Below are 109,018 nucleotides of genomic sequence, written 5' to 3' on the forward strand. Positions count from 1 at the left end.
CTTGAGAGCTTCATTGCCCTTCCCTGGACATGTTCCAGGGCCTCAATATCTTTCTTGTAGTGAGGGGCACAAAACTGAGCATAGTCTGAAAGTGAGGCCTCACCAGCGCTGAGTACAAGGCATGATCACCTCCCTGCTCCTGCTGGCAACACTATTTCTGATACAAGCCACGATGCCATTGGCCTTCTTGGCCACCTGGGCACACTGCTGGCTCGTGTTCAGCTGATCATTGATCAAGACCCCCAGCTCCTTCTCCTCTGCACAGTCTTCCAGCCGCTCTGCCGCTCAGTGAGCTGCACCACTGCACTGACTTCTTGGCAAAATGGCTCAAAGCCAGGAGGGATGTTCTTAAAAACTGTTCTTTTCAGCTATGAGATGAAGTGTGTTGTGTGTTTTCTGAGAGAATACACTGCTGACCTACCACAGGTGAAACAAAGCTGTAGACACAGCCACGTGTGAGAACAGCACACACAGAGCAGGAAGCCATGATGACTCATGCAGGGTGCACAGGCTGTTGGACACAACTCACACAAGTCACAAGTCAGGCAGTGCAGCTCCACCAATGGTACAGGAGTTACTGGTGGCAGATCCCTCTTGCCACATGAAGTCCTCTTCTTCCCAGTTTTCTACTCCCTGTCTTATTCGACTCCGTCAACACCTTCACTGGAAAGTTCCTGAGTCACAAAACAACTCCATGTTCACTGCTATCCCCCATGCTGCACAGATACCGTGCACCCCCACCTGCTGCCACCTCAGGCTCTGGTGCTCCGTGCTCCTTCCTCCTCCTCCTCCTCCTCCTCCTACCCCCAGAGCAGCCACTCACCATTCCTTACTGCACCACGTGCTCCTCCCTCTCACCTCCTCCTCTCCTTCCCCCCTCCTCCAGGTGTTCTCACCCCTTTTCTTCAGTCTTGGAAATTCCTGCTGTACCCTTCGCCTGTACCCTTCTAATCTGTCTTCTCCTAGCTTATATAGAGTTCAGCAGCGTGGCTTTTTTGTTTTCTTCTTTAAACTTGGCATGGATATCCTCACCCTGGCAGAGGCATGATGTGCTCAAGCTGTTTTCCCATCCTGCCTTAAAACAATCCTATCAGCAAAAACTTTTTATGCATGGAGACAGAGATCCCATTCAACTCACATTTGCTTATGCTGACCTTACAGAGCTTTCTCTGAGGACAAATGGAGTGGTAGCGGAACCTCAGCCATCCTACATTTAACTACAATAAATTCTAAAACTCACATATCCTTTGCCTGCAGGTAGATAAGAATAGCTTAGGAGAACTGAGGACCAACCAACATTTGCTGTATAAGCTTTCAGGAAAAATGCAGGGGGAGCGCAGAGGTTTTTACCACTTCAAATTGTAAATAGCAAAATATACTTCATAATTAATACCATGTTCTGCAACCTCATGGAAACCGAACACATAAATGCCACGGGCAGAAGCAGCCCATCTGACCATTGCTCCAAAAGCAGGGCTAAAGGGATTTTAGCAGGGAAACAAGCTTGAATGTGATCCGTTATTGCCAAAAAATACACAGCCATTGGCAGACAATTATAAATGTTACTCAAAACTATCATCGGAATGAGAAATACTGAGTTCTCCCTACAGGAGGTCCTGTTAGGGAGAGGCTGAAGGGAATACAGAAGCTTGTAAAAATGTTATTTCCAGCAGGGAAACATTCTCGGATAAGAACTTCAGCATCTGAACATCCCTTTGCTCATCATGCCTGGCTCTGTAATACATGACATGTGGTGGGGTTTGGAGCCCTGTCTTCATTTAAAAAAGCAGATGGAAGATCTTTAAGCCTTTGGAGCATCTTTCTCAAGATAGAAGGGGCACGTTAAAGCCTTGCAGTGGAGGAAAAAAGTTGTGGTCGTCGGTTCAACTGAAGTAAAAATAATAGAACAGAATAAAAAAAAAGGGCAGAGAATCAACATTCTACGTGAGCTTAAATTAAAAAAGGAAGCCGTATGCTGCAGTGATTACGTCTGTTTACCTTTCGTGCTGTTGCAAACACAGCTGGAGGTGCAATCTGCGAGATGTTATTTAGGGCAGCATCCGCACTTGGATGTTCTGATGTTCGTATTTGTCCGATGGAACTCATGCACAACTGAGAGCCGCAGTACAAACAGAAGGAGGATGCGCCTAGGAACTGACGTCTGACGGGCGTACACCAACCGGCCCACAATAAAACCGTCTCTGAGAGCACGATGGCCGGCTCCACCACCAGGTGTCGATGTGGAAGCGCCAGAAAAGCAGAGCCTGTGCTGGAGGGCTGACTGCCATCAGCTCGCCCCATCCATGCACCCAAGTCCCACTGACAGACCCGTTCCTTATCGTCAGCCTGCAACAGGCACGGCTGAGGCCAGCGACCCATACTTGCTGCCTTTAGCTCCGGGAGAGCACTAGAAATCGCAGAAGGCTTGCTGTGCAAACGTGGAGAGCCAAACTCGGGGTCATCCCAGGGACGGGGCGCAGGAATGGGGCACGGCACTCCATCCCCCCTCTGCTTTGCTCTGGCCCTGCTGGCTGTCCCGCTGACATCCACCGCGTGGGTTGGGTTTGTCTTGGCGGGCGCCCAGGTGCCGCTGCCAGGCTTCCCTCTTAGGGCAGCGCTGGGAGAGTCACGCCGGGTTAAGTTTAGAGTTCCAGGTTGGCACATTCTTAACGCAAGCCAAAAATAAGTGTGAATGGGGATCAATTTTACGAATTTGCTGAGCTGCCAATTATATTTTAAAGCTGAAATCTGAGACTAGGTCTGCCAATTGGGAAAGTATCATGGCCAACCCCTAGAAATTAATTAGGAAAACACTTTCTATTCGAGTCCAGAGGGCATTACCTTACAAACAGTACCTCCAAATTCTTTCCAGGTGGACATGGGACATTGCTGGTCAGGATGAGTACAGAGAATTTTAACTAATTAAGCTTATCATCTTACATATACGTGAATCAAGAGCTAAGAAGGACTTGACAAGCATTCCAGGTATGCAACTGTAAGGCAGAATTTGAGGGCACTGGGGAGGGGTGGGTAGCGGAGGGGTGGCCATGGGCACACAAAAAACCCTGCTTCTTCCAAAGCAGCTCAAAACATCACTATTTTCTATCGCATTCCTTCAATTTGTTCTTTCTGTGTACTCAGGAAGCAGGGTTACTCAGCTCCATGAGTGCACAAGGTAAGCTGGTTGTGCACCCCGGTCTCTGTAAAGCTGAGACGTCAGCCCTTGGGCAGCCAGGCAGGGGCTGGAGCACAGTGCAGGCAATATCACAGTTCTGCCTGAACCCTGCTGGCAGCATGGGCTTTCAGCTTCTCGCCTTGACCACAAGGACTACAGAGGTATTTATTTAATCCTAAACTTCAGATCCAGCAGGGAGCTTCTACAGCCTCCTGACTGCCCAGGGAGCAACAAGGGGAAGGAAGGGAAGGAAAAATCTATTTCCTTTAAACACGAGCGGTAGCTGATGGTTTAGAGGATCCCACAGAAGATGCTGACTGATGATGGGCAGAACAATCAGAACGAGCAATCAGATTAACACTACCTACCACTGATTTTTATCTTCAGCATCTGCCCTGGTATGTTTTACTCACTGGTTTGCTGTAAGTTTGCAGTTAAATGTCTGTTCCTTAAAAAAAGAAAATAAATAAAACAAGGAAGAAAAAGGATTAGGCTACAGTAGCAACAGCAAAATCCAACTGTGCTGTGAAGTGAACTACATTGCTGTTCTGAGATCTGGCTCAACGCATACAGTCAAAATGCAGAAAATAATATATACATATTTGTCTTGAATGAATAAAATAATCAGAAAAATAATTCACGTGATTTTTATGTATTTATGCAACATTTGGCAACAACTTCCTTCTGGTCTCAGTTAAAAGCGCTGTTAGAAAGTGGCAGCTGTGACCAAGCAATAGAGCAGCACTAACCTCAGCATTGCAGTCACCCCACATGAGGCTGTGCCATTCCAGTGCCAAAACATAGAATTAATAGCTACAAAGAGAGCAAAAGTATGGTGGAATACAGCTCTACGCTAGTAATAAGGATGCTTCCAGCTGCAGTGATCCAGTCCCTGCTTCAAAACATGAATGGGGCATTGAACCTCTAGGCAGGTACTGTGGGAGCAAAATCTCACTCACAGTATGAGCTGAGTAAATCCAAACCCACCTTACAAGACTGAATGCATACAAGTTTATGGGGTCAGACGAGATGCATACCAGCCTCCTGAAGGAAGTGGCTGACGTGGTTGCTGAGCCACTCTCAGTTATATATGAAAAATTGTGGCTGTTAAGTGAAGTCCCTCATGATTGGAGAAAGTGAAACGTCACTCCCATTTTTAAGACAGAGAGAAAGGATGACCCAAGGAACTAAGGCCGGTGAACCTCACCTCTGTGCTTGGAAAGATCATGGAGTAGATCCTTCTGGAAGAGATGTTATAGCATATGCAAGATGAAGAGGTGATCCGAGACAGCCAGCACAGCTTCACCAAGCACAGATTGTGCCTGAGCTATCTGATGGATTTCTATGATGGAGTGACAACATCAGCAAACAAGGAAAAGGCAGCTGATGCCACCTGCCCGTACTGCTGCAAGGCCTTTGATATGGTCCCAGCACCACATCTCACCTCTAAATTTGAGAGACGTGGATGTGAAGATTGGACAAAGAACTGTTCGGGCAGTTGCAGCCAAAGGCAATGGCTCCATATCCAGGTGGAGCCCAGTCATGAGTGGTGTCCTTCAGGGGTCCATCTTGGGACTGGTGCTCTTCAACATCTTTATCAGTGATGTAGACAGTGGGATTGAATAAACCCTCAGCAAGTCTGCAGATGACACCAAGCCGAGCAGTGCAGCTGATACAACAGAAGGAAGGGAAGCCATCCAGAGGGACCAGTACAGGTTTCAAAAGTGGGCCTATGTGAACATAATGAGGTTTAACAAGGCCAAGTGCAAGGTGCTGCACTTGAGTGGGAGCAATCTCAGGTATTTCTAAACCGGGAGAAGAAATCCTCAAGGACAGCCCTGTAGAGGAGTACTTGAGGTCCTTGTAGATTAAAAATATGAGCCAGCAGTGTGTGCCTGCAGCCTGGAATGCCAAGGGCAACCTGGGCTGCATCAACAGAGGGGTGGCAGCAGAGTGAGGGAAATGATTGCCCCCTTCTGCTCTGCCCTCGCAAAGCCCTGTATGAAGTAGTCCTATCCAAGCTTGGGACCCCCAGAACAAGAAAGCAGGTCTAGAGGAGGACCACAAAGATAAGCAGAGGGCTGGAGCACCTCTTCTACGAAGAAAGGTTGATGGAATTAGGCTTGCTTAGCCTGGAGTGGAGAAGCTCCATGGAGGCCTCAGCACAGCATTCCAGTACTTGAGAGAAGCTTACAAATAGGAGGACCAACCTTTTACAGGGGTAGATAGTGAAAGGACAAGGGGAAATGGCTTTAAACTCTTGGCCATGGGTAGCTTGCATCTCTGCTTTTTGTAGCTCAAACTCCCATGGCTGAAAGTGGACTTGAAGGGACAGAACTGGCCATGCCCTGCAGCACGTGGCTTCCTAGGTTCAAACAGCCTACAGAAATTTGATTTATAAATACTAAGCTCAGTAGAAAAAAAAAGTTGGTAATCATTATTAAAGAGGGAAAGCATTTGTCATGTCCTTCATCTCAAAAAAATGCTCAACATGACATCTGTGCCAAAGGATTAAGAAATGTTTCTGAAGCCAACTGCTAAGCTGTGGTTTTTATTTTCGTGTTATTAAGCACAGCAGCATCTTAGTTACACTGGCACAGTACAAACCTGGAACACACAGCCGTATTTCTCGCAAACCTTAAGATTCAGGCACAGGGACGACATCCTTAAAGATCTGATTAACATGAAGGACAGTGGAAGAGGTATGCATCTCCAAATGCTTCCCCAGTCACAGGGGAATGGGCTTTGGAAACTGCAAAAATGAAGAAGGTGATCCTACAGCTGCTGAATGGTCAGACTGGGAGCTGAGGTAGGCAGCTCGGGTAGCCTCCCCCAGGCACACTGCCGAGTTTGCAGCACAGCCCTGAATTGCATCCAAGCTTCAAGTTCCCACCCCACTCTGTGATAATGGTATCCAACAGCCTCTCTCTGTTATAAACTGTCAGTGTGCAGAGCCTGGCTACCAACAAAGGATTGTTGCAGACGAAGCACTTCACAGGACAGTCACTTGATAATTGTGTCAGGCATGTCAGAAGATAGCCTTTTCTATCCTCACGTCTTATTTACTGACTTCTGGCCACAGAGAAGGAAAACACACTGGGGAGAAAACAGAACATGTATGCCAGCTTTAGTTCCAGACTTCACTGGGTGCACTGGATAACTGCAACAAAACACAGCACACTTCCCGTGGGGTTGCTCGAATCTCTAATTAAAGAGCGAAAAAGGAGAGCTGAGAAGACAAGAGAGGCAAAGCTGGGGAACAGAGAAGAACAAAGCCATCCTGTCAGCAGAGGAGCATCTTCTGGGACCAGTGACTTAACAATATTGCTGAGATAAATGAGATAAGTGCCTGGCTGTGCATTGCTGTGGTGGCATTGCCACCTGAAGGATCCCCACAGTTTTTGTTAAGCATCATCTGTGATCGTTTCACTGCTTCTCCAAGTTTTCACTTTGTCTGGCACCAGGAAAAAGCCATTGTAACATGAAGACAAATAAGGAAAAAATGAGAAAGCACATTATTTTTAGGATGTCTTCACAGGTTACAGAGGAGGCAGAGACTCTACAGTGGTATCATAAATCTTCCAGCATGAAGCTCCAGACCTGTTACTGCTTCAGCTGCTCCGAAAGAAGGTTCTTCTCACAGCACTGTTTGCTTCCCCCTCCTCTTCAAGTCTCTTTAGCCAAACTGCTTTGGCCAAATGCCTTGTACACAGGTAACAGTGACATCTGCACATCTGTTAGGTAAGAGGAAAGGAGCTCTGTGTTAAAAAGGTTTTGGGTGCTTCCCAACCAGACCAGGCTTCCCATTGCTTCTCAAGTAAAAATCACAAAAACGCACAGTATTCTGATGCTACTTTTCCTAACCCTACCACTATTCTGCTTATCTTATTTAATACTGCATTGTATGAGTCTGCAAAGAAACAGAAATATTTTATGTTTCTATCAGAAACATATCTGGTCATGCTGCTGAAGACTGTAACACACTGATCAATTCAATGAACCACACGGAAACAACGAATTCCCTCTCATGACTGGCTCCAATATGTGATAAAACCACTTACTAATACCAATGGATTTCTAAGGACAGCACTTTGGACCAAGAACACAGAAAGTCTTCACAGTCACACATATTAAGGTCCTGTTATTTACCTCCTTTCCAACTCCGAGTTTGTGGATTTATGCTCACCATATCTAAATGTGTGAATTAGTGGGGTGCAACCACCACTTGTTTTTGCATATTAAGAACAAAAGCATTCATTACTACAACTCTTCCACACTGCCACATCTTTTCTCAACCCTGGATCTGAACAATAAAAGGAACCTGAAATAAGGCAAAGCGTATCAGGCACAAGCTGGATGTGCTTACTGAATACTCAATAAGAAAAAAACCCAACACATTAAAATGCTTCAATTTGTTACCAAGTTAACTACATCGAAACTGCATTGGCACTGCGTTCCTGTAAACTGTGTGGAAAAACAGCACGACAATTTAAAACCATAACAGTGCACATCCATTAAACAAATGTAGAATGAGGTTTATACAATCACCCCAAATGGCTCATTTGCGTACAATAAGCAAACACAAAGTGATACGCTATTTTTCTCCTAAAATTGCACTCGCATTCAATATGACAGTGATTTATTATTCCAAATAAGCTTGCACATGACATGCACTATGAACAGAACTACAGATTGGCTGAGGTGGGGAAGGACCTCAGGATCCATCTGGGCCAACCCCTGCTCAAGCAGGGACACCCAGAGCAGGGTGCCCAGGGCCGTGTCCAGGCAGGGTTTGGAGATCACCAAGGAGGAGACCCCACAGCCTCTGTGGGCAGCATGTCCAGTGCTCCGTCACCTGCATGGTGCAGAAATGCTGCCTGGTGTTTGGCTGGAACTTCCTGTATTCCAGTTTGTGCCCACTGTCTCTTGCATTAGCACTGTGCACTGCTGAAAAGAGCCTGCCATGTCTATTACAACATACACTGCAAGAAAATAAAGCTTTAAACTACGTTTACATTGATGTTTACATACACAGAAGTATTTCTTAGCGCCCTTCCTTCCTTCAAGATGGTAGTATCTGAGTAACTGCTACTGGAGAAAGCACACCACTGGTGCAGAATTGCTTGTCACAGAAAGCCAAATAAAAAACACTGAGAATTACATCAAAAATAAAAAATAAAAAAATAATCACATCATTCTCCATGTTCAGCATCAAGGGTTTCTGTACCACCTAAGCTCATCATGGAGTCTGCAGTCCTCAAGTATTTCATACTAACAACTCCAGTTCTCTCATTCTTTGTAGCCTGTACAAACATGGACCTCAAGAGATATACTGGACTACATAAGAATCAAAAAGACTGTTCTTCAAAACTAGCACTTAAAGATACTCAAGTATAGTCAGGGTTGGAAAAAGGACTGCAACAATTATATTCTAAAAATGAATCAGAACTTTAACACTTGTGCTTTCCATTCAAGTTACAAGGAAAAGAATTTCAAACAAAAACCAAACAAAAGATAAAATAAGTCAAACAATTTCCTTGCTATCTGAAGCTAGAACCAAATATTAGTAAGAGTTGCCATGACTCCACAAAAATTACTAAGAATCCAGTTCATTACAGCAAGATTTCTTCTATAATTTTAGCAATACTCTGGTTTTGGAATACCGAATTATTTGTATTGAAAAGCATAGACACACAGACACACAGACACACAGACACACACACACACACACACACACACACACACACACACACACACACACACCCTCCTTCAGTATCTACAATCAACTCTTCCTTTAATTTGTGTCTGGGCTCCAACATACAACCAAGGTAGAGGAATACGATTCAAGAAATGCAACACTTAAAAGGATGCTTTCCTTAACATGGAAATGAGTTCTCTCTGGGCACCTACAATTTACAGTGAACATGTACAATTCAAGGTCACAGAACTGGTTTCTAAACTCATACAGATAAAACAGACCGGTGGCAATACTGATCACAGTTTTATAATCTCTAGGTGGGACAGAAATTACCAAATATTAATCCGAAACAGAACCATACTCCTAAGCAACAGGACTCACTGGTGACTGCGGAATCTTCTGACTTACCTAGAAAGCTGTAACAGCACGAACTGAAATCCCTTCTACAGAACAGACACGAGAGCAGCCCAGCTCATCTTAGTTTCACTGCCAGCATTACTGAAGTTATTCCAACATTGAAGTTTGTCCCCAACGATGAGCATTTCAGTCATGAAAAATAAATACGAGTATCTCTGAAAGTCAAGAAGCATATTTCTCCCTTTCTGCTATGAAAGGGCATCCTCTATTTGTATTTAACAATTACACAGATCCCTGACAGAGAAATTACAGAAATGTAAAAGCACCAGTCAGTATCCAAGACAAACTACCGACACTCAGGAGATGAATTTAACCTTACTGCATTCAGTGTTTTATATTTATCTTCCAAGAAGAAAAGGAGAAAATTCAGCTGTGAAATCTAGTTCTGCTTCACCTTCAAAAAATTTAGTCTTAAAATCCCACCCTTTTATAACACAACAGTGCTATGTTGATATATTGACATCAATTTGAAGCAGGGTCCAATAGTATACGTGGCATGAAATACAGAAGGAACACAACAACCATGAGGTAAAATTCTGTGTCTCAGGAAAGGACAAGTACCATACAAAGTCTTCCTCTAAATGGAGCAAGTGAAAGAGACGTGTCCAGGAACATTCCATGTCTATTACAATGTACACTGCAACAAAATAAAGCTTAGACTTTAAACTATATTTACATTAATAGTGCACAGAAGTATTTCATACATTACCTTGGACAGTGCGGTTGCTCACTTTGAATTAGAAAACTATTTTTAGAAGTCATATACCCTTGAAGCATACTGAGTACATCTGCCATGTCCTCTCCTCCCATTGCAATGAATGGAGGCAAGGTACAAGCCAGAAGTTCACACGAAACCTGTGGTCGTAAGAAATCATCTGATTTTTAATACTGTTAATACTTACTGCTCTGCTGAGCATTCTCTTGTTCCACAGCATGGAATAAGTAAACACAAAAACAAACATTAGAATATAATTTTTTTTTTTTAATTTTTATAAATAACTTATCTGTTACAAAGACAGTTTACCCAGCTAAATCACAAAACCATCAACTCAAGATATCCAAATTAGGTTTTATTAATAAACAGGTAAAAACTGATTTGTCAATCTTCACATAGAACTGCAGATGAAGCTGAAAAACAAGGCCTCATTTTATAGACAAAATGCATTGAATGCAAGTGCTTTGGGTCTACTGCCTAATTACCTGGGATTGGCATTTTCTTCCCACATAAAAAAATGCAAAGCCTTCAAAACAAAGGCCTTTGTGTATTCACATAGATCACTTGTAAAATTCCTAATGAAAATGTCCACTGGCAAATGTTTACAGTGGGTGACAGTCTACTTTGTCTCTTGCTACATAGTTAGCACTCCCTCCAGCCTCACTTTAAGTGCTGCTACATAATCGTGTGCTGTCTTTCATACATACTGTAATTCCATTTTCTCCATCTGTTACGTACATTCCCGATCACGTGAATATTTTCCTTAAAAAAATAGATCATCAAAAAAAGAGATGCTTGAGGTTGCTTCAGTGTTCAAGTCTGTTTGATTTCTTTTTTCCAGCCTTTATTTCAGTTGTCCTAAATATTGCTATCCTTGTTTTCTATAAATATGAGACTTCACCACAAGTCATGTTTAGAAACTGGCTGCCAAAACAGGAAAGCATTTAAAGTTCTTGAACAAAGCTGTATGATGCTGCTGCTGTTGATTTGGCACTGTGTGTACTTCCCCAATGAATCTCTCTTCAGGAGTCTGCAAGATACCCAGCAGATGAAGCAAGCTTAAATCGGAAGCTGATCTGTTGGTGGGTTGAAAGTTTCTTAGTTTATTTCCTCACGCCAGACAAAATGCTACCTTGTGTCACCCACCGTAAAACTCAGTGTACAGAGTGAACTATATGCATAACTCTTCCAACTTTTCCTGCACTTTTACCACGCTGCATCTGCAGGTCTTCACAGATCATCAGCATTTACAAGAGCAATGTACAGAATGAGCAGAGGAAAGCTATTTTGTGCATAGTTTCTTATTAATGCTCTTATTTTAAGGCATTGTTTCTCTCAGATAAAAGCTTAAAAAAAAGGGACATGATCGTGCTTAATCACTTAAAGGGAAAAAAAAAAGAAAGTTAACAAAAAGACTATTACACTATACATACAGAAGTACAAGAAAATAATAAAGGTGAAGAAAAGAAATCACTTAAAGCAGGCTCTAGAGCTATGTACAGTAGGAAAAGCTTTGGGGTATTTCACTGTGTGTATTGTACAGACAACGCATGCAGTTTTTCCTTTTCGTCTTTAGCTGTGATCGTACTGATTTCTGGCTTCACAGAGATGTTTTCAGGGAAGACAAGGCAAAGAGTACCACTGGTTTGTGAAGTTCCTCCCTTTATCAAAGGCACTATGTGGCAGCAAACAGTTTAAACAGTTAAACCTTGTTCCTTTTAAATTTCCTCTGTGCATGTAGTGTTTCACTGAAAGCTCTGAAAACAAAAATGCGAGCACTCTATTCCTTTCCCCTGTCAAAATTCAGTAGTGACTTCGGGGCAGAGAAGAGGATGGGCAACACCCAAGCACTGAACACGGTGCGTGCTACTGGGATATGGTAATACTGTACATGGTTTAGGCAGCTGGCAACTGAGTCTTTCAGCAGATTACCTTCCAGCCGATGAATTTCAACTGCCTGTGACACAACACTGAGGCATTACTAGCTCTGTGGGCTGACATTTAACATTACAAAACACCATCTCACCACGCCTTCAATTTTACAAAATCCTACACATAAATGCTTTTTCTGCCCCCAATGACTGGATAGTTCCTTGTACGTTTGCTGTGGTTTTACAGAAGATACGGGCCTGTTGGCTCAGAAATGCCTGGGCATTTCACACTGTTCACAGCGATTTAAGGCTGGATGATTTAAAAAAGTACAGGCAGTACAACTCCACTGAGCTCCCTCATCTTCATCTGCGTCTGGAACAGTCTTTGGTGTTTTCACAATGGACCTCTGATCTGTGATATGGGAGAGATAAGACAAACAGTTACTAAGAACAGCACGGAAAGAATTTTGAGACGACGATTTCAATAACTGAGAACCATCTTGTTCCTCCAAAAGCTGCAGTTATTACTAGCAACAGAAATCGCTTTTAATCACCCTCTTGACTACATCTTGACTGTAAGTCAGTCAAATGGTACAAAGCAAGCTACACAAAACTTTGAGCAGCCCCCCTTGGGCTCAAAGCTACTGCATGAGATAAAATTTAGAATCATAGGGAACAAATATCAGCACAGTGAACCATGCAAAAGATGAAGTCTGAAGTCTATGAACAATGATGTGAACTAAGAACTCTGTAGCCTTTCCATGTATTTAATATTTTGTCTCCAGAATGAATATCAGCAACTCTCCCCAAACCAGAAAGGCAGTCAGATACACAAAAGAAAAATCAAAGCCCAGCTTTGATTGTATTTTTGAATTCCAATACAAATGTTAACAACTACTAATGGAAAACTAATTTTCATTTCCGTCTACAGTAGGTTGGTGGGTGGGAAAAAAGCAACAGCTTTTAGATTTATTCACTGTAGAGGGAACTACACAAAACAGTTGACAAAACTGATACTTTCTGTACTTTCTGACATTCTTCATGCTCCAACTATAAAAACAGCACATCTTAAAGGACCGTGCGTGGATTTATTTTTGCTCCAGTTTTCATCAGCAGCCTAGATAATGGAGCACTAAAAACAAACGTATAAAACATGAAGAGCAGTAGCAGTCTGGAAGAGCTGCACAGAATTTAAAGGATAAAAGAAAAATGAACTTAAGTAGGACATTCTGAAAGAGAATTCTCTTCAGAAGAGATTCTGTGGTGAAAGTTACTGCACGCTATGACCATTCAGACACACACAATATACAGAAAACTTCACCTGCACAGAGCAACTGCACAGAAACAGTAATGGATTAATTATTCCATCTGGTGGTCTTTTTAGGTCACACTATGATGCTGTTACAAATTTCATTCTTTGCTTTATGTAACACACGAGAGCTAATTCTGTTTTATGTGATGTCCCACTAGGGCAAAAAAAAAATCACATGCAAAAATTCAAGGGGAAGCAAAATGTCCAAGATGAATAAGTTCCAGAACATTGACTGCACTATTAGTAACATCCCTCTTTTCTTCAGCTACTTGAGACCATTACGTAAATTGTGCAAGCGCAAGGAAATCCTCCAGTCTAAGTAACTGAGTTACTGTAATAAGTAACTTCACCAAGGACAGTGACCAAAACCATTCCTCACCAAGGACAATGACAAAGAAATCTGAGTTTCACTCCTGTATCTTACGTTCATTTCTAAAAAGATGGATGTTTCCATTCAACTATCTTGCAACTATTAGCCATCTTTAAGCACATCTCATTTAATACACTTCTTTTTCCTGAATACGAATAGCAAAAACTGCATACTTTTGAAGAAATCATCTGTTTTACAGTCAATATTTCATCTACAATCATGGGAAAGACCTTAGTACTAGATGCAAACCAGACATTAGCAGAAAAAAACAAATTTTAGTAATACAATACCTTTGGGTTTTGGTGGCACCGGACCAAGAAATCCAATATTATCATAAAAATTATGAATAGCACTGGGATTAAAATGTGGTCCTAAAAATAATAAAAAAGAAGAAGAAAATAATGTGCAACTATTTTTAAAACACACTTGGGTACAAAAGCAAATTTTTTGGTTTTTTTTCCAGTAGTTATGATTGAGCTTATCTTTCATATCCAGGTGTCAGTGTGGACCTGCATGAGATATCTGTAGCATCAAGAATACACAAACTTAATAAAATAAGCAATATAAGAATGTCAGAAACAAAATTCAGGAGTCCACACTTGCACAGCCTGGTTTTTAGCTAACTGCCCAATCTCTTTAAACTATCACTTTCCCCCATTCTTATAAGATTTTATAACTATTAACTTATAATTATTTAACTGCATTTTATTTGTAAATTTTACCTAATTTTCATAAATTCTAACTGCACTGAAGATATGTATGACCTACGCATTATGTCCTGGACAGCTTTTTACTTTCTCCTTATGTGCAGGTACTCTGTCTAAAGGAGAACTCGCACGGCTCACGACTGAGCTGATCCAACAGCCTGCCAGTGCTGAAAGCAGAAAGCACCAGTCCCTTCTCTCTCACTGCCTCATTCCTCCTTTCCCGTCTCTCCCTCGCACCAGCTGCAGATGTTTCCAGTAATCCCAATTTCTTTCCTTTCCCCCCCTGGGTTAGAGTGCAGTATTAGCTCTGTGAAGGGTCTACAGGTAAAGCACAGTAGTGCTCTACACACTGACAAGAACGGGGAGCAAGGAGAGACGGAGACATTGTGCTGGCAGCAATTAACTGTCTCAGTTGTCTCAGTTTCTCCTTCACGACCAAAGGCTGTGTCTCTGTAGACAGAAAGTTGAAGGAGGAGAGCACAGTGTTACAAAGGTATTTTGTTTGTTAATGCTGAATACAAGACAGAAATGCAAGACAAGAAAGGACATGTAGGTATGACTACACCATTTAGAAAACTTTTCCCCTCGTCTTTGATATTCAAGTGATCAAAGAGCTTTTTTTCCCCAGTATTTTTTAAACAAATGGCATCACAATTCTCTCTTTGGAGAGAATTAAGAGATAGGAACAACCACAGGATTAGGAAAATCGTATAGCTGACAGAACAAAAGGCTTAGAACACAGTTACTTTCATAGTTCCACTTAAATTAAAATGATTTTGCAAACAGCGCATACACTGATGACACAGTGCATGTATTTTTAACACAGCCACTTCTGATACATGCAGACAGCGAAAGGAGAAAGTAAAATTAACAATGACACTTGTTGACGTACTAAGAACATACTGTACCTCTTGCTTGAAAAAGATCAATCTCTTTGGTTAGGCAATCTATGTCTATCTGCAGCTGTCTGTTACAACTTCTTAACTGTTGCATTTCTTCCAGCTGAAAAAATAAATCTGCTTGTTAGACTAAGTGCCCCCATTTTATTATCAGTTATCATTCACACATAGGTAGTCATTTCAGAAGTGAAGATAAAAGAATTTTCCCTTATTGTTTCATTTGTCCAAGCATAAGCTTTGACAAAGCTTTCAGACCCACTGAACTCTCCTCTCATCAGACTTCAGAGCTGACTGAACAAACTCCAGATTGTGGTTAGAACACAGCCAATGGTCCACCAGATCAATGGCCATCTTCTGGACTGAAAACCGGTGCTTTATCAGTTTTCTTTTGAGATTAGTATATGCACGAAAACAATACTCTGTGGACAGCCATATGAGCATTAAGTAATCTAAGCCTTTAGGTGACCATTCCTTTAAAAACATCAGGAAGGACCACCAGGTGCAAATCTTTTGTGACTCTGAAAGCAGCAGCAACTGGTGAACTGAAAGGTTGATGGCTAAATAATACATTTAGACTCTGCACTACACTGTTCACCTGTTTAATTCTAGGTATGCTACCTACTGCTAATATATTGTCAACATACGAGCAGCTATTCCTTTAATTTGCTGCAACAGCCCATGCTTGTGGTTTAGGCTCATAGCCTACAGCCGTTTCAACTTACTGATGGAATTTGGGAAACAGAATTCGATCTTTTCAGCCGCCTTCGTGTCAGATTATTCTCCATTTCATTGACCTCTGATTTTAGTTTATCCAACTTTTTCTTTTGAATCTCAAGTTCTCGTTGAAGTCGCTCCATCCTGGCCTTCTGATGTATCAGTAAAGCTGCAATACATAAAGTCCCATTTTATCTACTTTATTATCCCTTCTTGTGACAACATCAGATAAAGATGAAAGCTAGTATTCCTTTGGGAAAATATAGACAAACTTTCTACAGATTCTTTTTCCATTCTCCTCACAAGAAAGCCTCTGCCAGAAGAAAAAACACATTGCATTTTGCAAAACAGCATAAATCAATCACAGACAACAAGTAAATACAGTGAGAAAGTCACATAACGTAACAGAAGATCATGCAAAATCTAGCTGTTATCTGCAAAAGTCTTTTTTTAATAATCCAGCAAAACTATGAGAAGAGCTTTCAGAAGTTAATAAACATTTCCTTGCATTGTGTTTTGCCTGCTCACGTGAAAGAGATGGCATGATGTAGACTTCAGAGATAGCTGCATGACAGAGCACTATGGTAGGTAAGAAATGAAATTTTTCATTTTGTTGCTATTTGGATTGGAACACAATCCAGTATTCTTTTCATAGCAGGAGACATCAAGTGAAACCAAAACAGAAAGTACTACAAGCGATACTGCTGGTAAACATCAGCTATATTTATCACGGAGGCTGGACTGTGAGTTATTTCATCTCCCAACCATTAGCTCAGCTTCTAATTTCTCTTACTGCTTACTATTCATAAATTAAATGGCATACGAAGACTTGATTTAGAGACAATCAAGTTAGCGTTTAAACCAGATCTTTTTAAACGCAAAGAACATAAGTAGAACAAGCAATTGAATACATACAATTTAAAGAGTTTATTTCATTAAAGATAGATATACTGCAAAGTATCACCACATGAGCAGACAACGCTGCTCAAAGGAACAGTGCACTTTCAGCACAGGTGAAAGAAGGATTTTATTAAATAAACCCAATCATTTCAACTGCTGCATAGTCATTCATCAATTAAATTATTAAATATAGGTATCTTCTATAGCACTTTAGAAATGAATGAGAAACAGCAATAACAAAGTACTAAAAAAGACAGAAATCTTCCTCAGAAACAACCTGTTTAAACAAGACTGGCTGAAATGCAAAATTTAATGAATCTGCACTCCTAATTTGGTTGGCTACGTTTCCTGCACAGTAGCATCACTGGGGAAAAAAAGAAAAAAAAAAAAAAAAAAAAAGCATATAAAAAAGATGAAACTTTTCTCATTTTCAGCAGGTAGAACTGTCCTTCACTGCAACTCCTGTCATTTCATTCACACATCATGCTTGGCCTTTCCTCAGAAGGAGGAACTGTGCCAAACTATTTTTGTACAGTTAAAGAACCACAAGGCTGCACCCAGACTCAGTCCAGGTTTTTGAGTTACATGTTTAAAAGATAATGAAATGACAGAACTGTAAAGGTTTCTACCTTTTGATTTTGTTCAATTTAGAATTGTTTATATAAAGACATCCATTTATTTGTGGTAGCCACTATCCACGCTACAACAGAAGGTGCAGCTATGCTCTTCTGGAGCATAAAAGTGCAGAAACCAAAACTCCAAGACGTAGATTTTTGTTGAATCGTCAGGGAATCATCAGTTAAGTAGTCTCAAAGGACAGCCTCCCCAGTTGAACAGCATTTTATGAATAACTGAAGAACTTTTTTTCTATTTATGATCTCCAGGAGCTAGAAAAACAGCTGCAGTGATAAAGAAAGGGAATCGAAGACTACTTTGCCCCTATTCTTGCAAGGAAATCACAAAGCCTTCTTCCTTCCAGGCTTATTTTTCCACTTTTAGACAAGACTCTTCTAATTTCACTGCCTTGGTATTACTGTTGAATCAACTCCTTGAAGGCCAAGTTACTGGTATGTGACCTACAGTAACACAGCTGCGAGCTACCAAGCAGATGTGGAACTCCTCAGATGTGTCCAACTACAGATGCAGGCCGTCAGTTAGCAGCAATAATGCTGGATGTGGAAGGTGAGAAAGAGCATTATCAGAGTGCCTCCAGGACACAGACACACTCATGAGTATGACCACGAATAAGAGCAACTCTTTGAAGGGCTTTTTTCCCTCTTGTAGAGGGAAAGCAAACAACTCATTTCAATATTCTCCAACATCTTTGGTTTAGAAATTCAGCTGTCATTATGGAATGGCAAGGGGCAGAAAGGACTGATGGATGCCCCACAGCATTTTCATTTGCTCTCCTAGCATCTTTGCCACTATTTTACTATTTTAAGTCCCAAAAGATTTTAAACACACTCGTTATAAAATTTATATTACTATTAAAGAAAAATAATTATTTGACACTGCAGTGCTAAACATTTTCTATTAAAAATAACTTGGATAAGGAACTGACAAGACATTGGTTCAAGTGGTGGATTTTATATAGAATGTAGCAATTTTGAATAAATATTAACTTGGCAGCTGTAGAAAAATAATGAGGTGACAAAATCCACCCACCTCCTCAGTACTTACTAATAAAGAGCAGCAGGTAAGTAATCAGCCCCCCCTAGTGTTGATCAGAGCAACTGAAAATGTTAAGAGAAAACTATAAAGTGCACCTCCGACAAAACTATGTAGGGTCTTTCCAGCCTAAAGCTTCCTATCAGTAACACTGTTTAATAGAGCAAGTTCTCAGCCACAGAACACTCTCTTTCAACACAGTCACCCCCATTAGCTATGCATTTTCACCAGCCATGAGCAAGAGCCTGCATGCCACGCTTGTAACAATATGCACACCAGTGGAGGTGACCCACTGCCACTGTCACCAGTGTTGAAACCTCACTGTGCTCACATTCAGTTTGGTCTCCAGAAATGCTGAGCAAGCATGATGAATGTCAATGGGTGCCATTTTTCCTGTTTGGAGGGATTCAATGAGACATCCTTCATTTATACATACTTCTATGTCAGATGCCAACTTGTCAGACTGCCCCTCTGATGCCATCTGTCACACGGCAACAAAATGCAATGGAATATTGGTGGGAAGGTTCAATCTCTACTGCCATACCACCAACATCCACCTCCGGTGTTATGGGCCAACATAATAAAATAGGAGCCATTACTTTTAGAGCAGCCCTCACACAATTCAGGTAATAGCTCTAGTGGAGACGTTTAATGGCCTACACTTGATAATCTTGTGTTACTGGCAGGAACAAAATTCTACCTGTGTGGGCAGCACTGGCACATCACAGTTTACTCTCTAAAGGCTAATTGCAATACAAGCCAGAAAGGCTCAGGCTTGCACTTTATATTCAGACATCCTTAAAACTAAGCTACTTATTGTAACCACCCTATTATGAGAAATATAAAAACTTCCTCCTTGTCTCACTGTTAGCGTACCACAATTTGAACAGTTCTGATGACCAGTTTTTTCATCGGGTGGAAACAGGATACTGTGCACCTTCAGCTTTTTTCAGTTTCTGCATTCTATGCTCAGCTGACTGGAAAGAGCAGCTCACTTCAGTTCTCTGGCAGATGTGCACTTCAATGTCAAAGGAAACAGTGGCACTTAACCACGAAACAGCTGCAAACCACTGTAATTACAGGAAGCAAGAAACTGTGCAGGACAGAAGGTCACTGCCGCTATACCAGAGACCCATTCTAACAGGTACCGAATGCAACTTGTGAATGTGAATTTTAAACAAACACCGTTTATGTGTTTCTAACATAAAAGCTAATCCAGGAACGCAGTGATTTCACCCTACACTACAGATCTATGAATTTTCAGACTCAGGATTTCTTGGTCAAATTTGGAGGAAAGTGGAGTTCTGGTAATGCAGTTACTCTGCATCAATAGAACAGTGACATTTTTAAGAATGCTGTTTGTGCATATTTTCAAAATCCACATTTTAAACTCTAGGAAATTCCATCATTTACTATGCAAAGTCAACAGTTCTGATTTGTTTGTTTCCCCCTTCCAACACTCTTTTCACTTTTTGTTTGTGCTCCACTTTGTGTATATGCCTGATACACAGAACCAAATATAAGGCTATTTTCCTATCTCACATCATGCAACTAACTGGAGGCCTCTTGGAGCTGGGGCATAGATGTATCACTCAAATCTTTTATTTCTGAACATCTGTGAGGCCTGGTTAAGACTTTAAGTTTCTTTCCTGCAGCTTCTCTTTCTTTTGAAACCTTTAAAAACTTTGAGAAACAAAAAAGGAGAACTGTGCAAAACGTCAAGTTACTAACTAGTTTTGCAATCAGTATATTTACATTAAATCACGGTGTCAAATAAATGATAATTAAATGTACATCCACATAATGATCTATACCTGCTACAGGTAAGTCTGTTCACTATGCAGCATACCAGCCCCTCTCAAAGTTGGAAGATAAAAATTACAGAAATGTCAGTCAAAAGCCAAGCAGTAGTGAACTAAGGGACTTAGTTAAAATGGACTTAAAGCAAACTCACTAGCAGGAAAACACTAAACTGAAAATTTTATTCCAAGATTAATGTATTTTCTTCATAGCACAGCTGCCTGCCCATTATACAGGCTGGATGCTCTGCAGAGAATAAGGAATTACTAATAAATGTTTAGCCTCATTATTCAACATAAGACTATGTGCACAGTGACTGCACGTAATACAAAAATACTTCTAAGTAGCAAATTTTTAGCGTCTAACCAAATTTCACCTTTTCATCCATAGGGCACTTTACATAATATACTGAAACCTCAGTTAAGTATATTAGTAAAATTATACTGTGCATTGGAATATCTTCATTAATGGGAATTGATACTCCCGTATAGAGAACAGTAAGTGATGAGCATAAAAATTTATCTTTGCTTGGCTTTTCAGCATGCTCCTAGTAAGATTTTTTCTAGCATTATTAATATTATTGACTTCACTTGTGGATGGATGCCGTCAGCATTTCCATGAGTAAGTCCACAGGATTTCAAACTGGAATTCCAAAAAACAAGGAACATACAATTAGCAACTGCTTCTGAAATGCCTGCCGACTGTGACTTTCTTGACATCACCAAGCCAGCTGCAGAGATATATAACTTAGTATTCCAGGCTAACAGTGAATGTCTTTACTACATCAGTTTGATCTAACTACTACCCTACTCCTTTTCGCATTGCACAACCTTTAGTTCTGGCAGCAAGCTAAACAAAAATCTGCAGTAAACTTCTACTACCCACAGAGACTTACTGGAGAGAACAGCAGAGAAACCACAGCAAAAAAACAGAAATGGAATCAAGAAGACTGGAATGCCTACACACACTGTAATTGAATGAAAGCTCTGCAGATAACCTTTGCTCTGAAATGTTTTCATTTCTGGATGTTTGGATTCATGACTTTGTAACTCTGTATGAACACATAATGATACTTCTCTTGTATGCATTTTTAAAGTCCTCCCTCAACAAAAACCTGGAAAGAAACTTAATCATGGAAAATCGACCTTCCTGTGGGTCATCAACGGGGTTTAGATTTTTCAGATTTACAGAATGTGAACCCGACACTTTATTCCAAGGAATTAACTGCTGCTTACAGATGAACTACCAGGCAGACAAGCTCTGTGCTTTATCAGAGAGCTGCACGGCCAACTGCTGCCACAACAGTACTCTGGACTCCCAATATCTGCCCTCGGTTCTCAATGAGCAGAGAATTCTCTCACAGCCAGAGGTCATTCTGCTCTATACTGGTTAGACTTGAGCTCTTTATGTCCTATGCTACTACTGCCCACCTGAAATCCTTGTCCCAGACTGTGCTTCCCTTCTTGAGGATAACAGTTTCATCCTCCCTGAAATTCATCCTCAACCTGAAATTCTGATATTTTACCATCCTAGTCAAGGACTTATTTCCGTCTAAGAGGAAATAAAAACGATGAATAATCCTGTCATCATCAAATCCCTCTGCTTTTTATCAAAGAAAGTACAGTGGCAGGCATTACTTGCAGACAGGTCCAACATCTTATGTTCTCCTGTGCTTATGAATCCATTTCACTGGAACAAAGTGAAAGAGCTCTCCTTTGACACCAAACCAGCTCTACTTTCCACATTCCTCCTATCCTTAGCCAGGTTTAGTTTTCCCTGCCAAGATATGGAGCATTCTGGGCAGAAATGGAAAAGCTGATGAAAATGCATTTTTTCTCTAATCATAGCCAGAGAAACGACTCATCTGTTTTGGCTAAAATTAAAGTGAGACAAGCACCTAGGTGTCTGCACACTTGCTAAACTAGATGCAGCTTAGAACATGCCTCTCACAATGGAAAGCATGAAGTAATTCAGATCACATTTAGAATGCTTAAAAAACAAAACAAAACCGCAATACCACCACACCATTACAATAAGAAAAAAAACACCTGAGCACCTCTGAGTAACCGATCTAGGTCTAGCAGTACTAAGCAGGTCTTCTGGAAATCAAGGTCATAGCAATAAGTCAAGTCACACACTTCTCAACTTTCAAAAGATTAAATCGTTAACAGAAAAAAAAAAAATACTGCAGGAGAAATAGAGCAAGATAATGCCAGAAATCCCAAACATTCCTGAATGCAGAGAATTTGGGAAACAGGAGTGCACTTTATATGAACTACTGAATGAACTACACAAAATGAAGGTATTTCTCCAAATCCAGCACGGAGACAAAAGCTAAACCAGCCCACATCATGCATCTGATCTAAAAACTGTATCTGTCTTGGCCTCAAGAACAGCTGGGCCCCACAAAAGCTATGTGCCATTCAAAACTTCTGAATTCTGGGCTTTGCAAGTCTGCTTCAACTTGATAAATTGGATATTGATATCTACTAGCCTATAGAGACTGTGCAGAAGTCAGGCTCTTACCAACAATACAACTGCATCCAGAAGACGTGCATAAGCTATAATCACTTTCAAATTAAAATTATTACTAGTGTACCCCAGATGTGCACCACCCTTCCAGTGTCCTAATCAACGTACTTACACAAGAAGTATACTCTGAAGAATATTTAGAGTGCTCAAAGAACAAACCAGCTTTTCAACGCTGAGTTGTTGCTAACTCTGAAATGTACCAATAAACTGAAAAGAGAAATTATTTTGACCATCTACCCTGAACACTGCATAAAGATCCTAACATCTATTCAACAACTTCATAGAAAAGCCCACAACAGGGTTAATAAACCATCAGGATGGTAATAAAAGTGTGAAAAAATATGAAAATGGAAAAAAAAAAAAAAAAAAGTTTTAAACTGGCTTACTGTATCACATTTAAGTTTTATCCTTCTATTACACTATCGATCCTTTAAAATAACAATCTTTGGGTATGGTACTCTTTTTCACATTTTAACAACATAAGAGAAGTATAAAGACTTTCAGCATTTTATTGCCAAGCACCCATTAGGAAACAGAGGCAAACACTTTGTCCCGCTAACTGCTTTAGAAGACTGCTTTTCTTGCTTCTTAAATAACATTGACAAAAAGAAAAAAATGAAAATTGTATCAAATGGAAACGGTATCTCAACTGATCCAAATGTCTGCCAGTAGACTTTTAACTTTAAATCATTAGGATAAATAAAACGAGCTTAGATGTTTCCTTCGGAACAACATAGAAGTGAAGACACTGCAACTCCACTTCATTAAACAGATAACATATCTTCTTAAGACAAATGAAAATTATCTTCAAATATTCAGTGACATGTCTCTGCCATAAAAAGAAATCTATGACTTGCTTATAAACCTTTTTTGTTTATTTAGGAAATACTCAAGAATGCTAGAGTTGAAGATAACATTAATATCACAAAGTTTATCAACTGTTTCACGCTCTGTAGATTACATACTGAATTGACAATCTGGTTGAAATCTTTACTACTTATATTAAGAATATTACCTTGCGTGTAGGCAGCATCATCAGATCCCATACTCAATTTTCGTGCATCACTGATCCTATCCACATGTGCTAAAACAGGGTCAGTAAGATGCTGGATACCCTCTGGTTCAACATAGTGATCAGGAAGGTTTAGAAGGTTTGTAGGTTCAAAGGTTGGGGAGACTACCCCTGGGGAAACTGCAGGGGGCTTATTTGGAGAAACCGTAATTTTAAAAGTATATTTTGTGTTAGGCTGCGTAACAACCACTCGAGGAGAGGTTGCAGTGGTGCTGTTGCCCACTGCTCGACTCTTGGGTGGATGGTGATGAATAAATGCAGGACCCATGCTTACTTGACCAGACATATTCCTAGAAGTGGCAGATACTCCAGGATTTGTCGATATGAAAAGCGTGGGCTGGTTCCGCACAAGTTGATCATCTCCTGTGGTGGCATTTGCTGAAATGTAGACCTTAGGCTGACCACGTGTGATCACTTCATCAGTATTTGGAGGACTGGCCGATATGTAAACAGTGGGCTGACTTCTACTTAATGTCTGGCTGTTGAGGGAAGAGGGAGTAGTGGAGGTGCGAGGGCCAGTTGAACGCAACTTAGAAGAACTATTTCTCTGTGGTGGTTCAAGTTTGATTTCAATTTGGTTTTTGCGAGGTCCTGTGGATATATTCTGAATGTTGTATTGGCTATGAGCAGAGGATTGTGAGCTACCAGATGAATGAATCATAGGTGCTTGTGGAGTAGTAGGAGAACTGATAGGCATATAGACATGAGAAGTCTGGTGGCCTTGCTGATTTGGCTGCGTTGAGTGTTGCGATGAGGTATGTGGCGTGGTATTGGATGTAGGAAGAGTAGTCCAAGGACTTGGCTGCGAAGGCTGGTAGACTTGCTGAGGATGCATAGGATTAAACTGAGATGCCCAACCTGCCTGCTGCTGTGTCTGTCGAGCTGTACCACTAGGAGCTGTGATATAAGGCCTAATATAGATAGAATTTCCCTGTGGACTGTTAAGTACAGGAGGAGGTACACCATGTATGTGCAAAGACGTAGGGGTATTGCGGCCAGGCTGAATATTTGGGGCTAAGGTTACCATGATTGGGTTGAATCTGGGTGTTTGTTGAGACAAGTTAGATACTCCTTTGCTGCCTAGGTGAAATCCAAGATGTTGCCCCGGATTAGAAGCACTAACTGTATTACCCATTCCAAAGACATTAAATCCTTGTGGAACCTGCGCAGGTGCAGTCTGTGGTTCCTGCTGAAATAGTTCATTGTTGGGCTGCTTGGTTTGAAGGTGTCCATCGCTAACGCTGTGAGCTAGAGTCCTACTTCCATTCATTCTTCCATCTCTTCCATGGTGATACACGTTCTGTGACTGCAAATCCAAATTAAGAGATGTCATGTGATTTCGTAGTCCAGGAATCGCAGAATCATCCGAGAAACTTAGGTCTCCTTCACCATAGAGATATTTTGTGCTCTCCTGAGACAGAACTGCACAACAGGCATCCAAATTATTGTTATTCTATAAAAGACAGATGAAAGTTTGACGTTACTGATAAAATACTGTTATGGTTAGATAAATATAGGCACAAAACCATCAGTGAAAAGTTAACAATGTAGCATCAAATGGAAAGCTTTAGGTGGTTGGCCAGCATAGCAACTACAAACATACACACAAAGGGCTTGCATGTGAAGCTTACTATTTTGAGAACTGCAACTCAGTCACTGGAATCAAGAACAGAGGTCTGCACTGCTGCTGAAGCAATGACAGTGACATCTTGAATCTTGATAAGCTAACTTGGTACAGTATGATACACTGTGATTGCATACTTTTGCTACTCCCTCTGAATTTCAGAACAATCTTCACCAATGACCACATCTCTGGCTTGAGAAGAAAATGACAGAAAGAACAGACTCACAGTACCTACATGTGTACAGTACTGGCAAACAACTTAAAATCAAATTACATGTTTACTTAAAAAAAAAACAACAACCTTTTGCAAACACTTCAATACCAGTTACGCAGTAACTCCTGCTGAAAATGAAAGCTGAATCGTATGCAGAGAAGAAACATGCAGACCAAAGAAGTTGCACAGGAGCATATGACTTCAGAAGCAACGTAAAAATTCAGTTTATGCACATACAGCATATGATCACTTTCTTGCAAGTCGAAAATATTAATGAAAACCCAGGGGCCATTTAAACCACTGTTTGAAAAGCTCTTAAATACTTACATTTGTATAAGATTACTTTATAAAACCTGTAATAAAGAAACTTAAAAACCACCACCTAGCTAATTTGCTTTTTTAAGAACGTATCAGAAGGAAACTAACTGCTAATCCTAGTTCTGTATTTCCACACATTTAATAATACTGTATCAGATCTCCATAACTGTTTCCCTACATAAGGGCCTTGCTAAAAGAACCTACGTGTGCTGGTGGCATAATTTCAGAACGCTGTGCTCTGTCCGTACAATTTCCTGTACACTCCTCCCTCCAGTCCTCACCTCAATAATAAGTTAATGCTTTCAGCCAGAAAAACTCTTGTTAAGGCACAGATGTTGTAAAAACAAAGTAGGTGTCAAATTCATCCAAACACACTGAACACCAGTTACCAAAAGGAAGAAAAATGATCAAGGAAAATATTGTACATGCCAAGTAGTAACATTATCATATAGTTAAAGAACACACAAGCAAGAGAAAGTGTTCCATGCCACAAGCTTTGCAGCAAGTTATTTTTGTTAAACTAGTAGATAGGTGAGGGCTTGGACAGAGTTGTGCAGTCAAAGCAAGCCTGTCTCTATCTGAAAAAAATTACTGAAGGAAAAAACAAAATAAGAGAAGTGGGAGAGGGAGGACAAGCTAAACTCCACCCACAAAACCAAAACTATGTGTTGATACAGGCCAGATGAAGTTCTGAACTCTTAATTAATACTTAAAAAACAAAACAAACAAACAAAAAAACTGAGAATCAATCCAAACAACAAAAAAGCTTTAAAAAAAAATCACAAAAAATACGGGGTTTCCTAACGGCCATCTAACTAGCCAGTCACATAACAGAAATGTTGCAGAAATGTCTTGAGATGAAAGTGGGTCAAATGACTGTACACATAATGGGTCTAGATTGGAATAAGCACAAGAGGACAAAGTAATCAAATAACGTTAGTAGTGAAGAAAGGAATCAAACTAAGAAAGAACAGTGGGTAAGAAAATACAGTAACAGTAGCCTTGTATTCATTGCAAAGAAGAAAAGGGAGCCAGAAACGGGACAGGATGCCATAGAAAAACAAGCTAAGAAATCTTAAAGATTTTGCATGAACTTCAGTGAACGAAAATTATTAACAGAAAGGTAAAAAAATTAAAAAAAATATTAAAAAATCAAACCAAAAAGGAACAGGCCAGGCTTGCAACGCCCTTACATTCAACTTGAATGCATTTGCTTTGGACATTTTTTTTTTTTTTTAAAGACTGCATCCAATCAGTTCCAAAATTACAGTGATGGCAACGAGCAAATTGGAGAATTCAAGGGGGAAACAGGGGCACATGGAACCCCTGGCATCTTCTGGCTGGCAGAGGCAGAGTTTCAACCGCTTCTAGTTCTTTATAGACCAGAGAACCGGTTGATGGCAGAATTGAGCATATTCCAGCAAAACAATGCCCCTCATCTTAGCTCTGCCCATGTCCCAATTGAGTTTAAAATGTTGGCACCCTGAAAGAGAAAGAAAAAAAAAGAAAGAATAAGAATGCTGGAGGGAAATGAGGAAGCAAGGAGAGGACGTAGACTTGAGGTGCAGGTGGTTATAAAATGCCCCAGACACACAAAAAAAAGAACCAAAAGGGACAATGTCCACACAGAGGGGAAGCTGTGGCAATCCTTTTGAGCGAGAAGGGGAGGCTTGAATGCAGAAAGCTTGCTTTCCAGGCAGAATGGAGGGATGCAAAACTCTTCTGGAACACTCGATGCAGTCAGCCCAAGAAAGCAGTAAGATCGCCAGTTCCCTAGATGATACAGGTTTCCATTTCATGTTAGTTTTTGGTGGTCCTCTGGTTTCAAGATTCTAGGTATCATTGGATATTTTAACATTGGGCAAAAGAACAGCATTGAGAAATCTGTATAGTTTTTCTGCATAATTCATAGTGATCTTAAGAAGCCTTGGTTGTGATAAAAATCTTTTGTCACAATCACTATGAAATGCATAAGTGTTTGAACTCTTGCAGGTTCTCCCCTGTGATATTTTGTACTTCCTGTTGTAAAAATAGCTTCACTCTGACACATACTGTGGGGGCAAGGCAAATCACAGCACTTCTTATACAGTACAGTACATTACTAGTTGTATCTCAGAGCTAGGCTACAGTTATTACATTTACCAGAAATTAATTCCACCGTGCTCAGTTACTACAGGGCACAACTTGGTATGCAGATATTGTTCCAGAAGCACTACAAATACGTGTCCAAGTACTTTCAAATCCCACTGTCCAGTATTTACCACCAGCTCAAGTACACAGTTTCTCAGTTTGGAAAGGTTATATTATTATTTTTTAAAGCAGTCCAACTTAGAGTCGCGTAGTCAGAAGCTGATTCAGAGAATTTCAAACACCAAACTCAGGATTTTTTTTTAGAAACCTCAGCTTTGAATAACCTACTAACAACATCACCATAAGTAGCTTTAGGGTGTACTGAATTAGTGTAATAATATTGTACATATGGAACATATGCATATATAAACTTTTTTTCTCCTTTAAAAACACTTACAAAAGGTGACCTAAAAAAAATTCCCTCAAAATCTGAACTCTCATCCCCTATCTCTATCAAAGTACAGCATGCACAATATCTTCTCTTCACAGTTTTAAGACTTCTTTTTACGCAAAAAACCAAATCCATTGTATTCAGTAGTATTCAAAGACTGCTGAGTTTTGAAAAGCCATATGCTATCTTTTAAAGAACCAAGAACCAAACATCCAAAAGGTGACAGATCTTGCATTCACTCCTACTTCATTGACCTTACTCAATAAGCAACTCTCTCATTTTAAGAAAAAAACTGTATCTGTAGTATATAAGTTAGACTAGTTCTACAGAGAGCTAATATAAAAAATAGCAGTGAACTATCCTGAGAACAAATACAAGCAGTCTATTGTCTGGTTCAATTTTCCCTACAGCTAAATAATTAAAGATAAAGGGTTGGGAAAAGCCTGAAACCTCATAAGTCCACTTTCAAATCAAAAACAATTCTCTCAAGAACTGCTGTTTTCACAAATTCTCACTCTATTACAAATGTAGAATTATGATTGAGTCTTGAAAATTCAAACATTTAACTGGCACAATCACACTTCCAACAGCACAACAGGCACAGCACTACTTGGATGCATGTATGCTGACTATATATATCCCATACGTAAGTATGGACACATGTATTTTACATATTAAAATACATATAAAAATAAAACAATGAGCATTCTTTACAGCATAATTCTATCATCAAAGACATGTCATAGCCATAGCCCAGAGACAACCAGCTTCTGGGAACATACTGACTATCTTTTTCCCAATCAAATTTTGTGTGTTGTTGATCAATGCGAGTATTCACACAATCCTCCATTATCCAACATACTCAAAGGCTGAATACTATAGATAATGATGAAATCCAAACAGCACAGATATTTTGGGATCACAAGAAAATGCAAAGCAAACACACTTAAGCAACACAGTTAAGTAAGCATAACAGAATTTGATGCCATTCAGAGGGAACTCAACAGACTTGAAAGGTGGGCCCATGTGAACCTGATGAGGTTCAACACAGCAAAGTGCAACGTTTTGCACCTGGGCCGGAGGAATCCCAGGCATCCATACAGACTGGAAGGAGAGATCCTTGAGAGCAGCCCTGCAGAGAATGACCTGGGGGTCTTGATGGATGAAAAACTTAACATGAACCAGCAGTGTGCTCTTGCAGCTCAGAAGGCAAATGGTGTCCTGGGCTCCATCAGGAGAGGGGTGGCCAGCAAGGACAGGGAGGTGATTGTCCACCCTCCACTCTGCTCTTGTGAGGCCCCATCTGGAGAATGTGTCCAGGTCTGGAGCCCCCAGTACAAGAAAGACAGAGAGCTGTTGGAGAGGGTCCAGAGGAGAGCCACAAAGATGATCAGGGGACTGGAGCACCTCCCCTACGAAGACAGGCTGAGGGATTGGGCTTGTTCAGTCTGAGAAAAGAAGGCTGCGGGGTGACCTCATTGCAGCCTTTCAATACCTAAAGGGAGCCTACAGACAGGAGGGGAGTCAACTCTTTGAAAGAGTTGATAACAGCAGGACAAGGGGAAATGGTTTTAAGTTGAGGGAGGGGAGATTTAGGTTGGATTCAGGGGGAAGTTCTTTACAGAGAGTGGTGAGGTGCCAGAACAGGCTGCCCAGAGAGGTTGTGGATGCCCCATCTCTGGAGGTGTTTAATGCCAGACTGGATGGGGTCCTGGGCAGCCTGGTCTAGTATTAAATGGGGAGGTTGGTGGCCCTGCATGTGGCAGGGGGATTGGAGATTCATGATCCTTGTGGTCCCCTCCAACCCAGACCATTCTGTGATTCTGTGAAACTACAGATATAGCATCAACAATAGCATCAGAAAAATTCTTTATTATTTCTGAGACCAAAAGGAATCCACAAATCAGCAGCATGGATTCCAAGGCTACAGTAAAACAAACTAAGGCCACCAGGCAGCCCAAGAAGAACTGGGTAGAAACACATGAGCACATCACATCTGTCCAGGTGTCACACAGCCAAGACCAGGCTGATTGCCTACCTGACTCGGGCTAATATCAAGAAGACAAAGGACTCAGGTGTGTGGGGATTACTACATTCTAAGGCTCCCTGTTGTAGAACATATGTAAGGCCACCAGCACCAGCTCTGCAGGCCAGGTGAGCTGCGGCAGAAAAACAGTGGAGCAGGCAAATGCCAAGTAATGAGATCAAAGTCTGATGGAGATCAAGGTGGCAAAACTGCTTCTGTACCTGTGATGCTCGAAGCATACAAAAAAAAAAAAAAAAAAAAAAAGTGGAGCACTGTCTTAAAAAAGTGCTTGCTGGACTTTGTATCTATCTTTTGGCCACAATTCAACTTTGGCTCATTAGACGGCCAAAAGGCAATGAATATACTCATTATCAAGACTACAACCTCCATGCACACTGCTTCACAGGATGGTTTGCTTAGGAGGGGCCAATCCAGCACAGCTTCCAATCCGGAATAAATAAATTGGCTGCATATATTTGTCTCATTCAAAGAAGAAGACAGAAAGAAAACCAACCTGCTTTCAGTACAGACACTTACACATGGTTAGTTAACACTTAAAATAAGCATAATCAATTACTCATACAGTTACTAACAGAACACTGACCTGTAACATGCATCTGGATACAACACCTTCAGGTACCTCAGGAAACTTCTGTCGCAGGTCATGTAAAACCTGAATATCAATTTGCTGGCTTCCTTGGGCCATTCGTATATTGCCTGGTCAGGATTGTTTTTCAACAGGCAGTTTTAGGCCTTAGTAAAGGGAGCACTCATCTCTTCTGACCCAGCATTTTCTGAAAGAAGGAAAAATTTAAGACACTGAATGCAGGCACTATTGATGTTAAAACGTCAAACAGAACAAAACCTGAAAAAAAAAAAAACTCCTCAAAAATCCTCTTCAGTTATTAAATCTAAATCTGCATTTTATGTCAGTGTTTTTCCACATCACGTCTGGCTAACAAACGTCTATTCAGTCTCTTACAACCTTGAAAATTGCTCGTGTAAAGGCATATCTGATCAATTTCCTTTTTTTTTTTTTTTAAAGAAGAATATAAATTTATCAAAATATTAAAATTAATTGTTTAGGACCAGCATTTTTATTTCTTTAAAACATAAATTCATGCAAAAAAGTTTACATCAAAAAAGTGAGAAAGCATTAGTTTAGCTTTTGCATGTAATTAGTTACATTTTCCCAGTTACCGTTTATTACAGAAAATTGGGGCTAGAAGTTCAGTGTTTCATAAGTTTCAGGATTTATTAGCAACAGCCTATTAGTTTTCACCTGATGCATTTCAGAGATTATGACTGGAAGGAAACAACTTACAACTTATTTCCTCAATTAATTTTGTGTCTTTTTTAAAAAAGGAAATTATGAAGAATATACCGTAACCAGCCAGTCACACTTGTACAAGATATCTGTCCTGAGCTTACAGCATTCCTGCATGCTTTTACCAAGAACAGTTTCCAGCAATTAAGTTTGGAAGAATGTAGAGTTAAGCAAGAGAATGGTATCTCCTTCGTTTTCTTATAGTCATATCCATTTGTAATATTAGTTTACCCATAGCAGTCAACTCCAACATTCATTTACTTCACAAGTTAACAAGCCACCGAAGATGTACATCAATATATTCACTTTTTCCTTCCCTTCTCTGCCTGCTTTTCTTTTTTCCCCCATCATGCCTCCCATTCAACATGCACCATTACCCTACTGCTGCCTTAGTCTTCAGGTGAGCACTACTGCAGTTATTTCCCTACACAATGCATACACTGCTACAGGCAACACCTTTTTATGCCTCCATGGGAAATACTCTGAAAAATTAAACTGGCTTGGAAATATTTGAATTGTTGCTTCTTCCTTCTTCCTTTTGTTAAAAGCTACTTTGTGCTTCTATGATGCTTTTTGCTCACTAAACACTGCCCAGAGGTATGTCTATGAAGAGTAGTAACTTAAGAAAAATTAAAACATAATATTGTATCCTTAAACATAGCAAACACTCCTCTCTCACTCACATCAGCATTTCCTGCAGAGCTCCCCTTCCTTTTCCCCCTTCATCTGAGCACAGGACTTTCCTCCCTGCCCACAAGAAACACAAACCCCTGTTTAAGCACTCAGAGCACAGCCCTGCCAGGCACCTCTAAAGGCTCCCTGGATTTTGGCAACACAAACTCCTGCCAGCGACCCACCAGCCCACTCTCTCTGCAAATGAGTCTACATGCTTGTTTTTCCTGTACCCTTATTCCCTAAAAGGATACTACTGGGGAGTTAGTTAGGAAGTATTATTGCCAGTTCCCTAGTCATTTTCTAGAGCATTAATGCTGCTTGTGATTCAAGTGTAATCACTGCAATGCCACAGCTTTTCTTGAGACTGAAAAGATGGAGAAACGTGCAAAGAACTGATGACAAAGCATGAAGCACATGATTTCCAGCATGAATCACAAGACAGGCATAATGCCTTCCACGACATAAGGCCTGAATCACTCCATTATAAGATTTCTTCAACTCCTGTGTTTTTGGTGGTCTGAACTGGTAAAATTATCAGTCAACCTATAATTAGCTCAAACACTTCCTATTGTATCAACATAATCTAAAATAGCAATGCTTTTCAACAGTCTGCCAGCAATTCAAGATGCTTCTCTGACAAAGTAAAAGAATAAAAATCAAAATACATGTTACTTTGATGACTCTGCCCATACATATTACATATGTATGTGGAATAAAAGTTTGTTAGCTAATGAAATAGAGAAGACTAAAGGTCCTAAGAATATTCCATTTAACATCTGCTCATAATTTCAGTCTCATAAATCCCATTCTCTATGATGGAATTGTAATGCATATTTAATTAAAAGTATGGGAAAAAACAGGAATTTTTATTAGAATACTCAGAGATACTTTGATAAAACAAAGACCACAGATGTACCCACAATTTTTAGTGCACATAACAATGTAATATTCTACTATTGAAAATGAAATCACAACTTCTAACAGCTTTAGCATACAAGTATCAGCCAGGACTGCTAGAGTTAGAAATTCAGATTATGCAATTCCTCCCCAGAGCACACATTCTGCTTATCTGACTATTCAAGTTCAGTTTCCCTTCTCTTCATGCACTTTAATAATGGACACAGAGCAGCCCAGCTCTTTAGGAGCTGGATTTGGTTTCATTCAGATCCATCCAACTCCAAACCTCATGTGGACAGAGGTGATCAATACAAAGATCTGGCACAAAGTCCCACACACATAAACCAGAAGCACCACACTTCCAAAGGCGACAGGCACAGTATGACAAGAGCTCAGCTAAAACAGACATATCTGCACTGATCCTGAAGAAATGTACTCTCTGTACCCCAGGAGTACCATCTCAAAGGAACAGAAATACCGAAGCACACTGGTACACAAGGTACCCTGTGGCAGCTGCTCTAAGTACCCAGGATCCATAACTTAAAGGTAGCACGGATACACCTAAATAAGCTGCGGCCATACCTTAGACTGTAAGACACATCAAAGGAACCTCAGAAACTAACAACGGGCAATGGAAGATAAAATATTTTGTTTTGAACAAGTCACTCTACACATTTGAAAAGTAACGGTTAAAAAGCAAACTGGGGCAGCAAATTTTGCTTTATGCAACTGAAGGCAATCATCTTGGGCAGAGAGAGAAACACGGATATCTAACCTAAAAAAAAAAAAAAAAAAAAAAAAAAGTTGTTCTTTTTTTTTTAAACCAGAAGAAGTGCCAGGCTTTTACTGTGTACTACCACGGAGACAAGCTATAATAAGGGGACATTACAGTCAGCATGGTTAATAAATAAGTAAAGAAAGAAAGAAAGAAAGACAATCAATGAAGTCAGAAAGCAGTCTTGCTACACTGGTCCAAGTACTGGAGAGTTCCTTTTCCTTTTCCCTCCCCCTGCTATGTGCAATGCAGGAAAAGGCACACACGGTGCTCAGTTGTACACGTGCTGCTAAAATGACACTAAAGCCCATTTGTATTTTGGTATGTTTTTCTGCAGCTTTCATCTTATCACATGTGATTTGCACTGAATATGAATTGCTCTAAATCATGTTGTGCTGTTTAGCTAACAATGCTAGAAACATATTTCATCTAACAGTTTATTTTAGGAACCTGTTTGTAAATATTTATAGAGAATGCTACGAATGCAAGAACAAGAGCACACTTTCTTGAACAAGGGCTGCTCTGCAAGTAATGCCTCCTATTCTATTACAATGCCCATAACATCACATAACATCAGAGGCAGATGGTGGTGGTATGACAGTAGAGGCTGAACCTTCCCGTTAGTATCTTGCTGCATTTTGTTGCCACGCAACAGATGGCAGCAGAGGGGCAGTCTGACAATACAATGCCTGACATAGAAGTGTGTATGAAGCAAAGGTGTGCTGTTGAATGTAGAAGAAGTGGCACCCAATGTCATTCATTGACACTTGCTGAACATTTCTGGAGACCAAACAGTGGATGTGACCTCAGTGAGGTGAAGAGTGGTGTCAGCATCAATAACAGCGGTGGGTCACCTCTACGTGGCATGCAGGCTCTTGTTCACAGCTGGTGAAAGTGCACAGCTAATGGTGGTGACTGTGTCGAAAGACTGTGTTTCGTGACTGAGAATTTTCTCTATCAAATAGTGTTATTGTGCTCTTTGTATTTGATGCAGTTTCTGTGAAAATAAATAGGAAGCACTACTTTCAGAGCAACCAAGAATGCAGATTATAGATGTTGCATATAAAATACTGCTCTCCTGACAGCAAATGAGATGCAACAAGTCGCAGTTTGAGGCCAGTAGAGGTTGCTAAAGTGCCTATGGAGACAGCAGCAAAGGGACTCCTGGCATTTCTTTTCATGGATCCAAGAGGTACAGAAAGATTGTAGAAACAAAAGCAATTACAAAACTGATAGTAAAGGAAGAGCCCTCTATACTTCAGTTCCTTCACCAATACCAAATAGCCCCCCTGAATCCTCCAAACTGGGTAGGCAAACAATGAATATCTCAAAAAAGGAAAACTTTTTTTCCTCCGCACCCCACCATCACGCTTTCTTGAGCTGTACCTACCCCACATGTTTAGCTACTTTTTATCTGAGTACCAAGTCAAAAACAAATATAAAAAGAAAAACACCTCTCCCATCTTTTCAGCCAGATCCCAATTCTGACACAATACGCCAAGTCGACAGTTTAACTGCAGACTAACCAAAGATCATCTTCCAGCAAGGACTCCCTTACACCAAACAGCTTCAATTATCAGAGAACGGTTTGGGTTGGAAAGGACCTTTAAGATCACCTGGTTTCAAATCCCCTGCTATAGGAAGGGATATCTCCCTCTAGACCAGGTTGCTCAAAGCCCCATCCAGTAGAGCACATAGAGATATCAGTATTATTTCTTTCAGCTTTCTTTCAAGAAAGCAGAGATGTCTCTGGTCTACACTTAGAACCAGTAATCACAACAGAAGCTTATCAATTTCTATTCACAAAATATCCCTCAATGGATTCTCCAGCAGTAATAACCATCACAAGTTAATCACCAGTTTATACTTGCTATGTGTCAGTACCTCCCTCTAGAATTAAGCTAGAGGTGTATTTTTGTATTTTCACTGCCTAAACCCCTCCCCCCCCCAAAAAAAAAACCTCAAAACCCCCAAAAAACAAAAAAACCAATTCACAGATTAAGTGCCACATTTGCCTCTTGCAACTTGTCCCTTCAATCTCCTCCATAACAATTCCCACACCTATTTCTACTTTCTTATTTTTGCTCATCTGTACCTGAAAGTCCTTGACAAATACTAGACTAGAAATTCCTGCTACATGTGTTTAGCAAATAGGGGGAAAATAATAATAAAAAAGAATGGAAATCACCGCATGTAAGGCCATATCATATTAAAGGAACAGATTCTTCGCTGTAGCAAAGGCTACACAGTTTTAATTACAAAACTGACAACTTGCATTGGGATTGATGAGCAAGCAGAATCCAAATAGAGAAGCACCAAAACTGTGTGAATCTTTGAGAAGCTAGAGTACAAAAAAGGTTTAGAAATCTAACTGTATGAAACAGTGAAGTAATGGCTTCCCCCGACGTAACCACAATACACTTTTTCTGAATGCAACACACAGTCCGAAAGTGCAGATATTTTTTTTCTTAAACCTAAGAAAAAGTGAGCAGGGAGAAAATTTTGAAACAAAACCACTCCTCCAAAGACTCCCATATTCACTCTGCAAAAGGGATTAAGTGAAACAACAGAAAACAACAGGAAAACAACAGAACTTACAATAATATCATTCATACTTTTAAATGTGTATTTTTAAAGAAAGAGTAGAAACCAACTGGTAGAAAACTAGTTTATTCAATTAAATTTAATTTTAAAAATTACAAATTCAATTTTTACAACACATTGCTCAGCCTTCCTATGGCTATTGTAAAGCCATCTAACAGTGCTTGCAGTATCTCTACTAAAAATAAATAGATAAGTAAATCTTCCTATAAAAAAAATACAGGTTATCTTCCACTTGCTACCATCCACTTCCTACATAAAGAACAAAAATATCAGCTTATCTAAAGTACTGTTTATGGCCCTATCCTGAATCTATGAAACAGTGATACTTGTTACTCAATTTTTAAAAATCAATCTCTTCAGACAAAAAGGAGTTAAGAGAAAGGATATAAAAGTGATCTGGGCACATGATCACAAAAAGAAAAAAATGAGAATTATAAATACAACATGATGAAGAGCAAGAGATTCCCCAAATACAGCATGTGATTATATTAGACAAAAAACTTGTACCAAATAATGACAAGCATGGGGAAGATGGAAAAACCTACAACATCTCAACAAAATGATCTGTTCCTTTGAAAGATCTATTCTCAATGACCAAACTTGGGAGGGTTCCACATTAGAGCATTATTTCTAGTGCAACCGCTCTGAGATTTCAGAGACGGAAGCAGAAAACACACTTCTGTGACCAATCTTTACTTTAAAAAATAGTTCAAGAAGAGTGAAAGTCTACATGCAAGCAATATTTGTTTAGCTAAGCCTGTTTTTCTCTCCAACTTGCTTGACTAGGTTGATTTGATTGATGGAGGAGAAAGAAAAAATTTAAAAGCTTCCTAAAATGAAGTGATATTTTTACAGGAGTTTAAAATGGAACTAGATGCTACAGTCTCCTACAGATTCTCTGACCAAAGCATGCACTAACACAGTTAGAAATATTCCCATGAGTCAGACAAACGGCCCTTTGAGCCCAGTGCTGTCTCCAACAGCAGCAACAAAAAACAGGAAGGGCACATGAGCCTGAGCCATTCTGTAGTACATTCCTCTCGCATTCTTTAAGTATATACAGATGTTTGGTCAAGGAGATTAGAACAGATCCCTGTCTACTGCCCTTACAGACCTGCTGACTTGTATTTATCCAATAGGCTTTTTAACTTGCTGAAATTTCTCTGCCTCCACAATATCTTCTGGCAAAAAAAATCCAGATTTTACTACTCAGTGCTTACAAACATTAAAAAACAAACAACAACCAAACAAAAGCAAACAAAAGTCTTCTGTCCCATAAGCTTTTAGTGCCAGACTTAGTTCTGCATGCAATGCCTTTGTAAATTTGCAAGTTTCATTCATAAATCCTTTTACGCTCCTTCCCTTCTCCAAACCAGTACACTGGACTTTTAAGTCTCCCTCTGCCTTCCCTTTTTTAAACCTTCTGCCCACCTTCTGCAACATCAGTATATCCTCCCTGAGATAGCCAGATCATAGAACCCAATACTTGAGAGTCTGCAGGCTTTTCTGGCTGCTGCTGAACACTGGGTTCTGAATGTAGTACCTGTGAGCATCACCCAACCTGCTGCGTAACACAAGACCACACAATGGAATTTGAGTCACTTACTGATAATCCTTATTCCCATCTATGCTTCTCCTTCATAACTCCAAGAATAAAAATTCTCAACTTTGTGATGGAAAGCCTGTTGTTACTGCCATCGTACCAGCATGTACATAGGGTAACAAGCACCTGAAAACGTTGGTTGGTTTACTTCTATATTCTAGCTTTCATAAATTTTAAATCACTGAGCAATACTGTAGCTGGGAGCTGGTTCCAGAAGAGTTCGTAAAATATTTTTAGTTTTTATGCCTGACTTCAGCCCAAACCAGACCTAAGTTTTCCTTGAATAACTTGTCCCCTAAAACACTGTAGATATTTGGGGAACTTGCCAGTAACCCACTGCTAACAGCTGCAATAAAATGGAAGTGAATGACAAGTTCATTCAATAGCTTCAGGAGCCTCTACAATAGTTGACTCTGGGCCAGAAGACATTAGCCTGCAGTCCAAGTACAAAGAAGCCCATCTTAAAATCTCACAACTCCAAACACTCTCAATATCACAAAACCACACTCTAGCTATACCTGGAGCAATACAGTTTACAAGTTTCTGGCTCCATCACCAAAAACTGTAGTCCAGCACGACTGGCTGCATCAAAGCTGTGAACCTCAATGCATCTCACTAGTCCCTAGTCCCATAGCAGCATCTTACCAGGTCAGATCCAGCTTGTACTCACTAAACTCACAATATTTCCTTTAAAATTATTTTGTTAAATGAAGCAGACATCTGATGAAACAAGACTTGTGCTCTCTAGGAGGCCACAAACCTGGATCTTTCCTAATACTCTTTTTTTCCCCCAGTTTAAAAATGAAGCAAGACCAAATGCAAACTTAGTTTTGAATCATTTCTGAAGAGGCAGAGGCACATAGATTACTATCAGGGGAGCCACCGAAGGACATCCCCACGTGGACAGAAGCACAGAAAACAAGCATAGCATTTGTAGCCTTCAATAGCTCTCACACCTGCAATATCTCAGACTTCCTCAAAGTAAAGCTCTCTTCAACAGTATACATAAACAGTTTATTTTTAGAAGACATATGATTTATCGGAGAAATAAATATAGATGGAAACAGTCTGAAATTGCTTTTTAAAAAAGCAAAACAAAGAGAATCAAATCCGCAGTGACATACTCAAATGAAGAATAATTACTGAATTTCAACTGAGGACCCAACAGCTTTTGCAAAACTACTTATCTACACCTCAATACACAACCCTTGTAGAGACAGCTCTTGACTACAGCACTGCCATAAAGTTTCCCACTAATGACTTACGTAGTTTGCTCTTAAGATACATCCATTCTCATTCTAAACAAGTACAGCAAGATCAATTATGATATACTGTTATTACAGCCTTCTCAGTAGAAACACTGTCAGACACACTTTAAACCTAACTGCTGTGTTCTTGAAATAACCATCAGATTTATCCATGAAAAAGATTAAATAAAAAAAAAAAAACAACAAACAAACATATTCGGTTTGCTGATTGAAAGTGTTTTTCCTTTATCCTAGAACTACAGAATCATAAAACGGGTTGGGTTGGAAAGGACTTCAACCTCTGCCAACCTCCAGATCTGATACTAGGCCAGTACCAGTGGTCTAGTTGCCCAGGGCCACATCCTACCTGGTCCTGAACACCTCCCAGGACAGAGCATCCAGTCTCTTTGGGCAGCCTGCTTCAGCATCTCACCACGCTCTCTGTGAAGAACTTCTCCCCAACATCCAATCTAAACCTTCCCTCCTTGAGCTTAAAACCATTCCCCCTTATCCTATCACTATCTGAGTGAAAAGTTGATTCCCTTCCTGTTTATAATCCCCTTTTCAAATAGTGGAAGGCTGCAATCAGGTCTCCTCATAGCCTTCTCTTCTCCAGACTGAACAAGCCCAGCTCTCTCAGTCTGTCTTTGCAGGGGAGGTGATCCAGCCCTCTCATCATCTTCATAGCCTTCCTCTGGACCCTCCCCAACAGCTCCACCACCTTTCCTGCACTGGGGGCTCCAGGCAATTAAAAAAACTAAAGAACTGTCAACTCTCCATTCAAAAAGCAAAAGAATTAAAAAGACTGAATGCTAACATACAAGCCTCATTTATAATGCTTTTGCTCTCGTTTGTAGATACCTAGAATTGTTGAATGCAAAATTATCCCACTGATATTTCTAAAATTCACTGGGAAGCCTTTGCAAATGAACTTCAATAAGACAAGCACAGTTGTCCCGTACTGTCACTGATTGTGAGGTAATTCAATCTTTTTCTATGTATTTTGGATCATTTGTTTCACAGCCAGAACCTCTGGAATGTCTCAGTACCCAGACAAATATCTAACTGATGCAATTCAAGACCAAAACCAGCAACACCATCACAGATTGGACAGGTAAGTTCTTGGCTGGATAAGGAACTGGCTGGAAGGCTGGGCCCAGAGTGGTAGTGAATGGAGCTAAATTCAGCTGGTGACCCAGCATGAGTGGTGTTCCCCGGGGTCAGTGCTGGGTCCTGTCCTCTTCAATATCTTTATTGATGACCTCGATGAGGGTATTGAGTGCACCCTCAGTAAGTTTGCAGATGACACCAAGTTGGCTGGAAGTGTCGATCTGCCTGGGGGTAGCGAAGCCCTACAGAGGGATCTGGACAGGCTGGAGAGCTGGGCTGAAGCCAATGGGATGAGTTTCAACAAGGACAAATGCCAGGTCCTGCACTTTGGCCACAACAACCCCAAGCAACACTACAGGCTTGGAGCAGGGTGGCTGGAAGACTGCATAGAGGAAATGGTCCTGGGAGTATTGATTGATGCTCAGCTGAACATGAGCCAGCAGTTTGCCCAGATGGCCAAGAAGGCCAATGGCATCCTGGCTTGCATCAGGAACAGTGTTGCCAGCAGGAACAGGGCAGTGATTGTCCCACTGTACTCAGCTCTGGTGAGGGCTCATCCCAAATACTGTGTCCAGCTTTGGGCCCCTCACTGTAAGAAAGAGATTGAGGACCTGGAGCGGGTTCAAAGAAGGGCAACAAAGCTGTTGAGGGGTCTGAAGCACAGGGCTTATGAGGAGCGGCTGAAGGAGCTGGGAACGTTCAGTCTGAGAAGAGGATGCTCAGGGGAGACCTCAATGCTCTCCATAACTACCTGAAGTAGTAGTGGGGGTTGGCCTCTTCTCTTGTGTAACAGTGATAGGACTAGAGGGAATGGCTTCAAGCTGCAAGGAGAGATTTAGGCTGAATGTTAGGAAATACTACTTTTCTGAAAGAAAAGTCAGGCACTGGAATGGGCTGCCCAGGGAAGTGGTGGAGTCACTGACCCTGGACCTGTTCAAGGAATGTTTGGATTTTGTATTGAGGGATATGGTTTAGTGAGAACTACTGGTGATAGGTGGATGGTTGGACTGGATATCCTGTAGATCTTTTCCAACCTTGGTGTTTTTGTGATTCTGTGATCTCAGATCTGAGTTTACATCTTACAGTGGTTTTGCTTACGACTCAGTTGCTATTTGCAAGATGTTTGCAAGTTTCACACTAATACTAAAGCAAGCATCCCCAGAAGTGAGGCAAATCAGATAATCAAGAGACACGACTGCATTTTAGATGGACCATTTCAGAACCGAAGCTGTCTCTCAGTATTTGCCCACACACACACATAAGAGACAAACAAGTCTTATGAATACAAACCGCCAAAACCTCAATGGCTATATCATGAGTTTGAAGGAGAGTTTATAGTGCCGTTTTTTTTGTTTTGTTTTTAAATCTCTTCCCAATGAGCAGGCCCAATAAATGTACTGGGTTCCATACTTCAGTGTGTATTTATTTTGAACGCTGCCCTTCTTGAAATTGAATGCATTTTTTGTTCTTTCAGTTCTACAGTGTATTAGGTCATTGAAGGTACAGAGATAGAAGGGGTAAAGGCAGGAGATCGAAAAAAAAAAAAAAAAGAAAAAAGTTTGTAAGAAATGTAACAGGTATGTTACATGTTTTATGCTTATATGTACAATTTTACTGAAGGTTTATATTTTGCTAAACATGTTGGCTCTATAAAAAGGTATCAAGCTATACCAGTAACAGTAGTATCAGTAGCAAAATAGTACAGTATGACGCTTTTAAGAACATTTTCACTCTTTTTACATTTTACTTACATGATGAATTAAATGATAACTGTAAAAGGGATAACTGGACTGTAAGACTTTTTAGGTGAGCTATTAATCAGCTCAATTAACAATGCAGCCTTTCCTCCAAGACTTAGAAACAAACACACAAAAAACCACTATGAAAAAACAGCAGCTGTACCACAGTACTTAAATATTCAATGGTCCAAGTTATTTCCCAATTGCACATTGGTAGCTTCCAAATCAATTATTTGCCAAACCCTTTTAAACTGCATCAAAATGCAATACATTGGGTAACAACTTCAGAATTTCTTTTTTCTTCCAACAGCTAGACAGACAATACTGCTGCTGAAGTCAGTCTGTATAGCTAGTCATTTGCCCACAGTTACATTAGAAAAACACTGACAAAGATTCTACTAGTAACAAGATAGGTCAGCTGTTCTTATTCACATTAAATGGTGCGTCCTTCCTCACAACATTTTTGGTGGTTTTTTTTTTTTTTTTTTTTTTTTTAATAATCTCTTAAGAAAGATATTTTTCTAAGGACAGAAATGACTTGCTTATACATTAATGCCTAAGATGTTGTCATAGAATACAGTACACTAGCAAGATCTTCTGAAACAAAGCTCATTCCAAACATATACATTTTAAATGAAGATGAAGGTTTATTACTGCCTCTTGGAAACCTGAACTCACAGAAAAAAAAAAATCATAAACCATTTGCCTCCCTTAGATACACATCACATACAGCCTATTTCCAGATTTTATGAGTTTTTCTGAGATTTTATTGTTTCTCTGATAAGCCTGGAGAAGATACAAAAAAGAAGTCATTAAGTCAGTTTCCCTTTTTCACTTTTTAACTCAAACTTCTTATTTCTACAGTGGTGCAGCTCCAGTCCAGACCGTGACTCACTGCAGCACACACTAGTTGCTACAACGTGGCCCAAGCAAGACAGTTGACAAGTACAAAAAACAAAGCCTCTAATCCAGAAAAACTTGTTATCTATTAATATGACTTAGTCTGCATGAGAAGAAGCTACAAAGTCAACACAATATATAAAATGTATTTTCATTGTCCTATAAAATACAGGCTGGGATTTAAACCCTAGTTCCGCATCTTATCGCAGCATGTAATTTTATTTTTTGAATCCAAATGTTTATATGACAATTAAAAAGGAATGAATATGAGAGTTTGTTGTCTAAAGAGAGAGGCTGAAGAATGCTGACAGTTCAATTCTCTTATTGAGGACAAATATAAGAGTAGTTTTAAAGGTAAAGGGGGACGTAAAGGACTTAAGGCTAATTCTTGCCCTAAGCAGAAGCTGTAGAAAGCAGAATATTAGCTCTGGAAAACTTATTTGGAGGGAACAACCACCTCTGCTCTATGACTTAGAGGAATCTTTTCTTTGCAACATTCCCAGGACACAGGAGCCAGATCTCTGCATCCTTCATTTATTTTATTGTTCTAACGGTTGTTCCTCCTGCAGCAAAGGTAACACCGACTGTTTTTTACATTCCAACAAAGGTCGGATTGATAAAATATCTAAATAAGAGGCTTCAAAAAAGCATTTATAAATCTAAGGGAAATGAGAAATTTAGCTGCAGGTTTTTTTTTTTGTTTTTTTGTTTTTTGTATTATTTATAAAAGAATAATAATAGAATATCTGAAATTAAAGTAAGATTTACTTAGAATAGATGTTACTTTTAGAGTTTGGCTGTTATAATATGACTGAACCATCCTTAAATGTGTATCTTAAATTGCCATGCCGTACTGAACAGCTGACACATCTACTGCAGAACTGTCCATATTCACTTAACTCAGTGCAACTCAACTCGGTAAAGACCTGAAACAGACACCTGCATAAAATACAAGAGATGCTCCAAAAGTAATGCTATGTATTTTGTTATGTTGGCCCATAATATCAGAAGGAATGTTGGTCTGACAGTAGAGGTTGAACCTTCCCACCAATATTGCATTACATATTGTTGCTGTGCGACAGATGGCAGCAGAGGGGCAGTCTGACAAAATGGTGTCTGACATGGAGGCACATATGAAACAAAGGGGTGTCACTGAGTTCCTCCATGTGGAAAAAAAAATGCACCCAGTCAGTCACATGTATCAATGCTTGCTGTATGTGTCTGGAGACCAAACGCTGGATGTGAGTAGTGAGGTGGTGGGCGGTGTGTGGCAGAAGCATCAACAGCAATGTGAAAGACAACAAATGTTTCAGACAGCCATGAGATTGTTATGAATGCAGCACGCAGACTTTTGCTCATTGCTCATGGAAGCATACAGCTCACAGCGGTGACCATCCTGAAAAACTGTGTTCTGTAGTTGACAATTTTCTCTACCAAGTAGTGTTATTGTGATCTTAGTAGCTGCTCTAGTTTCCGTGGAAATGAACAGGATGCATTACTTTTGAAGCCATCTACAGGTAGCACTATATTTGCAAAAAAAAAAAAAAGAAAGAAAAAAGAAATACATACATACATGCATATATGATAGAAAGGAAAAAAAGAGTAAAATTTCAATTAAGCTATATTACCTGTAGTAAGACACACACACTCAGACCACTAAATGCTAGTCATGGAGTAACTCCTCAGAGACAGCACGAATAGAAATACACTTGGATTCTAACACATTTGAATAAAATCAGAGAGATTTTCATTTTCAAAGATTACCATACTCCAGCACATTCATCAATTTATATCTGACCAGGCAAAACACTATACTTCACAACCATGATGCTTTGTGAACAGTCCTATCGACACTGCCTCTCTGCTGATCTCATCTGAAAGCATGGCAGCCAATCTAACTTGTGAAACAACTCTTCCAGGTCAGAGATGCATCTCCAGCTCCCCATGTCCTACATGGACAGAGAACAACACTGACATTCTGCAAAAATTACTAACAACAGCTCTCAAATCTGCTGTGGTCACATCAGTGATGGCACTTTCTAGTTGTGTACAATGTACATAAAAAGACATCCATTCAGCTGCCTCCAGTTTCACAGCAACCCACACCTACATGTTTGGGCTGCCAGTGTATTGCATTAGAAGAGCTAACAAATTAGCTGTTCTGATTCTTCACAACTGTCATCACTGTGTTCCTCCCCACTATATAAGTGCAGCTTATCCAGAACCTGAACATTCATAATCAAAAACCCAAATCCTGCCACTCACATTTCAATGCAGATGTAAACAAAGTTTGAACTGCTTGGCTTTTATTTGTAACTTAGTACCAGTAATGAACCAGTCAATTAAGAGCACTCTGTAATACTACCATTCCCCATATTTCAAGTTAGTTTCATTAACAGAAGCTAGTGAACTACATTAATATCATTCACGTGTTATTTAAGTACATTTATACCAGACACAGTTGTCATGGTTAGGACAAATGCAGTTTAGGACAGCTTAAGGTTCATTTTCTCTCAAGCATTAGATCTTTCCTTCCTATTCTAGACAAGGTAATTCCATTTTGTTCCTTGTGAAAGCACTTGCATGAAGATGTGAAATTGCTTATTCAAAATAATTTCAGGCCACTTAGTTGGTAACCTCATTTTATGGGGGCTAGGTTAATTTTAATGTGGATCAGTTTCCCAACCTTGTTCATCACTTCGCCGGTCAAATGCTTATGTCAACAAGAGTAATTGGGACTGGCAGAAGTGGTGCCAGACAAAACAGTCCTGAGAACCATGATGCAAAGATGAAAAAACTATTCCACAGGATACTAATGCTTGCTTTCTTCCCTGATGTTCCTTTCTACAGGGGAAAAAAAAAAAAAAAGTACTATTTGATGCCAACGAAAAAGCTTCTGGAAAAGTTTTTCAAATGTACATCTAGAAAGATAGGTACTTCATTCTCATTCACAGGTCCATAACTGCTTCCAAATGACAGAACACAGACATTTCTGTCTCATAGACACCAGATCAAGAGTATTCAAACAGTTACCAAGCAGCAGCAGCCTATCAATATCATATCAGATCTTAATGTTTCACTGATGACCACATGGTAGACAAAATTTGCAAAAATCAAAGTATTTTTTTCCAAAGGAACTATTTCACCAGATTTCAACACAAGAATAGTTTGATAACTTACTGGCCAAACAAACACTTCAGCAATTACAGCAAGCATGAATGCTGTCAGTGTCACAAGTAAGACATATTTCTGATTCAGTAGCCCACAGGAAAAGAGTATGTAACCTAATAGAAGAGAAAGCTTTTAGACTTTGGCAGCGTGCTTTTTCCCTATGGACAGAACAAGCTGTCCCCACAAAACTAGTATTTACCAATTGTGGCTCAGTGATCAAATTACACCTTCTCTGGCATTCACCAAGTAGCGAATGCATGTGTCGCAAAAAGCCACAAAGAATCCAAGAAGTTTATAGTAACCCCAAAGTATTTGCTTTACTTTCCACATACTCCTTTCAGACAGCACTCTGAAGTCCTACTGTGCATGCAAAAAGCATGTTGTTTATGCACTCGCATCAAATCTTTTCAATCAGACCACCTAAAATAATCTAAAAATAATCAATGCATATCATCATATAGTAATGTAAATCATCTGCCCAGTATAGTAACGATACTGATTATAACACGTCAAGGAAGGAGGACTGCTCTTTTTACTTGGACTGCCAAACAAAGACAATGATTTATGTTGAAAACTAAACGTGTGTAAGCAAAAAAAATTGTTGCTAGAATCAGAATTGTGCTTACTCAGTTTAAAGACTCCATAGATATCATTATTTTCTAAAGATTCATAGATTTCTTGTTCTTTGTTAACCAAGTAATGACATTTATCTCAAGGTACTAATGTAAATCAGTATCTCGTGTTTTACAAAAACAAACAGTTAGTAAGGCCTCCCTTCCCAAGAAAATATAAACACAAAATATTTTAGGTAAGATCTACTGGCACAAATGAAAGATAACTAGTCAAACTTTTCCAACTCTCAGCTCTTTTTTTAGAGCTGAGAATTTTAGAACGAACAAATCTAGCCTACTGTGTTTCACGGGAAGAAGCACAGAATATTCTCTGCAGAATTTTCTTCAGAATATGCCTCCAATAGTCACAAGCCTTTCTAAGCCAAGTACAAAGGCCACTCAGGATTGTAGACGCAAACAACAAAGCTCCAACACTGACATTACAAGGTTTGTCAGCCAACTCCTAAAGAACCACCATCTTGAGGTGATTCTGTTCCTTCCAGCTTCAGCTTGCAGATCACTTATGAGGAATATTCGAGTTCACTATCATAATTCACTGTGAAGATGCAATTGTAAATTGACTTCCCTCATGAGAAGACATGAGATCTCCTATGATACGCAATATCTGCATTTATTTATTTTTAGTTATTTAATTACCCAGCAGTAATACCCAGCTTTGCACACTCCATTACTAAAGAAGCACACAGAATCTTAGAGTGAAACCGCATAGAAAAACTGAGAAGACTGTAAGGTTCAGCAAAGAGACAATTATTTCTCTGTCCATTCTGCTCTGACAATTGTGGTTCCACCATCTCTCTTGTATTGGCCATGATACTTGCCGGCCTTTTCTCTGGACCAAACAATTCATCAATTTGAAACAATACACTTATTTTCCTGGATTATCCTTTATGCATCAGCAGCAATGAACTGTTGCATGAGCCTAACACATCTTGGGTACATTGCCTTCATTATATGTAGCAGATAGCTGGGCACAGTGGAAGATCTGAGCACACAAAATTATGGAAGTGCTATTTGGAAATCAAAAATGTCACTGCTAACCTGAGAGGAACAATGAAAAAGGCTGACATAAATCACACCAGTCATCCAAGACTCATTAAGAATTTAAGAGACCTTGTAAGTCTGAATAAACCAAAAGGTAATCTGAATAGTGAGTAACGAGCTGTATAATACAATAACATCGATCCAATTTTGGCTGCTATGACTGCATGATGTGAACATTAACTCCTTTGGAAATTGCATAATCAACCAATTCTGCAACTAGAACAGATGCATAAGAGTGAAAATTGACAAAACCAATATTCAACCCCCACATTTCTAAGCATCATATGAAAACACGCAGTAGGAAGCTCCTAACTTGCAGTCTCAAACAGATTACTTGAGACAAAGCAATCTTACATAGTTGCAATCTCCAACAGTATCCCTGATAATACAGTATTGATCTGGAATATTTTCTAAAAGAAAAAGTAGCACGGAAGGAATTTTTGTCAACTGATCTGAACACCCAGCCAAAGCAAGGTTAATCCAAAGTTTAAATTAGGTGCTCAGGACTGTGGCCAACCAAATTCTGAAAATTCCCAAAGATGGAGATTTCATTAGCTCTCTGCGAAACCTCCTCTTACTACCTAACCACTCTCACAGAGGAGTTTATTCCTTGCATGTAACTGGGATTTCCCTTGTTGCTCCTGTGCTTATGCTTCCCACCTCTGAGAAGGGTATTGCTTCCAATCTCGCCTGTGATTCCCATTAAGCTATCTTAAGACTCTACATAAATCCACCTTGAGCACTTTCTTCAGAAACTGCATTCCCTCAGCCTCTCCTTATATCTCACTAAACATCTTCACAGCCCTCAACAAAATTCGCTCTGATTTTTTGGCATCTCTGGCAACTACAGGCTCAAGAAAGTCTTTCAGATGCATCTCACAATGAATAGAGGAAATAACCACACCCGACAATATGCAGGCTCTTTTTGCGTACAATCTGCAAAGCACCTTTTGCCTACACTTGAGAAGACTGACATACTGGGAGGTTCTCTGAAGTCAGTTTAGAATCACAGCTGCTGTTTGAAATACGCCTTTTCATCAGGTTAACTTGAGGCTTTTTCGCATCAGGAACTGTATTCTACATAAAAGCAGTTACCTAAAAGAACAATAATGATTAGTAGAGAAATGTTGTTCTCTACTTTTACATGTGCAATACTTCAACATTTGATCACACTCTGATAATTCGGGAGAAAACCTGCAGAACCTGGAGAAAAGCTTTCAGTTTGACAGCTACCTACTTAAGAACTTGAAATAGAAAAAACATACAAAGAGAAAAACAAAAGCTGAGGAGCTGAATATGATATAAAAAAACAGGGAAGTTATGGGCCTGGATACATTCTGTAACACTGTACCTGTTTCCAATCCAAACCTTTATACCAATTATTTATCCACTTATTTATCCAATTATTTATACCAACCATTTATCCACTGCTGAATTAAATGTAGAAACTTAGTAAGTAACTTATGTGAACCCCAACTATTTTTTTTTTCTTACCAGAGACCTTTAGATGCCTCTCCATTGGTTAGATGGCTTGTTTCACCAGAATTTAGCTTCATTTGATTAGGACCTATTTCTTTCCCAAACAAATGTCCTCTGTAGACATTGGAGAACCCATTTAAGTATTTGAAATTCAAATTTAAAAATGCCAAACTTCTTAATGCCAAAAATCAAAGCCACTGCTAATGATGTTTTTCAGAGTAGGAAAGTCTCAGATGCCAGTGTAGACTGTAAGTTTAAACAAAATCAACACAACAACACAGCAACTACCAAGCCCTTTGGTGTGTGATCCACAACTACTCTGATCACAGCAGCTGACTGTTATGGCCCTGCCTTTGTGAATAGACACATAATAGCCATCTACTGGTTAAGAGAACAGAAAGCCTTGTACACAAAAAAGCATTTAGATACCAAAAGGACTACTGGACGTTGTTACTGGCACCAGTTGTTATAAAACTAAGGAAAGACAAAAACGTTTCACATAATTTTTAACCCCTCCTCAAACTGCCCAGAAATGCAGCTTGTTTCCAATAAGGAGTGGAAACTGCTACACTTTTTCCACTAAATAAAAGTTACTACCATGTTGCAAATGAATAGGTACTTATTTTAAATGAGGTGGCATATTAAATTCCTTATGTGGAAAAAAAACCCAACAATTAACCATTTTAAACTGCTGTGGCTCCTTTTATCCTACAAACCACCCAAAGCCTATCAGTTTGTCTTGAAAGAAGCAGATAAGCAATCATTTTTGGTCAGTACATGAGAAATCCTCACAGCAATAGCAAAGACAACAGCCAATGAAATCAGGTTGGAAGAGCAGATCTTCTCCGGGCTTCGATGGTTTGCAGCTGAACATAGCTGTAGGAGTAAGGTAGAAAGTCAGTGATCTATCTATCTGTACAAGGAATCAATGGAAATGTCACATCCTCCTGTGTGTGTAATATATCCTAACAGTAATGACTGGGTCCTAGAAGGAATCAAACGGCATCAAACTCCAGGCATCTCTGGAATCCTGCTCAGTTTGCTGATGATTAGAGTTCTCATTATTATGCAATAGCATTAATGACACTGGCCAAGACATCTTAACTATTTCATTGGAAGCCATGTGGGACAGATACAGCAGCACTGGGTTGTTTTTGTTTGTTTGTTTTTGTAAATCAGCTTGCAGTAAGATTCCATAAATAGCAGGAGGCAGAAACTCCTGCATATCAGCTGAGTTAACAGTAAGAAACAAAATCACATCTGCAGAAATTTCCAAGGCATTACAGCTGGAATTCTGACCACACTGCACCCATTTACATCGATGAGAGCTACATAGCTTTAAAACACAACTAATTCTATGCCCTAGAATAGACGTTTAGGCATTCAACTAAGAAAATAAAATGCAAAGTCAGTCTCACACAGAATCCACTGAATACATAATAATGCAACACATTATCATAAATAAAATTAACGAGCCTACAGACATGCCATTTCACAATATTAAAACGATGAGAAGTATTTTCACTTGCTTCACTTACTGAAACACTTCACTGTTTCAGCTAGAGCAGACTCAACCCTAATTTACCAGCAGAACAAAATCGATTGCTCCAGTCAAGTAAAGTAATAAATGCCAATAACATCAACCCGAGAGCCACATCCACAGACCCACATCTTTCAGAAACAAAACAAACCAGTGCAGCGAAGAACGAGAATCTGCCACATGAACAACAAGATCATTTCAATTACATAAATTTTGAATAAGAAATTCAGGATTAACACCAAAACTAATACACAAAACAGTCTGTTTAAGTGTGTTGCCTCCATAATGTAATGGTTCCTAGGGAAGACTGATTTAATCATCTATTAAATTAATAATTACTTGAGACCAACTCTGTAACAATAAATGAGACTTGCCTTTTGAGAAACATGCCTTGGTTCTTAATTTATACCAGAAAAGGAACAAAAGCAAGTTCTTCTTCCCATTAACTCTTAAAATTCTATCAAAGATGACTCTCTTACACTGGAAGCTAGAAGCATTCTTACAGATTCCGAGGGAAATTACTATTCCAGGGAAAGTAGCTGATCACCCATATGCCTTTTTCCATCTTTTGAAGAAATTACTGCTTGAATTTTCTTTATAGTTTCTGAAATATTGCATAACTTTCTCAAATATCAGTGATTTTAGCAAATTCACTCTTTGCAGATCAGTAATTTTACCCACATATTAAAATTTTGCTTCAGTGCTTAGGAAACCTACGAAGAATCAGCAAAAACACTGTCTACAAAGAATGGATTTATATTTCCTCTCCAAGCCACAAAATGTAGAAGGTTCAGAGCTGCTTTTTTCCCCCATTTTTTTTTTTCTTTTTTTAAACAAAACCTTAAACTTTGCAGAATTAGAAAAAGCTCCATCTAGTTGCTGCCAATAATAAATTCTTAAAGGAATACACACAGAGTTCTACTCTAATATCAGCCTTAAAAACTCAATTGATTTGTAATTGCTCAACTTCAACATTACACGATTATAATCAACATTTTATAGAACTACTTAAGAAAATATTTTGGTTTAAAACCAAAGATTTCTCATGGTCATTTAAGTAGTACAGTCTATACCAGGCTGACAGTAGGAATTTAAATTGGGCATAAGGCATTCGAAACACTGCCTACCTAGGATCAATAAAACTGTGTTTATATTACAAACATATGAGTTTCAATATTCAAGAGAATAAATTGTAAAATACTCTATTTACAGAACAAAAAATCAATTTCACATTACTAGTCAAACTAGTGGTTGGAAGAAGCCCAAAAATATGTAATCTCCTTTGCAAATGCACTGACAGAAATGTAATTCTTAAGAAAATCCATGTTATCTTCTGCAACCTTACAGGTCTTCAGAAGTTTTAGCTTCTCTTAGCATCTACTTAGGAAGTAACACTTGCACTTCTTGTAAGAATCTCATTTTGTCATCTCGAGGAGTAACACTGTAGTTAAAGATGGAAACCATGAACTCAACATTACACATACTCCAAGTAGGCAGCACAAGCAAGCACTGCCTTGGCTTGATACTTCTTTCATCTTTTGAAAATCTATAATGGTTCAAAACTGTTTATGTAACGCATGTTGTACAGAATTAACATACACTTTCTGAAGCGGTGTTGCACACATTTCGACAATACTGAAGAGTGAGAGCAATCAGAATACGCTGCACTGATGAAAGCTGCATCTGTATGAGGTGTGTTTTGACAATGCAGTCTAGTTGTACCAGCAAAACACCTACAATACACAGCCTGAGCCACAGGCTGTAGTTTCACAAGCGCTTTTGTTTCACTGCAGCACCAGCTTGCGCAGTCCTCACCTCTCAGCTGTGCTGGCACAACTGTTTGTGCAGCTGAGCAGTGAGACCGGTCAGGGAATCGATCCAGGTTAGAAATAATATTTTTCTGATGGTAAATTCCACAATCTGCTTTGCTGCACAGCCACCTGGAACAGTTACACTAGTGCAACCGAGGGGCAAGGCAGGAATAAGCAGTTAAGGTCAGCGTGGCTCATGCCAATGTTGACATGGAAAGAAATGCTCATGAAACTACACCCCTGGTCTTTAAATGTTTTGGTGTTCCCTGAGTAAGTACATTATCCAAACAGCGCAGAATAAAAGAGAAGAATACCATCTCACAAACATATTTAAAAATAAAAATAAAAATAATAATAAAAAAAAAGCAGAAGGCTTACACCTATATTTCATAGACTCATAGAATCACAGAACGGCCTGGGTTGAAAAAGGACTTCGAAGATCACCTAGTTTCAACCTCCCTGCTGTGGGCAGGGTTGCCAACCACTGGACCGGGCTGCCCAGGCAATATTTCAGGCAATACTGTAGAAGAGCTATAGGGAATTCTCACAGAAGGTACAGTTTTTAAAAACAGAAGGTCATAAAAATATATAACCAACAAATAATTGTTCTCTGTTACTGCTGAAGAACAAGTGTATTCTATCATTTACTGTTCACTAATTCACACACAGTAACCAGTACTTAATCTCTGCCCTTCACACAAGCTGGCAACATTCCACTGCATTTGTTCTCTTTAATAAATCTTGAACAGTGGAAAAAGAGTGGAAAATAAAGTGAAAGCTAAGATGATAACATCAATCTGTAGCACCTTTACATGTAAGAACACTTCTGTGTTATAATAAACTAGATAACCAAGAAAAAACAGCTTATCTAATACTAGGCACCCTGTTTATATAAGGGCTGCACATTATCTCCTTCCGCAACAGTAGGACAAGCCTTTCCTTCAGCAATCTTCCTTATTTCTCAGGTTTTACAGTCCAAAGGAGCTCCTGAATAAACAGATTTACAAGGCCACAAAAAGGTATGAATCCTGCATTCTACTGATGAAAGTGCTTTCTGCTCTGTGGGGCAAGAGCTATTGGCATACAACCTCCTAGAGCTCACAATTATATGAAGAAGGCTTCCAGTCAGAAGCAACTTCAGTTGTGACAACACCTGTGCAAACCACAGAGAGCCCAAATTAATGTCTATGCTTTGGCCATGATCAAAAGAAGCATCCCTGGCACATTATTTTCTTTCTTTTAAAAGGACTGAGGTTAATACTTGAACGTAAGTGCATGTTCTTACTTAGAACAAAAAAAGTAAAAAATGTTGGGAATTTTGCAAGTCACTCAGGTAAGTTCCTATCTTATTTGCACACACGTTTCATACTTGCCTGAGTTAAAAATTAATAACTCTAATAGACCTTTTCAACAACACTGATGCATTTTCAATTTAAGCATTTGAACGGCCAAGTCTGACTTTTATCGCTGCTTCTGATGAATAATTACTGTTATTAAAATTCTTCAGAATTAATGATTGCCAAAAATAGACTGCATTTTTTCTTGTCATTTTTGGGTAGAGGCACTTCCTAGAAATGGATCATGAGCAACAGATCTTGTTTGTAATAGATCAGGGAAGAGTCATGAACGTTGACTTCCCCACACAGCCAAAGTGAGTATTACCTGTTCATGCACAAAAAACCCAGAACATCATTTAAAATTGTATTTCCTCTTGTTTAAATCCTACCATGTCACTATGGTTACCTAGATGCACCTACATTTATCTGCCTTCTCAGAAGATCCTACAACAGGTAGTTCAGTAAATAACAGCTGACACCTGCAGAGATTTCTTTCTAAATTATTTTTACAGAGCTGTTTCAGTAAATATCCTCAAATTCAGTGTTGTGTATCTCACAAAAGCTTTGACAGACTGAGTTCTGAGAAAAATCCTTTAACAGGACACTGTTCATTAAAAGCCATTCTGAGTGAAATTTCTTTATCTGTTTATCACATACCTGTTCCTACTTTTCCATATCTGCCAATTCAACCCTGTACAACAAGTTGCTGCTGCCACCTATTGGAAGATGTCTTGAGGCCTTACTCTTCCTTTTCCTCTACGCTTAACTCTTTGGTTCTCCCGCTCATGGGATTTTCCAACCTTGGTGATTCTATGATTCAGAGGCCACTGATTTTACTAGCGCAGACACTGGCAGTACTGGGTTGAGAGGTAGTGAGGGAAGGTACGGATACTAATTGCCCTGGTGAAAGAGGCTGAATCACCGTACAGCAAATTTAACTGCCTACAGGAGGGACCTAAGAAGTGCCAATGTAAGCATACATGTAAGGGACGAGTACTGGCTGAAAATGCATCTCCTCTGTTAAAAGGAGAGAGTCAATAGATAGGCACTTATTTCCAATTATGTGAACAAGAAGAACGACTGAGCAGTAGCACTCACATAATGTGTTGATAGTTATAAGCGAGCAATCTTCAACCAGTATCTTGCTATACCAACACTGCGGTCCTACTTGAGTAGGGAGATTGAACCAGATGACCTCCAGAAGTCCCCTGCAGCCTAAACAATCTTGTGATTCATCATTCCATTAGTTCTCCTAAAACCTGAACTAAATCCCCTACAGTAGAATCTTAAGATAAGGAGACTAAGATCAAGTTGGCCCAAATGTCAGATATGTCATGAACATACCCACAGAACAGCCCTACATCAACACGGAAAAAAGTATTAGCCAAATAACAAAGCATGAACAAAGTGTATCAAGCAACCTGAATTGAAAAGCTTTACGGTACTTTATGCAAAGAAGAGCCTCAAGCATGGTAGCAAAATTCCAATGGTGACACTTTTGCTCAGGCCATTTTTTGCCATTCAGTCATGAAAGCCCTTCAGAATGCTACATTCTCAGCTGGTCTTACTTTACAAGTGTCATTTTACAAAACTTGCAGTTAATCCAATGTCATCGGCAGCAAGAAACTGACCTGAAGTGTTCACAGTTTCAGTTATGGTGAACTATGAAACTGTTACAAAAAAAAACCATCAAGAACAATTACTGTAAAAACCTAAAAATGAGCTCTGAAAAGCTTCAGTTAAGAAAGAGTGAAAAAATTCTTATCAGATTTATTCCTTTTTCTCCTCTGTTTCATTCAAAACAGGCAGCAATGCTCTTTAATGGAACAGATAAAGCACTAGAGTTTAGTTTGGGAAATTCTGAAGTATGAAGCAAGATGCAAGGCAAGGCTCCACACAGCCACTGTCTGACAACGTAGAAAGAAGACACTAAAACCACTCAAGAAACTTAGCACTCTGAGCAGCTGTAAACTCAGGAGACTTTCAGTTTCACATTCAAAAGTAACGCTATTCTACCTGACAATTTTATCAACAGAAAGGCTTGAAAGGGAATTAATCTCTTTAAGAAAGAAAAGCATTCAACATCTAACAGTTCATAGGTAAAATACTGATCTAGAAAACATCCTTTTCATAAATATAAACAAACCAACAAACAATAACCACTCTCCAAATGTGTAACTTTATTCTTTAGCCTTGAAGGACATAATCTTCTGCTTTAAGAACATTCCAATGCTGAGGTGATGATCTGACTTAAGTGCTGAGGCTTTAAGAATAGCAAAGATCATGGAAATGATTAAAAAAAACACTGGAGTTGGTACTGTGTTTTCTTTGCTACCGGTTCCTCTCACTTCTTCACACACATCCTACCAGTAACAAAACAAAACAAAAAAACCCGCAGAAATCACAGAATAAATGTATTCAGAAACCAACACTTCAATTACTCTACATTCCTTCTTCCTCTACTCAAAGTCACCTGCGAAACAGCAACCACAACCAGAAATTTCACTTTCAGAGCATAACAGAATTTCCACTTGCTGCAATCAGCAAAACACCAACAGCAAGACATGTTGTCTGAAACAAAGCTGTCACTATAGGCCAGATGGAAAAGGTCAAAGAACACATATAGAAAGATCAAAGTACATATTTTCTTGTAGGATACGCCAGAAAGATCAGAAGAAAGGTCCTCAAGCAAGCAACAGCAAGAGCAGAGTAACCTAGAAGTTTTCATAGTGTGTAAGGGGTACATTGTTGTCAGCCTGGGAAAGGTGAAAAATACTATTAACACACAAAAGGTCTCCCACGCCAACAGACCAACGTGCCTACAGGTCTCACTGATTCAGTTCTTGGAAACTCCTCCGCTTCTGAAAGATAATTTCACTGGCTCCTCTGCTAACCTTGCTATCTACACCAAAACATATGATACTGTATGGCTTTAAGACTCAAAGCTCACATTCTCCCCCTTTAACTCCAGCAGTCTGTGACATTTTAAATTTCGTTCTATCAGACCAGGGAAGTGGGCTGCAAGGAAGAAAAAAAAATAGCAAAAAAAAAAAGTAATTATAACTCAGAAGCCTCCAAGCCTGAGAACTGACTATCAGAGAAGACTTACCCTCAGTTATAAAACCTATACCTCTGCTCACCATGTGCTTAAATACTCATAAAAGCAAATGTCCATTCTACTTACACAATGTTAGAAGTACAAACATGTTTGGAACAAACAAACAATTTTAGTATGTTATCAACACATCTGTCTAATCATAAAGCAAATAACTGAAAATCGTAATCACAATCCCTTAGCATAGATACTTAGAGCATCACTGTCCCTAACAGCTGGAGGGAAAGTGAAGAAATGAAAAAGAAAAAAATTATTCCTTCCAACAATTCGGGCTTCTTTGAAAAATAAAATGAAATACTGATGGCAATTAAAGCGTTCCATTACAGACAATACCACTTCTTCACTCCAGAAGAAAAACACCGTCAGCATATTGAAGTTTCACGTATCTATTAAAGCATACCATGCAAAATAATTACATGTTACAGACAGAAGCTGTACCAAACAGAAGAGCGTAAGTCAGAGAAAATGATTTCTTTTTGAAAGGTAAAGGTGGGTTGTTTTTTGTCTCTTTTTCTTCCAGAGAGAAAATGCTTGTAAAACTTTAAGAATGACTAGCTAAAGCGATCAGTCACAGGTTTCTCTTGTTACAGTAGAATACAAGCAAAGTACTAATGAGAACAAACATTCTTGGTTATTTTAAGGATTCAGGGGAAATTCTCATCCAAGAGGTTTATTCAAAAACACATTTTGTGAACAGCAAAGATATAATGTAATAACAAGGAGCGTGATTAAGAGGCAGGTCCAATGGTCTAAAAACAGAGTGTATCTTCAGTTTCGTGCATTGCCCCTTTACCCATCCTTTCCTAGGAAAACAGCTAGAGTTACTAAAGGAAAATGCTTGGTTACCTTGCTAGGCTGGCAAGTCTGACTTAGCAGGACTACCGACCCCTTGTCCTACAGCCTCCAGAGTGGCGCAGTCTCTCTCTGTTAACTCCCTTTCCAGAATAATTTGATCAGCTGAGAGGCGGGGAGGCAGAATGAGGCTAATGAGCAAGGAAAAAAAATCCACCCACTGCTTGGAAGTACATTTTCAAAACACTACCACCTTTCGCAATCGTATCATCTATTACTACTGAACAGTACAAAGAGTAAAATGTATGCCCACTGCAAGACACTATGGCAGAGAAGGGAGCGTCCTAGGCCCTATTTCCCACAGACGTACATGCAAGCAGAATGAAAGGTCTGAAGTAACTGGGTCAGCGGGCACGGAATCAGATAACTAAGCAGCTAAGTCTCATCCTCTCCAACTTCTATTCCCTCAGCAACACTCCCCCAACAACACAACTTCTGATTTCTGACCACTGGCTCTGAAGACAAACCTTGAGAATCGTCTCAGTTTCTTTCATGAACTTTAAGGTTTAATTTCACAGCAACCTTTATGACCTTTCTCTCCTGGTCAAGAACTACAAAGGATTACATAACTGGAGTATTTTTAATTCAGGATTGCTGCAGCTGGTTGAATATTTTCTGTTCCATTTTCTTTTTCCTTCTTTCTCTTTTTACAGAACTCAATTTACGTAGCTGATGAGAGACACGTCACTTGTAAAGCTAGTATGTGGGTAAAAATTCGGGTAAAAAACTACTAAAAGCCAGACTCTGGCAAATCAGTTTTTGCATCTCAGTCAGGGACTTGACCTGTTTACTAATCCTTCATTTACTGGTGACGTTTCAGTGGTAGCATGGCTGGGTCCTTCAGGCACTTAGAACACAAATTCAATACCGCCACTGTCTTTCCTCCCACTCCCAGGCAGGCACACCCCCTCTCCCTTCTGTGATCTGAGCCAAGGCTGGCACGCATCTGGATCCTGCCGCTAGCCAGCTCAGGGAGCAAAACCAGAAAAAAAGAAAAAGGAGGGTTAATTTTCTGCTAGATTAGCTTCGAGTCAGACAAATGCCAGTGCCAACGCAAGGAAAGGGGCTGAGCCAAGTTAGATTTATAAATCACACTCTTAGGTTTTCCTGAGAATAATTTTGGAAGAAGGAGAGAAAGCCCTCTTTTAGCAATGTACTGTTGTAGAGGAGACTTCTCTAATTTCATGTTTCTTTATCACATGAATAAGCACTGAGGAAGCAAAACATGCAGTCCAACTGTGCAAGATAAATTTGGCTGTGCTTTAACAACAGCGTTAAAACAGTGTCACACAAAGTGAGAGGGAGCGGAGGAGTTTCAGCAAGGTTGGTATGACACCCTCAAGAGGGAAGCTGCAAGCACTAAGGAAAAAAACTCTTCAGCTATTAACCACAATGCTGTAAAGAAGAATGTGGACTCAGAAGTCCACTTTTCTGTCTCTTCTCCAAGAGAGGAAGCTAGGCCCTTGGATGGAAAGGGTGCTCATTCTAGGAAGCAGCCTACAGCAAGGTTGCAGCAGTTTTAGGTTAACAGAGCTCAGGTTTAATCTTCACCTGGAAAACTGCAATGGCAGAAGGTCCTAGGATAAAAGATGATTTCTTTCACAGAACAGCTGCCAGGGAAAGTGGAAAGAAAAGAAGGAGGCTGGTCATGAAACCAGTTCTTAACTGTTTTCACTTTCTCCTCTGGTAGTTCCCAAAGTAACATATACAAAGACAAAACCAGCCTCTGATGCACCACTTGGAAGGAGCCTCATTTCCACTTATTTTTTGTCAATTTCAGAGTCGTTTTTCAAAAATAATAAGAAAACCCACATTGACCTGGGGAAAAACAACAACTAATAACGAAAACAACCTTACATGAAGATAAGGTAACAGACAGTAGCAAGGAACAGTCAAGTAGAAATACGTCCGGTGTCAACAAAATGTCTTATTTTTCCTGCTGTATTTCTTCAAAAGATACATACACCTCTAAACAGCAGTACCTCTAGCTCCCAGTTATTTTTCCATACTTACCTTCTGTAGATGAAAAAATAAACAGATTTCCTACCCAGGGGCTTTTTTTCCCCTACAGAGTTTCCCACTACAAATTTTCTTCAAAGAAAAGAAAGACGTTAATTTTTCTCTAAGCTTCCATTAAGGAAAGAAAGAAGTGATTATTGTACTTGATGTCATGTAAAGGATTAATACTTTTCTTTTTTTCCTGTACTTCATTCCACATAGGATTTGGGAACTGGAGATTAACATGGGATGGGGAAATCTAGGAAGAACAGAAATGCCCTGCTCGAGGCTTCTCAATAGGCACTGCTTCCTGCTCTTACAACCTTTAAAAATGGACACCAGTCCTTTTACAAAATAAACTATTTGCCACCTTTTTTTTTCATATTTAACAGTATCTCCTTATAAAGGTCTTAACACCAGATACAGATTAATAAGACGACGAGATACTCAAAAGGAAAAAAAATTAAAAATACCCTGCTCTGAAAAAGGCAGATGAGGAAAGCAATAGTTGGGAGTGAAGAAAGAATAGAAAAGATGCCTCAGTGAAGGGTGAGAAAAAAGCTTCTACCCTTTTAAGGTCCTCCGCTTTTTGTCATGCTGCCTGGGAGGAAAACAGACTCCTACTCCTGCAACAGTGACAAGATTTACATAACACTAAAAAACAGGCGTCCCCCCTCATCCCCCCCAAAAAAAACACTCCCCACAAAAAATAAATAAATAAAATCGGAGTATTTGCAGCTAAGATTCTGTCCCTGGTTCATTACTATTCCAAGCTCTTTTTGGCAAACTGGGGGCAGAAAGAAAGAAAGAAAAAAAAAAAAGATATTATTCCTTTAGAAGTAACAAAAGTAACAAATCAAGTTTGCACCACAATCTAGCAGCAAAAATAGAGGAGAGCTGCTTTCTGAAACTGACATACGAAAAAGCTAATAGTTTAACTAATCAGTAAAAGGGCAAACATTAACTTGTAAATAATTCTAAAAATGAATTTCCACTTCCTTTATCATATCACCCCATGGAAACTGGACATTTGTCTGTGTTCTCTAAATATTACACTACCATACAGTCCTTAACTAAGAAATTAGCTCTGTCTCCTTGCAATTGTGATTAAACACTGAAAATGTCAAAGTACACAAATAAGAACTGGTACTCTGCTAAGGCTCAGTGTTTAAGCTTATTCTTCTAAGCACAAATACAAACAGGTATCGGGTATTTTCAGGAAACTAAACTGAAACCTATTTTATAAACATATATGAAACAAACGCATATGTGGGAAAAAAGTAAGGCTGTCAGAACTGAGACATATTAATCTATTTCTTACATTTGCAATAAAGATATGAGGCCTGGTAATGAAAACAGACTGGCTTTTGAAAAATGAGATGAAAAATACGCAGATTAAGTGGTAAAGAATTTCTAACTACTACACTTAAATCTGTATTTGAGAAGAATTCAATTTTTCACCCATTCCAATTTTCTGTTTGTCCTGCAGAAACATTAAGCTGTGGTTTACAGGCTGGGATAATTTAAAAACACAGATGTGGACTTTTCATAAGAGCTGGCAAGAACAAAGGTATGAAGAAAACTTCTACTCTTTAATTTTGAGATAAAAGTACTTCTTCCCCATAAATGAATAAAAAAATAAGCATTATTCCTCCTAATTACACGTTGCTTCATTCTCACAAAAGATTCAAAAATGAAACAGTGTTGATAAATTCCTAAATTCAGATGCTGCACTACTGCTAGGCTTCTCTGAAATGTATTTGAAATGCTAGCTAGTCAATGCATATACACGAGAAAACGAAACTGCACAAGACAGAGTTGCTGAACAGCAGTAATAAAATGAGCAATGAGAAAGCACTTTTGGAGTCAGTGAATTTTGACAGCCTGAGAAGTTGTAGGCATTCTGCAACATTCATTGACAGGCCAGCAAAAGGTGATGATTTGTCCTTATTGCAGAGGCAGAAGCTTGAAGACACCAGGAGAAAGCTAAAATATTATTTCATTCTAGGACTCTCCCCTAAAAGCTCCAAACCAGAAAAAAGAAATAATTAACAAAATCCTACACTAGTACAATGTTGGATATTTTTTTAGCTGAAGTATTTTTTTTCAGTATTAACTATATTATGTTGAGTCAAGTTACAGGTCTCAAGATCTCATTTGCGCTGGCAAGAAGCTCCCTGCTCATCGACAGAGAGTGGAAAAAACATTCCGCAGTTGCCATTGGCTCTATGTTGCAGAAACACAAGCTACAGTTTGGCCTGGTCTTTTGGCCACTTTTAACAGGAAGGAAGCCTGTAGCTCCATCAACTCTGCTAACACCATTAGGTGGTACTTGGACTCTAGGATACGCTCTGTCACCGGGAATTTACTTGAAACTAAACCCACAAAAAAAAAAAAAAAAAAAAAAAAAAGATTTTATCACAAATAAAATAATAAGACAAAGCTACAATATTTAAAGATTAAAAGCCTTAAAAAAACCTAGCCATTCTTACTGGGAAAGAGGAGACTGCTAGGGCTCTTACAGATCCATCACTTAAAGTGCTCTAATTAAAATACACCTGTTTAAAGTGTTTGAGATTCCTAAATTATCTCCAGATAATAACAAGAGAAAAAATCACTGTTAACATCTCCAACTCACACAGGTCACTGGTGAAGATCTCACTGCAGAATCTGTATGTGTGTTCTGTTGGTGAAGTGAGCTCAAGGAGCTCCTGTCCTGCTTCAAGGAACAGTTTTTCACCTGCACTGTGCTTCAGTGATTCAGCTGGTAACCCTGTGAACAGCTGCATGGCCACAGGCTGGCAGAAGTGGCTTCCTGAACTGGTCTTACTACTTGGTTATTGTAACACCACTCTTAGTCTCTCATGAAACTCTAGGTCTTTGTCCATCAGCAACACAGGTTTCAAGAACTCTTTATGCCTTCTTATTCCATACCTTGGCTGTGGTATTACGTTACACACCACACCAGTGAACGAAAGGGAAAGGATGGCAACTGCACATGCTGAAACACCACCTTCAGCATGAAGTTACAGGAGGCTGCTGAACCGATCTAGAAGCTCATTCAATGAGATCATCCAGAAAAGTGAACAGAAATCAGTTTTTCTCTGGTTAGTTTTCTGTCTTCCAGTTCACAGACTGACCAGGCTCACAAACAGGTGAAACATATCAAAGACAAACTGCTTGTGTTGGTGAAATAAATTTCTATCTTTCCATCACAGCAAACTCTCAGACTGGCCCACATGCTCAGACGCATTGTCACTTTTTTCTTTACAGCTGTTATCTCATGGCTACTTTGTTCTGTGCATTCCAGGAGTATTTCATTTACGCAGATATACTGAACAAGAGGTAAAGCACTTCTCTGGTGGCAGTGAAGGTAAATTTTGCATCAATAAAACTTGGGGAAGTAGGAGCTCTTACAGAAAAAAACATCATTTTGCACACACAACTGCACTTACATTGGCAATCCCTGCAGACACACTGCTATATTATGGAAGGATTTCAAGCTGTTATGCATCAAATATAATGCAAATACGTTGGTACTGTTCACAGCCTTGGTAAGACCTATCTTCACCAGAAAAGCAAAGATAATAGATTATAGTACTGATACTTTTTTTCATCTGAAGTGACTACACAAAAGCACTAATGAAAGAACCGATGTTTTCCTTTCAGTATGGAAACCACAGGGGTTTTCAGCCCTATGCAGAGGAAAAAGGAACAAATAACAGGTCTTTTCTCTGAACCTTGCTGCTCAGCACACTACCTGCTAGAAACATGAGGCTGGAGAAAACAGAAATTTCCCCAGTCTGAATAGCAGTTGCTCTCCTGCTGCTTACAATTTATTTTTCTTCTCCTTTACCAGACAGTATGAAAATGGAATGCCAAAAGTACTGCACTTCTTGAGGGATGGGAAAGAAACACCAAAATGTGCTTCACGTAGAAGAGCTGGTAGTCATTCTTTATGAACCCCTTTTACATCTACGTTAAGTCCTAACTCAAATACAAACATAATTTTTTACTCATTTCAACTCATTTACAAAGAAGTTCTCTCATTCCGACTCAAGCTCTGAGTGTGGCAGCACAAATGTGAGCCAGTGCCACGACAGAACTCGCAGCTCTGATACGCCTACCTCTACCCAAGGCAGCTACCAATGAACACAGGCCGGAGAGGTTCTACTTAACTAACTTCATAACTTTTGCATGAATCACTCAGACAGATTTTAAAAGTCATGTGTCAAAACAGCTAAATGAATTACCACTATTAAAGATAATACCACAGCAAGCAGACTATTTCATTTTTTTCCCCCTTTAAGATATGCACTGTTTAAACTCACCGAAGAGCTAGCAACAGAGCAACAAATGAAAGCTAACACAAATACTTTGCTAAACATCTTTGTTTAATTCAATATATGTATATTGGTAAACCTATTTAATTTATGGGATTGCAAACTCTTCTGAGGCAGACTTAACAGATGTTTATATAGTGCCTTGTACAACACAGCCTAATCCAAGGCAAGCTGTCTAGCCAACACCAAAGCATAAATAAGATATACAGTAATCTGGTACTGGCATCCATTTCAGCAAAACAGTTTAAACAACACAGTCCAAGGAAAACAAAAGAAAACAAACCCAGCAACAACAAAAGAAACCAAAGCCCATACTCTTTTACCAAAAATCAAACACACTTCTTCTTTTTTAAGGGAGGAAAAAGACACTAACATTTTAGCTCAAGTAGCTTCTCCATAAGCCAGCCAGTATTTATCAAACTAAAATGCCTCTTAAGCACACTTCTGCTGAGCCCACGCAGATTCTCAGTTGTTCACAACTGCTTAAACCTGTTAAAGAAGGCTCTCTAAAAATAAAATAACCTACCATTCCCCTTCAAAAAATGCTTTGTCCAACAAAGGGAAAGTAGCAATTTGAAGCAGATGAATGAATTGAAAGAAATCCAAGCACAGAACTCATGACACTTTATTTTTCTCTCCAGAAAGCCTGACCACAGCAGGGGCAAACTTAGCAACAGATACTCTGAAGAAGAAACAGAACCAAAAAGAAATGACAAGTGCTGAACTATTTTCTTAAGAAGGAAGATGAATTTCCAAAAAGAATGACTGGAACAGGTGAGAAGAAATGCCAAAGAGAAGTATAAACAAGAGGGCACTAATATTTGAATTGAGAAGTATACATCATGTATTTGCTAAGGGAAAGGAAGAGTGAAGAAAGGATACAAATGAACAGATCAACTCTTCTCTAGATCACATACAATTATGACAGGATGAGAGTAAAATGATGCTTAGAGGAAGTAAATTCTGCATTCTACAAAATCTGCATAGACAGAGACTTTAAAAAGAAAAAAATAAAGTTGTGAATGCAGTAAAAGAGTACTATAAAAAGAGAAGCTCAGTACAGCAAGGAAAGAGGAGGTAGAGACTTTCTTAAGGGTTCAAAGACAACATGAATTGACAAAGGATGCAAATAGATGCTGTATTATATAACTTCACTTCTTTGACGTGTGTGGGACTTTTTCCTCTGAAGGTAAAACTGTTTATAATTTTTTCCACTTGGGGAAATCACACTTAGGACAAACATGGGAAAAGTCTTTCCTGTATTTCTAACCTTCAGTATAAAGTACAAAGCCAATTTTTTTTCTTTTTTTCCTAAATAGCTTCAGCAAAATGGATGATTTCTCGGGATGCACTCATAGCTTCTGAAGCATCTGATCAAAACCAGGTACTAATACCTCGAGGAGCGGTTAGGTGCTGAAACCGTGCACTACTGAAAAAGTAAAACATAGCGATCAGCAAACAACAGTGAGTTTTCTTTATTTTTAAAAAGCAAAAACTGTAATTTTTCTTTGGGGGGGGGGGGGGGAAGCGTTCTAAAGCCCTAAGTTTAACAGCCATGAGGAATTTTTCTAATAATCACTCCTTAACCACATATTTATGCTCAATCTTCGCAAAAGCCAACTATGAAAAAGGCAAAGCATCTTCTTATCCAACAGAACATATGCTGCAGCAAACAGAATTGAAAAGTTTACTGTTACTTGGGTATTTTATCAGCCTGCCAGTGTGTTCTCATCTATTTCTTCTAGCATTATCTACAAAATACAAATACTTGGTTCAAGATTCAATGAGCTATGTAAAATGTTCACTCGGAAGTGTAATAAAAAATAGGTTACTTTAGAGTTATTAAAATAATTTGATACTACTTCACAGATGCATCTATTACACTTAGGAATACATTAAATATACCACAGCATGCAAGAGCCCACACAGGTACGAACGAATTAAACTATTAACATCAAACATCTAAGTCATTTCCACTATAAACTGAGATGTAACAACGAAACAACGCTTTCAATATAAAGCATGTTGAGAATAACATGTATTCCTTGTGCAGTTCACGCAACCACTCCCTCACCGGCACGCATTCTTGCCCCATGCTGCTCCACGCAGCATGCCAGGACAGGTGTAAGCACAGTCAGGAGTTGTGCCAGGGCCATACAAACAGAAAGGCACAGAAGAGGTTTCAAGAGTGGAAGTAACATCTAACACACACCTAACTGCAGTTAAGAGTGTGCCACTGCTGCAACACGAGCTCAGCAGCCCAGCTGTCTGCCTAGCTACGTCACCTATCACTTCCCCTCTCCTTCAGCTTTCATCCTCTTAAGACACCTAACGCAACACGATTTTTGTTCAGTAAACCAAAACTGGCAGATGCTGCTTGCCCTCTTGTTCGAGGAACTGTCCCACGGACAGCAGGTCACTGCCCCATTTCCCACAGATCTGCAGGCAGCCATGCTGCCATGCTCCAAATGATCGCATTCCACCTCTATCCCAGCTGCCTATTATCTTACCCCCTCTCTTCCATGCACCAGCCACAGTGCACTTAACCTCTCACGTCCTCTAACTGGGGACTGAAAGAAAGGAGCACAGCACATCGTATCTAGCTTTTAACCCAGAGAGAGCTGTTTGTTGGCCAACTGGCAGGTTAAATATGGGTAAGTGCTAAATCCATGCAAAACTTTCTTCTGAAGAGACCTTCTACTCAATAACCTGAATATTCCTGTTAAATATTATTAAAATGTAAAAACCCCAAGACCTTGCCCTGTGGCTACTTTGCTGAAATTAGCTGATGAACTTAAAATTTATTAAGGCACAGGATTAAAGGAAACACAATTGCTTGAGATTTGTGTCTTTAGAAAAATAAATGAAAGATGGCTTATAATACATTACACAAATATATATTAAGAAACATGTCAACAACTTGTCTGGAGCAACGCTTCTATTGTTTTTGAGCATTGTCCAAAACATTCTTCCATTCAATTTTTATGTAGCCCTCCGCATCACTATACTTCTCCAGTGGTTTTTATTGCTTCCAAAGTAGTCCATGCATCAAAGACAGTGTGAAAAGATGTGAAAAATGAAGAGGTTTGGAGTAAGCATGCAGAAGCACCTGCACAAAACTCAAGTCCAATCCCTTCAACAGAAACTCCTCTTCTTTGAAAAGTTTAGCAAAAAACAGATGCATCTCAACATCTTCTCCATGTGGCATCAGTTGATGCTGAGTTCTCAAGTTGCCAGGATTTTGTTTTCTACTATGTACAACTAAGCAAGTTTTCTTAAAAGAAATTGTTTTTACATGTTCTAGTTGTCCTTTTAATAACGATTTGCATCATCTGACCATTTCAAAGATAATTTAAGGGAGGTGTAAAAGTCTCAAAGATTAAAAAAGGCCTTCACAGGTTTTGTGAAAACTGGAAGCTCTGCAGAGAAAAGAAACTCAAATGAGTGTCTTTGATGAGGGGAGAAAACACGTGGAAATGTGCCTTCCCACTGGCAGCCCCAGCAGCCCAACCAGTCCGTGTACACAGAACACCACAGTGCATTAAATCTGAAAGAAGCTTTAGATAAACACTCAAAGGCAGACTTAAGAACATCATACAAGTACTGAGCATGTATAGCAGCTTTGTTCTTTTTCTTGTTTGTAAATTCTAGCAAACCCAACAATATAATGACTAACGCATGCGTACTTTAATGTTTTAAGAACTACTACATGCAACCTATAATAGAAATGTAAGTTGTTTTTCTGTTGTTGTTTTCAAAATATTGTGTGCATCTCAGTCAACATCCTTCTAAATGCTAAAAGGAAGGCAAGTTTTACATCCATTCTAAAACACTGATATTTAAATAAAGGAAAAACTAACAGCCACTCATAGTACAACCCGGATCTGAATGAGCTTTAAACCACTCATCATTAAGCACAGTCAAATTTGATTTTTCTGTTCAGAATAGTAAATTTTCCATAATGGCATAATATTTGACTATACACAACATTTTACTAGAAATATGGTGTTTTTAAAACAATTCTCTTTGCTAAGATTCTACCAAACATTAATTTAAACAGAACTACTTAGCACGTTACTATAATGCTGAACTTCTTGTCACCAAGATACCTCACACATTCTAAAAATATTAACTATTTAACTCACCTTAACTGCACCTCCTTAGATCTTTTCATTCTACAACAGATGCCTTCCAAGAATAACCAGATCCCATGCAGACACAACACAGAACTCTCAACTTCAATCACGTCCAGCTACTTCACTCGGATTCAGACTGAGAAACACCAAAATCCAAAGGCAGCACAACATGAAGCTAAAAGGAACTCTACACATCTGTATACTGTTCAGAATACTTTGAGCTCGCTGATCAATTCAGCAACAATAAGTCAGTCATTCTACCACAATTCTAACAAAAAAGTCTACAAAAATTTTTGTTAGAGACAGCATTAACCAATCACAGTGATTTTTCTGGTAAGCATAATTAAGGGAGGGAGGAACTGAAGCAACTGTTATAATGAAACCTCCAGCTGCAATTATGAGTTTAATAAAAAATTTCATCCAACTGTGAATTCGACAGCTTTCTCACTCACAGTTGACTTCAAGTGTGGGGAATCCCATCAGGATTGGTTTGCTAATCAGCATTCAAGATGTTTTGGAGCAGCCACCATTATTTGTCCTGTTTGAACTACAAAGTATATACTTTTCCAGTGGAGATAATCTACCATGCAACTGAAGAGAAAAAAATGCAAAACCTGAATCAATGTACACATTAGTGGAAAAAAGAAGTTAACTTTCGGTTCAATCATTTAAATATTTGAGTTTTGAGTATAGCTTTAAAAAAATCCAGTTCTGAATCACTGGAATTTTTGTTCTATTTCCTGTAAAAGCACCAACAGCAACATCATTCAGCATTCCGCCTGCAACAGTTCAGAAAAGATCAGCCTGATCCCTCAGTCCTAAATTTACAGTCATTTTATAAACTCGAGGTCACATCTGACCAACTTATTTCTTCCAGTGTTTCCAACCAGAGATCACAGTAAGAGGGAGGAACGTGCCACAGGATGAAGAACAATCTAGTTTTATGTTTCAAAGTACTCACTCTCACAAAGAAAGTTTGCCAAAAGCTCTTAAAGCTCCCTAGCAAAAAAAATAAAAAATTAAAAAAGTATATTATTTTCTGCAAACTTATCTCTTCAACAGATGACAGGTTTGATTCTACAAGGCTTGAAAAGCACACTAGTTATTCATGAAACCTTTATGAAACAACACAGCATCTCAGTCTATAAAGCAATGCCACGATCAAAAAGAAAAAAACTACTACTTTCTTCCATCCTGTCACTGGATGAGAAATTTCTACCAGGTCACTACAATAGGAAGAATGTACATTTTCAAGAAGTCTATTCCTACCAACGTATTTAGAGGAAGAGAGAAGAACCCATTAACTCCTATTGGAATGGGAAATGCTTTACATTTCACAAGAGCGAGGGTAGCATATGAAGAAGATGGCACTGCCCACACAGGTAATGATAGGAAGGATGCTCTATCAAGCATCTCTCAGTCACAACACTGGAATTACGCAAACTCCAAGTACCTCCTCCAATAGCTTTTCTCCCCCTCCCCTTCTGCAGGCTCTCCCATGAAGCAGCATGAGAAACAATGACCCAGGTCTTCTCAGCTTATGAAAGAAACTGACAACCAGCTCAGCTATAGCACAGGTCAAAGTACTATCTACCTTGAGTCTCCAAAAGCTTAATATGTGAGTAACTTCAGCAGCTGCAATGACTAAAGTCTCATTTAAATTGCAGAGTAGCGCTTACTGAGGCTGATGACACATATGTCTCCTAATCTCTCAGTGGAACTCCCCTCTTGCCAAGATCAGAATTTTGAGTTTTGATTGTGCCCAATTACAACAATACTGATAAAGAACAAATTAGTGAGATATCAATACAAAATGCAAATGCCTGCTTATTCAGTAAATCATTGGGTAAACTGAAAATGATTCCCAATTTCAGCAAATCATGGCCACGCTACTGATATAGTAGCTAGCCCTCCCCACCATATGCACACGCAACACAACTCCAACATCTATGGTTATGATAGAAAACAAGTTCAGAAGTCCCAAAGAACGACTTTAGCATTTATCTTTCACATATCTGTACAATGAAAACAACGTGCAACACCATTTTCAGCTCTCTACAGACGAGCCTCAGACAGTGCTTTTTTCAACCCTTATCAAATACCCTTAAACTAAGGACCGCAAACCAAACCTGAGATCCACTCCTCGCAAGGAAGCATTTCGGGATTATAGGCATGTACTTGCTGATACCGGCACGGAAACACCTCCGGGCCTCGGGCACAGGGCTGGGTCCGCCGAGCCGCCCAGCACAAAGAACACGAGGCCCTGCCCCGAAGGCCGCCCAGCAGCGAACAGGACGGGGCGCTCAGACCACCGACACAGCCTCTCAATGAATGAGACCGAGCGCTACACACCTCCCCACTGCCTTCCTAACTCTTGTGGGGGGACAAAACAAGAGAAAAAGCCAACCGGACTCATCTCTCGTCTTGCAAATCCCTCTTACGAGAATCGTTTCAAGAACTCCTTCCGAACAATTAAATCGAGTTGAATAATGGAAACCGGAGGTGGACTATATAAGGCCTCGGAGCCCGCAGACCCCGCGGCTCAGCCCCAAATGGCGGAGCCTCGCCCCGCAGCCGCGCACCTGTCACCTGCCGCCCCGCCACGCACGCGGGGCTCCCGCAGACGCGGGGGCGACACGCGGAGCCGATCCCTCCCCGCTCGCCAAGGAAAAAAGAGTTTCCACCTCCCGCGGCCGCCCCGCGGCTCGCTCGCTCCCTCCCCCTCCACCGGGAGGCCGGGCTCCCCCCGCCCGCCGGGATGCGGGGCGCCGGCCGCCCCCTCCCCGCACCGAGGCCCGCCCCGGCCTCGCCGCGGGGCACGGGGCCGCCCCGGAGCCTCGGGCCTGCGTGCCGAGCCGCGCCGCTCCCCGCAGCCCCCCGGGGAGGGGAGCGGCCCCGCGGCGGAGCCGGCCCCGGTGAGCCCCCAACAGGCCCGCCTCGGCGGGGTCTGCCTTACCCTTCTGCCGCCTCTCCGCCTCCTCCTCCTCCGCCTCCTCCTCCTCCTCTGCCGCCGCCTCCCCCACCACGGCAGCCGCCGCCACTACCGCCGCCACCGGCGCCGCCGCCTCCCGGCAGGGGGGACCCCGCCGACCCGAGCCGCTCCGCCGCCGCTCCGCAGCCTCCCGCCGCCGCCGTTCCGCTGCGGGGGGGAGAGAGGAGGAGGAGGTGGCCGAGGAGAAGGAGGAGGGGGAAGGGAGGGGGGGTCCGTGCCGTCGCCGCAGGCGGGAGAAGCGGGGAGGCCGGGGGTGGCTGAGTGTCTGCGGCGCCGCTCCCGTCCTCCGCTGGAACCGCTGCGGCTCCGCGTCGCTCCCGGCCCCCCCTCCCCCCGCTCGCTGCGCTCCAAATCAAAATAGTGTCACAATATGGCGGCGGCGGCGACGGGCCAGCATCGCGAGATCGAGCCCCGAGCGCTAACGGGATGCGGCGCGCGCGCGAGGGGAGGGGGCGGGCCTTGCCGCGCCGATGGGGGCCGGGCCTCCACCGACACCGCCCCGCCAAGGGGGTTGGCCGCGCGGAGCGGACGAGGCTGGGCGGAACGAACGGCGCGGCGGTTCCCGCTCCGCCTCCCCGACGCGCGCGGGGAGTGACGCCCACCGGCGGCGCCGCCTCAGCGCATCGCTGGGGGCCGGCCGCTGGAAAAGGGGAGCCCCGCGGGAAACGAAACGCCGCTTTGAGGGAGCCGAGGGAGGGGAAAAAAGGAACTGGAAAAGGCTGGGCTTGAGAAAAGCCCCTCTGCGTGTGAAACGGTTGTTCTGAGAGAGGAGAGCCAGGCACTTTCTGCCAGAAATACTGGTGCCAGCCCTTAACCGTCTAAATGCTTCACGCACAGTACGTGTCTCCTGTCGTCGCTCTGAGATACGGCTCAGCGTAACTCTTCCCGAAGTACCCGTGAGCACGGCGGGGCTGCACGCGGATGGCCGGGCCCTGCTTCCCGCTCCGCGCCCGCGGCTGGGATCACACCCTGCCTGAGGAGCTGCGGGGCCCGCGGTCCCTCCGTGCCGAACTCACATCCGTCCTCCATGGAAAGGGCAGCCATCCCTAGGCTCGCTGTGACACTCGTGCCGGTCTTTGTATTTCATCTTAAATGAAAAGACTGCCAGATGAGTTTATAAAATCATTACAGTTGTCAGTTGTTTTTCTTGTTTGGTTGTTTGTTTTAATCAGAGCGTGATAAGTTACATCACTGACTGCCACTCTTCCTCCACTTCCTTTCTTTCCACATCTCTCATTTTCCTTTCTCCTTGCCGTCCTTGGCAGGTGCTGACCCATGGTGTTTCGCAATGGACTGTCTATACACTGGTTTTAGGTAATCCTCATCTGCAAAGTTACAAGTGCTTTAAAAAAAAAAATAATAAAAAAATCAACCTTTATAATTGGTAGCAGGGTAGAACTGTCCCTCTGTACCTAAAAGGGAGCCCGGCAGGGAAAATAATTTTCCAATTTCCCATTACAACAGTAGTATTGTCCAGAAATCAGTGCAGTTTTGTTCTAATTCCCTGGAGAGCCAGTGATTTCCAGTGCCTACCAGCATATGAAAGGAACGGTGAAACTGCTTGACTGCCACCCTTCAAAACCATTTCTCTCCTCTGCCATTCTAAACCCTTAAAAGTTGCAATAGCCTCTGTAGTGGTGCAATGAGAAAGGGCTCTGTTTCTTCACAGGACATCAGTTGAGAGATTGGCCAATTGACATTTGTGAAATAAAATGACAGACTAATAGAAATAATAAAAAAAATAGGCAGGAAGCAACTTCTGACATGATTTGGGCTGTGTATAGTTCCAAGGAATGAAACTAACCTTGATGTTATAACAATGAATATTTTCCAAATGAAAGCACTAACACAGAAAACACCCACCTCAACTGCATTTAGTTAAAATTGCCAGAGAACGCCAGGATAAGCAGTAGCAGAGACTATTTTACTTCGATGTAGCAGACAGGGACAGAGAAAACACACCAGTTGTGAGATGTTATGTTAGGAGGAAAAAAAAAAAAAAAAAAGAGAACAGTAGTCTCCCCCCCTCTAAAATATAGAAATACGGGTGTACATATACATTTCAGTAAGAATTAGTCATTTTCATACGCTGCAACAGAGAAGTCTGCAGTTCTGTACATCAGCAGTATGGATACATGAAGTGTATCCGGAGTTATTACCCATCCTCCTTGAGTCAAGGTTATACAAGGCTGAGAGTCTGATGGAATATGTTAATGGTAAATAAATAAAAAAAATCTCTCGCCCAAACCAACCAGAACTGAATGTAGTCTCTTTCAATAATGGGCAGTGGGGTATCTAGAAAAAAGACACAATGGAAACATCTGATCACAAAGAACGGTGCCTGGGTTGATCCACTGTAATTGCACATTTACATTAATCACTTCTTCTGCAACTTGTGCTGTAGACTCTCGTGATATGCTCGGTCATCTACTCAGGCACACTGCTGTTCAACTCTTCCAGCATAAGTGTTTCAAACTGCTAAGCAGTACCTGACCTTTCAGACAGATGTGATAATATCCTTAAATGAATAAGTCTTCTGCTTTAGAATTTGAGTTTATTTTGCTAAATACCAAGGTAAATATTTGATCCTTTTTGCCTGCAGTTGCTAAAACAGGGATTTGCCATGGGAAAGTGAAAGCTCATCTCTCATAGCTCCATCAGCACTATTTGCTGCAGTGCTTAAGCACTGGGATGTGTGATTGAGCTGCTCTTTTTTTCCCCTTCTTTCCAGACTCTGTTCTCATTACATCTGTACGTTGGCCTGTTGCTAAAATTGCTCTTCTCTATTGCACCTAATTTGAAATCATTTTTGACACTTTCCCAAAGGCAAAAAATGATGTATTTAAGAAAATCATCCCTGATATTGATATTCAGAAATAATGTTTTCCTGTATATATGTAATAAGAAGTAGGAAGATAAATCTAATGTTAAAATCAGGGTGTACCTCCCAGAATGATGTAAATCATGGCTTCAGTCATCACTGAGGTGTAGGCAGCTGCCTGCCCAGTAGCACGATAAGTTCAGAGCCTCACCTCTTGCTATGTGTTTTAGTTATCACCCATTTTCTTAGGCATTCCAAAGCACAAGTTCACATTTTTCAAGCCTTTGTCAGACTTTATATTATTCACAGATAGAAACTGAAATTATAAATTGGATTGAGAATTACTCTAAATATTTTGTACAGGAAAACTGCTTCTGCAAAATACAGTGAATTTTATGAGCTCAACACAGGTATTTCTGATGTTGAAATCTCCTGAATAGTATATAAGAATCACAAGATCACAAGATTGGAAACAACCTATAAGATCATCCAGTCCAACTGTCTCCTCGTCACCATTGCCACCACTAGCACTAAACCATATCACGCAGCACGTCATCCAGACGCGTCTTGAGCACTGCCAGGGACGGCGACTCCACCACCTCCCTGGGCAGCCATTGCAGTGCCTGACCACTCTCTGAGAGAAGAAGTTCTTCCTTATGTCCAACCTGAACCTCCTCTGATACAACTTGAGGCCATTGCCCCGTGTCCTGCTTGTTGCCTGGGAGAAGAGGCCAGATCCCTCTTCACCACAGCCTCCCTTTAGGAGGTTGTACAGTGCAATGAGGTCTCCCCTGAGCCTCCTCTTCTCCAGACTAAACAACCCCAGCTCCCTCAGCCTCTCCTCATAAGGTTTGTGCTCCAGACCCCTCACCAGTTTTGTTGCCCTTCTCTGAACACGCTCCAGGACCTCAACATCTTTCCTGTAGTGAGGGGCCCAAAACTGAACACAATACTCGAGGTGCGGCCTCACCAGTGCTGAGTACAGGGGGATGATCACCTCCCTGCTCCTGCTGGCCACACTATTTCTGATGCAGGCCAGTATACTGTTGGCCCTCTTGGCCACCTGAGCACACTGTCGGCTCATGTGTAAGAGAAAAGAGGAAAAAGTGCAGTTAAAAATCAATCCACAACAACTGGCATAATTACATCTGAAAGTGAGTTTAAAAATAGTTTTCTGCAATGGAAAACAGTGACACTGACAGCCCTAAAAAATACATCACTTTACACTTAAACAGTAACTTTGCAATTTCATTTCCATTTTTCTAGACAGAAAGTCTGTCAGTCTTCAGGTTGATAAAAACCGAGGTTGGATTCAATGTCCAAAGGAGAGTCCTTGACAGCCCCCAGTTTGAGGTTGGACATGCAGCTTCCTCTATAAAGACAATTAGATAATACTAACATGACAAGAAAATACAGAAATTCACCTTATTTCACAAAACTCACGTGCTGTGCTTTTTCTGCTCTATCTAGACATCATCAGCTGTGTGCCACTGTAAAAGGACTTGCCCAGGCTGATGTAAGGAAATGGATATCGCTGGATTTGAAAGGGAATTCAGCCACAGAGCATCAGCACACATCCAAAGCTGTGGTCAAACACAGCACTGGTTTGCTCAAGTGAAGGTTCTCAGAGTTTGTCTCTCCCATGTACCATCTGAGTGCTCACACTATGTAAAGCTTAAGAAAAAAAAACAAACCAACGAACGATACCTTTTTTCTTCTGGTGTTGAATTTGTGCAGTTACCAGTGTTTCCTTGGAGGGGTGTATTGGAAACTCAGTATCAATACTCTAATTTAGTTCCTTTTCTTTGTGTTATAAATATCAGAGTAATCCTAAGCTTTAAAACAAAACAAAACAAAAAAAAAAAAAAAGAAAGAAAAAAAAGAAAAGAAAAAAGAAAAACAAAACCCAAATCCAAAACACCTTCTTCTTAAATCAGAAACAGCTCTAGCAGCTCAGAATTTATGAAAAGTCTTAAAATAACAAACAAGTATGATCATTCAAGTAGAAGAAAATGTTTTGATTAAAAAAAAAAAAAATGGATTTCAGCTCAAGTTATTCAAAGATTATAACAAACTCTAGATGATTGGGTTGCATGTGTGTGCCTTTAGGAAAAGCTGTTGTCCCCGATGTTCTCCTTGTCGACCCACAGCACGCAAACAGCTGGGCTATCACTGTTGAGACTCCCCTGGTTTTCTTGGTTGCTCCCTTCCTTTCTTCAAGATAGCACCAGCTTTTTCGCTTTCTCACAGCTCATCTATTTAGGAGTACAGAGCAGACATGACATTTGAGATAAGGATGTGATTAAGAGGTTCATGAGTTCTAGCAGCCTCACAAGATTTGGATAAGGAAGGCCTCTGCTTAAGGGAAATCTATTGAGAGGCAGTCTACCCTGGCCTTTCAATTTTAAAAGTTTAGCGAGCTGTGCTACACTGGAGTGTGCTACAGTGGAGCATGTTTTAAACTGAGATATAACAATACCTTTTTTTGAGACTTGGTAAGAGTTTATTTTTTTTTCTCCTCTCAAGTAATAGCCTGAAAAGGAAGCATTCATTTATATTGATCATGAGTGCCTTAGAAGAATATTTACTTTGGAAGGAAAATATCTTGGCGTAGCTAAAGAAATTCTGATTTAAAATTTTTTTATTATTATTATTTTTTGTCAAATAGCTGTTTTTGAACTGGGAAAGAGTGCTGTATTAAATCAATTTTTTTTTTTTTTTTTACTAAGATGGAAAAAGTGCATGATTGATAGCATTAACAGTTTACAGATCTCTCAGCACTCAAAATGAGAGAATAAATAAAGTAAGAATAAAAAGCCATATTTGTTCACATGACATACAGCTGAGTCACTACTTACAGGTGGGACACGTTTGGTATTATTTGATGTCATCACGTACCTGTCTTAGGAAAACATTTTTTGATTACTCACTGATACGAAAAGCCAAAGTCCTCTAAGGCTCCAGAAGAAAGACCAGTAGTGTTTCTTCCTAGGTCCACGTAGCAATTATCATTACAATGGGAAAGGCATTACAACAAAGATGTGATGATGGAAGGCACGATAGAAAGGCACCATAAAGAAAGGGAATAAAATTGCTCACCCATATCAGAAGATTCCAGGTCCACAATGGAAAGCTTCACCAAGGAGGAACCTCCATAAAGAGACCCTTCCCCAGTGCCATTCAGCCCTTAAATGAAGCCTAAGAGGTGTAGCCAGGCTTCACCCCTTTGGGTCACACAGCTGAATTGCCTTCACCTGTGCTCCCAGGGCTGACCCGGTCCTTCCCTCAGGTGCTCAACCAGTGGCTCAGGCCATGACTCAGCAGTTCCCGTGCACTCTACCATTTCTTACCGTTTCTGGGAAGTTCAGTAGAAGATGCCAAAAATACATTTCTGTTTTTCTTAAGATTTGTAGAATAGAGATACTTTTAAGGTCTTAATTCAGCAAAACACCTAGTCTCTTGCTAGGGTGCAACTCCTATTCAGGATTCCTCTCAACCACTTGCTTGTAGTTTACCCTGTGTTGAAACCTGAGGCAAAGAATGGTTTTGTGAACAGGTGTAACTTGAAAGAAACCTACCTTGAAGGCCAAACGATTGACTTTTCCATTTTAGATTCAAATAAGTTCTGAATATTTCTGTAGGAAGAAACGTGCAGAATGCCTTACAGCTCTTTCATTTTCCAGCTACTGATTTTAACCTCTTCTGTCTCAGTGACTTCAGCCAAATCCTTTTTCTTTACACACTGTGTAAATGCGAGCACTAGAGTGTAAACTGCAGTGCCCTTAATCTTATTGTAAATGTTAACACACGAGGTGCAGTAATTAAATTGTGTTTAAATTTCCCCAGGAGGAGGTCATCAGTAGGTGGCTAGTATATTTTAAAAAATAACCTGCAGTACACTCTAAACCTAAGTGGTTCCTGGTATTAGACTTGTTCATCATCTTTTGGCCTTCTGCCTCGCTGCTGTAATTACCTTAACTCCTCACCCGATAATAAAACTCTGAACAAATCCTGCGTCTGCTATTAAGTACGTAAAACTAAGGCTTAGCAGAGATTCCCCACATTCTTTCTTCCATTCAGCTGTGGTGCTTGACAACTTGCATGGTACAAATGGAACACACAAAGCCTTTAAGCCATCCTGCATTTAAAAAAAAAAAAAAAAAAAAAAAAAAAAAAAAGTAACTTGGAGTTTTCTAATGCTGGTATATATTAGAAACAGTTTATTTTGATGCAGAGAAGCACCGGCTTTGCCGTTTCTGCAGAAAACTCAGCAGTGTAATGAAACAGAATCACTCGTAAAGTTATATACCCACCACACTAGTTTGTTTCACCCCAGATCTCATGCAGGTCCTCGTAAGGAGAAGGCAACTTAGACTGCAGGTCCACTCTGTCCTAGGTCTGCCTGACACTGCCAGCAAGAGTGAAAATCACAGTTCACTGTGCAGCCAGCTATTCTCTGTTCTCTACATCACGATCACCAAATTCCTGTTTGATCTCTCTTTCATGTTCCATCTGAGTGATGATTCACTCCTCATCTCCAAAGCCTTTGTCTTCCCTAAGAAAAGATCACTCCTATATATCCACAATTAAAAACATTTCAGTATCACCAAGTAAATTATTAAGAAATACTGAACTTCTAACTCTTCACCAGCTCAAGAGAAGTAAGGAAGATCAGCCCTTCTCTAAACTCAAATACTCAATCTGTCTAGAAGGACCCATTCAAAAAATAAGGCTTTCTCTATGTGAAAGTATCAGGAAGAATTCCTGAGGCAGCTGGCTGGTCCTTCATGGAACAATCAGCTCGTGCCTCAGATGTGTCCTGCTACTACAATAACAGACAGGTTGAGGGGGAGAGTCATGGGAATTTTCATAGGATTGCATAACTTCCACATTTAAAAGAATTCATGGATGTCCAAAAATTTTCAGCATTTTATTGTTTGTGCATTTCTTTGTAAGATCTTCTGACAAATAACATAATACCTTAAAAAAACACGACAGTCTTTTTTTTCCTTCAGGAGGGTGTATATCCTAAGAAAAGCATACAATCCTCCAGACCGTAACACAGAAATTATAGCTCCAGCTAGGCCAAACACAAATCTGTGCTTAAATTTGGGCTGTTGGCTTTACTCACATGCTTAAAATTAAGCATATGTTTTAACACTTTACTGGATTAGGGCCCATGTCAGCAAAATAAATTTCTTGGGAAGAAGTAATAAAAACGTAGCTTGCAGTGGGGGACAGCAGAGCCATTCACAACTACAGGAGCTTTAAACCACAAGCTGGTATTTATATATTTTAAAAAGAAATCAGGCGTTAAACAAAACATTTATTTTAGATAGATATCTAATTAGTCCGCTACAGAAGTGCCTTCATTTTTCTTAATTTGATGAAAAAACATTTCTTGCATACTTGCATCCCTAAAAGCAAATTAAACTTTACACCAAGGAAAACAATGTTTTCCAAGCACAGGTGTCAAAAGCTTTTCCAATGCTTTGTGATGGTCTGCCTGATTCCAGAGATATGGCTGCATTCCCCAGAGAAAGTGACAGACAGACAGAAGGCCAAGCTTTCTAAGCACTGAGTTTCACTGCAGGCTTGCACCTGAATTTGCTCATTCAAGTGATTTACTCAACAAGTAAATCACATAATTGTATATATACAATAAAAGTCAGCTAACTAATTCTCTCGTATGTGCTATGCACTGATGTGTATTTATTTTTAACATTAAGAACCTCTCTAAATATTTGGGCCCATGCACCTGGCCTTTAAAGAGAACTTAGATCATTTGCAAAAACATAATGGGTACAATTCTAGATGGTGCCTTTGTTGATTTTATTTTTTCCAGCAAAAACTTTCTTTTGCTAATAACAGTGCAAAGTATGAATCCTGGTATGGACAGGGCTCCTTTGGTGTGTGGTGCAGTGCTACCTGGCCCTGTTTGGAGCACAGCTGACTTAATGCTACATCACTGCAGCTTACTCTGCAGTAGCTTGTTGGCTCTTCCTAGTAGCTGTACCAACGGGCCATCCTTACTGCTGCCCTTACACAGAAAATGAACTAAAATTCCACAACAGCAGCTTCACTCATTCCTCTAGCACTATTTCACACCTTTATCACCACGCAATGCATGCACATTGTGTTTTCTGCATGGTTCCAAAGACATCATTTGTTTTCATGGCAGATTTTGCTCCCATCTTCCCTAGCCCTCTGGTTGCAGCCAGTTTTCCAAAGGGGATGGTACAGTCCGGTGCTCAGCCTCATGCACCTCATCCATCCTCCTCATTCACAGCTTCTAAGCCCATTGGATGCTTCCAGGCTGACACATTTAAAGGAGAGTTTTTCAGAAAGTGCTTGGGGTGCAAAGAGTCAAACACCACTTCCAGTAAACCACAGTGCTGTCTGTTTGGCTGGAAATAATGGTACCTTACCAACCAAGCCTCTCTTCCAAATTATACTTGTCTTCTGCTGACGGCCAAGGAATCAGAGCACAAGCCAAAGTTGTGCTGTGCTGCAAGTATTCAATGCTGCAGAGATGCCTCAATATGCACCTGTAGACTGAGCAGGAATGGAAACTTGATTTATTAACAACAGCATCAAGGTTAGGGCTGGCTGAAGCTGGCCAGCTCAGCCAAGAGGAGACAACCTGTATGTAGAAAGCAACCCTACACACCAGGAAAGCCAGAAGGACAGGTTGGATTCACCAATAGTTAACTCTACGATGTGCTCTAAAATAGCTGTGGTAATGGGCCCATAAACACTCCCTTCAGGCTGAGGTCTCCAGATTGGGAGCTTGCTCCCAATGTACTGCATATTTTAAAGCTTAATCATCAGCCCTTCTGCAAGCAGGACTCCTACCTATTTCAGTTAATCTTTGTCAGAATCAATCCTTGTACTGAGTAACAGGCTGCTTTTAAAGCAGAAAAAGTAAAAACAAGTTTATAATCACAGAAATGAAGTGCTGAAATAGTCACCCAGAAGTAATGGGGGGTGAAAACTGTTTCAAAATGGAATAAAGAAGTCTTATTGCAGCTTTATAGAATGATGCTCAATGAACCAGAGAGGTCTCATCCAGTTCAGTTTCCCAGCTACTAAAATGCAGGATCTGGCAGTCATCTGAAATCTGTACACGCGTTGAACTGTTACCTATTAAAATAATTGTCACCAGTCTTTTCTTACTAAGATCGTCACTTTCAGGAACCCGGAAGATTTAAACCACACTTAACTTTTTTTTTTTTTTTAATAAGCCTATGGTGAGCTTGCTTGTAAATATATTTGATGTCCTACGGCATGGACATGCTTCATTTTTTTATTATTATTTGGAGAGTTTCATTTTTATTTTTAGAATTAACACTTCCATTGAGAAATCTTATACATCTTCAAAAAACACACCTTGTTCTTTAGAATGAGGTTGACCTTGTTATGTTGCCTTTTAAGAAAATACATTAATATGGGATCTGCTTGCATTACAGCCATTCAACAAATCAATGCCTACTGTACAGAATCAGAATTCCCCAGATAAGGTAGGGAATATACTCCCAAAGGAACGAGAAAGAGATTCCTGTTTCTTTAATGTCTTCTATTTTTGGCTGCTGAAGAAATCAGTTTTGTCTACCTGTATGGTCCTAATACACGTGTAATTGCTACAGCACTGTGCAAAATTTCTTCCAAATAATGAAGCTCTATCAAGGCAATGCATATGTTAAATTACGGAAACACCATATTCCCAAGGCAATAAATATTTATGTAGTAAATGTGCTTAAAGTATGATGAGTGCTCTTAGGAAATTTTAGATTTAAATCTGTACTTCTAAACCTAAGCTAGTTTCTACCTACCATATGTCAGTTCCCCCACTTACGTAGGAAGGAGATAAAATACAAAAAGTACACCCAAAAGAACAGGTTTCCTTTCACCTGTGACACCTCATTAATTTGATCTACCCAACTAGCCTAGGAGTGTAGAATTCATTTATCATGATTCACTTGTCACAATTCACTTGTCACAATCCTGTCTACCTTAATGTACTGCTGTTATTTCTCATATCTGAATCGCAAGTGTAGATTTGCTGTTTGCAGGTTCAATAATGCCCCATCAGAAAAGAACGGACAGGAACCATATGGCTCTGTAACCAGGCAATGTAACTGTTTCTTTTAGAAGTATGACAACTTGCACAGGAAAATTACATCTAGGCATTCACTCTTAAGCAACGTAACGATGAAGAAATATCATCCGGTATCATTTTAATATGGAATCAAACAGAAATGTTGTAAAAGGGAGGGGGAAGATGTTGCAGTACAGTGTGTAATTTTGCACTTAAATGAAAGGATGTGCTGCCGTGAATGATGCAATAAAATAATAGCGTGCATTAAAAAACAGTGCACTGCAACAAAAGATGTGGGTAGCAGATAACACACCTGTGTTTCTTGTAAAGCTGTTTCACTAAAATCAAGAAGCCTTTTATTGTTATTTTTGGGCAAATATTGACTTTTATTTACGTTGCTTTGCAACACTTCCTAGAAATTGCTGCAAGCATAACAGAGAGACGTTAAAAAGTAGATACTATTGAAACAGCAATAATTTGAGACAAATTTTAAGTCTTATGCTTTGGGAAATACTTTTAGCAGTGGCAGTATCACTTGTAGGCACTGAAATTAACCAGAAAATACCTACTGAAATACAGAAGAGTATCGGTATCAGTATCAGCCTGCCTCTTCTTGAGATAATGCAGTGCCCTGCCTTTAATTATGCAGATGGCAAATTAGAGTGCTCAAGTATGCATTTAAGATGCTATACTGAGCACAGCTCAGACTAAGATCTGAGCAAGCTGTTCCATCTGGATTTATATCTGTAATAATATTAATAAGGACATATTTTTGAGCACTGTGATTTTAACTTTTTTTTTTTCCTGTAGGCAAGTGCTCACCTGAGAATTTTTCATTTCCTCCTATGTTAAGAAACAAAAAACATAGAAAAGAACATGCCATCTACCTAACTCTGGAGAAACTATATAAGCGCCTTAATTTAACGGTGAGCATGCAGGGCAGCACAGCAACAAATAGATTTGTAACCAACAAATCTGCATGTAGAAAAAGCTTTCCGAAACCCAAAGGGCAGCACAATTACCTGGGCAGAGGATCAGTCCTTCCTGTTAGTGCAGAGCAAGTCCCTAGGCACATAGTAAGGAAACTACTGCTGAAGGCAGGCACATGGGGAGCACAGAGTAGTGCTGTTGGACACACATCTGACACAAAGCAACCTGAAAACACAGAGAACTCCCACCATAGAAACCACCACCCTGCCAATAGCAAAAGCTGGGAAAGAGATCAACCAGATTATTTCAAAATCCAGAGACATTCCAGTACATGAGCATTTTTTTTCTTTTCCACAGTATGATCAACATTTCTATCTTGTATAACATCAAATTCTAGCTATTATTAGAGTTCCTTTGGCTTCCAACATATTTCAAACAAAAGAAGCTAAACTTCCACTGATGTTTACTGGTTCATTTCTTCCGTGGTACTCTCCCTTGGTAAAGATTTACAACTCTTAGATTTAGACTTATTAACAAGCAGCGTTCCTTGCTATTTGTGCTTCTGTGTTTCCTTTTAAAACTGGAAACATATGCCTTGTAATCGTGCAGGGTTGTTGTTTTTTTTTTTGTGGCTTATTAAAAGCATTTCTACTAAAAGCTGACTCTTGGTCATCATTCACACTACTTTGGTTTAGTTCTTTTATTATTTTTTTTTGAAACCATGTGGCTGACACTTGTTTTCACCTTCACAAGATGACCTTTTTAAAAAACAGGAAGAACTTCCAAGTAAACAATGTCATTTGGAGCTTTATAACCAAAGTCAGCAAGATGCAGAAATTAATCTTGCACTGCTGAGCACTGGGTTTCACTGGTCAGGGTGGATTTAGATCAGTTTTACTGAACTCAAGACAGAGAGATAAGGAAGGATTAGAAGTCAAAGAATGCAACGAGTGAGGAAAACATTGAAAGAACTGGCACTGCTTGATCAAGAGAAAAAAAAGGCTGAAGGCATAAAAAAAACATTCTTCAAATATGGGACAACTGTTATAAAAAAAACTCCAGTTGCTGTGAGGATTGTGGTTAGACCATAAGTGAAGCAGTGAGTGCAGCAAAAGCAGTGCAGCCGCTGGGTAAGTTCACACACATCTGCCTTTGGAGACATCTACCAACAGGTTAGCATACAAACATCTGTCAGGAACACTGCAGGGTAGAGTTTGTGAGAAGGGGACTGGGCTGCATTACTTAAGTTCGTCCCCAGGCCCATTTTTATGTTGCAGTATTTTGATGATACAGCCCCTCTTCCCCCCCTTTTTATTAAGGCGCAACCATTTTTGCTAGGCTATCACAAAATTTTACAGTTGCAACCAACTCCCTTATCAATTTAAAATACTCTCATTTTGGATACATACCAAAAAAAAGCATTGGTCAATACAAATGGAAAAAAGTGTGTTTTTACAAATTCTTACTGTTCAAAAGGCTCTACCTCTCTCCTTCACCTCTTCTCTCAGACTAATAAGTGATGAAAGAACAACTTGCTTTATTCTTTAACGCTATTTGAAACAGTCATCTCGTGCATTATCAGTCTGGTCCTCTAGCATTCCAGCTCCTGTATCCCAAATTATATACAAAGTATTAAAGAGAGTCTCCTGGGTCATTAAGACCAGGTCCCTGCTATCAGAGTCAGCCTTGTAGTCTATAATTTATCAAGCTCAAATTTGTTTGCACAGTTCGGCTTCAAAACACTGCTTTCATTATACTCACTGGATGCCTGTTCCAGACCACACTCCTCTGATGTTTCAAAACTTCTTAAGTTTTCAGTGTAAGTTTAGTTAGGGTGGTTTATACTACTTTGCTCTTATGCCAGCACTGATTTTTATCTAATATATCTCCTTTCTGCCTCACTGTGACAGCAGTGCTATGCCCTCGGTTTTTGGGTTAATTTCTTTTGTTTGTTTCTTCATTAACTGGTCCCCTAGTCACTCTCCATTTTTGTCTAGTAATTTTCAGCTTTGTGACATTAACTCTTGTTTTCCTAGATACATTTCACTGACATCCAAACGGCTTGAATTTACTGCTTTCCTCCTCAGCAAGATCAATCTGTAAAGACAAGTACCTTATAAGCATGGCATAATCTACTCTGAAAGTACATGTTGTATTTTATCTTATTTTTTATTTTTTCTCAATGTCGTCAGCTGTATTTCCTTCAGTATTTAAAAGCTTTGCAGAGGAGTGAGATACAAACAGTAGATTCAACTGCAATCATAGGCACAGAATTTGCTGTTTATGCCCTTTCCTCACTGTCTGACCTCGTGTCAGGTATTTATTCAAAATCTTCAGTTTCAGATTCCATTTCTAGTGCTGAAGTACCAGTCTTTCCAATATCCCGGTTATTTTAATTTGTATTTGCATGCTCAGTCTTACCTCAAATAATTGTTGGCTCTTATTTACAGTAGAAGACTCCAGGCAATATTCTCACTGGCAACATTTGCACGGCAGCTTACAGCATTCTCCAGAAGGGAGGCCATTTGGATGTGGAGTCCCCCTCAACTGGAAAAAATCCAACTCATTCCTTTGCACCTCCTCACCCATTCCCTTGCAGGCAGTTCTCCTGAAGGACCTTCCTCGTGCCTGTCAGGCTGTTATGGCGTAGCCAGGTACAGGGAGGTAGGAGTTCCCAACGGATTCAGAACAAAATGCTAAGAGAATGGAAAATGCTGCATCTCACACTGTGGTGCTTATTGATGGTGCAGGAGAGAGAAACACACTGCTGCAGTGTGAACTACCATGAATTTGGACAGAAAAGCAGGCAAGCAGGTGGGCTGGGTGTTTTGCATACTGTAGTTACACACCTGAATTCCACTTTAAACTAAACGTGAGTACTTCAGTCTTTACAAAGTTACTTCTTGGTTAACTACTTGCTGATAAAACCTCAGTCCAACAGCAATCAAAGGGAAGCTGTATACCTCTGGATTATCTCATTTTCCTGACCACTTTCAGGTTCCCCTAACCCTTGCAGCTTTCCCCTCTCTAGAGGAGCAGTAACACCCTACTAGGGTTTATGTAACTGCTACTCAAGATTACTTTAAGCTTCCTCCATCTGACACGTATAACTTCCACCTGCTCAGTCACCCAAGTCCTGACTTGAACTAATGACTCTTTATATACTACAGTGCTATATTTGCTCCCAGCAGGCTGATAACAAAGTATACAGAGGAGTGCCCAACCTAGTTTATGCTATAGCTTGGGACAATAATTGCTTGTTATCACAAGGCAGTGGGGTCAGTTTAAGACTGTTGCTGTCAGGAGAACAAGAAAACTGCAAATATGGTGAGAAATCTGTGTGCCACGCTGCCTTAAAATGCCAGAGAACCACTACTCTATCATTAGCTATAATTTTAACCTTTGACGATGCTGTCGATCGGTGTTGGTATTTTGTCATCACTGTACTATTTGTAAAAAAAACTGTTTCTCTCCATTGGCTTTTCCTTTCATCTCTGTGGTTGGCAGCCTCAATATTTGTTTTTCTGCCTAATGGAAATTCTAGAACTACTGGTAGAAAGCAAAGTGTTGCTATGAAAAATGCAAGGTTTCTCTTTCCCCCTTTAAATACTTCTTTCTCTCTGTTTTAAAAGGAATACTTTACAATGTAAATGAATACTGCTTCCACCTCCTCCCAGTTTGTTCCAAAGCAGGGACTCTTAAAAAGCAGTTTGTCTCTAAACTTACCAGTGAGATAATTCTGAGTCACTGTGAAAAGTTTGTTTCTGTCCACCCCCTTCTCTTTTGCACAGAGGGATTTTCACAAATCTCTTATCAAGCAGTGCTGAGAGCAGAGCAACTGTGGAGTTTCTAAAATGCCAGCAGATGATCAAGTTTCCAGTGATAAAATGTAGGAATAAACAAAGCATTGTAACATGGTAGAAAGATTCAGTCCTGCTCTTTACTTTAGCATTTCCTTTGCTTCCTCATTTACACAAAATAAATACAAAAAAAGGCCAGCAAGTACTCCACTAGCACAGAATAAAGCAGCTCATAGGCTTTCACCTTTAAGCAACTTTGCAAAGTTCTGGTTATCAGTGAAGATTTCTCATCTTTAATTCCGGCAACTTTTGTTATTCCAGTGATCTCCAGCCCCTGATCCCTTAAAGCACGCCCCATTCCTGCTGCTGCGTGCAGAACAAGTGCTCTGGATGCTCCCCCACAGAGTGCAGCACAGCTCCAGTTCCCACATGTAAATTGCTGCAAAGATAGAAAAGCCTATGCACCTTTCTGGGACACGACCACTGGTGGCATTTGGTCCCTCTCCACAGTGCTCTGGGAAGCCGATTTAAAGAATCAGCTGAGCATTCGCTGTGGATAGTGCTGGTTTTACAGCCACTTTATTTCCCTGTCTCTCTAGTTACATGAAGATGAGGGGATGAATGTTCAGAAGATTTACACGCAGTGCAGAGATGCTCTAACACACAGGATGGACACGTTCAGAGCTGTTGTATTGATGAAGGAAACTTCTTGCATTATTTATTTCCTAGTGGAGGTCAGTTTTAGCACTGTAATGTTACGTGGGAAGTCTTATTTTGTCTTGGATCTATTGTGGATTAGTAGCACTTGATATTCTACAAGCTAGAGCTGGCATAGACTGGTTTTGGTTTTTTTTTTTGGTGGCAAACACAGATTTATAGTGTGTCAAAAACTCTACAACTCCCTTCAATCAGAAGTCAGGAGGGAGGCTTTCAAAGCACTCTGGCTTTTTTTTTTTTTTTTTATTTGAGCCACCTCATGGCTTTATTTTTGCAGGCATTCCTTCCCAGCAAATTGCACAAGAGTGAGCATGCTGAACAAATAAATACACAAAGGTTGCTGAATGTATAACTCTTTCCTCCTTCTACCTCGCTTGCACACAGTGCAGGCTTAAGTCACAAACATAATTTCATTCCCTCTCTCAAAAGAAAAAAAAAAAATGAAAAGAAAAAAAAAAAACCCTGTAAGGATTCGAAGAAAGATACTGAGTCATGGCAATTTGTTTTCTATTGAAGATCAAAAACCTCAAAAAGTAATTTCTTTTTGAAACATTTGTTTATACCTCCACTAAATATTCACCAAGGTTCCTGCGCTTTCCTATCCCTCCACAGGGCAAGGCTTGAAGGCTGTTGATGAGACACATTAAGTTCATGTTCTTGTTCATCAAGTTTCTAATAACTGAATCTAACTGTGGTGGCATCTTGTTTAGTGCTATGGCAATGCATGTGGAATGAGCATAACTCAGTACAGCAAACACTGCTGTGCAATAAGGTAAATTCTTAATCCTAGCCTGCACATAGTGCATACTTTGGAAATGCTTTTTGCTAGCGTACCTCAGACTTCACTTGCAACTGCACAGAGCTGTGCTTCTCATAGCCCCCCCCAAAAAAAATAAAAAAAAAAAAATAAAAATCAGGCTGCCTGTTACCTAACTAACCAGCTCCGAAGCCAGTAGAAATGTCAAAGAAACTCAAATCAAATGCCAGTTATTAAAAGCAGGCTGCCTCACTCTAGTTCGAAGCTGGCATTTTTTGTGCCACAAGAATGATGAACTTTTGGGTTCCCATGGAGAGTAAAAAAAAAAAAAAAAAAAAAAGTGAATAAATATCACCATCCCCTCTTTCTGCAGGGAGGGCATTAGCATTCCTTGTAACCATGAGTTTGTATGATGGACACTGGCAGGTCAGCATGATGGGCAGCAGAAATCTGCTACACCCAGCATCTCGTGCAAGAGCACTGACCAGCAGTAACACAGTGGCTCTCTAGTGAGTATAGATGTATATATAGAAAATCCTTCACGTTTAGGGTTTGCCATTATACCCAGTTCCCATGAAACTGGAACTGAAAGAAGTCTAAATTATCAAGAACATTTGTAAGCTGGCCTTATGATCTAGTAACCTGGAGTGTTTCCCTGGGAGTTGAAAAGTGTTACTGACGTGTCAGGCGATATGAGAATATAAATAAAACCTACACTTTTACACAACTCTGTATTCATCCTTATTCTGCAAACTTGTCAGAGAGAGAACCGACAGTGACATGCCATAGCTGCAGGCACGACCAGTTAGGAAAAAGCAGCAGCACTAATTAAGAGCATTTAGAACATAATGTCTAGCCCACTTTCACCTCTTAGAAGAAAAGACTGCACTAGTATCCTGGGACACGTCCCTTGCCATGGTGGTGTTGTTCAGTGATCTCTCCTCATACTTTCTTTAAAGAACTTTTCAATTTAACATGTCTTATCTTCTTGTACACTCCCAAAGCTTAAGCTGTTTATTCTTCCTTTAACCAACTCGAACCAAAACGAACCAAGTGTTTGTTTTATTTTCATTTCCCATTCTCTCGTCAATTCTGTTCACAGTCCAGTTCCTCTCCCCCAGCCCTCCCCCTCCAAAGAAAGGCACCATTGCCTGCCAGGGCAGCCTCTTGCTCTGGGAGCCACGGCAGCCTGCTCCCTGCAGCCGGCCCTGGTACGGCCTGCCACTGCCCAGGGCCATAGGAACAGCGGAGCTGCAGGGCCTGGCCTGGAGCTTTGCTCTCAGCCTAAATGCTTGGGGCAGGGCTGGATCCGGCCCTCAGCCAGGCACGCAGCACAGTAGTGCCACTAAGTATAGCAACCACTTCATTTACAGTACGGTGACCCAATAATTATGCAAGATAATACTGTATGCAGCTTGCTCGCCTCGCCATTCAGAGCACTTGCCAATAATACACACGCACACTTCGTTATCTCCTTTCCTAGCTGGTGGTTTGTATAAGCAGGCTGTTTTCTCCTGAGATCACTGCAGCAATGTCTAGGTATATTTAACCCCACGGGTCATTCCAGCCCAGTGCTTTAAAAGAAGATCATATTGTTTTTCCTGCTTTCCATTTTTGAAAGGCTAGGCTTTGGCCAGAGGGCACTCTACATATCTGGCTGCAAATAGACCTCTCGGAGCCAAGCAATGCGGTGCCTTGACTAATTTCAGCATTCACTTAAGCTAAATTATTTATGATACTCTCCACACTGTTGTTGTTGTTTTAATGTTGTAACCTCCGCCAGAATAAAGGGATAATTTGCATGCAGTTCAGCTACTGCAGTAGCTAACACATGGCTCTGCAATATATTCAAAGTTTGAACTTGAGTGGCCAGAGAACGAAAATTTTGACATGTCTGTAAATCACGTTACTAATGGTGGGAAAACTTAGCATTTTTTACATAAGCAGCTGAAACAACATCAGAAACATTTTCCAATGATACAGTTATTCATTTGTATAACACGCTCATCGCCTTTGCTGCAGGAACATAAATCACGGCCATGTTAGGCTGAGAAGGGTCTATTTTCACCTCCAAGATGGCATTATGAGTTCCAGTTCATCGCCAGAGGAACGTCTCTCCATCTTTGTAAGAATACCAAACAGAGGAAAGAAATGCAATGGGGTTTCTAAGGCACCTTCTCATTCCCAGCAGACTCAAGGTACAAGAGATAAGAAATCAAATAAAAGTTAGAAGGGAATGCAAAACTGAGAGGTGGCTTTGCTTCATCAGCTGCTGGCTTGCCAAAAAACAAAAAAAAAAAACAACCAGAAATGGGGATTAGAGCTTGAGACATGCACATTAGTGCAGGGCTACCTATTCCCTGCCTTTTCTCATCTGAAAAGCTGCCATGTGAGGAGAAACATTCCTTTTATTATTTATGGGGACAGCCACTCTTGTTTATTATGCTCATGTTACTCTGCTACATGCCAAGTACAAGCCCTCTTTTTTGCAAAGCTTTTTTTTTTTTTTTTTTTAAATGCAGAGGGGAGAATAAAAAAATAGGAAAAAAAAAACCTGTTTGCAGGACTAATGAGGAAATTAAAGCCAGGGCAGAGAAAGGAGGTCTTTCTGTAGAGTTGGGAGCAGTAGCAGCAGTGTGCTGCAGCGCCCAGCTCTGGGGTACTTGGGGGGGTCAACTTGCTCTGGGCCTCTCCACACACCTGTGCACATGAACAGTGCCAGAAACCCCAAGTTTAGGGCAGAAAAAAATTAAAAGGCCAGTACTGTGAACAGCAGTGGCCATACAGATTGTGGGAAATGGTTGTTTTCCTTTGGGTTTGAAGCAACACTGACAGGACAGAAAGGAAAATAAGTTCTTTCTCCCTTTCTCCTGGGGTGACTGACCTATTTTCTGAGTTCCGCAGCACTGGTAGCTCCATAGTCCCTGGCAGTCTCCTTGTGTTCTCCTCTGAAGCATATTTAATGCTCAAAGACCTTGCCCTGGTCAAGGATTGCAAAGAAGGAAACCATTGGCTGCTTTTGGATCATGTCCTGAATGTGGGCAAGTATTTAAAACACCCAGCCAAATACAAAGGCAAGGGGAGGGAAACAAGGCAGCAGCTCTTTCTGTGGCGGATGGCAGTAGATTTACTGCCTGGTTCACAAACCGCCTACAGCTGGGGGAAATTGCTAGTTCAATTCTCCCATGTTTAATGTGATTACTGGTACTGGTTCACAGGCTTAATTTTACTCCCTTGAATTCCTCTCCACTAAACAAAAATGAAACAATTAAGCAGAAAAATGCACAATAAAAATCTCTTCCAAAAATACAGAATGTAAAATGAGATATTTTTTTTTTCCCCTTTTTTAACTGAATTATACAGAAAACAGTTTACTTTGGAAGGCAAATATGCTATGTTATACAGAAGGAAGAGAACCCTTTATCCTTTCTCTCTGGAGTTTTTAAAGATCCCACCTAATGTCCCTTGAGAACATAATTCTAGGAAATAGATATTTGGAGATGAGAGAAGGTAGAAAGACCACAGATTAGGAGGGACCCCATTAAAACTTGACCTGAAGGTGCAGCTCGCCCCCATCTGAGAGAGTGCACAAAGCTCCAGAGCTCAGCATGGCAGCTCCCTCACAGAAGCTCAGTTGTGCCTGCAGCCCTCTGCAAGCCTTCATGTGCTCCTGCCCCGTGAACCACAGGCAAGCACCAGCAAAGAGCAGTAGCTGTAGAGGTAAAGGTCTGCCTCCTGTAACCTTAAATTTTATGAAAGAGGCTAAGAGACTGGGAGAGGATGAAGGAGTGAACAAACAGAACTGGACAAAAGAATTCCCATCTCACATGCCACTCTTCAGAACTTAGCCTTAAAATACATGCTGCAACTGTTCCAGTTCAGAAACCATTTATTGCTTCACAATGGCCTTACACCAATATGTGGAGCAAACATTTGCCTGTTTATCAGCAGCACAAATGCCATATGACAGCGGCGCTTCAGATAAACACTTCTTTTTTTCCCCCCTTTCTTGGCACGATCTGAGTTGCAGCACAATTCCCAACTGCCAAAAGCAATGTACAATAACCACTGTATTGCAACAAGCTGCGTTTTTCTCTGTATGAGGCCACTAATGTGAATTCTATAAACAAACTATAGGTTTAACATGCCAGTTCACCCTTGTTTGCTATAAATTGCTGAGCCTACCTGGATTTCATCCTCAACATAACATTAGTGGTTGTTGCAAATAACATATTTAATACATTTCCATGGCAGGTACTGAGGCAGATTATTGCCCCAAAATGAATGATAATTTTCCATGCTGTTTTAGTCTTGTCCTAGTGAATTTTGCAGACATGAGTTCTCTAATGGACTGAAATCTTATAAAGAGATAGAAATAATGGTTATGTTCTAAACAGAATGTCTGATATGCACTGCTACATTACTGCCCTAGTCATCCCTGTGTTATCCTCTCAGTGCACTGCAGAATACATTTCTGTGCACTGATTTTACAACCTGTTAAATATCTTCTCTGTCTTTGAGGCTATCCATTTAACTTAATTTATATCTGCTCTTCAACTCCTACATTATTTGAGCAATTACAATCATGTTTGCCAGTAATTGTCCGTGTCTCTAATACTTCAATTAACATTCATCATGAATCTGATTATATTTTACTCCTTGTTGCCTGAATTTACATTGAATAAGCCACAACCAGTTCTTACTACTTATTATCAACTTAGATCACTAGAAGACTAATATTATGCCACTGTTGACATAAAGTGGCAGTTAATAACTCACTTTCTGTCCCCCAGCCTCAGCACCAAGGCAGGCAGGGAGCTATTTCCCTGGCTGTGTGGCCCTGCCTGAGTCAGACACTGTAGAGATGAGTTATGTTCCAGAGCTCTCTCTAGCATGACCATCATCACTTTCTTTCATCCCCTCACTGTCCTCACCGAGTGAAAGCCAAACTGAATCCATTAGCTTCAAGGAAATTATTTCTATTTATAGTGCTGGCTGGGAGAGCGCTGCCCTGCTGCCACATCCCTGCATCCCCACCTCACTTCAATGCCCAGCCTGATCTTCTTCAATCCTTCATTTCTTTATTCTTCAGGATTATATCAGGCTTGTTTGAGGTGCTCTCAGCCAAGACCTCCCAGTCCTTCCCTTTGAATAAGAGAGGGGCTAGAGACTTTGCTGTCAGTTATACACCTCTCCATCTGCATCTTTTCCACTGGACTCCTTTATCAGGTGCTTAGCTGTTGCCTTCTAATCAAGGATGCCTTCAGCTTCCTCATACCTTCTTCCCAACCTCTCTGTATTTATAAAGAACACGGGTTCAACATCCGTGTCCACTTTTCTTCTGAGTGACTAGACTGAGTGACACAGAAGGAACATTATGTGATGAAGCCACTTCTCCCAGCCTCAGCAGATATCGCTCCTTATGACTTTTCACTAGAGTTTCATCAGTCTTCTCTAATTCCCTCTGCATTGTCCACATCACCCACAGAACATCCGTAGTTGGAGAGGACTCTCAAGGATCATCAAGTCCAAACCCCAGCTTCATGCAACACCACCCAAAATTCAAACCCTATATCTGAAAGCATTGTCCCAACACTCCTTGGACTTCATCAGCTTGGGACTGTACGCACTGACCTGCTTGCAAGGTGTAGTACTATAGTTAGGAGGGTTCTGGGCACCATTGCAGTACTAATAAATGCCTGGTAATAAAAAAAAGGAAAGTAATAAACCAAAAATAAATAGTAGAAGCAAGGGTTGACAAGAGTCAAGAGACCCAAATGTTTTAGTTTCTTTGACATTCACTTACAACTAGTCAAAAATCCGTATCGGAGAAATCTTTTTCAGCAAAAAATGTCTTTTTGTGGAGTGAAAGGCTACCAACAGTTTTTTGCAGAAAAGTTTCTATATTACACTCAATTTTATTCAAACAATCCACAGATGTATTCATTAACTAAAACAAAACTATGTAAGCAAATGCTAACATTTGACAGGTGAGAACTCTAAAACAAAAAGGATAGAATTCCTGAAACAAACAAACAGAGATAATGAATAACTTTGAGTACTGTCATGCAAATCCATTTGCACAATCTCTAGTAAAAAAAAAAAAACAAAAAAACAAAAAAACAAACAAACAAAAAAAACAAAAGCAACTTACTTGACTATATTGAAAACATAAATGTGTGTGCATGTGTTCTTATAAACATATGCAAGTGTCATTTATATTTGTCATTAAGATTTTTTATATTGGTATCTTATTACATGTAAATACTCATATATATGTGATTAACCGTTTCCTAGCTGTTACAATCAGATCAGTGTGGTGGAAGGGCAATACAGGAGTGCAAGAATCAGAAAGATTAACGCAGAGGAGGAGCATAGTAGCAAAAGGGCTAGCACAAATGAAATGGTGCTGCAAGGAAAAGGAAAGGTGCTCACCCACCTACGCAGATCCAGGCTCACAGCAAAAAACTCCACATAGGAGGGATCTTCAACCAGATATCCTTTCCCAGTGCCATTCAGCCCTTAAATGAGGTCTAAGAGAGGTGCAGCCAGGCTCCACTCCTTCTGCTCACACAGCTGAATTGCCTTCACCTGTGCTCCCAAGGCTGACTGGGTTCTCAATCAGTAGTTCAGGCCCTGAATCAACAGTTCCCATACAAGGGCCTTAGCAAATACTGTGTTCCCATCAGGTGCTGATGTTCTATGGGAGCTCTGTAGCACTGAATGGAAAGATCTGTGCTTTAGCAGGCACTCACTCTATGGCTGTCAAGGGGTTTGCAGAACCCAAATGGGATATTATTTATCAGAAGTTCATCTGTCTTGAAATAGAATTAGGAAGTGCGTTTATACCCTGAGACAAAAGCTACTGGTTTTTCACTCCTTCACAGAGTACCTCGATCTCCTTTGCCTTGGAGCTTTTCTTGCAGCAAAGTACTGTGGGGGCCACCCAGCAGATACCCTATGGGGAGTGGTTTTGTACCTGAATTGCAAAAGGTCACTGGCTTTAAAAAGTTTCACGTTCCCACCTTGAGTGGAGCAATAACTCCTCCTTGCTATAAATAATCTTTCTGTAATTTGGGTGTAAATTAAGGACCCTGATGATTGGTTTCTTATATTTGTTCTGCACTCCCAAAGGGAAAAAAGAACCTGGCAGGGAAAGCAGGCATTCAATGAATCAATCTTCTGTTGAATGAATGAGGTTACTATTATTTCTAAAGACTTGAAAAAGCATGTCTTCTGTATTTAATTTTATTATTACTGACACTTCTGTTCAACTTAATGCCCTGTTAAAGGCAGCAGTTTCTTTAGAAAACTCAGCTCTTATATATAATGCTCACTTTCTGATGGCATTGTGACCTCTTACCCTGTTACCTGTTACAAGTGCATACCTGGGCAGTGTGATCATCTGTACCAACCAGTCCGACCCAGCATCCTATTTCTGACTGTGTTCCATAGTAGATGATTAGAGATAGAGCAAAAGCATCACAAACGAAGTGATGTTTTCTCTGATGTACCTGTCCAGCCATCAGCAGGTAGAGGTTTTCTGGATCAGGAGACAGCATGTTGCATTAATAAGGTCTTGACTGAGCTATTCCCTGCACATTGTCTGGTATTTTCTCGTGACTTACTTTATTTTTGTCTGCCATGGCATCCTATGGGAAAGAATTCCACAGCATAATTTTGCTCTGTGTGTATTGATCTAAACTGATTGCCTGATAATTCTAGCTTTTCTGATGCAGGTTGTAATGAGTAATTGCTTCCTGTCTATCTCCTCCCCCGCCGTCTTGGTTTTATAGCTATCACATTTCCTCACAATTCTCTCTTTTCCAAGATAAAAAAAACTGCAGTCTCTCTACTTTTCCCCCACATTCCATAGTTCTGATCATCCCATAGCTCTCCCCAACCTTTCTTTCACTCGACAGTCCTTTCTGAGGCTGGGGAACAGAACTGCTTGCAATAACCACAGTGTAGGTGGATGATAAATTCACACAGTGAAACAACGATTGTTTTTGTTTCACTCTTCTGTCTTAGAATCTTTCTGACTTTCTCTGAGTCATGCATGACCATTTTTGGAGTGTTAACTACAGTGACCCCAAGATCTCTTTCCTAAGCAGCAAGAAGTACATATATAGCTATCTCTGATAGTAATGCCCCCTATTTAAACAAGAACAAATACAAAGAGCACAACAGCACTATTTGATAAGAGTAAATTCTCAGCTACAAAACACTTTTTCAACACAGTCACCACCATTTGCTATGCATTTTCACCAGCGATGAACAAGAGTCTGCATGTCACACTTGTAAACATCTGGAGATAACCTACTGTCAGTGCTGCCACTGCTGGGCGCTGTTTTTTTCGCGTGGAGGAATTCAGCTGCACCCCTTTGCTTAATAGATGCTTCCATGTCAGACGCCATTTCGTCAGACTGCCCTTCTACCACCACCTGTCTTACAGCAACAAAATATTGGCGGAAAGGTTCAACATCTACTGCTGTGCTATCACCATTTGCCTCTGGTATCATGGGCTAATTTAACAAAACATGAGGCTTTACCTTCGGAGCAGCCCTCATGGTTTAGTAACCAGCATTCCGCACAAGATCAATTTATCATGTTCTATATGTCCCCTGTCTTGTGTTTCTCATTAATGAATTTCAAGTGCCACCCTATCCCCTTATCCCCCCGCCACCTTATCTTCTAGCACATTCCATACATGAAAGTGTTAATCCTGAATACAGGGAATAGGAAAGATGAAATGTTGCACATATCTTGACTTTTTATTATTTCTCTCTCTGTTTGAACAATGCATGACCCCCTTGCCAACAGCACTATGCTGATCTCTCACTGGCATCCCCAAATGAGAAGCTATTGCTTTATTTCGTAGCAGCTTAGACTGCGTAGCCTGCATAGAGTCATAGAATCCTCAGAGTTGGAAGGGACCTTTAAAGGCCATCTAGTCCAACTCCCCTGCAGTGAACAGGGACACCACTGCAAGATCAGGTTGCTCAGAGCCTGATCTAGCCTCTCCTTGAAAGTCTCCAGGAACGGGGCATCAACCACATCACTGGGCAACCTGTTCCAGTGCCTCACTACCCCCCAGTAAAAGACTTTTTCCTTATATCCAGTTTAAATATACCCTCTTTAAGCTTGAAACCATTTCCCCTTGATCTACCATCGCAGACCCTGCTGAAGAGCCTGTCCCCTCTCTCCTCTAGCTCCCCTTCAGATATTGAAAGGCTGCAATCAGGTCACAGTATATTACAAGATCTGCTATGAATACCTTGCTGTTTATTCTCTCTGGGAAGCAACCCATTGTTTAAATATCTTTACTAACATTTTGTTGATAAGAGAAAAATTTGAGTACATTCTGATTAACGTTACTCAGTTATTTTCTATAAACATTTTCCATCCAAAGCAGATGAGAATTGGACATGTTATCATAGCCAAATAGTGTATAATTTTAGCATCATTCTGGAGCTGTAAGATCAACATCACGATTATCTGCTTTTTATTCTGTGTTTTTTAAACTTTAATGGTGGGTACCTGTTTCAAGCAGCATCACTCAGGACTGGTAATTCTTTATTGGGAATTGACCAAGTGAACTAGTGAGCATGACCTTCCCCATGTGAATGCATTGCCCCACAGTCTATCATCAGCACATAAATCCTAAAGTAACTTTAGGTGACTACTTCAGCTTGGCTGTTAGCCTTCTTTGGAAGTTCTTCTCCAAACAAATCCCATCTGACACATTTTCTGTTGCCAATTATGCATTGTTAGATACGCAGTGTTTTTTCTACCAAGGCTCTCATTCAGTTTGATTTGTCTTTCCTTCATATGTCCCCATGGGATAACTAAACTCACTCTTATTTTGAATTCTGTACATCAGGATGAAGGCTACAAAAGCCAAAAAGGAAACATTAACATTGCAACAAGAAGGCTTAGACAGGACAGTAAAAGCAAAAGTCCAATCAAACAAGAGTTAAGTTTCAGAAAAGAATAAAATCCAATTCAGTAAATTGCTTCCTGATTCATATCCTTCTTTTATTAGACCAGACTGTTGTTTTTTTGGTGGATGTATCAAGCTGGTGAAGATCTCTGCCATGATCTGCAGCTGAGTTCCACCACAAAGGCAAAAGATATTTAAAGTTGGGTGGGTATTCAGGAGTTCCTAAGACTGAAGGACTTTCTTGGTAGAAGTGTGTATCTCTATGCTGGGTGTCCTGCCTTCCAAGCACCTCAGCCACAGACTCCTTTAGAGCTGTACTGGAAAGGATGCTCAGAGGCATGGCTCCTTCTGCTTCCCCAGTAACCATTCACAGAATCTGACAATTTTCTGCACAGATATAGTGAAATGGCATATTTCCTGCCTCCTGTCTCACATCTAGTTATTGTCCTCTATATAGGACAAGATCCCCGTGAGGAAAGAAATAGAATCTCAGCAGCACTTGTGGGATAAGAGAACATGATCTGGAAAATTGATTTCAAAAGACAACTTCCCATTTGAAAAAATAATAATGAAAGTACTATGAATACATAAAAAATATTTATTAAAATATAAATGAAATACATACTAATAAATAACAACAGAAAACAACCTTCTTACCCCAGAACTAGAGAATGTGTGTACCTTGTGAGCTAGGATGACTTTGGTGACCTCAGAGCTGGAGGTGCACGCAAAGTGGTGGTGTCTGATGGCTGGTATCCCCAGGTGCAGAGTTTTGGGGAAAGTCCCTCCTGCAGACACAGACCAACTTCTTCTCATCAGCTAGAAAGGCAGCAGAGATGATCTTTTGCTTAGAGAAATGAAGTCGGCAGGCATTACAAACACATATTCAAAAAGGGGCTTTTTAATGGTATAGCTTTTTTTGAATAGTTAAAGTGTGAGACTAAGGGGTGGGACCTACTTGTCATGAATATCAAGTGATGATGCACGCTCAGAAGCTGTTTCAGAAGGAGCTTCACTTCACTTGGTAGTTTATCAGGAGACTCGTTTGTTTTGTTAGAAATCAGAATGGATACATCAGACAATTCCAAACCCTCCTGGCTACAGAGTGGAATCTTGCAGCCTGCAACTGGTTGGAAAGTTAGAAGAAAGTCTCTAGTCTCCTCACCCACTTTTAATCAATTACAAACACTGCTCTGTTGTAGTCTACATCAAAACAATATGAGAGAAAACTGTGTTGTCCATCAGTTGTGACTCGTGGCACCAAGAGGAAATGCAGGCCAAAGGCCCTACAGCATGAGTGCACCCAGCCTGCTACAGGGCACTCGAATCCCGAGCAGCATGGATTTGAAATGGTCTTTACCACTTGGCTGTGGCTTTATAACCTGGAGTTATGTTTACTCTGTACGTACATAACAAGAAGAAATGTTTTGTGTCTTTATAGCCTTTGAGGAAAGGCTCTCAAAGCGATTTATGAACACTGAATTTCCGGAGAGCCCAGAGAAATTCCTGTTAGGAAATGCTTAGTTGTGGAGATGAATGAAGCAATGTGCTGTAAGTTTAAAGTACTCATTCATCATCACACAAGTTATTTAGCAGCAGAAGTCCCAAATCCAGAAGCCTTTTTGGTGCGTGTTGAGCCTTCCATAAATGCCATGCTGTGATAAAGGGTTTCCGAGGCAGGGGCCTGCAGCTGATAAGGCAAGAGCTGCATTCCCGCCCCATTCAGATGTTGTACTAAGGGATATGGTTTAGTGGGGAAATGCTGGTGACAGGGGGATGGTTGGACTAGACAATCTCAGAGGTCTTTTCTAACTTCTGTGATTATATGATTCTAGGCATCTCCTGCTTGCTCCAACCTGCTCAGCCAGCAGCATTCTTTTCACTGAAAGAAATGAAATGGAAAACCTCCCTTTCTGTCAGAGGATTCTCTTCTGTCAGAAGATCCAAATGTATGCTAGAGGGGCAGCCTGAAGAAGCCTCTCTCACTGTAGCACTTGCTATATATGCCCAAAGACTTTCAGTCTCTTTTGGCTCCTTGAATAAACAGCACTTCCAATGTAAACAATTTAAAAGAAAAAGATTTGGAGTGCAGGCTCAGCTTGCTAGGGAGGGGTCAAACTGCAGGGCAGTCCTGGGCTGCACTCATGCTCGTTTGGCTGATCTCTTTCTAGCCATGATCAACAAGACCTTTGATCTTACCCAAAGCTCTGTACCAGATCTTTTTAGGGATTATCACTGCAAGGGCTCCACCTGCATCACACCACGTTGCAGTCACCAACGTCTCTCTGTGCTGAATCTAAAGAAGTCTGCATTTGAGATTGTGAAGATGGGATTTGTTTTCACTAAGAGGCTCCGGGCTCCTGCAAAACCAGCAATAATTAGTCAGACAAATAGGAAAGTGCAAACAACAAACTTTCCTTTCATTTTATGGAGTGGTATTTGGCAGGCAGGCAGCATCTGTTCTGAACTTAGGGCACTCTGCCTACAGGTGGGATGCTCTGTGCAAACAGTGGCAATCACATATTCCCAATACCTTTTAGCAAAATTCTCCTTTATAGCAAATACCATCTGTTAAGAAGTGTCTGGAAAATCCACCTTAAAAAAAAAAGCACGCCAATGAAAGGCCTGCCAAGCTGCCGCTTCCCGATCCTTCCATTATAAAGAAATTTGCTTATGGTGCAATTTATGTAGGCTCCATATTCCAGCAAAAATACATCAAGTGGTATCAGGTTACCAGAATCACTCCTAAAGCAACTGTTCCTAGAGGGAGAGGAAAAAAAGAGGCAGCAGCTCACTTCTCATGCAGCAAGTTGTCGTGACATGGAGAGGTAACAGGAACAAGAGAAACAAGGTTGTTCTTTTTTTGTTGTTTTTTGTTTGTTTGTTTTTTGTCCCCTATGTGAAAATCTAATATGGTAACTAAAAACAGAGGAAATGTCCACCTTTCAAATTCAAACCTTAATCAATTATCCAGCAAGGGCGGCGTCTCCAGACAGCATTCTATCTGCTATGGTGAAATGACAACAATAATGACACCCCTCCCTCTTCTCTGAGAAACGTCCTGGAAAAAATACTGCTATCATCTCTCAATCTTCAAATGTTGTAGAATATCCTGTTTGGGGTCGAAGAGGCTTTCCCAAAGAAGGGCTCACAGCAGAGCCTCCCACTTGCCATAGATAAGCTCGTATTCTATCTGCCAGCAGAAACTCGCATTTCAAAGATATAATTTGAAATAAAAAGAAAGAAAGGGTTTCATCTTTTGCTGGACTGCTTAGGCTTTCTGTTAGAGAAGCAAATATTAGCAGAAGCCAATGCAGCTGCTACTGAGATTTTTTTCCTTCTTTTTTAAAGAAGCTACATAGATGCATGAAGCAAAACTAAACCACATGTTCAATCAGTGGAAGTTAGAATAATTTTGCCAGAATCCACAATCATACATTCATCAGCTGAAAACACTCATTTTCATACAGCTTATTTTTTCCTGCTTATCTGCAGCAGAAGCAGCAAGCCCAGAAGCAAACCTGAGCCCAGGCTGTTCCTTGTTACAGAAACCAACCTGAGTAGTATGTGAGAGCGTTCACACGGAGTGGAAATGACCTATTTCATGACCATGACTCACTTTCCACGCTAGGCTGGCAGCTAGCAGCCATCTCTCTGCTCCCCTCACCCCAGTGCAAGGGATCCTGTTTTGCTGAGTGTGTCTGTGTAACCTTAACTACGAACTGCTGCAGAATGTGCTCGGGAGATGAGGGTGAGCCTGGAGTACCTGCAAAACATCAGCTTATTTAGTCTTTTGGCAAGCAGTGACCCTGCAGTTCCATAGCTGGGTATTATATTGTCCTACAGTGTAAACCCAGTCACGTGCTCGTTTGCAACATTGTTTTACAATCAGATCTGCAGAAGGTTCTGGCTTGTCAGCTGTCTCAGCTGATGGGATCACCTCTCCCATCACTAGACTTCCGGTGCTGTAGGGACAAGGTGACACCCATGCGAGGCATTCACACACTGGCAGTGGCAACTGGAATTTTAGAGCTGATATTATGAGTTTGGGTACCTCCATGCAAGAGTTTGACACTGAGTATTTGATCTTCACATTTCTTTCTGGAAAATGTGAAGAAGGAGGCCCCTTTCTTGTGCTATCCAAGTCTGCCCGTGACTTACATAGCCATGAGATTCTACACATGCCATTTAGTTTCAGGCCACTTCACAGTAATCCTCTCATTAATAGTCACTATGTGTGCAGAGGAAGAGATTAAAACCCATGTGGTTGCCTCATGCCAATCAAAGGCTGGCATGCTACCAATTCATTAAGGAACAGCACTCAGAGTGCCCTATGTGCATACCTGCAGCATGACACTTGTCTGCCTGGGACTCCATCCCAGCAGGCAGGGCACCGTGTTCCACCTTTGTGCCCAAAGCATCCCCCTGTTACACACTGCCAGCAGCCTGGTTTCCCTGCCATGACAAGAGCCCTGTTGGTGAGGCATCTACTCTGGCAGCTGCACAGCCTCAAGTCTGCTGTAAGGGACGAGCTGGGGCTCTGCTTTGCACAGCTTCCTGGAGCTCAAGGTGCACTGACCACAGTATATCCACTCAATTTGCTAGGCAGGCAGTCCTGTCAAAAGCAAAAGAAATGAAAGCAATTCGTGTAATTTTATCTCTCTAGCTAAGAGTAATATACATATATTTTAATTAGAATAATGTCAAAGTTAAATACGAAAATACCTTTTGAACATTCTGCTGTAGGAAGAGATATGTCCAGCAAACAAATGAGGCTTTAGATATAGGCGTTCAAAACCATTGCGTTTAGAGTAAATCTGTATTTTATTCATTAAAAAGAAAATGTGCCTGTGAGAAGAGTTAAATTGTCATATTAGGGCATATTTAGCTGACAATTTACTTCCTGTCTGTGACTTACATTTTTTGAAGACTCTGTGCAGAGATTGAAATATATTACTGTATTTTCAATATTACTACAAAGCAACACCTTACCATGTGCAAAGTTTCTCTCTTTTCATTCATGTTTCTCTTTCTGCCAATGCTTGATATTTCTGTACTTTTCATAGCTCTTCCTACCTCATCTCCTATAGCTCTTTCCAAAGATCTTAATTATTTTGTCTGTTTCTGACAGCCATACCAATCTTCTCTATGGGCTATTTCTTTCAGTAATGCCATGTACATTTTTTATGGGATTAAGCACTAAGGAAAAAAGAACAAAGAAGCCAGCTCCCAAAGACTTGGCCAGAGACTGTTCATGATATTCTTTCACCACAGACACTCAGTGCCAAACTAGTTTTAAAATTCACTTCATCTGACAGTTCATAGCCTTCAGCTTCCTCTCCTCTCGCCCTCCAGATAGTTCCTCTCTAATCAGCCCCTCTCATTTTCCGCATGATTTTTCTTTTAGATAATGTATAGCCTATGAATTCAGTTAAAAAGCAATAAAATGAAAATAATTAATTGCTGAGTAATATGTGGGAGTACTTCTGTGAGGATATGAGGAGAACACAGCAGGCACAGAGCCTGCATCACAGGCAGAGACAGGCAAACTGCTGAGAAGAACAGACACACAGCCAGGCCTCAGTGATGAGACAAAATATATTTCCTAGAGTCTCAGGGATCTTTCTCAGAGGAGGCTTTGGTGCAATACAGAAAGATCCTGAGCTGCTGAACTGAGAGGAAGCCCAAAAAAAGAACCCTTTCTGCCAGGACACAGTGGGCGAGAAGGAATTCCATTTCCAAATGCTTTTTCTTCTGCTTTGTCTCCTGTAAAATTTTATCTGTTAAAAAAGCTACAGGATTCAGATTCTGTAGTAATAAAATGAGTTTGACTTTAAAAGCTCTTTTGCAGCCCTGGCAGTGCCCAACTTAGGAAAAATAATTTGGTAGATCTATTGTAAATTTCTAGTTGACTTGGGGTCCCCCTCCAATTTATATTTTGTTAGTGAAGGGACATTTGCTTCTTTCAGTTAAATAGATGGCAGCATCTGTCTCAAAACTTGCAGAATTACCAAGACACAACACATCAACCTTTTCGTCTTCATTTAGTTGTGTAGCTCTCGCTGATCTTTGCTATTATGTAAGGTTTGCCCCACTTGCTTTCCTCAGAAGCTTGAATCTTATAAATTCATGGTCACAGAAGTGTCAAATTGTGATGTAAAGGAAGATTGTAAGGTAAGCAGCATCATAGTCAGAACACCAGCTAATTCCATTTGGAAATAATTTCTGAACAGTTCTTTATAATGCAAATACGAAGTTCAAATAAAAATATATCTGCAGTGTAAGACCAAAACAAGATGGCATTGAGAATAACTAAAGTATACCTACATGCTATTCATCAACTTAACATTTCCTTGCAAGTTTTGCCCTGCAGTGAAATAGTTAACAACCCTAAACTGTGTATTGCTGCATGACTTTAGTAATAACATGCCATTAAGATGAATGGCAAACATTCAGACCTTTGAAGATCTTGCTCTGCCTGCCTGTGGACTCAAGCAGACACCTTTGCATTGCTTATCTTTGGCTTACATTTTCAAAACCACCCTTACAGACATTTGAGAGGCAGCAGGATGTTTGTAAAATACTAAAGCCGTGGGATACAGCACAGAGTGGCATCTGCTGCAGAACATATCCTCTTGTGCTGCCCGTGAGCCAGCTCCAACTGTTCACAGCGTGTGTGTGGGCAGGATTTATATGCCTCCTTTGGGCCATATGCTCCCTTGCACCCCACATTGTCCTCCATTCCTGCCCTGTTGATGTCCAGTAAGAAGTTGCCACTAACAGCTGTTTGGAAACCAGCAGACTTACAAATAAAATTTCACTGCTATGCTATTTTGTCAGTACTTCCTTTACATGACATGCATAACATCCCCAAACCAGAACCTGATTGACTGAATATATTTTTAACTTTAGTTGATAATAGCTCTTCTATTTTAGAGACATAAACCATTGCTGCTTAAGTATGGTCCCAGTGAGGAGTTGGTGATTGAGAAAAGCAAGGTCTTGATTTGACCATGGTCAAGAGTTATAGCCAAAACACTTTCAATCTTTTCTTCAGTCTGCCAAGCAAGGTGTTACTGCATTAGGCATGCAGGCAAAGAAACCTCGAGCATTTCAAGTTTCTTCCAATGCATATAGCACACACAAGCCAGGATGCAAATGTTATGAAACAGTAAAGAAAAGCATTAGGAATACCCAAATGTACAAGCAGTCTGAAAAATACCGAGAGCTCTGCTTCTGAGGCTTCCTCTCAACACGGATGAAACGCGGTCTGTCAAGCAGCAGCTAAGCAGTTCCCAGCTCCTTCCAGACTCCTCTCCAGACTGAGGCTGAGACTGTCAGAGTTATCCATCCATCTCTTCTCCTCTGAATAGCTTTCAGTGTCTTCTGTCAAGGTAGCACATGTCAGTTCCCTTTACTTGTGGATCCCTTCATTTTTTTCTGTCATTTGCTGTGAGAGTTAATTACTATTATATTTATGACAACAACATTCACCTTAGTCAGAACAGAATACTACTGAATATGCAGATACCAGCTCACCTGCTTCTCTCATCCAACCTCGTAGAGCTGCTTCTGCATCCCTTCTGAGTCCCATGGTAATCCTGGGTGATTGAGAGGCCTGATTTCAGTGAGGCATCAGCTGTCCCACAACCCACATTCATTAGTGCAATAAGCAAGTCCTGCTCTGCTCCTAGCAGTTCACAAAATTCTTCATCTGTGTTGTCGGCTCTCATCCACAGTGCTGTTTGGAGTATAAGCTTTCAAATCTATTATTGTAATATGATCCTCTTAGCAATTGGTATTGCTTTTAAAAGCTATTTGTTCTGCACTCAAAACCCCTAAGCTCCCATATATTAGGATTGGTGCCTGCACACCAAACTCTGCTTGCTAACAGAGGTCTTAGAAAGCTATCTGGTTACACACCAGGCTAGTATGGAAACACTGAAAGAGAAAATGAAAGAGGAACACTTTGACTACTTTGACTACACTTACTAGTCTTTCTTCCAGAATTGCAAAATTCCCTCTGTTGTGAATTACTGATGAGCAGTTTCCCATGTACACATACAGTGTAATGGCTGTTTGGAAGTTCTTTATCATAACACGGTGTAAAATGCTGATTTTGTGCAGCAGGACCAAGAACAGAAAAGTAGTAGGGTACTTCAGTAAGATGCTCCATTGTATTCAGAGACACAATGCATTGTTGTAAAGCTGCTGCTTTACAATATTTAAAAATACATTTAATACACTATTACGAGTGTTGGATTCATTTGAACTGAACAATTAGGGAGGTATCACAATTCCAATCCTTGAACTCTTTAATCTCACTTAATGGCGCAAGAGCTCAGAGGAACAAGGGCTGATCCATCAATCAGCCCATCTCCTGACAGCTAGCTTCAGTCATGTTTGAGAGAGCCCAGACTCTTCAACCTAATCTCACAAATTTGGTAGGAAGCATGGAGGTGTGTCAGTGGGTGGATGTCAGTATGGTGGTAGGGGATATTTGAATCTGTTCAGCTGTTACTAAGAGCTTGTGGACAACAAAAAAGAAACAACAACAAATACATGTTTTTTTTTTTTTTTTTTTTTTCTGGTCTAGAGATTGGGGTAAGAAAATAAATACTTTGAGGATGGCTTGATGCAGGGGTGGGAGTTGCATTCTGTACATCACCCAGTTGTTGTTGTCTTTGTGTTTACCCTGTAAAAATACACTGAGAAGAAGAGGGTTAGCATCTTGATAATCTTAGGACTTCTTTGTGTCAGGTTCAAAGTATTTTGAGATAAATATACATGCACGCTTACTTTTCATTGATCTTAGACCTAAGAAGGTAGATCTTATATTAGATAAAGCAGACAAGTGTCTCTTCTTGGCACTGCTTTTCCACTGCAATTAACTTTGACATATGCTGAAAGGATAAGAATTAGTATTCTGAGAGTGACTACACCAGCCAGCTGATGATATGAAAGCAACTATGTTCAAGCTGTTGGTAGGCCACTGAGGATTCCCAGCATGAGCTCCAGAAACATGAGCAAATTCAGGCTGAGCAAATTGCTGATTCAGTTGCTAAAATTGCAGTGCCTCCTTGTCAGCCAAACTCAGTACTTTGCAGTTTTCACCATCTGCCCCCTGTGCAATACTCATAAATGTTGCAATCAATATACAATTTGGGATGTGTGGGCAATACTGGAAGGTAAAAATACTTTTTCTTTGCCAGATATATGTTAATTGATTGTTTCATTTTGCACATATGGGACAGTAAAGTGTATTTGTTTTCTTGCCAATAGAGGAACATTTTCTTAACACTCCGGAGTCGCATCATATCTACAAGAGGAGAAGGCTCTGATATTTCCTGTTGGGTTTATGGTTGACATTACAATTCATACACAAATGCTTTTTGGCACTCTAAATCCTGAGCTAGAAGTATTTTTAAAATTATGTCCTGAAATAGGAACTTCAGAATACTGTGTCGGCATCTGGCAGATATCTCAAGAGTGTCATGAACTGTTGCTGCCTGGGGAACTTGGCAGGCGCTGCACGGGCCTTGTGTACCTTACAAGTGTGTAGGAGTCCACACAGCTTAATTGTTGAGCATCTGCATTGCAGGTCTCTGCAGCAGACCTACATCTGCCCACCAACCCCAAAAACACGTGAAGATTTCACAGAGTGCATCTGGGCTCCTGAGCAATAAAAGGCTGCTCCAGCAAAAGACAGCAGCCCACCATTCTGTGAAAAGAAGCATTTAATCAGGATGAACTTTGAACTGCTAATCAGTCTCACTGCTCAAAGAGTTTGGCATGTGTGTTTCCATCCCTGTGTGCTTTACAACAGTGCTGATATGCATGCTAAGGCTTGAAGGCACTTTATAAAGTGTTTGGGATCTCATGTACAATGGAGTTTCCTGGTAGGAGAGCAAAGGGAGCACTGCTGGAGCCCAAGGTGAGAGGCAGCAGTGAAGCCAGCAGGCCCCAGAGCATGAGCACATGGCTGGCAATGACTGCTGTTCTTCCATCCACTAGAGCTCCCATTCTGAGACAGAAAAGACATCCACTCTTGGTGAAAAGCAGCATCATGTTGGGA

At 40.4% G+C, this 109,018-nt stretch overlaps 1 protein-coding gene across 3 annotated transcripts; it reads right to left on the reverse strand.

Annotated features, from left to right (window-relative positions):
- Positions 1 to 10,251: 10,251 nt before the first annotated feature.
- TAB2 (TGF-beta activated kinase 1 (MAP3K7) binding protein 2) lies at positions 10,252 to 71,978 on the reverse strand. Of its 3 annotated transcripts, none has more exons than XM_052681650.1 (7): positions 71,842 to 71,978; positions 31,158 to 31,347; positions 23,794 to 25,303; positions 15,887 to 16,047; positions 15,174 to 15,267; positions 13,849 to 13,929; positions 10,252 to 12,288 (listed from the first exon to the last, which is right to left on the reverse strand). In XM_052681650.1, exons 2-7 carry the CDS (start codon positions 31,257 to 31,259, stop codon positions 12,143 to 12,145), a joined length of 2,094 nt encoding a protein of 697 aa, XP_052537610.1. In that variant the 5' UTR covers positions 31,260 to 31,347; positions 71,842 to 71,978; the 3' UTR covers positions 10,252 to 12,142. The 3 variants fall into 3 exon arrangements, with proteins under 3 accessions (XP_052537610.1, XP_052537619.1, XP_052537628.1); XM_052681659.1 differs by lacking the exon at positions 71,842 to 71,978 and adding an exon at positions 27,200 to 27,489; XM_052681668.1 differs by lacking the exons at positions 31,158 to 31,347; positions 71,842 to 71,978 and adding an exon at positions 25,482 to 27,151.
- Between the last annotated feature and the right edge of the window lie 37,040 nt (positions 71,979 to 109,018).

This window comes from Tympanuchus pallidicinctus, unplaced genomic scaffold (genome assembly GCF_026119805.1).
Source record: "Tympanuchus pallidicinctus isolate F22 unplaced genomic scaffold, pur_lepc_1.0 scaffold1, whole genome shotgun sequence".
NCBI classification, from domain to species: Eukaryota; Metazoa; Chordata; class Aves; order Galliformes; family Phasianidae; genus Tympanuchus; species Tympanuchus pallidicinctus.

Bases quoted from the DNA above. Each gene is read 5' to 3' on its own strand.
- TAB2 (XM_052681650.1), bottom strand. From the start codon at position 31,259: ATGGCCCAAGGAAGCCAGCAAATTGATATTCAGGTTTTACATGACCTG. The intron at 25,304-31,157 runs GTCAGTGTTCTG...TGTCTTTTATAG, and splicing joins TATCCAGATGCATGTTACAG to AATAACAATAATTTGGATGC. The intron at 16,048-23,793 runs GTAATATTCTTA...TATGTATTGCAG, and splicing joins TGATGCTGCCTACACGCAAG to CTTTACTGATACATCAGAAG.